The 144,179-nt window shown below is 37.8% G+C and overlaps 1 protein-coding gene and 1 pseudogene across 1 annotated transcript; both read right to left on the reverse strand.

Moving 5' to 3' along the window:
- Positions 1-38,395: 38,395 nt before the first annotated feature.
- Positions 38,396-43,580, reverse strand: LOC143625553 (uncharacterized). The gene is made up of 8 exons (XM_077095858.1): positions 43,154-43,580; positions 41,902-42,795; positions 41,158-41,855; positions 40,933-41,020; positions 40,185-40,444; positions 39,427-40,102; positions 38,629-38,847; positions 38,396-38,583 (listed from the first exon to the last, which is right to left on the reverse strand). Exons 1-8 carry the CDS (start codon positions 43,578-43,580, stop codon positions 38,396-38,398), a joined length of 3,450 nt encoding a protein of 1,149 aa, XP_076951973.1.
- Positions 43,581-55,897: 12,317 nt separating this feature from the next.
- LOC143625554 (cytochrome b561 and DOMON domain-containing protein At5g47530-like) lies at positions 55,898-99,145 on the reverse strand (annotated as a pseudogene).
- Between the last annotated feature and the right edge of the window lie 45,034 nt (positions 99,146-144,179).

Here is a 144,179-nt window from a genome sequence, read left to right on the forward strand (position 1 = left end):
AACCTAGAATAATAAGAATAATGAATGAAAATATAAAGGTCATGAACCTCAATATAATTAAACAGAACATTAGGGTCGGGAATAACATGGTAAATGAATTTGGCATTGAGCCAACATCATATAATGTAAGACCCCGAATCCCGGGAATCCTACAGTTGGTAATCACATCCACAATTTCACAAAAATTTAAAACCAAACGATTCATTTTTATTTAAAACAAGTTCAGAGTAAATGCGGAAAAAGTGTAATTATTTAAAGAAAATCCCAAATACGGGGGTACAAGTGTCCAAAAATCAAATATAAATATAATATCCGTTTTATTGGAAATCCTCGACCAGAAATGCCTTCAACCTTTCGAGTAGTCTCGAGCAGGTCTAAGCGGTAAGCATCCTCCTCTAAACCTGAAACTCACACTAACATACACACAAAGTCAGCTTGAGCTGAGTGAGTTCAACAAAATGGTTTTCTTTTTATAAAAATCATTACCCAGCCAAATTAAACGATTCCAATTGGGTTTGGTTCCTAACTCAAAATGTTAACTTCCAGAAGTGGAACCAACCAATTTAGACTTGTCGAAAAAGGATTATGATGTCGAGAAGACAGACCATAATCCGTCAGCCGGCATCAGCTTTGACACTCGATTTTACAAATTCATAAAAACCATTCAAATCTCGTCCAAAAATTATGTATTATACCTTTCTAGAAACTAGACTCAAAGTAGAACATCATGGAATCAAGAATCGATCAAAAACAACGGATTATCATCGAGTTACAGACCCTACAATAAACATATACGAATCTATCAGCAAACTGTTATCGTCAAAACTCAACCTTAACGACCAATAAGCGCGTTAATATGATCAATTAAGGTGTAAAAGACATGGGGAATCATAAAACCGACCTTGAATTGAAGTTTTTACGGTTGAAACACGGCTGGACGGAAGATTTGTGAGCAAGGGGGGGGGGTCTCGAGTCCGATCGGCTGGAAGAGAGTTTTAGGGTTAGGTTTATTTTGTTTTATGATATAATAAAAATAGTTACATCCAAGTCCCTCCAAATTGAAGTATGTAGCAACTTGGGTGGAAATTTAAGTGAGAACGTTTACGAGGGTTGCAAGGAGCTCCCAGGAGAATGTCGGGTCAAGCCCGAAAGGTGTACATAACACTACAAGATTAAACCTTTTGTCAGAAATTAACGGGCGTTACAAGTCTACCCCCCTAAGAATGGGATTCGTCCCCGAATCCCGCTATACACGAGCGAGCGCAGGTGGAGATGAAACCTAATCATCTAATTACACAAGAGGATGAGAGATGAGCGAGAGAATTTAAGGAACGCGAGGAAATTTAACGCTAAGACACGAGCATCAGCCAAATCCTATCCCTACAAAGACAGAACCCTAACACAGTCAAGCACAAGTAGTACTTAGAACATGGAAAGTAAGGGTAAACTGCTAATAACGTTGATCAAGTGTTATTAATTGTTTACTTTACCCGCCCATCCTAAGCACCCCCTGCCCCTAACCATATTAGCATCCCATCTAACATTCAAGCAAATATGCACATAATAGAACTCTAAAAGTACTTATAAAAACGAATAAACAAATATAAAAATTTACCTCTTGGCGTGCAGCTACTCGCGGTTGGCATTTCTAGTCATTTCTTTTTCAGTTCGAGTCCAAGCATTCGAGAACGCTCGAATCCCTCGAACCATGGCTCTGATACCAACTTGTAAGACCACGAATCCCGGGAATCCTACAGTTGGTAATCACATCCACAATTTCACAAAAATTTAAAACCAAAACGATTTGTTTTTATTTAAAATAAGTTCAGAGTAAATAACAGCGGAAAAAGTGTAATTATTTAAGAAAATCCCAAATACGGGGTACAAGTGTCCAAAAATCAAATATAAATATAATATCCGTTTTATTAGAAATCCTCGACCAGAAATGCCTTCAACCTTTCGAGTAGTCTCGAGCACGTCCAAGCGGTAAGCGTCCTCCTCTAAACCTGAAACTCACACTAACATACACACAAAGTCAACTTGAGCTGCGTGAGTTCAAGTTTTAAATAAATAATATCAGTAATGAAAATTGTGATAGTCATGCTAAAACTTTAAAATAAAAAGAGTACATTCATTAAGTCATCATTACCGAAGACTAAACATTCTCATACATATGCACATATACAAAATATACATATATAAACATCCTTTAAGTACATCCCTATATATATAACAATATATATATAACATCCACGTATAACATTCAGGGTCGAGCACACGTACAACCCAAACACGTAACATCCGATGATGATCATGCCACACGAGCCTCCCCCCTCACGGGCTTTTCAGGTTCCGCCACAGGATTTGAGAACCCGAGTCGTATAGTTTGGCCCGACCAAGATCACCATCCATCCGTAACGCAACACGAGCCTCCTCACCCCGGGTCATCCCCAAGTAATATATTTGACTCGGTCGCGGTTTAACATACCAAACACGTGATACGGGCCTCCTCACTCCTGGTCTTCCCCAAGTAATATATTTGACCCGAACACGGTTTATAGAACGGCGGGCCTCCTCACCCCGGGTCTTCCCCGAGTAATATATTTGACCCAGCCGCGTCATAAACATGCAACACGGGCCTCCTCACCCCGGGTCTTCCCCGAGTAATATATTTGACCCGGTCACAGTTTACCAACACATACACATTCACATACACACATACACATTCATCTAATTCAAATATCCAACCAACATTATCATCACATACAATCCATAATAATGGATAATCTATGCATTCAATACTAGGCCTAATAGTAACCTCGAGCTTAGAGCACAAGTAATATGTATAACCTTAAGGAATATATGACCATAAACGAGTCTAAAATATCCTAAGGCATAGAATATAATCCACTCATAGTTTTATAAATGCACAAATACAAATAAGGCTATGTAATACCATCCAAATAGTTGTAACGAGTAAAATCGTGTAAAATTTTATTACGGTGTGTATGCTAGCCCAAAACGTAAAAAGATTTAAAAAGGGCATCATGAACTCACCTGAAACGAGCCACACAAACACCAAAGAGTTTGAGTACTTCAAAGCCAATCCACAGTTTACAAGCCTATCGGATTGCACATAATGATTACTAACTAAACATACCAACTCGTTTACCCTACGAGACGTTCTAACATGATTTGATTGACCTAAAGGCTTGACATTACCAAATTCAATTACATCAGCTCCTGAGGCCATGTATTTACCAAAACCACCCTTAGTTAATCCCGGGGACAAAGGGTTCCCAATTTACCCCTGAAAGTTGTTGACTTTATCAAATATGCGCGTTAACGGGTTGTTTATGCACTTAGATACCGACTCAGCCCCGTGTGGAACAAATTTATAAAAATCACAGCCAACAAGTCCACACGACGCTACACGAGTTGGATGGGTCGGTAATTCGCAAACACGATGCACAAATTACCAATAAACGCGAATTTGCGCCGTACCGACCCGTTTGAGTAACCGAAAACCAATTTAGCCCTAATAACATAAAAATATAGTTTTTCACAGCCAACAAATCATACCGAGGCTACAACATCTGAATTGGTTGTTAATTCCCTCAAACAACGCGCTAGACGCAACAATTGACAAACTAGGCAACCGAAACCTAGTTTTCACTTCATCAACAGTTGACCAATCTAACGAATGCCAAAACTCATGATACTAAAGTATATTACACTAGACATACCTAAGAATATGACGGAGCACGAACTTCAATTATAACAGCCCCGAAAGATGCGAGAAATGGCAGCCACCGGTTAAGCTTAAAACGAACTTATCGATCAATAATGAATATAACATGCAGATTTTAGCATGCAAAGATGTATTTTATTACATTGGAAAACCATGGAATTAAATTATTATATTTTTACCAAAGTTGCATAAATATCTTAAGTTTATAAAAATATTTTTTATTATATTTTTCTAGGAGACACAAAAATCATAAAAATTCCTCCAATACAGAAAGGTATGTGCAGCTATTTCAGTGCGCAACAAAATGGTTTTATTTTTATAAAATTCATTACCCAGCCAAAGTAAACGATTCCAATTGATTTTGGTTCCTAACTCAAAATATTAACTTCCAGAAGTGGAACCAACCAATTTAGAATTGTCGAAAAAGGGTTATGATGTCGGGAAGACAGACCAGAATCCGTCATCCCGCATCAGCTTTGACACTCGATTTTACAAATTCATAAAAACCATTCAAATCTCGTCCAAAAATTATGTATTATACCTTTCTGGAAACTAGACTCAAAGTAGAACATCATGGATCAAGAATCGATCAAAAAAAATGGATTATCATCGCGTTACAGACCATACAATAAACGTATACGAATCTGTCAGTAAACTGTTATCTTCAAAACTCAACCTTAACGACCAATAAGCGCGTTAATATGATCAATTAAGGTGTAAAAGACATGGGGAATCATAAAACCGACCTTGAATTGAAGTTTTTACGGTTGAAACACAGCTGGATGGAAGATTTTCGAGCAGGGAGGGTCTTGAGTCCGATCGGCTGGAAGAGAGTTTTAGGGTTATGTTTCTTTTGTTTTATGATATAATAAAAATAGTTACATCCAAGTCCCTCCAAATTTAAGTATGTAGAAACTTGGGTGGAAAGTTAAGTGAGAATGTTTACGAGGGTTGCAAGGAGCTCCCGGGAGAATGTCAGGTCAAGCCCGAAAGGTGTACATAACACTACAAGATTAAACCTTTTGTCGGAAATTGACGGGCGTTACATATAAACACATATGTCGATTAAGCATTGGGTTTGGGAATAAGATAAATAAATGAAACTTTAATATCAAATGAATATTTCCAATAAAATATCAATGTGATTAATTGCAACATTGGGATTAAGAATCACAAAATAAATAATTGAAGCTTCGAGATCAAAGTAACACATTGGTCTTAAATTGACAACACATCGAGATCAAGAACAGAATAACAGAAACTTCGAGACCGAAGTAAAACATTGGTCTCAATTGGTAAAACATCGAAATCAAGAACAAAATAAGTAATAGAAACTTTAAGATCAATGTAAGACATTATTCTCAGTTTTATGAAACAAGAATCATAAAGTAATTCGATGAAATATTATGCGAAAGAGAACCAAACAAATAATCAAAGCAATTCGTGTAAAAATACTTATAAACTCAACATGTACATGGCCCCAATTTCCACTATATGATTATGTTTATGGGAAATCAGTTGTAGACCGCAAAGTTGAGATGAAAAAAGTAAAACTGATTCGAAAATGCAACTATGAATGATGTATAAAAACTGCTCACTAATCAACGAATAAAGAAACTCAATATAAACTTGATAAACAACCTTCGAAAGAATTTGATACACAGAATTGTTTCGATTATGTCCAACATAATATATATATATAAACATGAAGAAGAATGAAAGAGAAAAAAAAACAAGAGGGTAGCTTGCGATGCTTGTCTTCTCGAAGATGAGTAGCGGTATGAAAGTTATTATGGGGGCGGTCCCATGATTTCTTAAAAAAAACTCCTTGGTGTTGACAAATTGGAAAAAATAATTTTTGAGACTCGTTTAATTTTGAAAAAATTGATTATAAAACGTGATGTTTTTATAACTCAAGTAAAATTATACTAATAATTTGCATGATAAAAATATTATAATAATAATTAATATGAAAAGTTTTCTGTTAGGAGGCGCCCTTGAAAATAGAGTGTCGCCGAATAAAATGATCCGTTGATAATAAAACTCTTATGGTGATAATATAATAGCTTCACGGGCTTAGGACTTATTTATAGCAAAATATTTTATTTTATTTAAGATTCTATTGAAATAATAATAATAATAATAATAATAATAATAATAATAATAATAATAATAATAGTGGTAGTGGTAGTAGTAGTGGTAGTAGTAATAATGACAATAATCCATTTGGTTAATATGAAATTTCTTTTGGAGAAACTTATCTTGAATATACTTCGTATAACAAAATATTTTATGAATATATGTATATATATATTTATTAATTGACTAAAAATAATTGAGATTTTGAAATTTCAAGTAAAAGATATTTGTAAAAGAAATAAACGTTGAAAAGTATTCATGGAAACTTTGTTTATTTAAAATTTAGGCGTGGTTGATGAGTTTGAAAAGATTGCTTAGGCCACTACAATGGTAGCAGGCTTGAAGCACGAGCATATGGTTAGGCAGAAAATTGGGATGAATGGTTGGGTAACAGATCATGGGAATAAATGTGTGGTATTGAGTATGTATAGTTATGTGGCAAGAGTTGATTAGGTGGCTGAAATTTATCGTAATTTGGAGCATTTCGACATCGTGGTAGCGGAGTGGTGGAATTACACGTGTTACGCAAAGGGTAGGTTCCCGTGTAAGTATTTCTATTGGGTTAGGTTGACTAGCCAAGAGTTGTGTTGGGTTTGGCTTGACTTAGGAATAGCTTTGGGGTTTGAATGTATTGTTGTTATTAGTAATGAATTTTGGGTTTTCATGGTCGGGATCACGACGGTCAATTGCTTGATAATCTGGGTTGTCGTTTTGTGGGTTGAGTTTGTGGGCAACGTCGAGGAAAACAAGAAGACATGCTGCGAAGCATGAAGAATTCGCGTAACATGGGGCACAAAGATGAATTTAGTATAATAATTGAAAGAAAAATTACAAGAAAGATTCCTAAAATTGGAATCTATCTATATAAATCATTAAAGGAATAAAATCGCATGAAACAAAATGTGAAATCGAAATTGAAATGTTCATAAGTCAAGACGAGTTTTCGCATTTCAATAATAATCTCGTAAATCTTTGAATAAACATATGGAAAATTTATCAAATTATGAAATAAAAATATGGATTTAATACAAATTTAATATAAGCAGTGAAATCGAATTGAAAATCGAGTGTTCATGTACCACCATAACTTTTCAAATTTTCAATTGAAACCATAATAATAAATGAATTATATAAAGAAAACAAATTGAAAATCGATTATTCATGTATCAACATGACTTTTCCTATTTTCAATTTAAAACATAAGAAATAATGAATATTTACAAATAAAGAAAATGAACTGAAAATCGACTATTCGTGTATCACCATGACTTTTCGTATTTTTCAATTTAAACCTATACCAATAAATAAATAAATAAAGAAAACTAACAGAATCTAGACTATTCACATATCCCAATGACTTTTCAAAACCACAATATTAACAATTGAATCTGGAAATCTCACGTTAAATGAATCATCGTAACTTGTATGTTCAAATAAAAATCAGAAATGCGTAATTAAATCGAATCGAAAGTTGGGTGTTCATGTATCACCACTACTTGACAGACTTTCAGTTAATACACACAAATCAAAATGCGTAATAAAATCGAACCAAAAGCTGGGTATTCGTGTATAACCACGAATTGTTAGACTTTTAGTTTAAACATATTGTAAAACATTGAGGATCGGAGTCGCACGTCGCATGAAGCACCATGACTTATATGACATCCTTAGAAGTGTAACCATACTCGTTTCACAAATAGAACATGGTTATGTTTGAAAGCTTAAAGTTATGACTCGTATGGCGTTTGGTGTGGCACGTATTGGCCAAATAGGTTTCATGCCCTTTCCGAACTCTCCATGTAAGCAACCGGGTCCTGTGTTTGATTGGGATTTGTACGCATTGCTTATCCTTAGGTTTCAATAACCTTGGTGTCAAGAGTTTGGAAATAAAGCACGTCTCCTTCCAGTTACTACATACCCGACACGTAGAACCATCTTTAAGAAGAAGAAACATCGTAAACCGAAAATCGATTTCCGCAAATGTTTGAAAATCTTCGTTTTAGGCATAAGCCTTAAACTTGTGTTAGTGTGCTTGTCTAAATGAGGTGTAACTGAATCAATAATATTAAAGTAATATAACATCTACATTTGAACAATCACATAGGGCTCACACAATTTCTAATCATGCAACCCTAAACAAATAAACAAATAAGCTTTAACTAACTAGGGCACTATGTCTAATGTCCTATCTTATAGTCACGAATCTGATACCAATCTGTAACACCCCGGCTAACGCGGAAACGCCCGAGTGTGGCATACAGATTGTTCAAAACACATGTGACACTATTAAGCGACAGTATTATCATTAATTCATTCATACATTAATTACACAAGTTTAAACAAAGAATATACATTCAATTAAAGAAAAACATAAGCAACTTGTCCGTTATTTTTGTAACCTAATTCTAGTGTCTTATTTGCACTTCAACCTCTAATGATTGTACCTGTAGCATGTATATAAAATAAAAGGGTCAACTAACAAGTAGTTGGTGAGAATCACATAGTTTGATATAAATACGGAAGAAATCATACAATTATATGAACATGTGTAACAATGCAAGCAAGGACTTTTCAAGTCGTTAACAACCAACATACTCTGATAAACGCACAACGCAAGCAAGGTCTTTTCCAGTTAGGGACAACCAACATACTCAGACAAACGCACAACACAATTAAGGCCCTTTCCAGTTGGTAACAACCAACGTACTCGAATAAACGCACAAGGCAAGTAAGCAAATAAACACACAAGTCCATAATGCGAATTGTAGTTTGAATAAATAATAACTAAGTAAACGTTTATATATTATATATATTTCCTACCCCAAAATGTAAAATCGTTAAAAAGGGGGTGTGAGAAACTCACATCGAAATCGAAGATAAACTTGAAATATAAACTGAAAGCGCGTTAAAGAACTCGAAACGATTGAACATCGTAAACTATAAATAAAACAAAAACAAATCTAACTAACGGGATTTATTAAAGTTAAATACTTTGGTTTTAGTAATATTGCGTTATTTTAATATTATTTTAAGGAATTTAGTATTATAATATTATTTTTAAGCTTTATGAAAATTTAATGATATTTATATTATTTTAATATTATTTAATTATTAGTTTATTATTGATTTGAGAATTATAGAATTTTTGAAACACAGATTTAGCGTTCTAATGTTATTCTGAATGTCATTAGTTTAACGTACATAAAGATATTAACGAAATTGTAATTAAAACATTAACTAGATGAAGTTATAAAATACTATTAACAGGTCTAACGAAAATGAAAGTTAGTTTTTATATGAAACAAATGATAAAATTTAGATTATAATTAATTTTATGATTTTATTTAGTTTATAATTATTTTTACAAATTATTTTGGTTAAAATATAAAACAAATGGTCTTTAAAAAATATACAAAATATAAGGAAAAGACCTGGGTTCAAACTCGGGTCTTTTAGGACACACACACATGAGTTACCAGTTGAACCAGATTGCTAGTTGGTTTAATAATACAAAGAATAATATTTATATTAGAACCTAAGTTCATTTTCCTTAAAAGAGATTTAATCGGCCAGTTTAGTTCCATGTCTGGAGAAATTGGTTTAGGGGTTTTATTGAATAGATGGAAACGATTCAAATGCATACAAAAATTACCTCTAAATGTTATTGCTTGATGGTGAACGAGACTTTGCCGGAAAATAATCTTTGAAGATCAAATGTTAATTACAAAGAGTGTATGAGATCAAAAAAGATGACTGGGACATGCTTAGATAATCATTTGCAGCCTATTTATAAGATTAATTAAAACGTGGGGAGTTCAATTATTGTTAATTGGATTTTAATAGTTTCGGCCGGTTACAAGTTACATTGCATGTCTTGAACGCTAAATAACCGGTTATTGTTATTGATTAAGGATCAGTGTTATGGCCTACGGGTCTTTACGGGGTTTAATTGAATTTATACAAGCATTTTGAGTGATTTATGCCGAAGTTTTATTGCAGTCTCCGGAAAGTTGATTTGGAAAACGAGGTGTAGTGGCGGCTGAGTTATATTTTATTATAATGTTAATATAATTAAATTGAATTTACAAGATCAGCCCCTGATGTTTTATGTTCTTTCTAAAAAAAATTTAAAGTACACTTTACATATTGGACCTTGAACTTTGAAATTATAAAACTTGGAATATATTATATAACTTGAAAAACTTTTCGCATTATACCCGTATAACTTGGAAATTGTTTAAACCAAAAACTTTAAATCCTGGAATTTCGTTATTTGATTGTAAATAACAGAGAATAAACGGATGATTGAACTTAACTCCCCGTGAATATTATATCAATGGACGTTAAACATGAAGATAATGAAAGGACAAAACTGGCCGGTTTAACGAATACAAGTGCAAATCAAATTCAAATAAACGTTAACGAATGCCACATGAAATGAAACTTGAGAATATTAATAACACACACACACACACACACACACATATATATAGGGGTGAGATCTAGTGAAAACACCTCTTAAAGAGAAAACAAAAAAACTATTTTTAACTTTTTTAAAATTTTTTTTTTAAAGTTTCTTTTTTTTCCATTATTCTTATATGTTGTTATTGGTTCCAAAAAAAAAAGCCCCTTGTCGGTAATCTCGTCGGTGTAACATGTGTAATAGTGTACGTTGCATATATGCAAAAGTGTTGTATTGCATAGAATACAACACTATTGCACATATTTGATACACGCTATTGTATATATGCAATATAAGACTAATACGCACATCGAATACACATTAGTACGTATGTGTAATACAACATTAACGCACATATGCGCTACATCAACTTTTATTTTATTATTATTTTTTTCCATATAATACAACACTACTACCATATACAATACACAAAAATTGAATATATGCCATTAATATTAAACTTAAAAATACACAGTAATACACACGTGTAATACAGCGGTATGGCACTGTAATACGTATTTGCATTACAACGGGGTTTTTTTATTTTTTATTTTCGAGCAAATGGTAAGAAATTATAAGAATAATGGCAAAAACAAAATTTTGAAAATAGATAGTTAGATGTGTCTTTCAGTTATATTTACTACAAAGTTGTTTGTCCATATAAAACCTTCAATGGCTTGTTAATTTTCGTAGCTTATTTACTTTGATAATACTAATTGATTCACATTTCAAATATGAATTAAATTGAAGTGATACTAATCCACTCAAAGGATTAAATTAGTTGTTTAATGTTCTATTGATGTGATGTTCATGTTCAATGTTAGAGCTTAGTCAAAATGATCCCAACACATCTTACTTATAACTTGAGGGGTCAACACTAGAGGTTGTTCTAGTGTTCTAACAAGTTTGGTTTACGAAAGCGTGTCTGAGGCGAGATGCGACCTAAGGCGAGGGCCTCTTTGCTCTAGGCTAGTCAAGGAGATAAATGTTTAAAAGGCAAGAATTATGAGAGATTTTTAGGCAAAAAAGTGACCTAAAGTGAAGTTGAGGCACTCGCATTTCGTACGAAAGTAGTTTTTAAGCATCTAAACGTTGTAAAACATGCCTTTTAGGTTGTATGTTTAAGTAGTTTATATATTAAATCATATATAATGCTTAAATATAGCTAAGTTATGGGTCGAGATTCTAAAAACCCTTGATATATACATATATAAAAAATTATATAAATATGTTCGCCTCGCGTACAAAAGATCTTGCTTTTACGCCTGGCGCTTCACGCTTCGGTTTTAAACATCGTTGATTTTCTTTGCCTCTTGCTTTTTTAAAACCAAGCTGACAAGTGAGGAATCATCATTAGTTGATGATTTGAGAGGGGAGAACACTATCTTGGCAGTGTTGTTTTATATTATGTTGGGAACTCTATCATGATATAAAGGTAAATTAGATTTAGGTGAATATTCACTACCTTGATATAGTGAGATTGGAAAAAATTGTACACGTAAGTACATTGTGTCCTTGGTGAAGAAGGTGATCACTTCCTTTGAAGAGTGATACGATTGTATTGGTGACCCCTACCATTTTAGGGAGACGACAAGTGAAGGAAACACTCGATCGGGGATCGGGGAGAGTACGCAGAGTGAATTAGTTTGCATTCACTTGAATCTCTATAAATCCGATTGTGTCATCTCTAACCCTTAACTCTTTATTTATTTGAGTTTATTGTAATAAGTGGTGAAAAGATATTAAAAAAGTCATTAGCTCGTTAATATAGGATTGGAAGTTAAGAAAAACTATTAACCCCCCCCCCCCCCCCCCCCCCGGGTTTTCTGCATTCCCAATGTTCACCCTTTCATGGTAGATACAAGGTTCATAACCTTTCCCCACACCATATCTTATGCCTTCATGGTACGTACAAGGTTCGCGTCATTCCTTTTATCATTGCTTGGCCTTTCATGCTATGAACAATACAAGGTTCGTAGTTATCCCTATACTGACACATCCATATACTTATTAAATAACACCTAAATTTAAATACATTAGCTATATTACCTTAAACTTTACTTAACACATTACCTTCGATAAACATTACTCATTGATAACTTGCGGGCAAAAGCCCAAAACGCTTATCATCTAAGTTGCTTCATGAGTATACTTACTCCCCAAAATGTTAAAGGAAATGGGTCTACAAACTTACCCGAATCGCTTAACTTCAAAAACAAGTTCTTGAACCTAGTCACCTCGAACAACTGTACAAGGACCAAGTATTAGAACTAACGTACATACCTACTTAATTTTTTTTCAATTAGGATCATCACGCAAAACACCCATTACGCAAAAGCATTTGTCTAGCAAAACAATTTTTTCGCAAATGTTATGATCTCGCACAACTAGGTGATTATGCAAAACTTTTCATTTCACAAAACATCAATTCCGTAAAACCTCCATCTTGCGATATCACCACTTTTTCGTGATCATAGATCCAAAACCATATATTGATCAAGTTTCCAACTAAATGTATCTTTTTAAGCACTAGAGAAAAGATTCAAGTGTTTAAGTTTGAGAGAGGATATGTTTATGTTGATGAAATGGTGTTAAGAATTAGGATTTAAGGGTTATTTATACCCTATAAGCCCATGGACCCTTAAGTCCCATTATTAGCCATAAGAATCCTTCTTTTATTTAATTAATTTAATAATTCCTTTGTTAAATGCGAAAGTTAGGATGTTACAATATTCTGTCAAACTTAAGAACTTTTGACTTCAGTTAGCCATTTTGGGATTTCCATTTAACTATAGCCTCCGTGTTTGCACGATCTACTTCAATTCCACTTACTTTGGCAATGCGATCATGAAATTGCACTTCGTGAAGCTTTTGAGAATTTAATGTACAATCTATCATTTCTATAAACACGATTACAAATTATCTAAATAAGGATTGCGTATTTGATTCATTAATCCCATGAACGTGGCTTGAGCATTAGTGAGCGAAAGGCATAATGGTAAACTCATAATTTCCACACGTTTTCCTAAAAGAAAGAAAAAAGTTTAAAAGAAAACAGTACCGACAGTGTAAATAATGTAATATTTTGAAACCTGCAATTTTATATAAACGTGAAGGACTTATGTATAACATTGTCTTTTCTTAGTGGCATTGTTGCACATCTTATTTATCTAATATTATAGGTTTTATATTAAAATATTATAGTGTAATATATTAAAGGGATATCTTCATGATAATATCTTTTGTATTTAATGTATATATATGGCTATTTAAGTAGTCTTAGTTAAAACCACAACATCTATCATTTCTTCATTCTAATATCTAGCACTATCCAACATCAAACTAATGGCTTTCACATCAAAACGTGCTCTTGTGCTAACAGTTTTTATGCTTGCATTCCTCTGCGTAACATTTGTTCCATGTTATGGTAAGAGAATTTTATTTAGTTTCTCAATGATAAAGTGTACTAATCGAATATTTTTGTATGCAGCTCCTTCTCCGGCATGCCTCGGAGATTGTAAGGCACTAAAGGAGGATTGCAAACATCTTTGCCAAAGGCTCTCCTTCTCAACCGGTGGCTGCACTGGAAATCCACCTAGGTGTTGTTGTCATAATTAGTTTTTTAAATTAAATGTTGCTAGTAATTCCTATATCATCAAGTTAAATGTTATCTCGTGTAAACTGTTTTCAAAGGAATTTGATGTTTAATAAAACCGCGAGTCTAAAATAAATCGTATCAACATCGTTATTACTCTTTTTAATTTTTTACCAGATTTACATTACTTCATGTAAATCTATTTTATTCACCTACGATATTTCTTATCAAATACAAAGATGAAGAATTTCTTATCAAATACAAAGAATGCAATATTGTTCTTCAATCGGTGACTTATTACGACTATAGTAAAATATTGTTATTCTTGAAAGAACCAATAAAAAGAGCAATTATATGATAAAAAAATCTCAATTATAAACCTGAAGATTGAAGCACAGATAAACAAATTTTGGCAACTCAAATAACAAAATTTGAATTACAAATTTAAAATATTGCTTTAAAGTATTTGAATCGGCTATTAGAAATCAAATCAAAATAAAATTTTTGTTTTCAAATTGAATACAAATTGTAATTTCGATTTACAAATGAAACTCAACTAATTAGGTTTTGAACGATAGGGTGAAGTTAAAATATATAGGATAACAAAAATGAGAAGTGTGAGAAGGAATCAAATCCATTAATTTTAGATTTGAATGATGGAGATTAATTAAAAAAATTAAATTGATAAGTAGGACATTTGATGAGAAGGGCATAAAGGTAATAACCTATTTTTGTTAACTTTCTCTTTCCATATGCAAGACACATGCCAATTCTCCCATCATTTTAAAACGTAAATAACTTTTTCATGCAACATTATTTTTTTTAAAAAATTTTCACCATAATAACAAGCATTTTTTTATCTTTAATATGAGTTTCATATTGTTATATAATAATAAAAAATAGTGGGTTTTTTTATGTTATGTTATTGGTTGTTTATTATGATTTTTAATTAGACTTTTCTATGCATTGTGTTATAGATTTTGGTTATTGTGTTATCAATTGCTACTCATATTAAAGATAACAATTAAAACAAAGATTACGTCATTGTGTCTTTTTGTTTGTCATTGTGTCTTTGTTCTCATCAATTATCATTCTACTTCTGTCACACCCCGACTAGCACAATGCGGAAGCGTAAAACGTGAATGTAACAGACACCTCAGGTATCAACAACATTGTTTATAAAAATACATTACAAACTAATTTACATTATATTACATTGATTTATCTTTGTTCCCAACTAGGCGTTACAACAAAATAAGTTCGTTACACTATTCTATTCGTACTAATAACCTTGCGTCTATTCACATAGCATCAAGCACGATCCATGACAGGTAGCACATCATCAGATTATTCCAACTTTGGTACCATTCCTGAAAAGCAGTTTAAAACAGGTCAACTACTGGAGTTGGTGAGTTTTCACGAGTTTCAAGAAAACAATTATGAATATTATCAAGTTAACACTTGTAATCGTGATATAAATATGTATGTATGTATGTAAATGATGTAATTATGCTAAGCTACAGTGAAGCCTGGACTGTTTGTGCTGCGTGCATCCATTTCCCACGCCCAATCAACCACTATGGCTCTCCTTTCGCCCACAACATGCCCCGGTAGCTATGTCTAACACTACATAGCCTGTTTATATAAGTATGGTCATGTGCAAACGGCGCTATGTGACACGGCAACCAGGCCGGTTCCGTTTGGGTTTGTCAAACCAATAGTACTATTCACAAGCCACCGGCTCGAAGTTAATCACTGTGATCGTGGGGACTATCGTGTGTTAGCACTTAGAAAATTCACATCATTACAAGTTTCAGATATGTATACGTAATCAAAGATGCTTTTCATCCCAAAAGTTCGTAAAACTGTTTAAAGAGTGGGGTCATGAAACTCACGGTTTATTCAGTATTCAGTAGCACGTCGGTTCGAGGTCTGTTTGACTTGTAATCGCGGTTTCCTATAATTAATATTATAATAATATTAATATTTTAATATTATTATAACCTCAATACTAAACTGGGCTCTATATCTAATCTGGTTATAGCTGGAACGCCCAGAAAGTGGCAATAGGCTTAGATTGTAATGTTGTTCAATGTCTAATATTAAAAATCGAAATTGGCTTAGTTTCCCTGTTTTCCCAGCTGGGTCAAGTTGTTTGTTTATGCGTTCAGGAAACAGTTATGGGGAAGCAAGCTTGGGTAAATGTGTTGGTCGATAAAATGATTAAGTTATAAAGAAAGATCACACATTGGGGTTCTGGATTCGCTACAGGGCTCGTTTCCGTTTATTCAGCTTGATTTGAGGAGAAACGCGCACAATCTATCTAGATTGTCCAGGTTTCTCAACAAAAGGTTCGTTTTTACTTAATTAATCCAAAAATATGATTTTTGATCACTCTTGGTGTTTTGATATTCCCGCAGGTTCGTTAATCACGAACTTGCCGGTTTTTATTAAATTGCATTTGTTTAATCTTCAAATTTGCATAGTTAATTAACCATTAATCATTAAATTATGAAAATTTAGCCACTTATCAAATAAAATATTTAGATTTTTATAAAAATAATTCTGGAATTATTTACTGGTTTATTAATTTATAAAAATTCATTTTATCTGCTATATTTAGCCCGAAAATCATCCGTTTATACCAAACGATCTCTAAAAATTCCACCAAAATTTATGAGTGATCATAATCTATCCCATAACAACCTAGAAAAATCTCAAACTCTAACAATTTACCAAATATCATCTCCGAGCCAAAAACGACAATAAAAATTCAATTAAACGTGAATGCATAAAAGCTAGTTAGGCTTTTCCAAATGCTCCCAAATTTTATGTGTGATCAAAATATTCAGAATCAGAGTTCCCCAAAAATTTTCATAATTTCTCAAGCATTTTAACTATTTTACCCAAATAAACGTCCCAATTCGGTAATAAATTCGCCAAATATTCTCGGATGGTCGAAAAATTATCAAATTTGAACAGGGATACAATGATATGGTCCCTGATGTCCTTTAAAAATTTCATGACCTAAAAATATGCACATCACAATCGAATCCTAAACAGCCCGTAAACAAGTGATTCGGTATTACCTTAGCGGTTTTGGTTCGTTTTCACCTTTCTAATTAAATTTTCAGGATCTTTTGCTTATATGCAAGCTAGATACAGGTCCTATATCACAAATCAAGCAAATTTCATCAACATAACAGCCCCTTAAGTTATGGTTTCGGCTAGGGTGTAAAAACGAACTTTTGAACCGTAAAAATATCGTTTCAACCCTCTAATCCGGGTTTATGGCCAAAAAAACTATCAAACCAGGTTCCTTACCATGTGTATCATCAAAACATTTTTATGGACCATTTTTAGGATTTTTACATGATTAGGAATGATTTTTGATAATTAAATCTTGTTTATATGGTATAAAACCAAATTAAATCATGTAAAAATGGTGAAATTAGGCAAAATACCTAGATTTCTTGAAGAAATATGGTGGAAACTATTTGAAGCTGCTTGGGACTTGTAATATCTTGAAAATGATGTTTAAAGTTATCTTATTCAAGAAGTTATACAACAAATGGGGTGGGTTCCCCTTTTTAACGATCGGAAACATGTTTGGGCCCATTTGGCCCAATATTTTGGATCTACAAGCCCAAAAACGAAAAGCCCAATCCAAATTTAGTTCGGGTTCGGTTTTTGGCACGAAAAACATATCGGGTACGACAAACAGCACGAAAATGAGTGTTTTTTGGCTATTTTCGTCTAAATTTATAAAAACATATAATACGTTTGTAAAAATCGAAAATATTTTCACTGATCACTTAAAACATTTCAAATAAGTGTTTGGTAGGTCTTTTTCAGCTTAACGGATGATACAATGCTTAGTTTGTGACTATCTTTCGCGTTTAAATCTATAACGGGTAGTTAAAGGAGCATGTTTTCGTTTAACTTGTTTGCTATCGAACTAAGGCCATATTACTAATATATTAGCTTATATATTAATCACATATCACTTATAGATGGCCCCCCAGGATATCTGGGTTATAATCAGGCCCGTTCGGTTAATCGTTCGTTCGTTACGTAATATGCGTTTATTTGCTTAATCGGTAATTGCATACTGAGGTGTACCTGGTTTTGGTTCAAATGTCACAACTTATCATTGTGTTTTAGTCATTATGTATTATGTTCATGTAGTTGTGTAATATGTAGTTTCCATTGTGTTTTACGTTTCAGGTCATTGTGTTATATGTATTCACCATTGTGTTTTATGTTTCAGGTCATTGTGTTATATGTATTCATCATTGTATTTTATATATTAGATAATTTGTTGTTATTTTATCATTATATTTATGTATTATTATTACAAAACTATATTATTAGAATTTAAAAAAAACACAATGATGATTTAAAAGACAAAATGACAAATAGCAAAACTTGTGCTGAAAGGGAGTATTTTTGTGATTTTTGTAGGTTTTATCTTTTTGTGTATTTTCATTTGAATATTGTAATTTGATGAATTTGTAATTTCATTTGTAATGCTTTAAAGGAAGAATTCTGATTATGTAATGTAATAACTATTTCTTTTCATATGATTTGTGATTATGTTTTGACAAAGGTGTAACTAAATGCAGGTATGTTTTGGTGCATATGAGCTTGTTCCAATCTAGCGGGAGATTGTTGAGTCGGATATTTGCAAAGGAAGATTGGAATCTTCTCAACCTCCTCAAGAAATGGCTAGGTATGGACTTCGAGCAAGCTGACCTTCGAGCATGAAGATTTCTACCTTGGGCAAGATATCTTACGCTTGTAAGATTATCTTCTACAATTCTTCTAAGTGTTGAAAGCTTCAAGCAAGGTACACTTCGTCGAGCAAGAATGTTCTTCATCAAGCACAGTTTGCTATCAGAGCAAACACTTGATCTATCCAGCTTAATCCAAGTCATTCGAGCAACTTGGTGGGCCAAGCATGGATACAATAAAGGAAGATCTCAATGTGTTCTAAGTTAAAGCTTCGAGCATAGTTCAATCTTGAGAAAGTTCAGTACCCGAGTATGCTACAGTTATTCACAATAAATCCTAAGGAAAGATTGAAGAGATCAAGGAGGACATGTTTGCTCGTAGGACCTATTCGAGCAAATTTGTAATACGTTATGAAGATTGAAGTCTGCTAGAGTAGAATATTTTCTAAGGAAAATATTCTAAGTCTGCTCGAAGACATGTTTCGAGCATACTATGCATTACAAGGTCTGCTCGACAAGGATATATCATACTGGAAGACCTTTTACACTTGTATTTATTTGTCATTCTTATGTAATCATTAGGGTTTCTAGAAGGAATGCCTATGGGCCTATAAATAGAATACTAGGTTAACCTAAGAAAGAAACGGGTGCATAACGATCATTGAGAGAATATTCCTCATTTATGTTACCTAGTACGACAGTCATTCAATACATGAAACCTTAGACATTCCATGTAGAACCTTTAAATGATTCTACTGTTCTTCAACAATAAATAATATATTATATCATTTGAGTTTATTGTTATTGTTCTTGCTTTAACAATCATCTATTTAATCCAACACTCTGTCTATACTGATTCCGTCGGTATATTCAGAAGGTCTTCATTACTTAGATCTTGTGTGCTTTTGTCGACTATTGTTAGTTTTACACGAGATCTGATCCTGACAAGTGGTATCAGAGCTGTGTATGCTCTCTGAAGACCATAGGGAGAAAGGGTGATTGATAAAGGTTGAAGCTTTAAGGTCTATAAAGGTTTCTGCTTTCAGATCTGAGAAGGTTGACACTATGGTTGATCAAGAGGTATCAACCAACAAGATCCCACGACTGCTAGGACAGGAAAACTAGATAAAGTGGAAGGTTTTGTTTGAAGCCGCTGTGAACTACAACGATACGGAGCTTTGGGTTTAGATTAGGGAAGGTCCATGTTCCTACTGACACTTCAAATGCTAATATGGTGCTACAAAGATAGATGAAAAAGAGAGACGATAAAGCTCCGTCTATGCTCAAACTTGGCTTGTCATGGGAGATTTTGACAAGTGTGAACCATCATAATAATGCTAAGGCTATGTATGATGCGGTGATCGAAATGTTTGAAGGAAATGTTGAACTGAGAGACATCAAGAAAGACAGGCTTAAGCAATAACTAGACAGGTTCAAATTCAAAGACGGGGAAAGATTAAAGTCTTTTTTGCAACGATATATGGTGATAGTTAATGAAATCAGGACAACAGATTTACAGATCTTTGATTCCAAACTAAAGAAAAAGTTGGTTTGTTCACTATCAGGAGAGTGGTATACCGCTGTAAGGCCCCGAACCCGGTGACCTTACTTTAGCATCGGATTTACTCATAAACACAGTTCTTCAAATCAGAGTTTATTAAAACTTTTCGCGGAATATAAAACATCAATCATTTGTTACTAAACATTAAATCTTTTCTTTGATACCATAACACAAAACTTTATATTTAAAACATCTTTACTTCTTTCTTCAGATGCCAGCCGTTCAATCCATGCCGTGTGTCATCCTCATGCTAACTCTATAATCAGCTCACCTGCGTGCATACTAAAAGTCAGCTACGCTGAGTGAGTTCTAGTTAATCAGGCAACATACAATTTTATTCTCATATATTTCTTAACGTATCCGAGGACACATATTTCTACCTTAACCTCGTATAAATATCCATAGGAGGATCATCACGTAATTTGAATTTTAAAATAAGAAGATGACTGATCTGGATCAGTATGAAAATGTTGAAAATGAACATCAAAATAGTCATCCAAGTGATCAAAATGAGAATCTGAATGTGTCTAATGAAGCTGAACTCCCACTGGGAACAAATGAGCAAACAGTAGAAACTACTTAGCCAGCTTCAAATGAAGAAAATTTGTTTCAATCAATGTTTGATAATTTGCAGGTTGGAAGTAATGAAGCTTCAACATCAACTCAAGCCAACAATTTTGAACCTATTTAAAATGATGAAAATGACCATGTTGAAGAGCCTGAATTGAATGTTTCAAATTTGGACATAGAAATTGTTGCAGATCAAATTGTTCAAATAATTGCTACTGAAAGAAATCATCCCATAGAGAATATTATTGGTGAGCTGCATGAGAGAGTGACAAGAAGTTCTTCTAAAATGGCAAACATATGTCTTTGTGCCTGCTTTCTATCCCAAATTGATCCAAAGAACATCAATCAAGCTTTAAAAGACAGCAGTTGGGTGGAGGCTATGCAGGAAGAGTTAGCTCAGTTCAGAGACTCACATGTGTGGGACTTAGTGGACAACCCCAAAGGGAAATATGTAATTGGTACCAAGTGGGATTTCAGGAACAAAAAGGATGAGAGAGGCATTGCTGTGAAGAACAAAGCAAGACTGGTAGCTCTAGGATATTTGCAAGAGGAAGGAATAGATTTTGAAGAGGTGTTTGCACAAGTGGCAAGACTAGAGTGCCTTGCTTAACTTATACACTTTGTTGGGATAAGTTGGATCTTCAAATTGGATGTGAAGTCGGCGTTCTTGAATGGCAAGATTGAGGAAGAAGTATATGTTGCTCAACCTCCTAGATTTGAAGATCCAACTTATCCCAACAAAGTGTATAATTTAAGCAAGGCATTGTGTGGATTACATAAAGATCTAAGAGCTTGGTATGATGAGCTTTCAAATCACTTGTAGGATAATGGTTTCTGCAGAGGAGCACTTGACAAAACATTGCTTTATAAGAGACAAAAGAAAGATCTGCTATTGGTTCAAGTATATGTAGATGACATTATTTTTGGATCAACCAATGAGCAGATGTGCAAGGATTTTGAGAATGTAATGAAGTCAAAGTACAGCATGAGCTCCATGGGTGAAATGAACTTCTTTCTTGGATTACAAGTTCAACAGAAAGCTGAAGGAATATTTATTAATCAGTCTAAGTATGTTCAAGATGTTCTCAACAAGTTCAAATGTCATGACCTGAAGACAGTGCCTACTCCAATGGACACTCATGAGAAGATGGTAGCTGATGAAAAGGGCGAGCCAGTGGATCAACATGAATACATAGCTAAGATGGGATCCCTTAAGTACTAGACTACATCAAGGCCGGATATTATGTTTGCAGTATGTGTGTGTGCTAGATTTCAAGCAAATCCAAAGGTTTCCCATATGCTAGCAGTGAAAAGAATATTCAGATATCTCAAGGGAAAGCCTGATCTTGGAATATGGTATCCAAAGGACATATCATTTGATTTGATGGCATTCACAGACAGTGACTATGATAGTTGCAACATGAGCAGGAAGTCAACATCAGGTGGTTGTTAGTTTTTAGGAAACAGACAAGTGTCTTGGCAGTGCAAGAAGCAAACTACATTGTCCATTTCAACGGCTGAAGCTGAATACATTGCTGCATCTGCTTGCTGCATACATGTTCTATGGATTCAAAACCAACTGCTGGATTATGGTCTGAATTTTCCTGACACTCGTATTTTTATTGACAATACTGCTTCTATATTCATTGTTAGGAATCCCGTTCATCATTCCAAAACAAAACATATTGAAATCAGACATCATTTCATTAGAGACTGTAATGAAAAAGGCTTAATAGAAATGACAAGAGTTGAAACAACTGACGATTTGGCTGACTTGTTCACCAAACCAATGGATAAAACCATATTTAACTTTCTATTAAAGGCCCTAAGAATGATAAATGTAGATGAAGTGCAACACCAGTAAGTTTTAGGCAAGAGGATTCATGCCTTGTAAGATTTGTATCTTTAACCGAGACCCAGCCTGTCATCTTAAGGGGCTTCCAGGTCATTTCGAAAGGTGAAAATCAGTTTTTCACAGCCAACAAATCATACCGAGTCTACAACATTCGAGTTGGTTGTTAATTCCCTCAAACCACGCGTTAAACACAACAATTCACAAACTAGTCAACCGAATACTAGTTTTCAAACTATCACTAATTGACCAATCAAACGAAAACCTTAGCTCACTATAAGGTTTTCGTTTGATTTGTCAATTAGTGATAGTTTGAAAACTAGTATTCGGTTGACTAGTTTGTGAATTGTTGTGTTTATCGTGTTGTTTGAGGGAATTAACAACCAATTCGAATGTTGTAGACTGGGTATGATTTGTTGGCTGTGAAAAAATGATTTTTTTAAGTATTAGGGCTGAATTGGTTGTCGGTTACTCAAACGGGTCGGTACAACGCAAATTCGCGTTTATTGGTAGTTTGTGTGTCGTGCTTGCGAATTACCGACCCATCCAACTCGTGTAGCGTCGTGTGGACTTGTTAGCTGTAATTTTATTAAATTTGGTCCACACAGGGCTGAGTTGGTTGCTAAGAGCATAAACAACTCATAAACACGCATATTCGTCTTATCTAGCAACCTCCGGGGGTAGTTTGGTAATTATTTATTCACGGGAATATCTAAGGGTTGTTTTGGTATATAAAAGGTCTCGGGGGTTGTTATAAGGTGAGGTCGAGGCTTTAGGTAACTTGAACCATGTTAGAATGCCTCGTAGGGTAAACGAGTCCATTCGGTATCGTTATTATTGATTGTGTGTATAATTCGACAGGCGTGTGAGTTGTGGGAATACGTAAGGGTTCTCTAGCTCGTGGTTATTTGTGCCTCGTGTCCGGTGAGTTCATGATGCCCTTTTTCAAGCAATCATTCATTCATTTCACATTATCCACATAAGGCATACACTTATCTCTTAGGATAAGTGTATTAACAAATATATTGAGTATGCACACAGCCCCGAAAACGTAACACATAAATGGGGCTAGAAACTCACCTGAACTCTGCTTCTTTTTCTGATAGCTGTAAATTCCTTCTTTAACTGAGCTCGGCTGACTGAACAAGTTACACGTATCAATTAACTATCACCTCTCATAATGTATTTCTATCTTTATATGACCCACAGCTACCATTTATTTGCACCATCAAGCAATCATTCATTCATTTCACATTATCCACATAAGGCATACACTTATCTCTTAGGATAAGTGTATTAACAAACATATTGAGTATGCACACAGCCCCGAAAACGTAACACATAAATGAGGCTAGAAACTCACCTGAACTCTGCTTCTTTTTCTGATAGCTGTAAATTCCTTCTTTAACTGAGCTCGGCTGACTGAACAAGTTACACGTATCAATTAACTATCACCTCTCATAATGTATTTCTATCTTTATATGACCCACAACGAACGGGGGTCCGGGGGCAGCGCCCCTGGCAGCGGGGTCTAGGGGCGGCAGCCCCTAGCAGGGTCCAAGGGGCAGAGCCCCTGGCTGGGGTCGAGCTGCCAGGTCAGCTTGGAAAAATTTTATTTCCATTAACCGTCTTAACACATTTTCCATTAGGTTTTTAATTTATTTTCTAAACGAACTTCACTTTAGGCGAAGTTAAACCTCGGGCGAACTTGGCTTCAGGCAAAGTTAAACCTTAGGCGAACTTGGCTTCAGGCGAAGTTAAACCTTAGGCGAACTTGGCTTCAGGCGAAGTTATCCTTAGGCGAACTTGGCTTCAGGCGAAGTTATCCTTAGGCGAACTTGGCCGTAGGCGAAGTTATCCTTAGGCGAAGTTACGCTTGAAGGCGAAGTTCATCAGGTGAACTTAATCTTGCAGGCGAAGTTATCGCGCTGCAGATCTGTTTGCCCATAAATCCTTCGTTTCTTAGCCAAATAACTCGATTTTGGTACCCACGGAATCGTATGATCGGCGCCTACAAATACCAACCATCAAATCGGCCTAAAATCGACGTTTTAGGGGTCCGATTTGGGCAGTTTGGGTTTCGGGTCCGGTTAACCCATCCAATCCTAACCATTTTCAGTAATATTAGCTTTGTTGGATTTGTTCTTACCTTACCAACTCAGATCTATCAACAAAATCTCGGGTCTCGGCTTCGAATCTTGATCGGTTAGAATGTGTGAAGAAATAGATGTAAATGAAGATATTTTTGGGATTTTGGGGGTATTTATATCCCTGAAATCCCATTCTTATTTAACCCATCTCAATTAATCCAAATCTATAACCAACGTCCATTACCCGACACTAGCCCGACCCATACCAACTCCTACTCTTTTATTTATCTCCTGATAACCCGAGTAAACTTTCCCTCTATTATTAAGTAATATAATTAATATTATCTTGAAATTTCGGGATGTTACAACCGCGATCAAGTTTATCAAAGAGAAAGCAAACTTTTCCAATTTCAAACTGGATGATGTGATTTCTTTTCTACAAGATGTTGAATATGAAATGATTGAGAATCATATGATTAAAGAAGAGAGACCAAGCTTTCTAGTGACAAATGCTTTAGTGGCTCTAATGAGAAATCTCTCTACAAGATCTCAACAATTGCTTCCCTCATTGAAGAAACTTCATATGCAAATTCAGTTGCTTCAGAAACGCCAAGGATGTATGGAACTGGTCAATCAAGATTCAATGTGCAAATGATTGACAATTCATCAAATGTTAATTCAGGCCATGGAACTGACTATCAGGCCTTGTTCTCAATGTTCACTGATTCATACAATGCATTTGTGGCCAAGAACCTTATTCACACAAGTTTTGTTCAGGAAGATTTGGAGCAAATAAATGCAGATGACCTATAAGATATGGATTTGACATGGCAAGCTGCCATGTTGGTTGTTAGAAGCAAGATGCTGTACAACAGGACATGAAGGTCAACTTTTCTGGTCCTAAAGAAAGAATTGGTTTTGACAAGTCTAAAGCCATTTGTAATAACTGTCAGCAACCAGGGCATTTTGCTAGGGAATGAAATCTTCATAGGCAGTTTGGGAATCAAAGGATTCAGGCCCAGTTTTATCAAAATCAGCAGAACTACCAGCAGAGGAATCAACCATTGAATCAAAATCCCTATCCACAAAACAGACAAAAACAGCAGACCCAACAACAACAAAGGAATAATCAGTTGCGGATTCAAACAAATCAGAACAGAGGGAATGCTGGTGTAAACAATTAGAACAGGGATCAAGGGAATGGTGTTGTTACAATGGTTCCTCAGGATGGTGAGTTTGATTGAAGTAACCATGCTGCTGAGATAGGAAAAGCCAATGTTGCTTATATGGCCAAAATCAATGAAGCTGGAGAATCATAAAGTTTTCAGGGACATTCCACTGAAGTTAATGATATGTGGTACATGGACAGTGGATGTTCTAGGAACATGACATGGGATAGGGGATCAGTTGTCAACTATGAACAGAAGTATGAAGAACCAATTGCCTTTAGAATGATGAGAATGGAGGAAAAATTGTAGGATGAGGAACACTTGCCAATGGCAAAGTGTCTTTTGAGAATGTGTTGCATGTGGAGGGGATACAATATACCTTGTTGAGCATATCTCAGGTCTGTTATAAAGGATATAAAGTTGGCTTTGATGATGCACATTGTTTTATCTTGAAACCTGAGTTTGTAATACCTCCGGACATGATACTGATGATGGCACCTAGAAATGATAATTTGTATGAGTTAAGAATGAAGAATGCAGTGTCAAAGGGTGGATCATGTTTTGTGTCTAAAGCCATAGAAAATGAAATAAGAATGTGGCATAGGAAGATGTGTCATGTGAATATGAAGAATATGAACAAATTGGTAAAGGGAGAACATATTATTGGTCTTCCTACTAAAGAGTTCAAGTTGGATGACAAATGTTCCTTATGCATCAAAGGAAAGCAACATAAATCATCTCACAAGACTAAACTGGTTAACACAATTGAAGAAGTGCTGGAATTATTTCACATGGATCTCTTTGGTCTTGTAAGTGTCCCAGCATAGGGAAGAAAAGGTTTTGTCTTGTAATCACTAATGATTATTCAATGTTCACATGAGTATTTTTCTTAGCAACCAAAGATGAGACAGGTAACTGATCAAAGGGTATGTGATCAAAATGAAAAATCAATTGGATAAGAGGGTCAAGGTGATCAGAAGTGATAATGGAACATAGTTCAAGAATGGGGTAATTAATGAGTTTTGCACTTTAAAAGGAATATTTCATAAATTTAGTGCCCCAAGAACACCTAAACAGAATGGTGTGGCTGAGAGAATGAACAGAACACCGATTGAAGCTGCAAGGACAATGATTGCTGATGCCTATCTACCTGTTACCTTTTGGGCAGAAGCAGTCGACATAGCCTGCTATGTTCAGAATAGGGTGTTGCTCAATAAGACTCAAAACAAAACTCCATATGAAATCTTGTTCAAAAGGAAACCATATGTGAAGTTTTTGAAACCATTTGGATGCAGATGTTCACTGTTGAATACCAAGTATTACTTGAACAAATTCCAATCCAAGTCATTGGAATGTTTCTTTGTTGGATATTTTCTCAGTCAAAGGCTTATAGAGTGTATGTGAAGGAACACATGTGTATGATTGAATCCTCTGACATATTGTTCAATGAAAATCACTTTAATCAACAAGATGGTCCAAGTTGGTTATTTGATCTGGAGAAGTTGATTAAGTCCTTCAAGATTTACACTGAAGATATTAATGTAGGGTCTTACAAAACAAGTGTTCCTGAAGCAATAAAGGAGCAGAAGGTTGATTGGGACAAATTATGGTCCAAATTTGTTGGTGATAAAGGAGAATTTGAATTTTAAAATAAGAAGATGACTGATCTGGATCAGTATGAAAATGTTGAAAATGAACATCAAAATAGTCATCCAAGTGATCAAAATGAGAATCTGAATGTGTCTAATGAAGCTGAACTCCCACTGGGAACAAATGAGCAAACAGTAGAAACTACTTAGCCAGCTTCAAATGAAGAAAATTTGTTTCAATCAATGTTTGATAATTTTCAGGTTGGAAGTAATGAAGCTTCAACATCAACTCAAGCCAACAATTTTGAACCTATTTAAAATGATGAAAATGACCATGTTGAAGAGCCTGAATTGAATGTTTCAAATTTGGACATAGAAATTGTTGCAGATCAAATTGTTCAAATAATTGCTACTGAAAGAAATCATCCCATAGAGAATATTATTGGTGAGCTGCATGAGAGAGTGACAAGAAGTTCTTCTAAAATGGCAAACATATGTCTTTGTGCCTGCTTTCTATCCCAAATTGATCCAAAGAACATCAATCAAGCTTTAAAAGACAGCAGTTGGGTGGAGGCTATGCAGGAAGAGTTAGCTCAGTTCAGAGACTCACATGTGTGGGACTTAGTGGACAACCCCAAAGGGAAATATGTAATTGGTACCAAGTGGGATTTCAGGAACAAAAAGGATGAGAGAGGCATTGCTGTGAAGAACAAAGCAAGACTGGTAGCTCTAGGATATTTGCAAGAGGAAGGAATAGATTTTGAAGAGGTGTTTGCACAAGTGGCAAGACTAGAGTGCCTTGCTTAACTTATACACTTTGTTGGGATAAGTTGGATCTTCAAATTGGATGTGAAGTCGGCGTTCTTGAATGGCAAGATTGAGGAAGAAGTATATGTTGCTCAACCTCCTAGATTTGAAGATCCAACTTATCCCAACAAAGTGTATAATTTAAGCAAGGCATTGTGTGGATTACATAAAGATCTAAGAGCTTGGTATGATGAGCTTTCAAATCACTTGTAGGATAATGGTTTCTGCAGAGGAGCACTTGACAAAACATTGCTTTATAAGAGACAAAAGAAAGATCTGCTATTGGTTCAAGTATATGTAGATGACATTATTTTTGGATCAACCAATGAGCAGATGTGCAAGGATTTTGAGAATGTAATGAAGTCAAAGTACAGCATGAGCTCCATGGGTGAAATGAACTTCTTTCTTGGATTACAAGTTCAACAGAAAGCTGAAGGAATATTTATTAATCAGTCTAAGTATGTTCAAGATGTTCTCACCAAGTTCAAATGTCATGACCTGAAGACAGTGCCTACTCCAATGGACACTCATGAGAAGATGGTAGCTGATGAAAAGGGCGAGCCAGTGGATCAACATGAATACATAGCTAAGATGGGATCCCTTAAGTACTAGACTACATCAAGGCCGGATATTATGTTTGCAGTATGTGTGTGTGCTAGATTTCAAGCAAATCCAAAGGTTTCCCATATGCTAGCAGTGAAAAGAATATTCAGATATCTCAAGGGAAAGCCTGATCTTGGAATATGGTATCCAAAGGACATATCATTTGATTTGATGGCATTCACAGACAGTGACTATGATAGTTGCAACATGAGCAGGAAGTCAACATCAGGTGGTTGTTAGTTTTTAGGAAACAGACAAGTGTCTTGGCAGTGCAAGAAGCAAACTACATTGTCCATTTCAACGGCTGAAGCTGAATACATTGCTGCATCTGCTTGCTGCATACATGTTCTATGGATTCAAAACCAACTGCTGGATTATGGTCTGAATTTTCCTGACACTCGTATTTTTATTGACAATACTGCTTCTATATTCATTGTTAGGAATCCCGTTCATCATTCCAAAACAAAACATATTGAAATCAGACATCATTTCATTAGAGACTGTAATGAAAAAGGCTTAATAGAAATGACAAGAGTTGAAACAACTGACGATTTGGCTGACTTGTTCACCAAACCAATGGATAAAACCATATTTAACTTTCTATTAAAGGCCCTAAGAATGATAAATGTAGATGAAGTGCAACACCAGTAAGTTTTAGGCAAGAGGATTCATGCCTTGTAAGATTTGTATCTTTAACCGAGACCCAGCCTGTCATCTTAAGGGGCTTCCAGGTCATTTCGAAAGGTGAAAATCAGTTTTTCACAGCCAACAAATCATACCGAGTCTACAACATTCGAGTTGGTTGTTAATTCCCTCAAACCACGCGTTAAACACAACAATTCACAAACTAGTCAACCGAATACTAGTTTTCAAACTATCACTAATTGACCAATCAAACGAAAACCTTAGCTCACTATAAGGTTTTCGTTTGATTTGTCAATTAGTGATAGTTTGAAAACTAGTATTCGGTTGACTAGTTTGTGAATTGTTGTGTTTATCGCGTTGTTTGAGGGAATTAACAACCAATTCGAATGTTGTAGACTGGGTATGATTTGTTGGCTGTGAAAAACTGATTTTTTTAAGTATTAGGGCTGAATTGGTTGTCGGTTACTCAAACGGGTCGGTACAACGCAAATTCGCGTTTATTGGTAGTTTGTGTGTCGTGCTTGCGAATTACCGACCCATCCAACTCGTGTAGCGTCGTGTGGACTTGTTAGCTGTAATTTTATTAAATTTGGTCCACACAGGGCTGAGTTGGTTGCTAAGAGCATAAACAACTCATAAACACGCATATTCGTCTTATCTAGCAACCTCCGGGGGTAGTTTGGTAATTCTTTATTCACGGGAATATCTAAGGGTTGTTTTGGTATATAAAAGGTCTCGGGGGTTGTTATAAGGTGAGGTCGAGGCTTTAGGTAACTTGAACCATGTTAGAATGCCTCGTAGGGTAAACGAGTCCATTCGGTATCGTTATTATTGATTGTGTGTATAATTCGACAGGCGTGTGAGTTGTGGGAATACGTAAGGGTTCTCTAGCTCGTGGTTATTTGTGCCTCGTGTCCGGTGAGTTCATGATGCCCTTTTTCACCTTATTATGTTTTGGGCTAGCATACACACCTTATTATGATTTTACCTGATTTTATTCGTTTAAACTGTTGGGTTGGTATTGCCTAAACTTGTTTGTGTTTGTACCTTTATGAAAACCTGTGTGAATTATATTATATGCCTCAGGGTGTTTTAGACTTGCTAATAGGCCTAATAGTAACTCCTTGGTTATCTATTATTTACGGAGTATACATAATGAAATTGCTTTGTTGGTTAATTGACTTGGATTTTTGTAAGTGTGTACTTGAATGTGTATGTGTTGGTAAACTGTGACCGGGTCAAATATATTACTTGGGGAAGATCCGGGGTGAGGAGGCCCGTGTTGCATGTTTATGTCCCGGCGGTTCAAATATATTACTTGGGTCCTTGACTTTGGATCTCGGGAGTTGGGGTGAGGAGGCCCGTCATTCTGCTAAACTGTGGTCGGGTCAAATATATTACTTGGGGAAGACCCGGGGTGAGGAGGCCCATATCACGTGTCTAGGTTTGTTAAACTGTGACCGAGTCAAATATATTACTTGGGGATGACCCGGGGTGAGGAGGCTCGCGTTGCGTGATTTTGGTTTTGTTAAACCGCGACCGGGTCAAATATATTACTTGGGAAAGACCCGGGGTGAGGAGGCCCGTGTTGCGTGTTTGATCAAGAAAATTTATTTATTATTGAATTTACTTATGCTTTGACCAAGGAAAGTTATATATCTATTTACTTATGATTTTCTCCTACATTCTATACCTATGGAATTAAATTGCTTAATGAATATTGCTTATTGAAAACATGAACTCACTCAGCTCAAGCTGACTTTGTGTGTATGTTAGATTGACTTTCAGGTTAAGGATTGGAGATTATCGCTTGGACGTGCTAGAGACTACTCAGAGGGTTGAAGACATTTCTAGTCGGGGACTTCCAATAAGATAATTATTTTATTTTACAGTTTTGGAAATTCCAATACTTAATGTTTTCTACCAATTATGGATTGGTACATTTTCCGGTTTGGGAACTGTGGTACTCGTTATTCCGCTGTCTATTTAACTCTAAAACGGTTTTAATAAACTAAACTTGTTTTTGACTCTAATGTTTGTGACTGAATTCGTGACGCTTATGAATTTCAGCTGTTTATTTACTCTAAAATTGTTTTAAATAAAACGAAATGCATTGGTTTTAAATTATTGTGAAATTTTGAATGTGATTACGAACTGTAGGATTCCCGGGTTTTCGGGGTCTTACATGAAGTCTGATTGATGATATGCGTTTAAGTGCTTAAATGAATATTCAAACTGTTGAGTGTTTAATTTGTGCTGAATGTGTGACTCTATTGTGTGCTTGAGTGACAATCTAATAGACTGCTTGTTTACTGAATGTGATTTGATGATATGATTGCTTGTTTGATCATCAAACTGTTTTAGAACTGTTTTAATGCTGCTGATGTCTGTTTTGAGATTAAGTTTGAATCGATTGTTTTGAAAGGAGTATTTTTGAAATTATGTGCTTAGGTGACAATCATTCATTGATAATGAATGAATTTGTGTGCATGTCTCAATGTGACTTAAACGGTTTGTGAGTCAAAATGAATTTCTTTCAAAAGAAATGTTTGTTTAAAAGCTTATAGCAAATGAAATATCAAGAGTTATGTTTTCAAACAAAGTAAAGATTTTTGACAAAGCAAAATATTTTTTGTGATCTCAAATAGAGAGATGATAAGATTATTCAGTTTAAAGCTTTATAGAAGCTTAAAGGTTTTAAATGGAAATAGAATCCACCCTAGTGGGAAATGATAGATAATTGGTTAACTCAATAAGCACATGAATCATAGGCAATCTTTTGAAACCCGGACCGGACTGGCCGGTCCGATCGGGACCCGGAAATGATACCGGTCCGGTTCACCTCAGCCTGTTTTGTAACAGCCGGCCGGGTTTGACGGTCTGCGATCCAACCGGAAACAGTGAACTGCCGGTTGAACCGGTAAAACCTGTTTTTATTTAAATCAAAAATTCACCACCAGCTGGGAGTCGAACCCAGGCACTAACCGAGATGAGTATTCTAGGGGGATTATGATGTGCTAAAAGTAGTTTAATATTTATTAACTAAATTAACTAAAAATAAACACTAAGTGATACTCTAGACTCTCTAAAACTCGACTAAACTACTAACCGGCAAGTGAACCAGTCGACTATAGTAAAGCTAAGTAAGTCCGGATATCGAACCCACGGGACTCTCTAAATTACGTTTATTAGCTAATTAGACTCAACTATAGACACGACTTATTAATTTATATTTATTTGAGAGGGGGGGGGGTGTTATTCAAAATACTAATTTAATACTTTTATTAAAAACTATTTAAGAAAACAAAAGCAAAAGTTTGTTTATTAAATAATATGATATGAGAAAACTACCTAGGCTAGAATCCCCTAAATTTCAGTTATGACTTAACCGGGAAAGTATTTAGTTATTAACTGGGATCGGAAAATAGACACTTAAAAGTAAGCCCGAATAGGACCCCTGACCCTTTTTTCAAGAAGACACCTATGGGTTTCTAATAAATTTTAACACGCACCAGTATTAAAAATCAAGTTCCCTTACGGTCACCTAATTAATTATGATCCACTTCCTATATACGAAATCCTACCTTACAGCGTGGAAATCAAAGACAATTTAATATATTTAATTGATTTAATAGACAATAATAAATAATCAACCCTAGACGGACTCCTTACGAAGAACTAAATCTAGCAAGATTAAATAATAAAGATCTATCAATAACCTAGTACTTTACAGATTTTAGGTTAGCAGCACACTTAGGTTTATTTGACAATATTATTCCTGTGATCTTATCGCGAAATCAAATCATAAAATAATCAAGAACACAAAGTAATTGACCTAATAGCATCTATCATATGACAAACAATAATCAAAGAAACTATGGAATAAAACTCATCAAACAATCCTAAGTATCCATATGCATCAATTTAATATAATTAAAACTTTTACTAAATCATAAAAACCATAACGTAAAATAAATCCCAAGTCAAATCAAAACATCAAAGTAGGTTCATCATTAGCCTAGGTGGTCTAAGGGTTTAGCCAACAATCATATTCAAGAACAAAAGAAAGTAAATAAGTTTAAACAATAAATTCATGACAAAAATAATAGATTCAAACCAAATTATAAGTATGTTTAGATGAGTAGGTATTGAACCCGGATACTATCTGGTTGAACCGATATACCCTTCTCTCCTTGGCTGCCTTCTGTTCCAACCCTTCAATCAATTATCTACTTCCTGCCTTCTTTCCTGAATCCCCCACTTTCGTTCTCTCAATCCAAAGTAAGAAAAATTTACATATATATATATATATATATATATATATATATATATATGTTGCGTGACCTGCTTTCCACCGCCTCAACTAAATTCTTTTTTTTTCTTTTCTTTTTGCTTTCGCCATACTCTAGCCCACGCAATAATACTCGTTTTCAAGACCAAATAATTTCTTAGATCCCTCACATGCAATTTGTAACATTTCGGGTTTTTTCGTAACCACATTCGTTTAAGTTTAACCCGACATGAAATATTTTTAGATATTTAATATTAATCAAAATCCAATATTTTCAAGTAAATAAGTTTCCTAATGTTTACTTTAGGCCCTTGTACTTCAATCAATGTTTAAAACCAAATTATACCAAAACTAGTTCAAGTAATGTTCAATTAACAAAGTATAGGGACTAAACTTTTAAAAAATGAAACTTTTCTTCCTCATCCCCGGAGCGCCACACGGGCAGACCCCTCACCCCCGTCGCGTGCCGCCTTGAACTCCCTGCACAGATCGTTTATGCTCTAGTTCGTTTTCTAGCTCATTTAAGGTATTAAATCGTTTATTTTAGGCATATTAGAGAGAATTAAGGGCCAAGAAACAATCCTATAACTGAAACATAAGTATAATCTCGTTTCTTATCATCCAAGATCAAATCTTTTGATTATATTTAGTAATTTATTTATAAAAGTATGATTCACTTACCTAAACAGGCCAAAAGCCCATAATTAGTTCGTTTTATGTTTTCCTATATAAACAAGACATAACCATCTGCTGTAAACTTTAATCTAACCCTAAAGAACATCCCATAGCCATCACCTACCTCTGTTCATCCTCCAACCCTTCAGTTTTTGCATCTTCGTTAAAGATTCAAGACTTGTTCGTTGACTTTGCTTGCTTTAGGATCTTTGACTTCCGTTTCTCGTCAATCCTTTCACTTTCCAGGTAAGTTGTAAACTGTAGAATCGTTCATACACATTTCCTAGTCAATAGCCTTCAATCAATTTCGGTGATTGAAGGGTGTTGACTGGTCAATTGCTTCAAAACCCGATTAAGGGTAAAACAGTCAACAAGTTTGACTTATCGTTTTCTCATACTTCTGGACGGATTCAACGTTCGGTCCAGAAGACTTTTATTTTCGTAACGTAATTTTAAGGCTACAGCCCAAAACCTGACTTCCGAATCACAGTTTGGATTCTGGTCAGTACCAGCTCGCTTAAACATTAAAATCAACATAACTAGAGTTCTACCCCTCAGTTTGGATTGATTCCAGCGGCATTAAGTTCGTTTTTATTTATAGTTTCATATCCCAAAGTTTCAAATTCTGATCATTAATCTCGTTGGATGCGTATTGGACGACTCGCTTAAATCATTAGTTCGTTTATCAAATTTATTAATCACTTGCCTTCCGTCTAAGGTGAGTTTTACCATTCCCCTATTTTACTCGATTTCATAAAAGTTTTGGGAACATATGCGTATATAATACTACATATACATATCTATATATATACATATCAAAATAGCAAACGTGTAATTGTGTGTGATTAATCAAATCTACTTGTTATGTGCTTATGTGTTATTGTATTGATTCGCTTGACATATCCCCTTGGAGAGGGTTCTTATTCTCATTGACCATCGCCCGATTCGCTTGGCAACGGTCTTATTCTCATTATTTGCTTATAATTGATTTACCGGCACCCGATTCGCTTGGCAATGGTTTAATCGACAACTTACTTGCTTATGGTTTGATTTCATTACCGCACTATTACGTTTTGCTTATTTATCATATTAACATTATTTTGGTATCAAAACTTGGTGGTAAACTCACTCAACATGTTTGTTGACAAAACTCCATTTTCTACTCATATGCATGTTGCTTGTATTGAAGATTGAAGTTGGAAATGTAGACAAGACTTTAGGATATAATCAAGATAATCGTAATATGAACTCATATTTGTGTATTTAAATTGTTTTGTATATTTGGATAATGTGTGTAATATTTGTAAATAATTAATTAGATATTGTCACATTTTATATATGATAGTATCTTCGAGCTATGAGCAATCGGAACACGCCCCGGCATTTCCGCTTTAGGTTGGGGTGTGACACAATTACTACTGTTCTATTTATTTTTGTTTGCCAAGTCTTCCTTTAACTCCATATCAATTTAATAATTAGAAGATCAGAAGAACATGAGTGGAGGAAATTTAGTTATTGTAAACATGGATATTGAATTGATTTAAAGCCCCCATTTAAATATTATGTTTCAACTTATATTGCCAATTATTTCAGAAAACATCACTTATCATAAAATGAATTTTATAGAAATAGCTTTAAAGAAAGTTTTATAACATGTTTTGAGGTTCACTCGTCTGTCTCAATTTAATAAAAAATATTTTATTTGAGCTCGTTATCTTTTCAAATTCTTAAAACCCACACATGAACCAACGAAGAATAATATTCATTAAGAATCTAGCCCAAAAGTATTTAAAAATGTAGGAAATATTTATATAATGATATATATAATTTAGACCACATTAAATATCCCCACACTTAAACCTTTTTCGTCTCTGAAAAAGTCTAACTGCAATGGGATCAGAATCGGAGAAATATGATCTTAAAAACATATAGATTATCTTAAAATTTAGAACAACGCAAAAACTACGATCACCGATATTGTTGTCCACTTAAACCCATGCCTTTGCCTTTATCGGGACATGTAATATCCAACTATTATTACTATTATTATTATTATTATTATTATTATTATTATTATTATGTGTATTTAATCTAGTGGAACCCACAGTCAAGATCCGTTTTATTTTAGATTATACCGGATCTAACCACCCCAACTTGACTTAAACCTTATAAATAGCAGATTAAAAATTTGTTGCACATTTTCTTATTAATAGCTAAGACGATCAAGGATATTGTTTATCCACCTATGTTTAAGCATCAATGTCTACCAAGCAGCCATTAGATACGATTAAGGTTCAATTATTCAACTAACTAGCTAGTGATCCCCACTACATAACATACCTCCGTTATCAAGCAATACCTCGGATCCATTACCACCCGTGATTTTACAAGTTTCCATCTGGCGGCTTACATACGTCGTGTCTCTAGTTGATCCTGTTCTTAATGGTATGGGACGCAAGTAAGAGGACGACGTATGAGTAACAACGGGATGATCATTGGATCATCAAGATTTTACTTCACTGTAATTGATGTAAGTGAGTGTAATGATTGTAGTAAACTGCGGCTTTATGCTTAAAAGCTTTTATTTATTTAAATATCCGAAGATACGTAGATGAACAACCGTAAAACGACCCGTGGTCTTTGAACCCGAGGCATCCCATCAATACAGGATTTAAGGCTATAAAACCATACGCCTATGAAGTGTTAACCACTAAAACTAGAAGTGCAAGTTTTAAGTTTATATCACCGGCTACACGGCATTCTCTAACGTTAAACCTACCAAAGCATCGTATGATAGCGTATTTAGATTTCTTTAAAAATTCATAATTTTATACAATCAAACTAAAAATGAGGCTTAAGTATGGTCCGACCTTTCATCTCGTATTTTATACAGACTTAACATGTTTCCCACTAAAAATCATATTTTATCGTTTAAAACCAACTATCAAACCGCCCTTCATTCTCAAGGCTGAGCCTACCGAGACATCCCAAGTTAAGTGCGTGTTCTTTAATTATATCTTATTATTAGTAGTTTGAAAAACCGATTCCCGATAAGTATCCTCATCTCCCACTTATACGCAAAAAGAAACAAATTCAAAAGACATTTTTCAAAACTTTTTCAATTTAATTTATTTATTTATTTTATTTTTTTTACTTTTTTTAATATAATTAAAAACTTAAACGAAAAAACTAAAATGAAAAAGCATATGTACTCCCATCCCCACACTTAAAATTTGCATTGTCCTCAATGTAGGGACGGAAACACGACTAAAAAATTTAAAACAAAACAAAACCTAAAAAAAAATACAAAAAAAAATAAATACAAAAGAAAGCTAAAAATTAAAAACTAAAAATATAAAAACAAAGTAAAAAAGGAAAAGACTTAGCTGGTAGTATGCGCATGAAATATGACGCTAAAGTCTTCTTCCATAAATGCCCTCCATCTCCGAACGTGCTCAACAACCAGTATCTCCTTTTCTCGTACACGAACGGAAGCGGCAACAATACAAACAATATCTAAACATATATCTTATCAACTTGATAGATTTAATCATTCAAAGTACTAACCAGACCAACAACCCAACCAATATATAAAATGAACAACAACAACAACATATAGATAAATAAAAAGTATACGGCTCCTTCTGCTCCATCTCCACACTTGAATGTTGAATTATGCTTCAAGGGGATCTTTAATCTCATACTCTCTTCCTTCAAGGCTTTCAAAACTTAAAAACAAATAAAAACTACAAAAAAACTACGTTAGTGACTCAAGAAAAAATAAAAATAAAATAGAAATAAAAATAGGAAAGAATGTACAAACTCTACACTTGAGTTTTCACTCAAGATCCACGTGTGATAATTCAGTGCGATGGATCGAGAGGAGTTTCCTCCATCTCGATTGATTCCTCCGATCCTCCAAGATAGTGCTTTAAGCGATGACCGTTCACCTTCCAATATGCTCCATTATCCGGATTCTCCAACTCCACCACTCCACACGGGAAAACTTCTTTCACCAAGTACGGCCCCGTCCACTTTGATCTCAACTTTCCTGCAAACAACTTCAAACGAGAGTTAAATAATAATACCTTATCACCTTTCTTGAACTTCTTGCCGCCTTTCAACCTTCGATCATGTAGGGACTTCGTCTTTTCTTTGATGTTTAACGATCGAGAATACGCCACATCCCGAAGTCCTTCCAACTCATGAATCTGAAAGTAGCTTTTCCTCGCGGCCTCGGTAAGATCGACATTCACCATCTTCAATGCCCAATAAGCACGATGCTCCAACTCAACCGGAAGATGAAAAGACTTACCTTAAACAAGCATAAATGGTGTAGTACCAAACAGAGTCATGTATGCGGTTCGGAATGCCCACAACGCATCATCTAACTTCTCCGACCAATCTTTCCGACTAACCCCAACCGTTTTCTCCAAAATCCTCTTCACCCATTGATTTTCATTCTCGACTTGACCATACATTTGGGGGTGATAGGCAGTAGAGGTACGATGAATAACCCTATAATGAGCTAACGCTTTCTCCGTGACGGTATTACAAAAATGGGCTCCCCGATCACTAATAATAGCTCTCGGAGTACCAAAACGAGTAAACAACTTCTTAAGAAACTTCACAACTACTCGTGCATCATTCGTAGCCAATGCTTGGGCTTCCACCCACTTTGACACATAATCGATAGCTACCAAAATATACTTATTACCGTTCGATGTAGGAAGCGGTCCCATGAAGTCAATGCCCCACACATCAAAGATTTCAAGAATGTGAATGGGGTTTTGAGGCATCTCATTCTTAGAGGAAATATTGCCTATTCTTTGGCATGCATCACAAAGCTTCACAAACTCTTCAGCATCTTTAACAACTGTCGGCCAATAAAAACCACTATCAAACACCTTTTGTGCGGTAGCATGCGCACCATGATGACCTCCAGTCAACCCTTCATGAACTTGCCTGAGAATATCCCAACCTTCCTCCATCACACATCTCCTCAGAATCCGATCACCACCAATTTTAAATAAAAACGGGTCATCCCACACATACCTATGCACATCCCGAAAGAACTTCCTCTTTTGTTTCGTAGTCATACCCTCCAAAACAAAACCATTAGCCAAATAATTAGCAAAATCAGTGAACCATGGCACACCTTGCATCTCAGCCGCAACAAAATTGATTGACTCATGAGGGAATGTGTCTCCAATCTCCTCCTCACACAACTCTTCTCTCTTTGGATCTTCTAGGCGGGACAGATGATCGGCTGCTACATTTTCCGCACCCCTCGTATCTTTAATCTCGATGTCAAACTCGAAAAGTAGAAGAATCCACCGTATAAGACGAGGCTTCGCGTCTTTCTTCTGAAAGAGGAAATGCAAGGCCGCATGATCGGTAAAAACGGTGGTCTTCGAAAGTACGAGATACGAGCGGCACTTATCAAATGCAAACACAACAGCTAAAAGTTCCTTCTCGGTGGTGGTGTAGTTCTCTTGAGCATCGTTCAACGTCTTGCTAGCATAATAGATGGGGTGAAAATGTTTTATCTCTCTTTTGCCCCAAAACCGCTCCAACCGCATAGTCGCTAGCATCACACATGAGCTCAAACGGCAAGCTCCAATCGGGAGAAAAAAGAATGGGAGCACTTACGAGCTTCTCTTTCAAATACATGAATGCCTTCGAACACTCATCATCAAATACAAACGGCACATCTTTCTCGAGGAGTCGGGTCATCGGGTGGGTAATTTTGGAAAAGTCTTTGATAAATTGCTGATAAAATCCTGCATGACCGAAGAAACTCCTAATCGCCTTCACATTCGTTGGTGGAGGAAGTCTACTTATAGTATCAATCTTTGTCCGATCCACCTCAATACCATCTCTCGAGATCTTATGACCCAACACGATCTCCTCTGTCACCATAAAATGGCATTTTTTCAACATCAACTTCGTTTCGATACACCTCTTCAACATCTTCTCAAGATTATCCAAACATTGATCGAAAGAATTACCGTAAACCGAAAAATCGTCCATAAACACCTCCATGGATGTCTCTATCATATCCTGAAAGATGGCCACCATACAACGTTGAAAGGTAGCCGGAGCATTAGATAGTCCAAATGGCATGCGACGGTACGCAAACGTGCCATACGGACATGTAAAAGTCGTCTTCTCTTGGTCTTCCGGTGCAATGGGGATTTGAAATATCCCGAAAAACCGTCAAGAAAACAGTAAAACTGCTGACCTGCCAAACACTCCAACATTTGATCAATAAACGACAATGGGAAGTGGTCCTTCCGGGTGGCATCGTTCAATCGCCGATAATCAATACACACACGCCAACTAGTGACCATACGCGAAGGGATAAGCTCATTCTTCTCGTTCATCACCACAATCATACCTCCCTTATTCGGAACAACTTGGGTCGGGCTCACCCATGGTGAATCGAAGATTGGGTAGATCATCCCGACATCCATCAACTTCAATACCTCCTTTTCACCACCTTCATCATATTCGAATTAAGACGTCTTTGTGGTTGCATCACCGGTTTGTACTCATCCTCCATTAGAATCCGGTGCGTGCAATAAGCGGGGCTAATACCTTGAATATCGGAAAGTCTCCATGCAATCGCCCCCTTATGCAACTTCAACACATCTATCAACTTCGTCTTCTCTTCTTCCGTCAATTTCAAAGACACAATAACGGGCAAGTTCGAGCCCTCAACGAGATACGCATACTCCAAGTGTGACGGGAGTACTTTAAACTCCAAAGGAGCGAGGTTCTCCACGGAACCCGCCTCACTCTCACAGCTAATCTCATTCACTTCTATAATCTCGGGCAAACCCGAAATCTCAACGAACTCATCACAAACCGAATCATTCTCACACGACTCATCCTTATCCAAATCATCACAATCAACCAACCCATTACTTCCCACGATATCCGCACCACAAATATAATCGAAACAACTATCAATACCTGCAATAACCGAGTTAATAAAATAAACCGAGTGCAATGGACAACTGAAATCATCTTGATCACTCCGATGCCTCATCGACCTCGCGACATCATAAGTAACATTCTCATCACCAACCCGAAATGTGATCTTCTCATCATACACATTGATAAGCGCTTTTGCGGTTCGCAAAAACGGATGACCAAGAATAATGGGAACCTTCTTGTCGGCCTCCATATCGAGCACCAAAAAATCAACCTGGAATGCAAACTTATCCACCTTCACAAGAAAATTCTCAATAATACCTCTGAGATACTTAACAGAACGATCGGCCAACGATAAAGACATGCGAGTCGGTGTAAGCTCGCCTAGCTCCAACTTCTCGTATAAAGAATATGGCATCAAAATTTATACTTGCACCCAAATCCGCCAATGCATGGCTCATCGCATCACTACCAAACAAACACGGAATCGTAAACACACCTGGGTCCGACAACTTCTCGGGCACGCGATTCAACACTACCGCCGAACAATCTCCCATGAGGGGAATCGATGATTCCTCCCCCAACCTATCATTCCTCTTCAACAGGTCTTTCAAAAACTTTGCGTATGTCGGCATGTGTTGGAGGGCTTCAATAAATGGGAGATTAATCTTCAACTGTTGGAACATGTCAAGAAAGTGCCCATACTCCCGCGTATAATTCTGATGTTTTAAAAGATCGGGATATGGGACACGAGAGTGATCAATTACAGGTGATGGCCGGATTTCAACCGACTTTTTCTTTACTGGCGGTGCAACCGGTGCGGTGTTCTGCACTTTTCCTAGCACTTCCATCACGATTTCTTCATCCATCACCTCCTCATCTTGGACTTCAACCTCATCCTTTCTGACATCGAGACCCAAAACCTTGCCGTTATGAGTAGTAATCGCCTTTAGTTGAGCAGCCGGATTGTGCTGATTAGAACCTGAAAACTGTCCCGGGGGCCTCTCATCCAATCGTCGAACAATATCGCCAATGGACCTTTGCATGTAAAGTAGAGCCGATTTTTGATTCTTAATAAGCAGGTCATGATCGGCAAGAGTCTTTTGAGTAACTTGATCTCTAGTAACGATTTGATGCATCATCTCGTCCAACTTCTTACTCAGATCTGGCCCATTATTCGAACTTTGACCATTAGAACCTTCATTGTTATACTGTCCCTGATTTCGTTTAAAGGGAGCTTGGAAACCAGGTGGCCCACCGGCCGGACGCCAATTCGAGTTACTTTGCCCTTGATTCTGGTTTGATTCTTGTAGTTGTTCCAGTTCTGATTATTGTTGAAAGCATTAGGGAACCTGTTTTGACCAGCCACAAAATCAACATCTTGATTATTCATCCACGGACACTCCAGCGTACCATGATCACCCCTACACATATCACACTTATCCACCATATCCTACAATTTCTCTATATCTTGGGTAAGATTCTCAATAGCATCAGCCATACCAGTATCCAGATTAACCTGGTGTATACCTCGAGAAGATGAGAAGGTACTGGTGACGGGATTGGAATTCCCGCCTCATGGCTTCTTCACGTACTCAGATTGCGCGAAACTTTCAAACATCTTGTTACACTCGGTCACATTCTTCTTGTCCATCAAATTACCCCCAGTAGCTGTGTCAAACCTCGCTTGAGCTTCATAAGTAAGCCCATTGTAAAACTTCTCAACAAGGGCCCAAGGTGTGAGCCCACGTTGTGAACAACGTGAAAGCAGATTCTGAAAGTGCTCCCAAGCTTGGTAGTATGGCTCATCTGGCCCAATGTGAAAGGAGTGGATCTGATCACGGAGGCGAGAGCCTTAGCAGGGGGAAAGTACTTCTTGATGAAGGCATTGCGAAGCTCCCAAGTAGTGAATGCTCCAGCAGGTTGTGAGTCGAGCCAAGTGGTGGCACGACCTGAAAGTGTAAACGGGAACAAGTGAAGCAAGATCGCATCCTCATTAGCACCTTGCAAATTGAACATTTTGAACACACGAATCAAAAGGTTGATGTGTGCCGGTGCATATTCATCTTCATGGCCATGGAATCGGTGGTGTTGGGTGATGTTTGTCATGACGTAAGATGGAATATTCCATGATTTAGGGTTATCAATCTAGGGAGCGATAATGGGTGAGTGATCTCCATGGAACCCTTCCAAAGCTTGCTGGTACACTGTTCGAATATTTTCGGCCATTGGGATGGGTCTGAGACTTGGTGGTGGTGATTTGCGGGTGATGATTTCGGTGAAGTATCTATGGTGATCGGTTGCTTTTCAGACGATGATGAACTTGCCTCGGACTTCAACGGAGTGGGTCCAAAGCAATCCAACGGAGGTCCTTGCGAACGAAGATTTGGCATGTACCTGAAAAACACGCAAAACAAAATTGGTAGACTCTAATAAAGGACTCAAATATAAGAAAACTAAAAATAGAAAAAATAACTAACACTTAAAATTAGACTCCTACAACTAAAAGCAATAATTAAAGCAAATAGCACGTATATAGCAAGCAAGTCTAATCAAATCTAATAACGCAATCGCCAAGAATCCCCGACAACAGCGCCAAAAACTTGATGTGCTAAAAGTAGTTTAATATTTATTAACTAAATTAACTAAAAATAAACACTAAGTAATACTCTAGACTCTCTAAAACTCGACTAAACTACTAACCGGCAAGTGAACCGGTCGACTATAGTAAAGCTAAGTAAGTCCGGATATCGAACCCATGAGACTCTCTAAATTACGTTTATTAGCTAATTAGATAGATATGACTTATTAATTTATATTTATTTGAGGGGGGGGGTTATTTAAAATACTAATTTAATACTATTATTAAAAACTATTTAAGAAAACAAGTAATTAAAACGAACCAAAAGTTTGTTTGTTAAATAATATGATATTAGAAAACTACCTAGGCTAGCATCCCCTAAATTTCAGTTATGACTTAACCGGGAAAGTATTTAGTTATGAACTGGGATCAGAAAATAGACACTTAAAAGAAAACCCGAACAAGACTCCTGACCCTTTTCAAGAAGACACCTATGGGTTTCTAATAAATTTTAACGGACACCTGTATTAAAAAATAAGTTCCCTTACGGTCACCTAATTAATTATGATCCAGTTCCTTTATACGAAATCCTACCTTACAGCGCGGAAATCAAAGGCAATTTAATATATTTAATTGATTTAATAGACAATAATAAATAATCAACCATAGACGGACTCCTTACGAAGAACTAAATCTAGCAAGATTAAATAATATAGATCTATCAATAACCTAGCACTTTACAAATTTTAGGTTAGCAGCACACTTAGGTTTATTTGACAATATTATTCCTACGATCTTATCGCGAAATCAAATCATAAAATAATCAAGAACACAAAGTAATTGAACTAATAGCAACCTATCATATGACAAACAATAATCCAGGAAACTATGGAATAAAACTCATCAAAAAATCTTAAGTATCCATATGCATCAATTTAATATAATTAAACCTTTTACTAAACTATAAAAACCATAACGTAAAATAAATCCCAAGTCAAATCAAAACATCAAAATAGGTTCATCATAAGCCTAGGCGGTCTAAGGGTTCAGCCAACAACCATATTCAAGAACAAAAGAAAGTAAATAAGTTTAAATAATAAATTCATGACAGAAATAATAGATTCAAACAAAATAATAAGTATGTTTTGATGAGTAGGTATTGAACCCGGATACTATCTAGTTGAACCGATATACCCTTCTCTCCTTGGCTGCCTTCTGTTCCAACCCTTCAATCAATTATCGACTTCCTGCCTTCTTTCCTGAATCCCCCACTTTCGTTCTCTCCACCCAAAGTAAGAAAAATTTATATATATATTGTTGCGTGACCTACTTTCCACCACCTCAACTAAATTTTTTTTTCTTTTCTTTTTTCTTGCGCCATACTCCAGCCCACGAAAGAATATTCGTTTTCAGGCCCAAATAATTTCTTAGATCCCTCACATGCAATTACTATTGTTCTCTTTATTTTTGTTTGCTAAGTCTTCCTAAAAATTGCTACAAGAAGCCGTGGATGCACTTCTTGATAATGGAATCTGCGGACAGCCAATGAGGGATGATCATAATAGAATTTACAAGTCGCTTTCAGATGTAATTGAAGGCAAAGAAGGAAGAGTTCGCGAGACTCTGCTTGGTAAACTGGTCGATTATTCAGGGCGGTCAGTGATTGTCGTAGGCCCTTCACTTTCATTACATCGATGTGGATTACCTCGCGAAATTGCAATAGAACTTTTCCAGGCATTTGTAATTCGTGACCTAATTAGAAAACATCTTGCTTCGAACATAGGAGTTGGTAAGAGTCAAATTCGGAAAAAAAAACTATTGTATGGGAAATACTTCAGGAAATTCTGGATGACCATCCTGTATTACTGAATAGAGCGCCTACTCTGCATAGATTAGGCATACAGGCATTCCTTCCCATTTTAGTGGAAGGGCGTGCTATTTGTTTACATCCATTAGTTTGTAAGGGCTTCAATGCGGACTTTGACGGGGATCAAATGGATAATTGTGTATCTTAATGCATTACAGACTTATCTGTCAACTTTTCCACTATCACCCCAAAAAAACCAAACTCTGCCTTACGTAAAGTTGCCAGAGTACGATTAACCTCTGGATTTGAAATCACTGCTTATATACCCGGTATTGGTCATAATTCACAAGAACATTCTGTAGTCTTAGTAAGAGGGGGGAGGGTTAAGGATTTACCCGGTGTGAGATATCACATTGTTCGAGGAACCCTAGATGCTGTCGGAGTAAAGGATCGTCAACATGGGCGTTCTAGTGCGTTGTAGATTCTTATCCAAGACTTGTATCATTTAATCATGCCATGTGAATCGCTAGAAACATGTTAAGTGTATGGCTAACCCAATAACGAAAGTTTCGTAAGGGGACTGGAGCAGGCTACCATGAGACAAAAGATCTTCTTTCTAAAGAGATTCGATTCGGAACTATTATATGTCTAAGGTTCAATATTGAAAAAATTTCAAAGGTTTTCCCTGACTTTGTCCGTGTCAACAAACAATTCGAAATACCTCGACTTTTTAGAACATGTCCGAGTCAAATAGCAATGATTTGAAGCACTTCTTTTTACACTATTTCGGAAACCCAAGGACTCAATCGTATGGATATGTAAAATACAGGATTTCCAATCCTAGCAGGAAAAGGAGGGAAACGGATACTCAATTTAAAGTGAGTAAACAGAATTCCATACTCTATATCTTAGATACATATAGAATTCTGCGGAAAGCCGTATTCGATGAAAGTCGTATGTACGGCTTGGAGGGAGATCTTTCATATCTTTCGAGATCCACCCTACAATATGGGGTAAAAAAGCCAAAATAAGTGATTTTAGCCCTTATAAAAAGAAAACTGATTCTTGAACCCCTTTCACGCTCATGTCACGTCGAGGTACTGCAGAAGAAAAAACTGCAAAATCCGATCCAATTTATCGTAATCGATTAGTTAACATGTTGGTTAACCGTATTCTGAAACACGGAAAAAAATCGTTGGCTTATCAAATTATCTATCGAGCCAAAACTCCATAATAATTGTGGGCCTAATATTAATTTAATAATTAGAAGATTAGAAGAACATGAGTGGAGGATTCTTAGTTATTGTAAACATGGATATTGAATTAATTTAAAGCCCCCATTTAAATATTATGTTTCAACTTATATTGCCAATTATTTCAGAAAACATCACTTATCATAAAATTAATTTTATAGAAATAGCTTTATAGAAAGTAAATAATAAAAATATATATAACATGTTTTGAGGTTCACTCGTCTGTCTCAATTTAATAAAAAATATTTTATTTGATCTCGTTATCTTTTCAAATTCTTAAAACCCACTCATGAACCAACGAAAAATAATATTCATTAAGAATCTAGCCCAAAAGTATTTAAAAATGTAAGAAATATTTATATAATAATATATAGAATTTAGACCACATCAGATTACCCACAAGCCACCCAACCAGATTCTATTGATGTGTATGTAGATGAGAAACAAATCATTTATATCAAAATTAGCACAATGAATGTGAAATGAATATGAAACAAAAACAGGGGCAGCATATTTGATTTTTTTTTCTCACACTTCTTTCCATCTTCCCAACTTATATTAACCCAAAAAGGTAACTTTAAGATTATTATATATATATATATATATTACTTATGACGTCATCCGGGTCAATATCTAGTCCGACCTTTGACCCGGTAAGATGTCCGGGCCAGGTCTAAAAACATTGATTATAGGCTTAAAAGGCTTTTAGTATAGTCATTGATATTGTATGGTAGCTTTTTCATGATATGTAGATGTCTATGTGATATAAACATATTATTATGCTAAGTCAGATATGTATACATTTGAAGATGCAAGTGTGTCTCAATACACATCTCTCCGATTGATGGGCAGAAACGTAATTATCCAGTAATACACAAGCTTGTTGGTGTTATGGTCAACCCAAAATGAAACATCTTTTATTTGATTTGAACAGTAAAGTGATTAAAAATATTACACATCAACCCAAAAGTTATTCAAAATTGATCCAAAATACGATCATACAAACTTTAAGGGGTTTACCTAGAACTACAAAGGTGGGGCATTCAAATAAGTCCTAAACAACTTGAATGGAAGGCATGTAAGTCCGTATTGCATGGCATGTAAGTACAACGTTCAACCTTAAAGTGTGAATTTACAAAATTATTTATACAAAAGTCTTTTCAAAATATCAAAAGTTTTTGACCATACATCAGGGGGTTAAAGTGGGGTGACTTGGAGAGAACTAAATAAGCCCTGAGAAGAGATATGGTGCAACTTAAGTCCAAAGTGGGGTCCTTTCAAAACTTGTGCTCTAACTGAAACTTAGTAATATCACAGAAAGCAGTGATAATCATGCTAGGTTTAAAATACCTGCTATCAACCTGACTTAAGTCATAATAAGGCTGACCATGAAGTGTTGTGAAGTGATTTGATCAATATGATCCCATGTTGAGATGTTTTCTTAAAGGAAATGTTTTGAAATAAAAAGAACTGAAATTTGATCTCTTTTTCACCTTAAACTTATGCTTGAGTCAGTCCTGAGTTTGAATGGTTCATTATTGATGATTTGATTAGAGGTTCTTTGTATGGATATGCCTAAACTGTGGATATGCCATTCATCCACTCAAGTGTATTCGAGCTTGTTTACTTGTTAGAATAATTTTCTAAGTGTTTCGAGCATGATTTTGTGATTGAAAAGGTGATTTTTCCTCTATGAGCATAAGTGGATGAATGGAAATGATTCTAAGTGTTTTCGAGTATGATTGTGTAATTTGGGTGTGTTCGAGTATGTTGAGTGACTGATAATTTTTCTAAGTATTTCGATGTAACGCCCATAGATTTTCGTTAAAAGGGTTTATGCGTAACAAAGCTTGTATTTTAACCAAGATTCGTTCCGGCATCCTAAAGGACCTCCTGGTCGTTCCTATAAGCCTTGTTGTTCAACTGTTGACACAAGACATCTCAATTTGTAAAGTTCGGGGGCTAGAGTGTAAGATTTATATAATAAAAAAAAATAAAACCTAAAACCCTCCCCCCTTGCCTGCGATCGGTGGTATGAGCAGCCCCAAACATTCTTTTTTTCTCACTTCTCCAATCATCCAACCTTAATTCTTACAATTTGTGGTGTTTTCGATTGATTCTCAGGATTCCTAACGTTAATTGGTAAGTTTTATGTATCAATTTTATGTTTTGATAAGTTCTTGATAAACCCTAAATGTCCAAAATTTTATAATTTTGATGATTATGATGCTAATTGATGATTTAGAACCCTAGAGATGTCATAAACATGTTAGGGTTTGAGTTTTGAGTATAACAGTTTCTGACAGATTCGTACTTGTTTATTGTTAGGTCTGTAACTCGATGAAAATTTATTTTTTTTGATCGATTCTTGTTTCTATGATGTTCTACACTGAGTCTAGTTTCCAGAAAGGTATAATTTGTAATTTTTGGACGAGAATTGAATGGTTTTTATGATTTTATACAAACGGGTGTCAAAGTTGATGTGGTGCAGATTCTGGTCTGTCTTCCCGACATCATAACTCTTTTTTGACAAGTCCAAATTAGTTGATTCCACTTCTGAAAGTTCACATTTTGAGTTAATATTACAATCCAATTGGAATAGCCTAATTTGGTTTGGTAATTATTTTCAAACAAATAAAACACTTTTGCTGCGCGCTGAAATAGCTGCACGTACCTTTCTTTGTTGGAAGAATTTTTATGATTTTTGTGTGCATTGGAAAAAGATAAAAAAAAATATTTTTAAAAGCCTAAGACATTTATTAAATTCTGGTAAATATTTCATAATTTATTTACATGGTTTTCCTATGTAATAAAATGCATCTTTGCGTGCTAAAATCTGTCTGTTATACTCATTATTGATCGATAAGTTCGTTTTAGGCTTAACCGGTGGCTGTCCAATTGTGTTCTTGTTGGGGCTGTTTGAAGTGAGGTTTTGCTCCGTCATCTTCCTAGGTATGTCATATGTGTTATACTTTAGTATCGTGGGCTATGAAGCTCGTTTGATTGATCAATTGTCGATAGATTGAAAAACAAGGTTTCGGTTGTCTATTTTTTTAATTGTTGTGTCTAGCATGTTTTTTGAGAGGATTAACAACCAATTCAATTTGTGTAGCCTTGGTATCTTATACGGGCTGTGGAAAACTAAATTGTTATGTTAATGGGTCTGAATTAGTTGTCGGTCACTCAAACGGGTTGGTACAATGCACTTCGCGTTTATTTGATAGTTGGTGCGTTGTGGTTGCGAGTTACCGACCCAACCAACTCGTGTAGTGTCATGTGGGCTATTAGGCTGTGATTTTATCAAATTTGGTCCACACGGGGCTGAGTTGGATGTTAAGTGCCTAAACAACTCATAAACGCGCATATTCGTCTCACCTAGCACTTCCGGGGGTAATTGGGGGATTCTTTATTTCCGGGATTATCTAAGGGTGGTTTTGGTAAATATAACGCCCCGGGGGCTGTCATAATTGAAATTGGTAAGGATGAGGCTTAGGTAACTCAAACCATATTAGAACGCCTTGTTGGATAAACGAGTCTCTTTGGTATCGTTAGTAACTATTGTATTTAATCCGACAAGCGTGTGAGATGTGGAATTATTTAGGGGCCCTCTAGCTCGTGGTGACTTGGTGCCTCGTGTCAGGTGAGTTCATGATGCCCCTTTTAAATCTTTTTACTTTTTGGGCTAACATACACACCATATTTCAATTTTATCCGACTATACTCGTTTAAACTAATTGGATGGTTTTATATGGCCTTACTTGTGTTTGTGGGTTCATGAACATATGGGTGAATTATATTCTATGCCTTAGAATATTTTATAAGGTTATAGACATTACTTATGGTCTAGACACAAGGATATAGGCTTACTCGTATTGTAGTATGTCATGAGATGAAATTTATGAATGTGTATGCAGGTGTTACTTTATGACCATAGGCTTACTTTCATTATGATATATTTTGGAATGATATATATGTATAAATATATATATATATATATATATGTATATATATATATATATGTATATATGTATATATGCATATACGCATGTTTATACATGCGTTAATTTATGGCCAATAATTGGCAATGTTAATTAGTCGTTATCGACTAAGGATGTTTGCGTATGCCTACTTTGTGTTTGCATATGGATGGATGGTGATCTTGGCCGGGCCAAACTATACTACTTAGGTTCTAAAATCCTGTGGTGGGCCCTGGAAAGCCTGTAAGGGGGAAGGCTCGTGAGGCATGATCACCATCGGATGGAATGTTACGTGTTTGGGTTGTACGTGTGCTCGACCCTGATGTTATTACTTGGATGTTACGTGTTTGGGTTGTACATGTGCTCGACCCTGATGTTATTACTTGGATGTTAAGCATAGGGATATAACTATATAGATATATAAGTATGACTACTTATTGTTTATTTTGGCCTAACTGTCCAGGTCCCGTTTTTTTATATTTAAACTCTTGGAATGATTATTTAAATGTTGATTATTAAAACTTGAACTCACTCAGCTCAAGCTGACTTTGTGTGTATGTTAGTGTGAGTTTCAGGTTTAGAGGAGGATGCTTATCGCTTGGACGTGCTCGAGACTACTTGGACGGTTGAAGACATATCTAGTCGGGGATTTCAATGATGAACACTGTTTCGTTTTTTAACTATTACTAGATATATCTAAAGTTTGTTTTGGGCATCCTTCCCGGCTTTGGAGAACTTGTTTTAGTACTTGTGATTTTTCGCTGATTATATACTCTGAACAGGTATTAAAATAAAATGAATTGCTTTGGGTTTAAAATCACATTTTCCCGGTTTTGGAAATTTTGATATTCCTTATTCCGCTGGTTATTACTCTGAAACGATTTTAATAAGATGAATTTGCTTGGCTTTAAATTTTTGAGAATTTTTTTTGGATATGATGACCAACTGTAGGATTCCCGGGATTCGGGGTCTTACATTCGAGCACATATTAAGTATGCTACAGGAAACGAGCAAAATGATAACATACTCGAGCATTGTGTGGTTTCTAGAAATTGTCTTAAGTGTTTTCGAGAATACATAAGAGACAAGCAGGAAATCACTTTAAGTTGGTTATAACTTGCAGTCTTAGTAAATTCGAGCATAGTGATTATCCTAAATGCATTGTTATATGTTAAGTGTTTAATCATTACACTTTCAAGTATGATTTCATCAACGAGCAAGGGTGAAATTTTGTTTTGTTATTTATTGTGTGGATTTTGGTTAAGGTAAAGTCTCGAGCACGGGTAGAACTCGAGTACAGGTTTGATGCTTAAAAGACTATTAAATTTGCTTAAGTTTTCTTTCGAGTAGACGTAGTTTTAGAGCAATCTCTTTAATGAATAATATCCATACTTAACCAAATTTAATTTAGTTTGATCAGGCATACTTTGAAAATACTTTTCGAGCATATTTGAAGACAACTGTCTTTGGCGGTTTGCTCGAGCAACGTAAATAAATGACACTAATTCAAATTATACCTTGCTTGTACTAAACGACAAACTAGGGTTTTAAATCCCAAGCGTAAGGTATAAAGGGGGACTTAGATATTTTAAAAACACTTTTTCCCTCCTTCATCAATTATTCTCTGCTCGTGCCTCCTAATCGCTATCTACTCGCTTAAAATCTCATTAGATTATAGCCATTATCTTTGATTCCGACTTGGTAAGAAATCGATAACTGATTTCCGATAATTGATCGTTGGAATTAGGGTTTCTATTGTTCATCTTACTAATCGATTGAGTTGTTTGTGTAGGTTCGCAGATTGTCATGGAACAAGTTATTGAAGACGACTTTCTTCCTTAACTACTGTCGACGTTATATTATATCTTCACCTTACTGACTATTGTTTTGATTTTTCAGATATAATGGCGTTAAAATTTGAACCGAAACACAATATGTGTGCCCTCCTTGAAGTGAGTGAAGAAAATCAAGAGTTGGAAGTAATGACTGACTTCCTACAGAACTCTAATCTACGATTTGCTTTGACAGAAAACCCGGTGCTTTTTAGAAATCATTTAAATGACTTCTGGGTTCGGCTGAATATGCTAATGATATCAATGGCAGAAGGATAGAAGACACTGTACTTGGGCAGGAGATTGAAGTAACAGAACAATCCATAAGGGAGGCACTGCAAGTAAATGACAATCATGATGTGCAGCTCTCTTACTCACAGCAGAGGCGGTTAAAGATATTTCAAGAAACCATGGGATATCAAGGAAATATCCATGAAGGGCAGTTTCAGAAGGGAATTTTTCCCGTGCAAATCAAAACAACTTTGATTATCAAAATGTTGAATTTTGTGATTTATTTAATCACAAAACCTTCAAACCACAAAACCAATTTCCAATCAAATTTATTGTCGCGAATCAGATTATCGTAACAAAATTAAACCTTTGTTCTTCACCCGAACAAATCCGCGTCTGCCTTGCTTGAATAGAACCTGCGAATCTTGTTGAAACAACACAAACACGAACAAATTCCTTGTGTTCAATCTACAACCCTCGTCTCGCCGCTCGAACACAACCCGGTTGTTCTTGGTTCGTTCCTCCTGTGATCATGGGTTATTCTCATATTGAATTAAACACCAGAGAATATTTGACACGACTCACCAATTTTATTAATCAAGAAATTAACTCAAAACTTGATCAATTCTCTATTAACCCTTACATGAATTCTTTGAGGTTATATAGAGGCTCGATTACAATTAAATAAAACACAAACTTCTATTTATCTAATAAATAAAATAGATAATATCTCTAATTTTAATAATTAATTAATTAATGATATCAATCCATTAGCTCGAACCGACCCCACCTTACCGACCCATAACTCGGTTTGGGTATTAACACCAACAACATCTGTCATTTATAATGAAAAACGATACTTTTTTCACATCTATATTCTACTGTTTAATATAACTACATTACTTTAAGAACAAGTTTTTTTACCCGCGCTTCGCCGCGGAGGCGTGTATTTGAGAGAGCAACCAATGCTAAAACATCAACTCCACTGCGTTGAAAGGTTAAAGACGACGAAAACTAACTCAAGGATAAAGAAGACGAAAACTAAAAGATTTTTTTTCTTAATGGTTTAATTCATTAAAACACATATCAAACAACTTTTACACCATAATTAATATCTTGTAAAATTAAACTTGTATTTTGCATATGTGCAACATATTTAGCAAACATACACGCAAATTTGAATATTATATTTAACACAATCTCAATGAAACTGTCCAATAAAAACTTAATAAAAAAAAAACTAATTTTGCTGCACTCAACACAGCCACCACGGCTCACCCGCCACCAACGGTTCCAAACTGGAAACCGGAAACGATAGATGATCGTCATCATAGGCTTAGACACATGATCGTCATCATAGGCTCAGGCACATGATCATCATATCCCACTATCAACACAAATCCACCACTAAGGGGTTCTAATCTAAACTCGGCAACGTAGATGATCATCCTCGTTCCGATTATCATCGTCAAATATATGATCGTCATAGCCGTAGACAACCAAAACGACAAAAACACAGAGTAACAAATGGCGGCGTGAACTATAGACTACAATAGGCAGCCACAAACATCCACTGCCACAACAAATCCACCGCTACCAAGGGTTTCGAATCAAAACCCGGCAACGATAGACCACGGATTCCTTACAGGTGGCCTCTCCGTCCACCCGACCACCGCCGCCACTACAACACCACCGCCGCTTAGGGTTTCATAACAGAAACCGGCAATGGTAGACGAAGCACGTACCCCATCCCGGGTAAACGGCCAACAACAAAACCACCATTAAAAGAACAATAAGAGGCCATCAACAACGCTACCTAGGGTTTCAAAACAGAACCCGACAACAGTGTTGGTAAACCACACAATCGCCCACCGGAACCCCACGGTAAGCATTCCACACCAAGGTAGCATAATCAAATGACCACCGTCAACGGAACACCCTCGCTACCATATGCGGCATCGTGCGACCGATGAAAACAGGAATCCGATGACTCGCTACCTAGACGCCGTTGAATTGCCGCCGGTAACGACATCCGTAATGTCTGTCTTTGTAAGTGTGAATAGAATATGTGCATAACAAATATCACCAGAGAAAAATTAACCCAGACAGACTTGGTATGTGTGAATGACCGTATGACAACACGTTTAAGATAACAGGTGAGGTTTAAAATGTCTGCTATTATACACGCGTCGGAATCTTAGGAAATACATTATTTTTTTAGTGGTTGTAAGACAACAATTTCATAAATAGTGAATTGTGAGAGAAGGGCACCTTTTCCCTTTTAATATACATATAATATGTAGCTAAAATATATTTTAGACCAAAATTTTCATTTTTCAAATTTATTGTTTTAGGCCAATATTTTTCACAGACAATTCAAAAGTACATGTAAAAACAAACAAGCCCAGCCAAACTTAGACCATACAAAGGAAAACTGAAAAAAAAAAAAATCTCTAGATCACAATTATGATGCTCGTAATTGAGACTCGCTCTTAATATTTTAAATTTCTTTACACTAATAACAATAATAATAAATACTCATAATAATAATAATAATAATAAAAATAATAATAATAATAACAATTTGATTACACTTTAAAAAATTATTTCACAATTCAAGCTGTTGATAAAAAACATTTCCTACAATTAGGTTTCCAGGTTTAAAAATATTACATAAATCTCAGGAAAGAAAGAATGCACGAATCTTGCCATACAACACCTACCAGTCCCATATCTCTCCATCTACTATGCCATTGCCGACTGACCGTATCCATTTGCTTCATTACTTCCTGCTTGTTGCTCTTCTTTCTTCCTCTTCAAAACAATGAACCATGTTATAGCTTCACATTAAACTGTAATAACCGCCAAAGAACTAATTATGCCAGTGTATGCATTCTTCCATTTCAATTCTCAGGGTCCAAGATTTCGAGTTCCTCATAGACGTTGTAGATGCTCAAGATAATTACGATATATCCAATACCGCGGTAGTAAATGTTCCAGTAGAGTCAGTATTTGTTGTCTGGTTTAGGCCTCAAAAGTAAAACCTACAAATTTTACAACCAAACCGTTAGTTTAAACCAATATTTTACAAATTTAATGGATTTGGATATTCTTGAATAACAAATGGTTTTAAATATTTTGATTTCACTACTAACGCATTTGAGTTTGAATATTGTGTAACTTGTGAAAGATACTATCTAGAGTCATTGTGTTGGTTGTTATAGACGTAGGGTAGTAAAACTACCCGCGAACCAAGGAATACCCTCGCGGGTCTCCTACATAATCCGCGGATTACCATTGAGCATCCATCGAGGAAATCCGCGGATCACATAAGGGACCTCAAACATGCAAAGCCCTCATATGATATGGAAGAGCAATTGTAACAAATACTTCTAGAAAATTATTCCAACATTCCCTGATAGCGACATCAACCAATAAAAGGATAACAGCCGGACAACCTGGTAACCGCCCCAAACGGAGCCAGGCTGTCATGTCCTATAGACGTGCGACACGTGTCCATTCAGGTAGATATGGAATATCTTGATAGTGACAACTCCACCAATCACCATCCGTCTATCCCCGGCTATAATACTCAAATCATCTTCAAGAGGAATTCATTCACTGACACACGATCAAAGAAATTACTTGTATCTCGTACTTTATTATCCACAGTATAGTACTTATTCTCATGCCGGAGGGTAGTTACGGGAATACCCCCCATCGCATCCTTCCCATGACGACACTCACGGTGTTTGTTTTGTAGGGAATTGATCGGAATCTGATCTCATCAGGCAGGTAGTACACCCACACTTGGGGAAATATAGATTCGGACTATCCGGTTCGATCTGTGCTTCTTCATTGGCGCCATCCGTTTTTTAAAGCTAGATTTCACGATTTTTTGGAAAGTTTTTGAAGTTTTTGTGGTTTGTCACGATGAGTCAGAACCAACAGTTTCCTACGATTACTCTGACGAGAGGAAGGCGGACTGAAGGTCCAGGAGGTATGATCTTAGAAAGCGCCAGACAGAGGTACAATCTCGACGAAGTACTCGAACTCCGATTCTGGAAGACAGAGCCGGAGAGTTCCCCAGATTCGAGGGTGATGAAACAAGAGTTTGTCACCAATCCAGAACTGGAAAAGCTGTGTTGACTCCCGAAGAATGTTACCAACAAGAGCAACAAAAGTTGAAGAAGAGTATGATAGAATGGTGAAAAACAATCAGCTACAGGCGAGAACCCTGGTTTATGATTCGCCATCAGCTGATCATACGGTGAAGTCAAGTTACTCCAGAAATGGAAGTTGTCGAACAATCAGCTGATCATCAGCAAGGAGGAAGTCGTGATAGAGGTCGTCCGACCTAGCGGGTCTTATCCCGCAGGGTCGTGTATGATCAGAGTCGTGCTTCCCAAAAGCAAAGAGATTTTACGTATCAAGAAGGGGGATACGCGAGCGACGACAGCCGCACACATGGTAAGGAAGGCACTAGTCAAATGCGAACATTAATAAAGCACAATGAATACTGTAGTGATGATGAAGAAGATTTCTCAAAACCTTAACGGCCGGCTGCGTTTGGTGAGAAGTTAAATTTCATTCCTTGAATCGCTACCGCTCCCTTTAATCCCAAGAAAACTTGGTAAATACAATGGGATGATTGATCCAAGTGATCACCTGTTGAATTTTACGTGGTTGGAGGAATTAGTGGTTGGACATTACCCTATTAATCTCACATGATTGCCTTAACTTTGACTGGAGCTGCGCGTGAGTGGTTCGAGAAGCTCCCAGACGGGAAGATAAAAAGTTGGGATGATCCCTTAGAAATTCTGAATGTTGTACTCCGGGATTACGAGTCCATTGAAAACTTTATCACCCGATTTAACAACGAATGTTTAAACATTGGTGATATTAGTGAGAACATGTTAAGGGACGCATTCAAACAGAACGTGAGAAGCAATGATCTGATTCGCTGCTTAACAGGGAGAGATGGAATGCCCACGACACAGGATGCCATTATGACAGCAACCAAAGTATTCGCAGCTACTGAGAAGCTTTTGGGGAGGGAAGCGCTGAAAAAGCCTGCTAAACCAGAATTTAAAAGCACCCGCTTTCAAAAAGGAAGAAAGCGGTTCGATATGGTCTAGGATTCAACCTCCCAAAGAGCCTTCCAAACAGTTTGACGTCAGATCACTGATTGGGCAGAAACAAAAAAATTGCGAGAAAGGGAAGCAAGACCAGAAATAGACTCCTCTAAAAAAAACTCCATCTGAGATTCTCACAACAGAAAACATTGAGTTCAGAAAGCCACAACCAATGACTCGGCGAGCGCATTTGAATCCAAATAAACATTGTCTATTTCATGAAGATATCTGACATGGCATTAATGATTGTGTAAGTTTAAAGGCTGAGATATAGGCCGCGATCAAGTCAGGAAAACTTGAGCGTTGGTTAAAAAACGTTCATCAAGGCGCACGAAAACAATCTACTCAGGCGGATAAAGGCCCGCCCAAAAAGCAAATCAAGGATCTGAACGTTCACATGATTCGTGCGTCGAAACAAACGAACAGAAATTGAAGAAGATGACTGGAAGACTGAGCCAGTGATCTTTCCAAAGATGAAAGGAGGTCCGTGCATGAAACAACCGCTAATTATAACAGCACTGTTTGGGCATTATAGATCCCACTACGTCTTTTTGATATCGGGAGCATGTCAGACATCATGTATGAACAATGCTTTGAACAAATTGATGAAAAGGATAACGCATGCCTAAAACCAATCCATGCCCCCGCGCCAGGATTCAGATATGAGGTTATGCAACCGCGAGGGGTCATAATGTTTCTAGTCACACTCAGTGATGGAACTCATTTGCGGACGAAAGAAGTAGAGTTCCTGGTCCTACCAGCGAAATCCAAGCACGATATAATCCTGGGACAGGAGGCGATAGGAGACTTTGATGCTAACCCGTCGACTGCGCATGTGTAACATCCGTATTTTGAGAATAATAAATAAAAGAGAATTTATTATTTTGTGTGTGTCGTTAATTTGATTGTGTGTATAGATGTTTGGATAATATTTGGATTTGGATTGTGAGTGGGTTGTGAGGCCCATAACCCCCTATATAAACTAAACCCCTCCACCCATTCACCATTTTCATTCTTTCCACACACACACACACACACCCTAGAACACACACATACACTCTCTCAAGACCCGAATCCAAAACCGGGTTAAAGTAAGGAAGAGTTTAGTGTGTGAGAGTCTTCAAATAGCAAGAACACGTCCATATCTGAACTCAAACCCGCGAGCAAAAGGTGAGTTATGGTTTAAAAGGTTAAGTTTTGTGGTTGAGTTCGACATGCAAACTAATAAAACGATATATCGGGTTGTAAGATGTAAGAAAAACTTAAACTTGGTGAGTTATAACCTCAAGGGTGTGTTATAGAACTAAAAGGTGTTATCCGAACCTTGAAAAAAAAACAGGTATACAAAGTTGGTACAACCCAAAACCTATAAAAAGAGCAGAATCGGGTCCTAAGGAAGAATCTCGGAGGAAAATGGCCTTAAAATTGTAAAAAACGAAGTAAAAAGGGATTTTTCGTATGAAAAAGAGCTTCGCATCGCATGCCATGCGAAATCCAAGAATTTCGCCTCGCACGACATGCGAAGCGAAATAAGCATGCGATGCGAAATGGCCATGCGAAGGGAAACCTTCCCATGCAAAGCGAAACCTTTCCATGCGAAGCGAAACTTCCCATGCGAAGCGAAACCTTACCATGCAAAGTGAAACTTCCCATGCGAAGCGAAATTCCATGCGAAATTCCAAGTGAAATTCAATGCGAAATGGCCATGCGAAATTTCATGAAATCCATTTTCTGTTGCATTTTTGTTAAAGGACTGTTAATGAAAATAAAATTTTTCCGAGCTGACCTGGTCAGCTCAACCCCAGCCAGGGGCTCTGCCCCTTGGACCCTGCTAGGGGCTGTCGCCCCTAGATTCCGCTACCAGGGGCGCTGCCCCCAGACCCCCGTTAGTTGAGGGTTTCATTAATGTGGGTGTATGAAGTAGTAGTGTGATAGATAATTGACACTCGTGATGTGTTACACAGTTAGCCGTGCACAACTCAAGAAGGGGATTACTATTAACGGTGAACGAAACAGGATCCAGGTGAGTTCTAGCCCCTTTATCTGTTATGCTTTCGGGGCTGTGTGCATACTCCTATGTGATAGTTAATACATTTACTTAATTGATAAGTGTATGATACGCGTATGACTATGTATTGAATGCTATTACTGTATGATGATTGTATGAATGAGCATGTATATATATTATATACATAAGACAGGTAAAGTATGCACGTATGATAAATGTATGGATGATTGACGAGATAGGTATGGTTATATGGTTATTCGAGGCAGAAGGGACCAGACCCCTATAATATTTGTGATGTTAGGGACCATACCCTTATAATATCTGTGATGTTTGGGACCAGACCCTTATAATATTTATGATGTTAGGGACAAGACCCTTATAATATCTGTGATGTTAGGGACCAGACCCTTACAATATCTGTGATGTATAATGTAGAATAGCTTACGGTATACCATAGGGTTTTATGAAACAAAGTATGTAGGTACGTATGCATGTATGTTAAGTATGTATAGAGAAAGTAATAGTAAGTAAGATATGAATACGTATCTTCGGATGTGTATGGGTGAGAATATCAATGTAATGTATGTTAATTGATTAACTAGAACTCACTTAGCGTAGCTAACTTTTAGTATGCACGCAGGCAAATAGGTTGAGGTAGCTGGCTTGAGGAGGGACACATGGCATGAACTGAAGAGACTGGTATCCACGATGAAGTTTCATGACTGTTTTAATTAATGTTTATGAAAAGACAATTTGTATGTTAAGACAAAAATGAATGTTTTGTAATGTGATGTTTGAAGTTTTAAATTATTCCGTGAAGTTTTAATTAACTATGATATTTAGAATTGTGTTTATGAGTAAATCCAACACCAAAGTAGGGATTCTGGGAATGGGACCTTACAAGTTGGTATCAGAGCATAAGTTCGAGTGAGTAAGCATCCTTCATGCTTAAACTCGAACAGAGAATGGGACTTAGGGAAGAAATGAAAGAAGATGCCAGTCCAAGAATGCCATGTGTCTCCCAAGAAAGCTTAGAAAGTAATCATCTTATATAGACCACGTGTTACCCAAGGGAGTCGCATGAGTTGCCGTGGTAGACCATGTGTTACCCAAGTACCCCTGAGGAACCAATCCACGAGTCTGAGGAAGAGAAAAGCATGACAGTGCGGGATGAAGGGCAGCAACTCGACCCTGCTATCCAAGCTGCTATTACTCAGGCAGTAGCTGCTACGATGCAGAATCACCAACAAGAAAGGTCAACCGCAAGCCATATAGGAACTGTTGAGAAGACTGGGGAGGGTAGTAAGAAAGATGAAGAGACTTAGAGAGAGGAATCGAGTGAAGATCGGTCCGTGAAGGTCAATGATGGTAAGAGAAGCCGAGGTGGGTGCAGTTACAGGTTGTTTAAGGGTTGTGACCCGCCAAAACTATCTGGTACAGGGGACGCAATCGTCACTCTCCAATGGATAACCGCAATGGACAAGGTTATCCGAATTAGCGAGTGTCGCCCCGGCCAAGCAGTGGGTTTTGCTACCTAGTCATTTGGGGATGAAGCTATGTTTTGGTGGGAGACGGTTGAGCAAAGGAAGACCGCTGTTGAGATCAAGGCCTTGAAGTTGAAGGACCTGAAGGAAATGGTTATGAAGAAATTCTGTGCAGATGCTTAAGTTGAGAGAGCGAATATGAAGTTCCTAAATTTGAGGGCGGGGAAAATGACACACCGCGAGTACACCACTGAATTTAACCATATGTCTAGACTAGTGCCCGAAATGGTGAACACTGAAGCGAAGAGGATCAAGTGCTACTTGAGGGGACTGCCACAAAATATCCACACCTTTGTCCGGGCTAGTAAACCTGCTACTTTTGATTCTGCTGTCGAACTTGCAGAAATGGTTTATGATGACCTGGTTGTGGATGATGTGGTGGTGGAAGAGCAGAAGGAGAAGAAGTGGGTTGCTCCTGCCAAGCAACCTGGTACTCAAATGTGGAATCCCAGGGATAAGAAACAGAAGGTGTGGGAGAAAAAATCATGCAAGACTTGTGGGAAAATGCACGGTGGTGATTGCAAGTGGGGTAAGAGTAGCGATGTGTTCAGCAAGTGTGGGAAGGCCCATGGAGAGGAATGCAGGCAAGGGTCGAATGCCTGTTATAAATGTGGAAAAGTGGGGCATTACGCGAATGAATGTAACGCGAAACCCGCCTGTTACAAATGTGGAAAGACGGGTCAAATGGCAAGGGAGTGCACTGATGGTGAAGTTGGGGGAAGCGGCAAGAAGGATGCCAAGCAGGCTAGGCCATGGACCAGAGCCTACATGTTGACCCAAGAACAAGCCAAACAAATCCCGAGTGTCGTGACAGGTACATTTTTAGTAAACAGTATTTCCGCTTCCGTATTGTTTGACTCAGGTGCGACTAGGAGTTTTGTAGCTACCTCATTTTGTAAGGAAGCGAGGATGAAATGTTATCGTGTGCTTGAAACTTTTATGGTAGAGACCGCTAACGAGGCCTCAGTTAAGATTATGAGAATGGTTAATAGTTGTAAGATAGAGTTGGAAGGACATGAATTCCCTGTTACCCTGTACGTGATGACCTTAGGAGGATTTGATGTAGTCCTGGGGATGGATTGGGTGTCCGAAGTCGAAGCCCAGATAGTATGTAAGAGCAGATTGATAAGACTAAGGTCGTTGGATGGCGATACAGTAACGGTTTATGGTGATAAAGAAAGTTCAGGGCTTAACGTCATTTCGATGATCAAAGCCGAAGGTTTGTTAAGGCGAGGGTGCAGTTCCTACCTGCCGTATGTTGTAAAAGCTACAGCTGAGACGAAAGAAGTGAAAGACGTTCCGAGATGAGAGAATTGATGTCCCAGCTGCAAGAACTCCTCGACAAAGGTTTCATAAGGCCGAGTATTTCCATGTGGTGCGCACCAGTGTTATTTGTTAAGAAGAAAGATGGGAGCATGAAAATGTGTACTGACTACAGAGAGTTGAATAAGCTCATGGTGAAGAATAGATATCCGTTGCCACAGATTGATGATTTGTTTGATCAGCTACAAGGTGCAAGCTAGTTCTCGCGAATAGATCTCAGATCGGGTTATCATCAGCTGAAGGTGAAAGAGGCGGACATCCCTAAGACAACGTTTCGGACAAGGTACGGACACTACGTGTCACACCCGGCCCTGAGCGGCGGAAACAGCCGGGCGCGCGCGCGTGGGGATTGATAATTAAGCACGGGCCATTGCAAACATTCAAAGATTTTCATTGCGCATGAAAAGTTTAATACAAATACATTACATTGTTTAAAAATTACATAAAAACATCCAAGTATAAAAACTGTTGAAGATTTCCACGCCATATCCCCTTGCGCGGCGGAAACAACCACGCGCATCGAAGGGATAGAACTAAGATCTTCCAAAAAGCTAGTTTTAGATGTTCAGCGTGAGGTGCTCTAAGTGTGACTCCATGCGCTACTTAGTTATCTCCTGAAAGACACGTAAAAACATTTGAATCAGTATAAACTGAGTGAGTTCACAAGTTTTAGTAACTTGATAAATCGTATCGCGTCATAAACATAATTCTGATAGCATCATTGAAACACATGCTTAGTAAAACATAGTTCTGAACATAATCTGATAAAAATCGTTCCGCGGTTTACGCGCGAACATTTCTGGGAACTGTGCTCGTCTGTGTAAGTGGTGCTGCCACTACGAGCGAAATAAGTAATACTGTCCCGCGGTTTGGGCGTGGACATATCTGAAAAACCGTGCTCGTCTGTGTAAGTGGCGCTGCCACTATGAGCGAATAATACTGTAATACCGTCCCGCGTGTTACGCGCGGACGTTGTGCCGGAAAACAAGGCGCTCGTCTGCGTAAGAGGAGCGACCTCTACGAGTGGGCTCAAACCCATAGTACTGCCCCATGACCATACTAGGCACTCGTCTGTGTAAGAGGTGCGACCCCTACGAGTGGGCGGATCAAACCAGCAGTCCCTACCCTTAGAGTTCCAATGGTAAAGTGATCACTTACTCGAATCTGGTGCACTAACATCGAAAAATCATAGATAACCGTTTGCATTGCTCATCATGAAACATAACTTAAACACATAATCGCTTGCATAGCTTGTAAGTATACCATGATAAAACATTATTTAAGTACGTGTCCCTCGCCCCGAAAACAGTTTAAAATAGTGAAAACGGTGAAAATAGGGGCTTTGAGACTCACCTGTGGTTCTTGTTAAGGGATTAAATCGAGATTCGGGTTTTCTTGGTGTTGGCCTCGGAATTGAAGGTCTAGAATACGATTAAATAACAAGAAGTATATATATTAAGATCAAGAAATAGGAGAATATAAGGGTTGGAAAGTAGATCTCAAGGTTATATTCTCGGCTTACCTAGTAACAGGATCGGAAATGAAAACAACGGATGCTTGGGAGAGGATTAGTGCAAGTTTGCAGTTCTTTGAAGTGTGTTTTGGGTGATAATTTAGGTTACATATTTATAGGCAAACTCAAGGGAACACAATCCCTTGCTTTAGGGGATTGTAATCTTTTCATATCTAGGGGTAATGATGATAAAGTATGGAAATTATTATTATTTATTTAAGAGTGGAGTAGTGGATAAAAGATTTTGATTTGATTTGGTCAGGACATGCAGGTCTGGGGTTGGTGAGAATAGGGTGGCTGACAGTTGACTTTTCGTGTTACAGTGTGCTTTTTCAGGTACTTTTGTTAGTGTACAGTAAAAAGTGGAAAATCTCTGAAACACGCTACTGTTTCCTTTTGGGCGGGAGTAATCTCCTTACGTCTGGAGAATAGACTAAGTGTTCTGTGCGTATCACTTGGTGCGCATAGCTTTCTGCGTGAAGGACATTTCTTTGCTGCGGGTAGGCACGTAACCTTCACGCAGTTAGGGACATTGAGTTTCATTTGTAGATTCTCCAGGTGGTCTTGGTATTTCAACATAGTGATCAGGTATGTTGAAGTCAATTCCATCTTGGAGCTTCAGACAAACTAGCTCTCAATGTTCCCGCCATGCGGGGAGGTTAGTTCCCTTCCGCACGCGCATAAATGGTTTAGGATGCACCCGCCTTAGCATCATGCGGGATGGTCAACCCATTAGACAACATAACGTTAAGGTGCATGAAAACATAAAGCCAAAACATTCGCGCATGGCGCATATAACATATGCCCACGCTGGTTCTTAACATGGCGCGCTCGCGCAGGGCGCACATAACAAATGCACGCGCTGACTAACATAGCGCGCTCGCGCAGAGCGCACATAACAAATGCACGCGCTGACTAACATGGCGCGCTCGCGCAGGGCGCATATAACATAATTACCTAATATTTAGGTTGATTACTTGGTTTAAGGGATTGGGAATTTACCGGGTGTCACATTCTCCTCCTGTTAAGAGAATTTCGTCCCGAAATTTAGGAGACGTCGCTGGCAGAAGCCATGTTCTGAAAGAGGTGTGGGTATTTCTTGCGCATCTGGTCTTCTCTTTCCCAAGTGAATTCAGGCCCACGCCTCGAGTTCCATTGAACCTTTACTAACTTGATTCTGCTTCTGCGTAACTTTTGTTCCTTCAAATCGGTTACTGCTATAGGTTCTTCTACGAAGTGCAGCTGTTTGTCGATGTGAATCTCTTCCAACGGCAAAATCAACGTTTCGTCAGATAAACACTTTTTGAGGTTGGACACATGAAACGTATCATGAACTCCACTGAGTTCGGCGGGTAAACGGAGTTTATAAGCAACCGGACCGATCCTTTCCAGGATCTCAAATGGTCCAATGTAGCGCGGATTCAACTTTCCTCGCTTGCCGAAACGGGGGACTCCTTTCCATGGAGAGACTTTCAAAAGTACTCTATCCCCTACCTGAAACTCCAATGGTTTCCTTCGCACATCTGCGTAGCTCTTCTGTCTGTCGCGCGCTGTCTTAAGGCGATCCCTTATCTGAAAAATCTTGTCTGTTGTTTCTTGGATCAATTCTGGACCAGTCATTTGCTTGTCGCCCACTTCAGCCCAGCACAGTGGGGATCTACACTTGCGCCCATACAAAGCTTCGAATGGCGCAGCCTTGATGCTTGTGTGATAGCTGTTGTTGTAAGAAAATTCAACCAATGGGAGATGAGTATCCCAGCTACCTCCGAAATCGATTGCACACGCGCGTAGCATATCTTCCAAAGTCTGGATTGTTCGCTCGCTTTGCCCATCCGTTTGGGGATGATATGCCGTACTCATGTCAAGACGAGTACCTAAAGCCCCTTGTAACGATCTCCAAAACCTTGATGTGAACCGACTATCTCTATCAGAAATGATGGACACTGGGACTCCATGTTTTGAAACTACTTCTCGAATATACAATCGGGCTAACTTTTCCATCTTATCGGTTTCCTTGATCGGCAGGAAGTGTGCTGACTTAGTTAGCCGATCCACAATAACCCAGATCGTGTCGTAACCCCCAGGTGTCCTTGGCAGTTTGGTGATGAAGTCCATAGAGATTTGTTCCCACTTCCACATGGGAATTTCTGGCTGTTGAAGCAACCCTGATGGTTTCTGGTATTCAGCCTTTACCTTCGAACACGTCAGGCATTTACTGACATACGTCGCGATGGCGCCTTTAAGATTGGGCCACCAATACAGCGTTTTAACATCTTGGTACATCTTGTCTGTGCCAGGATGTACGGAGTACCTTGTCTTGTGAGCTTCGTTTAATACTTGCTCGCGCAGTCCTCCCTTGAGAGGGACCCATATGCGGTTAGCAAAATATAGATTGCCGTTCTCTTTAAGTTCCAAACTCTTAATCATACCCCCAAGGCATTCGTTTTTGACAAACTCTGGTTTCAAGGCTTCTTGCTGAGCGTCTCGGATGTGGGTAGAGAGATCTGCGTGAATGGTCATCCTTAGAGCCTTGACTCGTAGCGTTTTTATTCGCTCCTTCCTACTTAGCGCGTCTGCTACCACATTCGCCTTTCCAGGGTGGTACTTAATTTCACAATCATAATCATTCAACAACTCCACCCATCTTCGTTGCCTCATGTTTAAATCCTTTTGATCAAATATATGTTGAAGGCTCTTGTGATCCGTAAAGATTATACACTTTGTACCATAGAGGTAATGGCGCCAAATCTTTAGCGCGAAGACAACCGCTCCAAGTTCCAGATCATGCGTTGTGTAGTTCTTTTCATTGGTCTTGAGTTGGCGCGAGGCATATGCTATGACTTTGTCTCGCTGCATAAGGACACATCCAAGTCCCTGATGTGAAGCGTCGCAGTAAACGACGATGTCATCCGTCCCCTCGGGCTAAGACAAAATTGGCGCACTACATAATTTCTGTTTCAACATGTGAAATGCTGTTTCCTGGTTTTCGCCCCAAACAAACTTCTTGTCTTTCTGAGTTAGCGCGGTCAGAGGTAGAGCTATCTTGGAGAAGTTCTCAATGAAGCGTCGATAGTAGCCAGCTAGTCCTAGGAATTGCCTCACCTCAGTTGGGGTTTTTGGCGCTTCCCAGTTTTCGATGGCCTTGACTTTGGAAGGATCAACGTGTATTCCTTTCTCGTTTACAACGTGACCGAGAAAATGAACTTCTCTAAGCCAAAACTCGCACTTGGAAAACTTCGCATACAACTTTTCTTTCCTCAACAATTCCAAAATCAATCTCAGGTGTTGCTCATGCTCGGCCTTGGTCCGAGAGTAAATCAGAATATCATCTATAAACACAATCACAAACTTGTCCAAGTATGGTTTGCACACGCGGTTCATCAGATCCATGAACACAGCCGGCGCATTAGTTAGCCCGAAAGGCATCACTAAGAACTCATAATGGCCGTATCTAGTTCGGAAGGCTGTTTTCGGCACATCTTCCTCATGGACCCTAAGTTGGTGGTATCCTGACCGTAGATCTATCTTCGAATAATAACTGGATCCCTGCAACTGGTCAAATAAGTCGTCAATCCTCGGTAAGGGGTACCGATTTTTGACTGTCAGCTTATTCAGCTCCCTGTAGTCAATACACATTCTGAACGAACCATCCTTCTTCTTAACAAACAGTACTGGAGCTCCCCAAGGTGAAAAGCTTGGGCGTATGAAACCCTTATCCAATAGTTCCTGTAACTGATTGGATAGCTCTTGCATCTCAGATGGAGCTAGTCGATAAGGTTCTCGAGCTACTGGCGCAGCTCCTGGGACCAAATCAATACGAAACTCGACTTGTCGCGGCGGCGGTAATCCGGGCAAATCTTCAGGAAATACTTCTGGAAATTCGCGCACTACTGGTAAGTCTTCAATTCTTCGCTCATCTCCTTTCTTTTCTACGACATGCGCCAGGAAGGCGTAGCATTCTTTCCTTAGGCACTTACGCGCCTTTAGGCACGAAATCAGTTTCGTCGCAACTCCCCTTCTTTCCCCTTGAATTACCAAGGTTTCTCCGTTCAACAGTGGGACCCGAACCTGCTTCTCATGGCAAATAACTTCCGCGCGGTTCTCGACTAACCAATCCATACCTACCACAATGTCAAAACTTCCCAAGTCTATTGGCAACAAATTAATATTGAACCCGTGACCTCCCATGACTATTACACATTGTTCAGTTCTTTCGCTTGCGCATAACTGCCTACCATTGGCTAGTTCTATAGTATAAGGCGTGTCTAGCCTACTAGTTGCTAGGCCTAGGGAGTCTTTAAACTCAGCGGATATAAAACTTAGGTCAGCGCCAGTATCAAATAAGACAGATGCAAAATGTCCGTTAAGCAAAAACGTACCGGTTACCACATTCGGCTCTTCTTTAGCTTCACCCGCGCCGATCACAAAAGCTCTCCCGCGAGCTTGGTTTCCCCTTTGCGGGCAATCCCGACTGAAATGCCCTGGCTTTCCGCATGCGTAGCAGTTGTCATTGGCTCCAGCCTCTTTAGCACGGCAATTCACCGTCTTGTGCCCTGGCCTGTTACATTTGGCGCACGTGACGCTCGCGCATTCACCCTCATGGTGAAACTTGCATTTGTTGCACCATGGGTAAGGGCCACTGTATCCTTTCCTTGATGGCTCCGCGGCTTGAATCGCGTAAGCCCTTACGCTCTCCTGCTTCTTGAACGGTGGCTGCTTGGAGTCGGACCCTCGGTGGTGAGAGTTCCATTTCCTCTTGGAGTCAGAGGTTCGCTGCTCGTTTCCGCGCGTAGTCAACATACCCGCACGGACCGTATCCCTTGTAAGGGTGATGGCCCGCGCTACTGCCTCATCAAAGGTTGGAGGCGCTGCGGCGTTGAGCGGAACCCTAACAACAGGAGGTAACCCAAAGATATACCTCTCGATCTTCTTTTCCTCCGTGTTTGCCATGTCTGGCACCAACTGGCAAAGCTCGTTGAACCGGTTGTTGTAGGCGTCGATATCCGTTCCTACCATTGTGTGGTTCCAGAATTCCTGTTGTAGACTCTGGATTTCTGCGCGAGAGCAGAACTTTCTCATCATCATTTCCTTCAGTTCTTCCCAGGTCTTGTGAAGAGCAACTTCTCGCCCCAATGTTTTCGTTTGAAGCTTCCACCAAGACGAAGCTGCCTCTTGGAACATGCAGGTCGCGTAAAGGACCTTCTGGTTCTCACTACATCCGCTAATGGAGAGAACTGTCTCCATCTTGTCAATCCAGTTGTAGAGCCCAATGGCCCCTTCGGTACCCTTGAATGGCCAAGGCTTACAGGCCATGAATGTCTTGTAGGAGCATCCTTTGTCCAAGGCTCCTGATTCGGGTTCTGGGGTTTCATTCTGACGACCCTGACTTGATTCGGCCTTGCTGGCCTCGTGTGTTGCGATTGCTTGCGCGATTATTTCCGCGAGTTCCTCGGGTGTCATGGTAATTCCTTTGGCTTTAGTTGGAGGCATTCTCGCTTTAAAAGAGTGAAAATATATCAAACTTAGCGCATGTACTCTGAGCACATAATGTTATCATTATTTACTAGACACTGTGTGACCCGTGTTCCTAAGTGTGTGTATAGTTTCTTTTGAAAATATTTTCTTTGAAAAATATTTCATGTGATTCCCCAACGGTTATAGTCTAGGTTAAAACTTCTTTTCCTAGTTCGCTATAACCAGTGCTCTGATACCAATCTGTCACACCCGGCCCTGAGCGGCGGAAACAGCCGGGCGCGCGCGCGTGGGGATTGATAATTAAGCACGGGCCATTGCAAACATTCAAAGATTTTCATTGCGCATGAAAAGTTTAATACAAATACATTACATTGTTTAAAAATTACATAAAAACATCCAAGTATAAAAACTGTTGAAGATTTTCACGCCATATCCCCTTGCGCGGCGGAAACAACCACGCGCATCGAAGGGATAGAACTAAGATCTTCCAAAAAGCTAGTTTTAGATGTTCAGCGTGAGGTGCTCTAAGTGTGACTCCATGCGCTACTTAGTTATCTCCTGAAAGACACGTAAAAACATTTGAATCAGTATAAACTGAGTGAGTTCACAAGTTTTAGCAACTTGATAAATCGTATCGCGTCATAAACATAATTCTGATAGCATCATTGAAACACATGCTTAGTAAAACATAGTTCTGAACATAATCTGATAAAAATCGTTCCGCGGTTTACGCGCGAACATTTCTGGGAACTGTGCTCGTCTGTGTAAGTGGTGCTGCCACTACGAGCGAAATAAGTAATACTGTCCCGCGGTTTGGGCGTGGACATATCTGAAAAACCGTGCTCGTCTGTGTAAGTGGCGCTGCCACTATGAGCGAATAATACTGTAATACCGTCCCGCGTGTTACGCGCGGACGTTGTGCCGGAAAACAAGGCGCTCGTCTGCGTAAGAGGAGCGACCTCTACGAGTGGGCTCAAACCCATAGTACTGCCCCATGACCATACTAGGCACTCGTCTGTGTAAGAGGTGCGACCCCTACGAGTGGGCGGATCAAACCAGCAGTCCCTACCCTTAGAGTTCCAATGGTAAAGTGATCACTTACTCGAATCTGGTGCACTAACATCGAAAAATCATAGATAACCGTTTGCATTGCTCATCATGAAACATAACTTAAACACATAATCGCTTGCATAGCTTGTAAGTATACCATGATAAAACATTATTTAAGTACGTGTCCCTCGCCCCGAAAACAGTTTAAAATAGTGAAAACGGTGAAAATAGGGGCTTTGAGACTCACCTGTGGTTCTTGTTAAGGGATTAAATCGAGATTCGGGTTTTCTTGGTGTTGGCCTCGGAATTGAAGGTCTAGAATACGATTAAATAACAAGAAGTATATATATTAAGATCAAGAAATAGGAGAATATAAGGGTTGGAAAGTAGATCTCAAGGTTATATTCTCGGCTTACCTAGTAACAGGATCGGAAATGAAAACAACGGATGCTTGGGAGAGGATTAGTGCAAGTTTGCAGTTCTTTGAAGTGTGTTTTGGGTGATAATTTAGGTTACATATTTATAGGCAAACTCAAGGGAACACAATCCCTTGCTTTAGGGGATTGTAATCTTTTCATATCTAGGGGTAATGATGATAAAGTATGGAAATTATTATTATTTATTTAAGAGTGGAGTAGTGGATAAAAGATTTTGATTTGATTTGGTCAGGACATGCAGGTCTGGGGTTGGTGAGAATAGGGTGGCTGACAGTTGACTTTTCGTGTTACAGTGTGCTTTTTCAGGTACTTTTGTTAGTGTACAGTAAAAAGTGGAAAATCTCTGAAACACGCTACTGTTTCCTTTTGGGCGGGAGTAATCTCCTTACGTCTGGAGAATAGACTAAGTGTTCTGTGCGTATCACTTGGTGCGCATAGCTTTCTGCGTGAAGGACATTTCTTTGCTGCGGGTAGGCACGTAACCTTCACGCAGTTAGGGACATTGAGTTTCATTTGTAGATTCTCCAGGTGGTCTTGGTATTTCAACATAGTGATCAGGTATGTTGAAGTCAATTCCATCTTGGAGCTTCAGACAAACTAGCTCTCAATGTTCCCGCCATGCGGGGAGGTTAGTTCCCTTCCGCACGCGCATAAATGGTTTAGGATGCACCCGCCTTAGCATCATGCGGGATGGTCAACCCATTAGACAACATAACGTTAAGGTGCATGAAAACATAAAGCCAAAACATTCGCGCATGGCGCATATAACATATGCCCACGCTGGTTCTTAACATGGCGCGCTCGCGCAGGGCGCACATAACAAATGCACGCGCTGACTAACATAGCGCGCTCGCGCAGAGCGCACATAACAAATGCACGCGCTGACTAACATGGCGCGCTCGCGCAGGGCGCATATAACATAATTACCTAATATTTAGGTTGATTACTTGGTTTAAGGGATTGGGAATTTACCGGGTGTCACACTACGAGTTCCTCGTGATGTCGTTTGGTCTAACCAACGCCCCCGCAGCATTTAGGGATATGATGAATAGGGTATGTCGGCCGATGTTAGAAAAGATGGTTATCATTTTCATTGACGATATATTGATTTATTCGAAGAGCGAGTCTGGCCATGCTGAGCATCTGAGGGAAGTATTGGAAGTTTTGAAGAAGGAGAAATTGTACGCTAAATTCTCGAAGTGCGCGTTCTGGTTACGAAAAGTGCAGTTCCTAGGTCACATAATCAATCCCGAGGGGATTACTGTAGACCCAGTCAAGATTGAAGCGATAAAGAATTGGAAGACTCCGCGAAACCCGACCGATATACGCAGTTTCCTAGGGTTAGCTGGCTATTATAGGAGATTCATTCTGGGCTTCTCCAAGATAGCCGCACCATTGACCGGCATGACTCGGAAGACTGTAGTATTCAGTTGGGGTAAGAATCAAGAAGAAGCGTTCGAAGAATTAAAGAGACGACTCACTCAGGCTCCAATCCTTGTTCTGCCTGATGGTGAAGAGGATTTGGTAGTTTGCACTGATGCTTCATATCAGGGGTTAGGTTGCATGTTGATACAACGAGGGAAGGTCATAGCTTATGCGTCTAGGCAATTGAAAGTTCACGAATGTACGTACCCAACGCACGACCTAGAATTAGTAGCTGTGGTGCATGCTCTCAAGATTTGGAGGCACTTCTTGTATGGTACCAAGTGTACTATATATACAGATCACAAGAGCCTGAAGTACTTCTTCGAGCAAAAGAGTTGAATATGAGGCAGAGAAGGAGGTTAGAACTGATAAAGGACTATGACTGTGATATCAAGTATTACCCGGGGAAGGCTAATGTAGTTGCAGACGCCTTCTTCGCGATAGTAAAGGCTTATAAGTTGATAATCAACTCAGATTTCTTTGAAGAGATCAGCAAGGTGTAGTCAGAAGTGTTGGTAGATGAAGGGTTGATGAAGAAATAGAGGATTTTTGGGCAGCAGAACGAGTTGATAGATAATACTAATGGCGTAAAGACCAGGTTTGACAGGATGTGGATTCCACGTCATGGGAATCTTAGACATCGAGTCCTAGACGAAGCCCATAAGTCTCGATACTCGATCCAACCAGGATCTACCAAGACTTGAAGAAAGACTACTGGTGGCCAGGTATGAAGAACGAAGTAGTAGATTATGTCAGTAAGTGCTTGACTTTGTTGCTGGTCAAGGCAAAGCACCAGAAACCGTATGGAAAGATATAGCCTTTGGAGATACCCGAATGGAAATGGGAACACATCACCATGGATTTCATAACTAAGCTACCGCGTACAGCTAAGAACCATGATACCATATGGGTGATTGTGGATCGTTTGACTAAGAGTGCTCACTTTCTACCTATATGAGAGGCTGTCTCGTCAGAAGCGTTAGCAAATATGTTCGTTAAGGAAGTTGTGGCGAAGCATGGAGTGCCGTTGTCGATCGTGTCTGCTTTACTTCAAGATTTTGGAAGAAGTTCCATGAAACCATGGGGACCAGACTGAACATCAGCACGGCATATCATCCTCAAACAGATGGACAGTCCAAGAGGACTATCCAAACCCTTGAGGATAAGCTACGTGCTTGTGTGCTAGACTTTGGAGGAAGCTGGGATGATCATTTGCACTTGGCAGAATTCTATTACAACAACAGTTATCATTCAAGTATTGGCATGCCTCCTTTCGAGATGTTGTATGGTAGACGTTGTAGAACTCCCGTATGTTGGGGAGAAATTGGTCAGAAAGAAATTGGAAGTTTAGAAATGGTGCAAGAAACCTCCTCAAGGTTTGATCAGATAAAGGCCAGGATGAAAGCTGCTCAATATCGTAAGAAGTCATATGCCGATAAGCGGAGATGGCCGATAGAGTTTAATGTTGGAGACCACGTGATGCTTAAGGTCTCGCCTTGGAAGGGAATTATACGTTTTAGAAAGAGGGGAAAGTTGAGTCCAAGGTACATCGGACCGTCCAGAATCTTAGCCCGAGTGGTTGAAGTGGCTTACAAGCTTGATCTACCTGATGAGCTGGAAGGAATTCACTCTACCTTTCATGTTTCTCACTTGAAAAAATGTCTAGCTGATGACACATCCCATGTGCCACTATGTCGAGCAGCCAATTGAGATAGTTGACCGTAAGGAAAAGCAGCTTCGACGCAAATTTATTCCCCAAGTGAAAGTGATATGGAAGCATTGTAAAGGATCATATGCTACTTGGGAAGTTGAAGAAAAGATGCGCAAGTTTTACCCGCAATTGTTTAGTAGTAATAGTTAGGTTTCGGGGACGAAACCTCTTTTAAGGAAGGTAGACTTGTAACATCTGTATTTTGAGAATAATAAATAAAAGAGAATTTATTATTTCGTGTTTGTTGTTAATTTGATCGTGTGTGTAGAAGTTTGGATAATATTTGGATTTGTAATTGTGAGTGGATTGTGGGGCCCATAACCCCTTATATAAACCCAACCCCTCCACCCTTTCACCATTTTCATTCTTTCCACACACACACCCCCTAGAACACACACAAACACTCTCTCAAGACCCGAATCCAAAACCGGGTTAAAGTAAGGAAGAGTTTAGTGTGCAAGAGTCTTCAAATAGCAAGAACACGTCCAGATCTACGTATTGGTCATATCTGAACTTGAACCCGCGAGCAAAAGGTGAGCTATGGTTTAAAAGGTTAAGTTTTGTGGTTGAGTTCGACATGCAAACTGATAAAACGATAGATCGGGTTGTAAGATGTAAGAAAAACTTAAACTTGGTGAAATATAACCTCAAGGGTGTGTTATAGAACAAAAAGGTGTTATCCGGACCTTGAAAAGAAAACGGGTATACAAAGTTGGAACAACCTAAAACCCATAAAAAGAGTAGAATCGGGTCCTAAGGAAGAATCTCCGAGGAAATGGCCTTAAAATGGTAAAAAAAAATAAATGAAGTAAAAAAGGGTTTTTCGCTTAAAAAAGGGCTTCGCATCGTAAGCCATGCGAAATCCAAGAATTTCGCATCGCACGCCATGCGAAGCGAAATAAGCATGCGATGCGAAACGGCCATGCGAAACGAAACTTCCCATGCGAAGCAAAACCTTTCCATGCAAAGCGAAAATTCCCATGTGACGCGAAACTTTCCGTGAGAAGCGAAACCTTCTCATTCGAAGCTAAATTCCAAGTGAAATTCCATGCGAAATGGCCATGCGAAATGACAATGCGAAATTTCATGAAATCCATTTTCTGATGCAATTTTGGTAAAGGACCGTTAATGAAAATAAAATTTTTCCGAACTGACAAGGTCATCTCAACCCTAACCAGGGGCTCTTCCCCTTGGACCCTGCTAGGGGCAGCCGCCCCTAGACCCCGCTACCAGGGGCGCTGCCCCCGGATCCCCGTTAGTTGAGGGTTTCATTAATGTGGGTGTATGATGTAGTAGTAATAGATAATTGACACTCGGGATGTGTTACAAAGTTAGCTGTGCACAACTCAGGAAGGGGATTACTATTAACGGTGAACAAAACAGGATCCAGGTGAGTTCTAGCCCCTTTATCTGTTATGCTTTCGGGGTTGTGTGCATACTCCTATGTGATAGTTAATACATTTACTTAATTGATAAGTGTATGATACGCGTATAACTATTTATTGAATGTTATTGCTATATGATGATTGTATGAATGAGCATGTATATATATATTATATACATAAGATAGGTAAAGTATGCACGTATGATAAATGTATGGATGATTGACGAGACAAGTATGGTTATATAGTTATTCGAGGCAGAAGGGACCAGACCCTTATAATATCTGTGATGTTAGGGACCAGACCCTTATAATATCTATGATGTTATTGACCAGACCCTTATAATATCTATGATGTTGGGGACCAGATCCTTACAATATCTGTGATGTTTAATGTAGAATAGGTTATGGTATACCATAGGGTTTTATGAAAGAAAGTATGTAGGTACGTATGCATGTATGTAAAGTATGTATGGAGAAAGTGATAGTAAGTAAGATATGAATACGTATCTTTGGATATGTATGGGTGAGAATATGAATGTAATGTATGTTAATTGATTAACTAGAACTCACTCAGCGTAGCTGACTTTTAGTATGCACGCAGGCAAATAGGTTGAGGCAGCTGGCTTGAGGAGGGACACATGGCATGAACTGAAGAGACTGGTATCCACGATGAAGTGTCATGACTGTTTTAATTAATGTTTATGAAAAGACAATTTGTATGTTAATACAAAAACGAATGTTTTGTAATCTGATGTTTGAAGTTTTAAATTATTCCGCGAAGTTTTAATTAACTCTGATATTTAGAATTGGGTTTATGAGTAAATCCAACACCAAGTAGGGCTTCCGGGAACGGGACCTTACAGCATGGTGCAGTCGGGGTTCCTATAAGAACAGGTGTTGCAATTATCCGAGTAAACAAGCATTGCTTCGCAACAGATGGATCCAAACCTGCAAAGACCCCAAAAGGGATGGTAAGGACAGAACTGGAAAAATGGGTGATCAACTTGAAATATCTGGAACAGATGGTTACTGTTGGGCCAACTATCTCAGAAACAGTTATTGTGTTTCTAAAACATGTATTGAGCAAGAACACCTACGTTTTCGCATGGAAACCTTCTGACATGACGGGAGTACCGAGGGAGATTTCTAAACATAAATTAAGGGTAAATCAGCGTATACGCCAATTGTTCAGGAGAAAAGGAAAATGGGCCCGGAACAAACAAAAGCTATGAATGAGCAAGTCCAGGACCTATTGCAGGCGAGGATCATCCGCAATATCAAATGGTCCCCAAAATCAATGGGACATGGCGGATGTGCATAGATTTTAAAGATCTAAATAAAGCTTGCCCGAAAGACTGTTACCTGCTCCATGAGATTCACCTGAAAGTGGACGCAGTGGCACCTTACAAGTTTAAATGCTTCCCAGACGCGTACAAAGTCTATCATCAAATTCGGATGGCCGCTTGTGACGAAGATAAAGCAGCCTTTCGACCTGATCAAGGAACGTTTTGTTACAAGATGATGCCTTTTGGTTTGAAAAATGCGGGTGCCACTTATCAACATTTGATGGACAACACCTTCAGAGAACAAATTGGCAAAAATCTGGAAGTCTATATGGATGACTTAGTGATAAAAATCGTGGAAGAGGATCAGATGTCGCGGGATATAGAAGATGTTTTTGCCACGTTAAAGAAAATTAACATGAAATTGAATCCAGCAAAATGTTCCTTTTGCATGGAAGAGGGTAAATTCTTGGGAGTGATCGACACGGAGGAAGGGTTCAATGCAAACCCGGATAAAGTCCAGGCGATCGTGCGGATGCCTTCCCCATCATAACTCAAGGAGATACAGATGTTAATTGGCCAGTTGTTAGCATTAAACAGATTCCTGGCAAATCACGCTTCTAAATCCTCTCCTTTCGTGTCCACATTGCGTAATTGGTTGAAGAAAGCACACTTCAAATGGACACCTGAGGACGAGAAAGCGTTTGTGGAGGTTAAAAGATGTTTAATGGAGCTCCCAACATTAACTACACCGCGTGCAACAGAACCTCTCACGTTATAACTGTCTGCATCAGATATTGCAGTAGGGGCAGTCTTATTAATAGACCAGAAAACCGTCCAGACGCAAGTCTACTATGTGAGTAGAACTTTGGAGGACGCCGAGACCCGCTACTCAATGTTGGAAAAACTGGTGTTGGCTCTGGTATATGCGTCGAGAAGATCGAAAAGATATATCCAAGGGCATCCTTTTAATGTGTTGACGGATTTTAAGCTAAAAAACGTGTTGAGTATCGGGAAAATTGGCCAAGTGGGAATCCAGCTAGCTGAACACTCCATAGAATACAGACCTAGATCTACAATAAAAGGCCAAGTATTGGCTGATTTCGTCACCAAAGTTCCAAATGAAAAAAATACAAGAATGTTAGAAGAACAACAACCTCCAGTCCCGTTAGAAGAAAGTCAAGCATGGTCATTATTCACTGACGGGGCATCCAGTGGAGAGGGTTCAAGAGCATGCCTGAGGTTAGTCAATCTGGATGTACAGGAGTTTACATACGGCATAAAGTTGAACTTTAAAAGTACCAACAACGAGGCTGAATATGAGGTGTTCCTAGCCGAGTTGAGATGTGCCAAGAAATTGGGTGTATGCCATCTTGAAACGCGGGAAGATTCTATGCTTATTGCAGGACAGGTTACGGGAACGTATGAGGCAAAGAACGAAGTAATGGCCTTATACTTGTCCCAAGCCAAGGATCTTATGCAACAGTCCACATCCTGCAAAGTGATCCACATTAAAAGAAATGAGAATTGACTCGCCGATGCATTGAGTAAATTGGCATCAATGAGTTTTGAGCATTTGGGCAGGGATGTGCGCATTGAAGTATTGGACAGTCCATCTGTCCCTCAACATCAAGTCTTAGTTATTCAAACTGGGGCAACCTCATGGATGACACCAATCATGGAATATTATCTTCTGGGAACTTGCCAAAAGACAAAGCCATGGAAAGAAAAGTTCGCCACAAAGCGTTGTATTACCAAATCCAGGATGGACTTTTAAACAGAAAGTCCTTCCTTAGTCCATTGCTCCGATATGTAGATGTAGAGGGTGCCAATTACCTGATAAGAGAAATCCATGAAGGAATCTGCGGATTACATGCGGGACCAAAGATGGTTGTAGCAAAGATTATGAAAGCTGGATACTATTGGCCAGGCATGCTTATGGACGCGGTGAAAGAAATTAGAAAATGTGATTCTTGTCAGAGGCATGCGCCGCACATATTATGTCCTCAAAACGAGCTAATCCCTGTAACTTCTGCTTGGCCATTTTAGAAGTGGGCTGTATACATCATGGGCCCATTCTCGGAAGCACCTGGGCCGGTCAAATTTTTGTTAGTCGTGATAGACTACTTTACTAAGTGGGTGGAAGCCAAACCGTTGGCAACCATTATGGAAAAAAAACATAAAAAAATTCCTTTGGGAATTCATCATATGCTGCTTTTGTCTCCCACATACACTAGTAAGTGATAATGGCACCTAATTCACAAACAAGGGTTTACAAGAATGGCTATCGGAGTTACATATTACACAAGTTGCGCATCCACAAGCCAATAGGCAAGTGGAACGAGTTAACCGAAGCATCAAAGACAGTATCAAGGCCCGGTTAGGGACGAAGAGAATGGGATGGGTGGATGAGTTACCACATATCTTATGGGCTCGTAGGACCCATTAAAAGACGAGCAATTCTGAAACACCGTTCAGCCTGACTTATGGAACAGAGGCAATGATTCCGGCGGAAATTGGTGTCCCGTCCACAAGAACACTCTAGTTCAATGATAATAAAAAGGAGTTAAGGTTGAACCTAGATATCCTGGAAGAGCGAAGGGAATTGATGGCGATAAGAGAAAGCAAATATAAGCGCCAACTCCAAAAGTACTACGATACACGGGTGAAAATCTACAAATTCAACAAAGGAGACTATGTATTCCGAGATAATGAAGCGTCAAACGTTGAATCACCCGGAAAACTGGCTCCTACTTGGGAAGGACCCTACGAAGTTCATATAGTTCTAGGGAAAGGCGTGTACAAACTAAAAAAATAGACGGAACATTAATTCCCAGAACATGGAATGTGGCACAATTAAAAAAATGTTAGTTGTAAAGGCATGCGTGCCATATTTTCAGCCTGCGTGCCATGTTCTCGGCCTGTGTGTCAATTTTCTTTAATTCGTATAACAGATAGTACTAGTTATTTGACAATATGAAACAAAGTTGTGCGCCGAAATTCTCATTGTCATTAGTTATATATTGTTGACCTATGTGTCACTTTTACGATTTTTATTTTCTTATACATGACATATGTAGGCCTACGTGTCGGTAAAGTTACCTGTTAATCATGTATTTTGAATATAGGGCAGATTTAGCATACAAACATTTATATTGTAGAAATCAACAAGACAAAATGTAAAACTCATGTCACATATACACCCAAAAAAGGGATTACAAGTGGGAAAAGAATGGTTACATCTTGAAAAAAAAATCATTCTTCATCTTGAAAATAATCACGAAGCTGTTAGACACCATCATCCTGAAGAGCATATTTGGTATCAGTGTCCACAGCATGTATCGCGAAATCTTCCCAGGGACGTCTTTCCTGCATAGAGGAAACCCCCTCCAGCAAGCCTGCCTTAGGTCCATAATCATAATACGCACGTAGAAGTCGCGCAAGGCATTCTCTCAGGTCCCCTCCCTCATGAATGTGAGCGATGGTCCTTGACAAATAATAAAATGAAGTAAAGTGTGAAAAAGCTCATACCAAATGATAACCATGGCTCATAAGGCCACCATGCTCACCAATAAGATTGTCCGCGGTGAGCTCTTCAATCAGATTATCTTTGGTGGCGGCAGCAGCATGCAAGGAGGCAATGACATTCTTCTTGGCAGTAAGTTTTTCCTCCAAGACAGCTTTAGCGTCCTCCGCCTTGGCTAGATCAACCTCGCGGGCGCGAGTCTGAGCGCACGCGGCTTCAAGAGTAACATTTTGACGCCTGCATGCCTCTTCCCAGTCCTTACCAGCAGTCGCTTGCCAGGCCTTCCCAGACTCCATGGCCTTCTCAGCATCTTTCAGCTTCCGCTTCACAGTGTTAGCCTCTAGACGATATTTCTCTTTCTCAGCTCATAGATCCTTGATAATATATTCCTCAAGGCCCCAATCACGACCCATTGTCATCCAATCGCGATAGATTTCTTGACTTGTTGAGAAAAGATTCGCTGTATGGTAACAGCTGGCATTGGCAAGCGACAGGCGGAAGCGATTACGATAAAAGTCTCGTTTCGCAGGAGGCACACTTTCACTTAGAAACTCCAAACAAGTTTCAGGATCACTGAACTTCGAGTTTCGAGTAAGTCTCCATTGAGGCCGATTGGGAGGTGTGTCCCCCTGCGGATCCTGGGCACTCGCATCTCTCTCTAATGGTATACGGGAAGGATGCTGAGGTGGAGGTCCAGTAGAATGACCCACCGGTTAACCGTCCCCCTGCAAAACAAAGGATGGGACAGGCGGGGAAGAAGTTTTCACATCTTGAACCCGAGAGCCAAGTTGGGAACCCCGCTCAGCATCTTCGTGGGCCGTCCACTTATCAGAGGAAGGAGGTTTGCTAAGAAAATTTTTAGTAGGGGGAGAGTCAAGATGATGAGGGTGGCAGATGGCTGACGCACAGGATCTGATACAATAAAAATGGACAATACATGAATAAACCAAGAAGCGGATGCACAGAATATACCTGGAAGGTCCTGTGAGAGGGTGGTAAACCGGTCATGAAGACGACTCTTCTTTGGCTTCTTTGGCGAAGCCGGGGGAGACGAATTAGAATCCAGGTTCCCAGATGCCGCCACATTAGATGTCCCAGAAGTAATGGCTTCCTTCCTCTTGCGACCAACAGCTGTAAGTCATATAATGTCAGAATCTACTACAGTAACAAACATAAACTACGAGGGCGAAAAGTTGAATGCCTACCATATAAAGAGCCTCAAAGACCATAGGTTCTTAGCGGATAGTTCGCGGAAATAGGAAGCAGTCTTTGGTTTTGTCAAGAATTTTAAGTTGCTTCTTGTCCCGCTAACAATGTTGCATCATCCCCGGTACTGTATCAGCAAGAACCGCTAAAAGGTTCCCTTTAGCTGCACATGAAAACATATAAGGAATGCAAGAAGATAAGCACCAATAATATAAAGGAACACTTACGTCCGTTAGGTTTACGGAAGAAGGGGATGGCATCTGGATATTGCCATAAGCGGCTCATCACGGCCCATACAAAGGCAACTTCAGGGATAGGACGCATAGGCGTAGGGGTGCCAGTCAACAAGTTATACCACACCAACCCCTCAGGACGTTCGATACCAGGAAGCGAGGGTAATGGTCGGTCAGTGGGACGGCCGGACATGGACAGCGGGACCACATCCACCCGCATCCAAAAAAACTTGCTTCGCCAGTTGGGGTCCCTAGAAGACGTCTCAAGACTGGTCGCCTTCTTATCGGTAGGAAGACAATTGTACCATCCTCCACGGCAGTGCATCTTGTAAAAAATAGTAAACTTGTCTACCTTCGGGACGAGGTCGTGCGCCCTGCAACAGAACTCGAAATGGCACATGCGCATCAACCTAGACACATGTAGTTGGGATAAATGAATCACGTTCCCAGTAATCAGAGTTCCTATGAACCTGGTAATCGGAAAATGGAGGTTGCCATATGTGAAGTACTTGGCATAGACGGCCATTTTCCCTGACGGTGGTTTCTCGGCTGTGGATCCCGAAGCAAGAAATTCTGGTTCCCACTCAGGTACGATTCCATAAGCATTAACAACGACTCGAAAATCCTTTTCTTCCCATTCGATTGGAATATGGTCGACAGAAAGAAAGCCAGATCTCATAGACATCATGTAATCAGCCAAGTACTGGTCGACAGAAAGAAAGCCAGAAGTTTGAAGAAATAAATCAAAAATAGGTGTAAAGAAAGTGGACGTTTAATTGGTATTTATGCTGATTGCAATTAATGCGACGAACAGTAAAAGTAAATTAAGAACCAATGGCATGGTGACACATCAGGCGGGAAATTGAAAAGTTTCAAAACATTTCCCAATGGAAGCCGTCAACACTGTCCACCTGTCAAATTCGATCAACGCAGTCACGTCCTATCATCTCTTAAGAACTAGGCGTATTCCTAGTTACAAGTTAACGACGAAATGAATGATCACAACAAACACGCCAATGGTATAGAACAACATGATTACATGCATTAGAGATAGACAGATGGTTAAATAAATGATAAGGAAATAATACAAATGCTCACGGAATGAATAAAGTGGGTAAAGTATTATTCTACAATGATATGCTATCCTAAAGTACAGAACGCAACAAGCAAACAATGTGATATGCAAATAAAGGAAATCTAACTTTATTTCTTTAAAGATCATATTTACGTTGTATGTACAAGGAAAACAAAAATACAAATACAAAATCCTATGGCTAAGCTTCCCCTTCATCTTCTAACTCACCGCGGAGGGCCTTGAGATGTACCCGTAGGTCGGCCACGCAGTATTCATTGCGGCGGTGCGTCTTTATATAGTCCTTAATCGCAGAGGTCAGATTGTCGAATTCATCAAGACTGGCATTATAATTGCTATTGACGTCTTTCCCATGAAGTGCGAATTCCAAGGACAGACGACCTTCACAGGCCATAGATAAGCACTCTTCAAATCCAGCTTTGCGACCACCCCGCAACAATTTGAAGAGTTTAGCCAGGAAATCCCCAAGCTCAGGACCATCCTTGATGTGGTCGATAACCTGTAGCAAACAAAAAAAAGGTTAGCGCATTACAAGACAGGATCACAAAGGAAGCATGAAAGAATAATTAACATTGGGAAGCCATACTTAAGAAGCCAATGCTTCTCAGTAATGATTTTTTCATTCGCCTCTTTCAGTTTCTTATTTTCCTTGGAGAGGCGGGCCGTGTCGGTTTCAAATTTTGAAATCTGCCCATCCCTCTCCGAGAGCTCGGCCTTAAGGCGCCGAACCTCTTCCTCTTGAGTAGAAAGGAGGCCGGTTTGAACAGAGACCTGACCCTCCAATCTGGCATTTATTTCTGTAGATTTCTGGAGGGAAGCATCTTTTTCCCCGACATCCACCCGATCGGCATCTCTTGCCTCTTCCACCTCCTTCAGCTCACGGCAGCCCGGGTCAAGTCCCACTCCCTAGTAATCCAACTCTTAAATATCTCGTGCCCGGTGGACACGATGTTGACTAAATGAAAGTTAAAGCTCTGTGTCAAGTTTTCCCGGGTGCTAGCACGATTGCATTCGCGTTCGGTGGGGGGGAGGCAGTGGTCAAAGAACTCTTGTCATGCGTTAAGATCTGAAAAAAGCGTGTCGGAGCTAAGAGTCCAGGAGGGAAGGAAAGTAGAGGAACCTTCCTGTTGAGGGTTAGAGGTGGACGCTTGTGCAGCCCCCCCCCCCCCCCACTTCCTTCCCCCAACAGGGACGAAGGGATCTTCAAGAATAGGATCTGTATGGGGAGCATCCTCCGTCCCCATTACCAACCCTTCAAGAACCCTCCTTGCATCTTCGGTAACCTGGACCTGCGGTTCCAGCTGAGGTGGAGGAAAAGGAGACGGTGGAGTAAACACTACCTCAGCAGGATCTGTCAAAATAAGGAATTATAAGCTAAAATAAAGGGAGAGAATCAACATACAAGATTCACATACCCGTGGGTTCCTCGGTAGTGTGTTGAACGATGCATTCGCTAAGGCGAACCTTTTTGGACTTCATGGGAGCTTTAGGTTGCTTCTCAGCGACCCCCGACACTTCCCCACCAGCGGGATCCTCGGTGTCAGAGGTCCCACCATGGCCAGACCCGCTAGCACCATCATGCCTCTACTTGCGTTTGCGGGTAAGATCTGAAATAGCACGCAGAACTCCCGCGTAATCAAACGGTGAATAGTCTGTATCTGGGGACGATGATCCTTCGCTAGAAGAAGAATCTTAACTAGAAGAAAGGATAATCATCCCGCCCGGATGCATAACTGTAAGAGGAAGAGGGTTTAAAATATACACACCTTGGGCAAAGATAGCCTCGCTGACCATAGGTTCGAGGCGCCCACGAGTCAGAAAATTAAAGTTTTCCTTGGTCTGCTCAAGGATGGGTGATTGCCCAACGTCAAGCGGACGGTGGAACATATTCCCAGAGATAGTGGGAATGAGGACATCGAAGACAGTGCTATCCGCTGAAATAAAAGCATGTTAAAAAAAGTGATAGAAGGAGAAGAAAAGACAAGTTATTTACTTCCATCATCCCTAGAAAAGTAAGGGACCTCATCCGGGAATGGCTAGAGGCGGCACATCACCACCAGGACGAGCGCGGACTCCGGGATCAAACCCATATGAGTTAGAGTCCACGTCAAGACATCATACCATGGCTGATTATGAGAATCAGCCATGGTACGATCGGTAAACTAATCGGTCAAAGAACGATATACCATGGATTCTAGTATAAGGTCCTTGTTGATCCAGAAGAACTTATTCTTCCATTCATGAGCACTCCGAGGAGGCTCAGTCTCTATAGGCTTCTTCACGACGGAGCAACTGAACTAGCTCACGCGAACTTGGAGCTTGTTGATGTGTGTCTAATAACCCTATAATAATGACCCTCACAACTAAGCTTTAATACTAAAACAAAAATCCTAAAACCACACACAACCGGCAAGTGTACCGATCGCAAGTAGTATAGACCTAGGAAGTCCGAGTATCGAACACGTGGACACGTAAGACGCTAACGATTACTAACCCTAGACAAGACCTACCTTAGAATAATATTTAGTTGATTTTTGATTTTTAATTACTTAACTGAACTAGCCTAACTGACTAACAAAACTTACCAAAGATAGAAAACTTAACGGAAAACTAATTGTGTTAACCTAGGTTGGAGAAAAACGTATACCTAGGTTTGAATCAAATTGTAGGCCTAACAAGCTAATGGATTGAATGACTTCAAGACACCGGTCCCTAAAGATGACACGACTAAGGATCGCTCGGGCTCACTGGATCACCTCTCGGTCTCACTCAACAAGCCTAAACTACTCAAAATCGCCTAAAACGACCAAACCGGGAAACAATTGCTAACGTGTTCTAATGAATGATCACTTCTCGGTCTCACCAACACTCGACCCTAATGGCAATGAATACTACACAACCAAGGATAGAGGAACAACTCAACATAAACTAAAATAGATCAACTAGTCGCTCAAAACACCTAAACCTGACAAGAAACGAACTCGCTCTCGCGCAATCCTTATTCTAGCATGCAAAGGCAATGAGACAACCCTAACTTCCTATCACCTCTCGGTCTCAAAGAAGGTGTTTAACCGCTGTACTTAATCCAAATAATCACGCAACAAAACCCTACGGTGGTACCTACTGCAAACAAACCCTAAACACAAAGTCTAGAATCAAACAATGCACTGATCAGTCAATACAAAACTAATCAACCGACACACGGGGTTTTTGCAATGAATCACCAAAATTTCCAGCCCGTAAACACAACCTATTTCATGTCTAAATCAAACTTTACAATAACAATTAAGGTCTATTAATCAAACAATCCATAAAACCTATCAAACACTAACAATAATCATCATTCCTAGGTAGAACAACCAGGATTAGCCGATCATATTATTTAGACAGCAGCATATACTCATTAAAAACTCCATAAAACTCATACCAATCATCTTAACAATCTTCCAACAATCAATTCTAATCATAAACAATTAAATCTCTCAAGTACTTGCAAAACATTTCAACAATTAGGCAAGAAACTAAAAGTGTATGAACAATAGAAAAGATGTAAGGATATGAGATGTTCCGGGTCTGCTCTCGGCTGTAAAAAACAGTGGCGAATGATCCCGAGGCTTGGTTCTTGTGTCTTCTTCCTTCCCTAGCCGCCACAACCTTCAAACCCTAGCCGAAAAAAGATTTCTTCTTCTCTTCCCCCTGCTGCTGCTGCGATCGGCCTGCTTCTCCCCTTAGGGTTTTTTTTTTATTTTTTATATATTATAATATAATATAAGATTTGGGCCTCCATGATGCATACAGGTCGGGCCTTGAGTTGTTTACTTGAAAACGTATGCGTAAAAGGCTCGTAAACCACTCCAAAAGCTCCGTTTCTTTCTTTCTTTCACCCAAAACCTACAACATGAATAAAATTATGTAAAGGTAGCTAAAACGAGTTAAAACATATAAAATATAATATAATACATAGATAAAACGTGCGGAAAATACGTGTGTTTTACAACACATCAAATATCCCCACACTTAAGACTTTTTCGTCCCTGAAAAAGAGTTATACACAGGATCATATCCGAGTTTTATCCGACAACTCTTGGTTTTATTTATTTACTATTATTATTAATATATTTTTTTTTCTTTTTAAAGTATTAGAACAAATGACCCGTTACCCCTTCCAACTTTCACCTAATAAGCTAGATCAGGTCGATTGCCGGTATTGCTGTCCACTTTAAACCCACGCCCCTAATACTTACCGAGGCAAATAATGTGTGACAATTCTATTAATTTGTATGACTAAGTGGAACCCACACCTAAAAGCCCTGCTGCCACTTCCCCAATTCCATTATGGTTTTACCGGGCCGAGCCACCCCAACTTGACTTAAACCTTTTGCCACATGATTAAACATTTCGACTCATATACAAACTATAAACTCTAGCTTTTTTTCAAGTGCACACAATTACAAATGCATTCTCTTTTATTTTTATTTTTCTTTTTCTGTCTTTTGGCTTTTTGCAATTTTTTTTTATACTCATATTACATGGCTTTGCACGAACAGAAACAAATACAAAAGATAAAACAACTAATATCTACAGACGATCATGTGACTCAAGGCTTGAGTATGACCCGGCTTTTCATTCCAGTCCTGTCACGAGCTTAGTTAAACAAACAAAACCCCTAAGATGTTTCCCACTATAGTCAGGCCATTTAAGAGGTTCAATTAGGTCAACAACCAAACCGCTCTTTCATTCTCAAAGGCTGAGCCTACCGACACACGATTACTGAGTCTAAACCATTCGGTTTCCATACATTACGTGCGGGTCTAATGGGTACTATTCTTATTTATTATATATATATATTTTGAAAACACCAAGAAGTTATAAAATAACCACTACTCGGTAATAATATAATCTCCTGTTTAATGTAGAGAAAACAAATTTTAAGGGACTATTTTTTTCAAAAATTTTCTAATTTTTTACTTTTTTATTTTTATTAATTTATTTAATTTATTATTATTATTATTATTACTATTTTATTTTTATTTTTTTCAAAAATTTTCCTACAACTAAGTAAAATAAACCACATCCCCACACTTAGAACGAAATCGTCCTCGATTGAGTATAAGGAAAAGAAATAAAATAAAACAGAAAAATAAAAATAAAGTATACAAGACTAAAACAAAGAACGGGTTACTCCCCTGGTTTGTGTGTAGAATCTTCAACAACTGAGTAGTGTCCAAACGACCGTATAGCATTTCATTCGCGGCCGCAACCTCGGGAGAACCTTTTCCAAGACGCCACCATAGCTACTATGCGCATGATATAACCTGCAAAACTCAAACTCGCTCGCAAGTAGCGGCGTACAATACGGAAAACAAAAACATAAAGAAATAAACATATTTTTGTGTTTTTGGTTTTGATATAGGATACTCCTTAAATCGACCAACTCGAATGGAGATTGAGTACGAGCGGTTTCATCTTGGAACAACCTGAAATAGAAAAAAAAACAAAGAAAACAGATAGCATCACACAAATAAATACAAACTCCACAACTCGGGCAGTCTCCCGAGTGTGCATCCATCGCGTCTAAGTCTCGGAGAGCGCGTCAAGGTAGAATACCACGACCATCTGGTCAGTCATCGGCTCGCCAATGTAGTGCTTCAGTCTATGACCGTTCACCTTAAACATCCCACCATTATCCTTTATCTCAACAGTGCCGTACGGGAAGAACTCAGAGACTGTGAACGGTCCCGACCATCGGGATCTCAACTTTCCCGGGAATAACCTCAACTGAGAGTTATACAATAAAACCAAATCCCCACACTTGAACTGCTTGTAACCTTTTAACTTCCTATCATGCAGTTCCTTCATCCGCTCCTTATACCTAAATGACTACGCGTAAGCGTGATCTCTCAGCTCTTCTAGCTCGTGCAACTGGTGGAAACGAGTGCTCTCTGCGGCAGACATATCGAAGTTGACCCTCTGTAGGGCCCAAGAAGCACAGTGCTCTAACTCAACAGGCAGGTGGCAGGCCTTCCCATTAATCATCCGAAACGGTGTGGAACCGGTTGGAGTCTTGCAGGCTGTACGGAAGGCCCACAACGCGTCATCCAACTTGTCGGACCAATCCCAACGATTCGAACCAACCGTTTTCTTAAGAATACGTTTGATCCCCCGGTTACTCACTTCTACTTACCCACTAGTCTGTGGGTGGTAGGCGGTTGCAAGCCGATGGGTGACCCCATAACGACGCAACACCTTCTCCATCTGCGCATTGCAGAAGTGAGTTCCTCTATCACTGATCAACGCCTTCGGGACACCAAAATGAGCAAAAAGGCTCTTGAGAAACGGAGTACAACTCAGGCATCATTAGTGGGTAAGGCCTTAGCCTCACTTCGAGACATAATCAACTGCCACGAGTATGTACTTGTTCCCACGCGAAGATGGAAACGGTCCCATGAAATCAATGCCTCACACATCGAAAACCTCACAAACCTGAATAGCATTCTGAGGCATTTCATTTCGCGAAGAAATGTTACCGACCCGTTGGAAACGATCACAACTCCTCACAAACGTGTGCGCATCCTTAAAAATCAAAGGCCAATAAAAACCACAATCAAACACCGTCTTCGCCGTCAAACTCGCACCGTGGTGACCTCCTGTCGGGCCAACAAGGCAATGGCTCAGAATCCGCCATCCCTCCTTAACATCAACACACCTCCTGATCAACTGGTCAGCACCTATACGAAAAAGATACGGGTCGTCCCACAGGTAAAACTTAACATCAGCAAAGAATTTCTTCTTTTGCTGGTAAGACATCTTCGGGTAGTACCCGTCCGCAAGATAGTTCGCGAAGTCAGCGAACCATGGAAAACCCTCATCCTGAGCCGAAACAAACATAAGACTCTCTGTCGGAAAGTGGTCATTAATCATGACCCCCGGCTCTCCTAACTCATCTCCCTCAAGACGCGAAAGATGATCGGCCGCCACATTCTGGGTCCCCTTTTATCACGAATTTCAATATCAAACTCTTGAAGCAACAGGATCCATCGGATAAGGCGTGGTTTAGCATCCTGTTTGCTAAAGAGATAACGAATGGCCGAATGATCCGTGTACACAATCGTCTTGGACAGAACAAGATAGGACCTGAATTTGTTGAATTTAAACACCACAGCTAAAAGCTCTTTCTCAGTGGTGGTGTAACTCTCCTGTGCACCATTTAGGGTCCTGCTAGCATAGTAAATCGGATGGAAGTGTTTATCCTTCCGCTGCCCAAGAACCGCTCCGACTGCGAAGTCGCTCGCACCACACATCAACTCAAAAGGAAGCGACCAGTCGGGAGTAATCATGATCGGGGCGTTAACAAGTTTGTCTTTTAAAAGATCAAACGCCTCAACACACTACTCAGAAAACACAAACGGGGCATCCTTCTCCAAGAGTTTGGTCATGGGTCTCGCAATCTTAGAAAAATCTTTAATGAACCGGCGATAGAACCCAGCATGACCCAGAAAACTCCGGATGGATCTCATGGAAGTGGGCGGGGGAAGATTAGAGATGGTATCGACCTTCACTTGGTCGACCTCTATCCCCGCACTCGAAATCCGATGCCCCAAAACGATGCCCTCGCGTACCATGAAGTGACACTTCTCCCAGTTAAGAACTAGGTTAGTGTCAACGCATCGGGCCAACATCCTCTCAAGGTTAGAGAGACACTGATCGAAAGAGCTCCCAAACACAGAAAAATCATCCATGAACACCTCTATGGAGTCCTCGATCATGTCATGAAATATAGCCACCATGCACCTCTGAAATGTGGCTGGAGCGTTACACAGTCCGAACGTCAAACGTCGATAGGCAAACGTACCGTATGGGCAGGTGAACGTGGTTTTCTCCTGGTCATCGGGAGCAATAGGAATCTGAAAGTACCCGGAGAAACCATCTAAGAAGCAGTAGTACTGCTGACCTGCCAAACGCTCCAACATCTGATCAATGAAAGGTAAAGGAAAGTGGTCTTTCCTTGTGGCATCATTCAGTCTGCGGTAATCGATGCAGACTCTCCAACCGGTCACAGTCCTAGTGGAAATGAGCTCGTTCCTCTCATTGGTGACGATAGTCATGCCACCCTTTTTGGGAACCACTTTTTCTGGACTAACCCACGAACTATCGGAAATGGGGAAAATGATCCCCGCATCAAGGAGTTTGATGATCTCCTTCTTCATGACCTCCTGCATCTTCGGATTAAGCCGCCGCTGCGGCTGAACGACAGTCCTATAATTATCCTCCATGAGGATTTTATGCGTGCAAAACGAAGGGTTAATACCCTTGATGTCGATAATCTTCCATGCAATTGTCTCCTTGTGCTCCCGAAGCACCCTCAACATTCTCTCTCTCTCGACCTCTGTCAAAGCAGATGGGACAATAACTGGCAATTTCCTCTCCTCGTCCAAAAACGCGTACTCCAGATGGGCAGGTAAATCCTTAAACTCTAAGGAAGGAGGGGGGCTCTTGACAGAAGGTCGGTCCATCGGATCGTCACGTACGATCCTAGTAGACACTTCAGACTCAGGGTGATGTGACTCAGCGTCATCTTCCGTTGACTGATCGGTCATGGCAACCATCTCAATCTCCGGAATGTCCATATCGAGAATCTAAGTGTCGGAGACAGATCCTCCACAGATCTCGCTGAAAAACTCCCCGACATGCTCCATGATGGTGTCAATAAAGTACATGGAGTCATCAGCAGATTTGGGGTGTTTCAGTGACTGTCTAACGTCAAAGGTGACGTTCTCATCCCCAACTCTCAAAATCACCTTACCCTCGCAGACGTCGATCAACGCCTGTGCAGTGGCAAGGAATGGTCGGCCTAAAATCAGTGGTACGCTATCATCGTCGTTCATGTCCAGAATGACAAAGTCCACCGGGAAGATGAACTTGTCGACACGAACCAGCATGTTCTCGACCACCCCTCGAGGGTATTTCACATAACGATCAGCAAGCTGGATACTCATCCTGGTAGGCCTCGGTTCGCCTAGACCCAGCTTGCGATACACAGAATACGGCATGAGATTAATGCTGGCACCGAGATCGGCCAGCGCATGAATAACCGTATCATCACTCAAGATGTAGGGAATCTTGAAACTCCCTGGATCGGCCATCTTTTATGGTAATTTCTGTTGTAAGACAGCAGAACAGCTGGCACTCAATGGGATGGAAACAACCTCAGCAAGCTTCTCCTTATTCGAAAGGATATCCTTGAGGAACTTCGCGTGTTTAGGCATCTGATTCAGTGCCTCAAGGAATGGAATGTTAAGGTGAAGCTGCTTCAAAAGATCAAGAAATTTGGAATTCTACTCCTCATCTCTGTCTCTACGGATTCATCAGGGGTATGGTACTCTGGGCTTGTAGACTCTCGGCGGCTCGCTTGGTAGCTGCTGTCTCTCGGCCTGTGCTGAAGTCCCTGGGCTGCTTCTCCAATGCACCTGAGCCGGTGGAGACTCCATCTGAATCTCCTCATCCACCTGCTCCTCTAGAACTACTGCAGGTTCCTCGACAACTCCTCTGTGCTGAATCCCGGGCTCCTCTCGTGCCCCTGCACCGCTCCTCGTTATCACAGCTTTAGCGAATCCCTTTGGGTTCTGCTCGGTGTTATTTGGTAGTGAACCCTGTGGCCTCTCGTTCAACCTACTCGCTATCTCTCCCATCTGTCGCTCGAGACTCTGAATTGACGCTCCCTGATTCCTCATGAACTGCTCGTGCTCGCGAAGCTTCTCCTGCGTCTCCTTGTGTCGGGAATCCTCTCGTGACATAAGCCGTGACAGCATCTGTGTTTGTTGCGCCATCATCTCCTCCAAAGTGGGCTTCTTCTCCCCACTGCTCGCTCCCTCACCGGCATCCTGAAATAAACTCTGGCGTTGCTGAAACCGGACTGGTTGCCGCTCCTCCAGTTGGATTTCAGATTTCCCCTCCATCCCGAATTATACGAATTGAAAGAATTTGGATTTCGGTTTGGATTTCCTACGAAATCTATGGCCTCTTCTTGGGAACTGACTGGGCACTGAACAGTATCATGCCCGCCTCTGCAGATCTCACACAACTTGTTCTTCGTCTGCATGTCCTTTACCATCTTCGCCAACGCCTCGACCTGTGCCGTCAGTGCGGTGGTGGTGTCCACCGAATGCATGCCTCGTGAGATGGAATCGACGGTCTTACCTCCTCTAGCGGGTGGTCTCCGGTACCCACTCATAGCTAACCCATTGAATAAAGCGATACACTCATCGGGGTCCTTTGTTGTCAACAGATTTCCTCCCGCCGCCGTGTCGAGCATACTCTGCGTCACGTACGTCACTCCATTGTAGAACTTTTCGACGACCGCCCAATCTTGCAAGCCATGGTTGGGGCACAACGCTAATAGATTCTTGAACTACTCCTAGGTCTCGTAAAAACTCTCTGTGTCCTCCATCTGGAAAGAATGTATCTGGTTACGCAAACAAGCGGCCTTAGCCGGAGAATCGTATTTTTCAAGAAATTGGGTCTGCATGGCAGCCCAAGTAGCTATAGAGCCCTGTGGGAGGGACTCGAGCCACAGACTCGCTTGATCAGCGAGTGAAAACGGAAAGACGCGGAGCTTAACGGCGTCTTCAGAAACGCCCACAAGATGGAAAGTGTCGCAAATACGCACGATGCGAGTGAGATGAGAGTGCGGGTTCTCATGAAGCAACCCGTGAAACTGAGCAGAATGAGTAATGGTATTCAGAATGTTCGACGGGATCTGCCAGTTCGTCGCAACTCCAATGGCGGGTGATGCGATGCTGGATCTCGCGCCAGCATTGGCCGGTCGGGCCCGGTACGCAACTGTCCTCCTCGGTGGTGGAATGTCTCCCATGATCCTATCCCTATCGTCGGGGTCAACGGATGAAGAAGTGGATGAAGGTGAAACGGGACGACGTCTCTCACGAAACTCTCTCTCTAGCTCGGGAAATGCTTCCGTGTCGGGTGGTCCTAGAGATCGAGTCTGTCGCATAGAACTAAAATTAGGAATAATATTATCTAAACTATTCTAACAAATAAGCAAAATCAAACAAAAATAATTACAAGTAGCACAAAAGGTAAGTCCTAACTCGGATTGCTCTCAAAACGCCTAAAACCGTGTCCCCGGCAACGGCGCCAAAAACTTGATGTGTGTCTAATAACCCTATAATAATGACCCTCACAGCTAAGCTTTAATACTACAACGAAAATCCTAAAACCACACACAACCGGCAAGTGTACCGATCGCAAGTAGTATAGACCTAGGAAGTCCGAGTATCGAACACGTGGACACGTAAGACGCTAACGATTACTAACCCAAGACAAGACCTACCTTAGAATAATATTTAGTTGATTTTTGATTTTTAATTAGTTAACTGAACTAACCTAACTGACTGACAAAACTTACCAAAAATAGAAAACTTAATGGAAAACTAATTGTGTTAACTTAGGTTGGAGAAAAACGTCTACCTAGGTTTGAATCAAATTGTAGGCCTAACAAGCTAATGGATTGAATGACTTCAAGACACCGGTCCCTAAAGATGACACGACTAAGGATCGCTCGGGCTCACTGGATCACCTCTCGGTCTCACTTAACAAGCCTAAACTACTCAAAATCGCCTAAAACGACCAAACCGGGAAACAATTGCTAACGTGTTCTAATGAAGGATCACCTCTCGATCTCACCAACACTCGACCCTAACGGCAATAAATACTACACAACCAAGGATAGAGGAACAATTCAACTTAAACTAAAATAGATCAACTAGTCGCTCAAAACACCAAAACCTGACAAGAATTGAACTCGCTCTCGCGCAATCCTTATTCTAGCATGCAAAGGTAATGAGACAACCCTAACTTCCTATCACCTCTCGGTCTCAAAGAAGGTGTTTAACCGCTGTACTTAATCCAAATAATCATGCAACAAAACCCTACGGTGGTACCTACCGCAAACAAACCCTAAACACAAAGTCTAGAATCAAACAATGCACCGATCAATCAATACAAAACTAATCAACCGACACACAGGGTTTATGCAATGAATCCCCAAAATTTCCAGCCCTTAAACACAACCTATTTCATGTCTAAATCAAACTTTACAATAACAATTAAGGTCTATTAATCAAACAATCCATAAAACCTATCAAACACTAACAATAATCATCATTCCTAGGTAGAACAAGCAGGATTAGCCGATCATATTATTTGGACAGCAGCATATACTCATTAAAAACTCCATAAAACTCATACCAATCATCTTAACAATCGTCCAACAATCAATTCAAATCATAAACAATTCAATCTCTCAAGTACCTGCAAAACAATTCAACAATTAAGCAAGAAACTAAAAGTGTATGAACAATAGAAAAGATGTAAGGATATGAGATGTTCCGGGGCTGCTCTCGGCTGTAAAAAACAGTGGTGAATGATCCCGAGGCTTGGTTCTTGTGTCTTCTTCCTTCACTAGCCACCACAACTTTCAAACCCTAGCCGAAAAAAGATTTCTTCTTCTCTTCCCCCTGCTGCTGCTGCGATCGGCCTGCTTCTCCCCTTAGGTTTTTTTTTTTATTTTTTATATATCATAATATAATATAAGATTTGGGCCTCCATGATGCATACGGGTCGGGCCTTGAGTTGTTTACTTGAAAACATATGCGTAAAAGGCTCGTAAACCACTCCAAAAGCTCGGTTTCTTTCTTTCTTTCACCCAAAACCTACAACATGAATAAAATTATGTAAAAGCTATCTAAAACGAGTTATAAAACATATAAAATATAATATAATACGTAGATAAAACGTGCGAAAAATACGTGTGCTTTACAACACGTCACTTGTAGATTGCGCAAAAACGCTCCATGAAAGGAGCTTCCCTTAAAGCTTGGCAGCAAAATTCGAAGTGACGTAACCACATATGCCCGAAGGGGTGCGTCTGGGAAATATGAATCCCCGTAACCGTGAGAAAACGGCTCACGAACTTCGTAATCGACAAACGGAAGTTGCCGGTAGTAAAAAAAAACTTGCCGTGTGGGGCAATCTTGCCCAGAGAAGGCCTATTGGCAGTGGAACCAGCAACAGGGAGTTCCGGCCCCCACTCTGGCTCTAACTCGTACAAGTTAACGATGTCTTGGAAGTCCTTCTCCTTCCAGTTTATAAGGATGTTTTCAATGGTAAAAGGAAGACCCTCTCGTTTACCACCAGCCATTAAAGCAGCACTATAAGTCTCACAGCGAGCTATGGTGATAAATAGTAAAGAAATTACAAAAAAAGAAGATGAATCGCTGAGAAATTTTGTGCAAATGAAGAGATAAGAGTAACACTAATCCCCTTTATACACCCATCGCAATTAATGTGATGTGTAGGAGAATAGCTCACCATCGGGTCATTGCCAAATCAGGAAATGACACGATAGACGGGAACTTACAAAAAACAAAATGATTTTGAATCAACCGCCTAAATATATGTGCAGACATCTCGAAAGTAGCGCCTCACAAGGCTCATACTGGAACTATCACATCTCAAACTACTGAACAGTAACCCTAGTCCAAGGAAAACTCCACAAATTCACGGTTCAAGATTCACCTCACGCCAAGGAACAGAGCAGTGAGTCCATAACTCGCGACATCAGATCATGGAAGAAACAATGCACTAGGGGGACGTATAGATGTACGTTAGTAAAAGTACCCGCGAACCAATGAATACACCTTGCAGGTCTCCAACTTAATTCGTGGATTACCATTGAGAATCCATGGAGGAAACCCGCGGATCACATACGGGACCTCACACTACAAAGCCCTCACGTGATATGGAAGAGCAGATGTAACAAACTACTTCTAGAAGATTATTCCAACATTCCCTGATAACGACATCAACCAATAAAAGGATAACAGCTGGACAACCTGGTAACTGCCCCAAACGGAGCCAGGCTTTCATGTCCTATAGACATGCGACACGTGTCCATTCAGGTAGATATGGAATATCTTGATAATGACAACTCCACCAATCACCTTCCCTCTATTCCCAACTATATATACTCGAATCCTCTTCATGAGGTATTCGTTCACTGACACACGATCAAAGCAATTACTTGTATCTCGTACTTTATTATCCATAGTACAGTACTTATTCTCACGCCGGAGGGTGGTTACGGGAAGAACCCCCCCCCCCCCCACCATCCTGTTCTTCCCGTGACAAGACTCACGGTGTTTGTGTTTGCAGGGAATTGATCTGATCTCATCAGGCAGTTAGTATACGCACACATGAGGAAATATAGATTCGAACTATCCAGTTCGATTTGTGCTTCTTCAGTTGTTTACCTGAAATGTCCCCAAAGCAAACAGGATGATCCCAATGTTCCTGTGAGTATTATATTTGATTCAACTCACTTCCAAGCTAGAGTCCGATGGCCCATCCGGCTACACCGACAACATAGGCTGATGTTTGGGTAGCAGCATGGATGTAAAACCAAGTTGGGTTAACCACGTTAAACACCTCTACATATCTTACTGAAATTGCTCAAATGGGCATCAATACCAACCAAACGCATTCAATACTCCATGAGTCTGTCAAACGTTTTATCATTATCAGTTAGTATAGAACAAGATATTTTATGTTACTCAAATTGGTTTATTGTTGCAAAACTTCTCAATTATTTAACGTGGGTTTGCGATTTCACTAACTTTCTAGTCGAACCCACAAACACGTTATTTGCGTTCATGTTAAAGAGGCTGGTTTGTGGGTTGAACCGTTTAAACTATTTGTTTTTATTTTATTACTTAAATAATATGTATGTCATAAACTAAATCTATAATAAAAGAGAACTGGCGTAACAGTTTTTATATATTTTTGTAAAATTGTAAATTTAAATTTAAAATACTAAAATGTAAAAAAAATTAAACATAAAAACACAAGTTTAGACATTTCATATTATGTCTCGGTATGTATATAGTTAGACGCGCCAACCCACAAACACTAGCGGTTAAACACCCTTAAATGAAAATAGAACAAAGACGACTTACTTTTTCCTGCCTCTCTCGGGACCCAACAACGTTACAACCATGGGAAACCTTTGCCAAACCGGTGATAAAATCTACTTCGCCAACAGCATTCCGATTATCATGAATCATGAAACGAATCCCCATAACACCATTATTAACAATACCGACATGCCACACACGATTAAACCTCATCCGACCATTAGGCAACACCAAACTCGCATAAATCATCGTTAACCCTCTCCATGGGACGTGTTTAACACATTAAAACTCAACAAACTCTCTTGCAAACCGGTTGCATAACCATTTATTGCTTTGCTGAAGCATAAATTCGAACCACTCCAGTTGAACTCGTAACAGCAACAATAGCCTGAGCCCCAGTCATACCCGACTTGTGAACGTTGACTCGTAGAGAGCCCAAGAAAACCATTGAGATGTGGTTGCTGCAGTTTGGCGGAAAGCCGCATCGACGGTGCCGTTGGCGTGGTAGTTCCAGTGAAGATGAGAATTCAAAACCGGTAAAGAAACACATGTAGCATATATTTGGTTGCTAGAAAACGTGTAATTGTTGCAACTTTGAGCGGAAGACACGGCAAAAGACGATAACAAAACACATAAAAATACATTCAAGATTTTAGCCATGTTCTTGAATGAAAATCGATCAATAAATAAAGAAGTCGAATGAGGCTGTGTGTTGGGGACGATGGATGTGATGAAAGGTTTGTAAAAGAATAATAAACATAAAACCCTTTATATTCTTAAGTGTAGATTATGGTAGTTGGACTACTAAAGGAAACTAACTATATATTAGCCTAATTATGCGATAACGCGATTACTTAATTGATAAGACATATATGGTACATCTTTAAAACTAAGGTTATATATTAATAAAGGGTTTAAACAAATACAAATTAAATTATCGTGTTAATTGTGAGAATTAAATAGTGTAATTATAATTAGATATAATTACATAATTACACTACTTGTAATATAATCACATAACTTAATTCTCATATATATCACATTAATTTAATATATACGCTAACTTTCCCCAATAATGATAAACAATTCAGCTATAAAGCTAGATAATCTTGTTATTACTTTAATAAACAAAAATATAATCAAATTGTTTCAATTGGCATCCATTTAGACAATCATTATGCCACTTGTCATCCTAAATTTACTTTAACTTAAGTTTGACTTTTCATACATATTTAAAATCAATAAGTAAATTTACTTAAATTGATTTTAGTTATTTTTAATTAAACTAATTTCCTAAATTTAAATATTTTTCCCTAATATCTGGAAATTTGTATTCGGTAATTTTATTTGAAAGGTTAGGTTATTCTACAAATGGAGATAAAAAATGAGAATGATGAAAGAATTTGGTAGCAAAAAAAAACCTAATAAATAATAAAAAATTACTTTAAAAAATCATAACTCAAAATTTAAATAAAAAAGGAAAAAAAAAAGTAAAAACACAAATATTTTTCCACCTTATTCCTCATTCCAAAAAAAAGAAGACACAATGTTGAAGATGTGTCTTTTCATTTATCATTGTGTTTTTTGTTTATTTTCGTTATTAATTGTGTTTTTCTATCTTGATATTGTCTTGTTGTAACACCCAACCCAGAATAGGCTGACGTGTCACTAATACAGATATCATAAACCAACACAATCCATTTAGAAAGAATAAAAATATTCCAAGTGCAACCACCGAGGTAAAACCAAACCGAAATAAATTCCTAAGTCCAATTTATTAAATGCGAAGATAAATAAAACTCCTTATTCTTGAGCTTCATTTTGTCATCACCCGAAACGACTTAGTCAAAGTCTTCAGCTGTTTAATTAAGATTTTCGGATGCCGTTTCAGCCAATCACAATCAAATTTACATATAATACATAAGTTGGACTTTATTCAGCCATCAGAGTTTTTACACGTGTCATAATACACGAGTTTATTCAATTACAAGTCCAAACTTTGAAAAGTCAACAATTTCCATTCAAACACACACGTCATCTTTTCCCGCGCCCTCCACGAAGCTTCCGCATTTTCATTTACATGAAAGACACATTTAAAATATTTTGTCAACGCAAGGTTGGTGAGCTCTTAATTTTTAAAACCATATATTTTGAAACAAAGCTTTTCTTTGTTTAATTATTACCATAAATAACACTTCGTCCATACGGCTCGAAGTCAACTTTCATTGGAATAGCGAAAATCGCATTAACGACTTACAGTCGTATCAATATATATAATCCTCTTCGAATGTTTACGAAGATAATTCATAATTCAAACTTTGTCCAACATTTTATTATTATAACAAGTGTATTAGTCATAAGTTTGCAAGAAATATGAAACACATGCAAGGAATTTAAATCTATAACCCGACACATACCAAACTCAAAATATTTGCCCCCAACATTTAACCAGAGCGACTAGTCGGCAGGCAGGGCGTCACCCCGATAGATCTATCAATATTTCTACATCCCAATACAAGGTTAACGGTTATAACGACCGGGTAGTTGTTTCCTTACCTTCACGTTCATACTATATTTAGGCAGTTGTTTCCTTACCTAAGTATTTCACGCCAGTCTGATTTAACCCATTACCTTTAATACAATTGTAAAATAAAATGCTTACGAAATGTGTCTTTCCCCCATAAACATTTATAAAACACTTAATTATTAAAACGAGGGGATTTGTGAGAAACTCACCTTCGGTAAGTACAGCGTCAGATATGTCCAAACACCTCGTGTCCTATTAATATAGTACACGCTTTTAATAACCTATGCATTTTAAGTTGTTCATTCAACTTAAAATATTTCACACAAAAGTTTTATCTTTCCTTAAACGTTTCTTTTTGTCTTTGTATAGTCCAAGTTTGAACGACTCGTTGGCAACTTTTAGTTCGTTTCAAGTCCAATTCATATTTTCACGCAAGCATACAAGTAGTCTAACTTAATTTTTAACCAGCAAATTTTATATGTCTAAACACATGTATCAAGTAATAACATCACAATTATTATTATTATTATTCTAGAAAATAATGTTGTATTATTTAATATTATCTAAATTTATATTCTAGCAATTATTAGTTACACGACTATTTATAAAGTACAAGTTTTATAATATTATATTTCTAAGGTTGTTTTCCCCGGTTCCCTGTTTAACGACGAACCGGTCAACTTTTCGGTTGTATAATCATTGTTTAAAGTTTAGAAAAAGACTTCTTAGATAAAATTATATAAGTTTAATTAGTTATTTTATAAAAACACCTTCTTTCTTATTTTAGTTATAATTCTCACGGAAACGGAAATTTCAACGTTTTCGTATCAGTTTTCGAGGATCAAGTTTTTTTTACCAACTTTTCCGTGTTATATACATTATTTTGAGTAATGTATATTATTTTTAGCTTTTAGGGGCTGTTCAAAAATAGTCTTGAAAACTTTGTCGGTTCATGTTAAAAGGTTGAACTTTTCGACCATTTAAGCAACCGATTAACAAGCTAAGCAAAACAAAGCATGTTGAACCCATTATGCACCAAATATAATCCTTTAACACCAAACTTTTCCAGAATTTGATCACGTGTCATATAATTATATTTTCGATTAGCTAATACGTAAATATGTTCATCATGTTCAAGCTTCATGTAGTAATAACAATTTGACTAATCATTTGGTACTTATTGTGTGATTTTACTAACACTTAAAATCAGATTCTATGGCCATATAACAAGTCTTAAAATCTTAGTTCCTAATCAAGATTGTTAACAAGAAATTTAAGCATCTTTTAACTAAGCATGGAAATAAGTACTTTATGTAATACAAGTTGTACATTTTCTTATGTTCATGTGGGTTTTCCACATAAACATTCATTATTATGTTGTTTTCTTTTCAAGTACTCTAGTTGTTTTTTTTTTCTTTTTTTTATAGCATCCATCAAAGATTTTCAATGACATTATCAAAACAATATTAAGATTAACACATTTGAACGTCTAGATCATAAACCAAGTTTCAATATGTATAAGCATGAAAAACACACCCACCCATACTCACGGCTTCTTTCTCAAAACCCATATTTCTATCAAGAATCATAATAACAATATATCTCAACATCAATAATTATTAAAATGGAAATTAAATGCACATAGTATATAAATATATACATGTATGGGTTACATGCACACATGCATACTACCTTACGCGACACACACACACACAAACATTACCCATGTTCCATTTTCATATTTGATTTGTAAGGCCCCGAACCCCGGGAACCCCACAGTTGGTAATCATCCAAACACTCGTAAAATTTAATAAACTTAAAAACCATTTCTTCCATTAAAACAACATATCAGAGTATAAATTTTGCGGAAAACATGAAAAATGTAATAAGTTCCCGAAACCCGGGAATTTTGCCCAAGAACCAAAATCAGTATAACTTTTATAAGTTTCCTTGAAATAAAATATTCATAAACAATTCTTCCTTTCAGTATGCCCTTCACCATCCAAGTAGCTCCGTGCACGTCCAAGCGATAAGGCATCCTCTTCCAAATCCTGAAACTTACACTAACATGTATACAAAGTCAGCTTGAGCTGAGTGAGTTCAAGTTTTAAGTAAAAGATATCAGTAGTAAAATCATGATAGTCATATCAAAGGTTTTCTGAAAGTAAAAGGGGCACATCCATCTAATCATCATTACCGAACTTAAACATCCTCATACATACATATACAAAATGTATATGTAAACATCCATTCAATAACATCCCTATATACATAACAGTATATATATATATATATATCATCCACGTATAATATCAGGGTCAAGCAAACGTACAACCCAAACACGTAACATCAGTGTATGCAAACAAAAAGTAGGCATACACAACATCAGTAGTCGAAAGGACTACAACATCGCCAAATAAAGGCCAAGAAATAATGTATATACACATATATATATTTAACATCCCAAGGCTTACCATATACTAGCAAGCCTATTTAAAATCTTTTTAAAAACATTTCATCAAGTAAGAAAACATTTAGGTGCGCATGCTAGCCCAAAAGTAAAATGAGTAAAAAGGGCATCATGAACTCACCTGAGATCGATCGAATACTTGCAACGAGCTAGGAAGTTCCTAAGGGCAAAATCACAAGCAAGGGCCTATAAATTATACATAACGCGTTACTAAACTAGACTGTAGGAACACTCTAGCCTAATGGGCCGTACAAGCCCAACACTTTGGCCCAAGGCCCAACACTTGGCCCTAGGCCCAACAACTTGTCCCAAGGCCCAAAAATAGTCAAATCGGGTCGAATGCGCATGAAATAATCCTTAAACCATTTGTTAACCGAATCAGCCCCGAATGGACCAAATTCCATCTTAAACCTTTTCATTCATCATAATTATGTCACCCGAGTTGATAGGGTTGAAGGTTCCGTTTTACAACACTTACTTTAACATTTAAACGAAAATTTGCGCACCGCCGACTCTATTGACGAAGCACTAACCCCGACAGCCCCGAGCACCAAAAAATTTAATTTTTCCACAGCCCTTGGACTCCCCTAGGGCCATGCAAACTGATTCGGTTGGTCATCCAACCGATTAACGCATCAAACTCAACAATTCTAGACAACCGAACATAACAATCAAACTACAACTAGTTGATCAACTTAACGAACACCTAAGAACATGATCTTTGAGTATGATATACGGGACATACCTAGGAAGATTGTGGTGCAAAAAGTCACTTCAAACAGCCCCGACAAGAACACAATTGAAAATCCCCCGGTTAAGCCTAAAACAAACTTATCGATCAATAACGAGTAAAACGTGTAGATTTTAGCATGCGAAGATGCATTTAATTACATAGGATAACCTTTGAAATAAATTATGAAATTTTTACCAGACTTTAATAAATGTCTTAGGTTTATAAAAATATTTTTATTATATTTTTCTATTGGACACAAAAATTATAAATATTCCTCCAACACAGCAAGGTACGTGCAGCTGTTTCAGTGCGCAACAAAATGGTTTTATTTTTATAAAATTCATTACCAAACAAAATTAAACGATTCTAATTGGGTTTGGTTCCTAACTCAAAATACTTACTTACAGAAGTGGAACCAACCAATTTGGACCTGTCGAAAAAAGGTTATGACGTCGGGAAGACAGACCAGAATCCGTCATCCCGCATCAGCTTTGACACTCGATTTTATAAATTCATAAAAACCATTCAAATCTCGTCCAAAAATTACGTATTATACCTTTCTGGAAAGTAGACTCGAAGTAGAACATCTTGGAATCAAGAATCGATCAAAAACAATGGGTTATCATCGCATTACAGACCCTACAATAAACGTATACGAATCTGTCAGCAAACTGTTATCATCAAAACTCAACCTTAACGACCAATAAGCGCGTTAATATGATCAATTAAGGTGTAAAAGACATGGAGAATCATAAAACCGACCTTGAATTGAAGTTTTCATGGCTTAGAATTGGCTGTAAAAAGGAAAATCGGTGGTCTTGGGGCTACTCCTACCTGCCGATCGCAGAAAGAGATGCGGGCTAGGGTTAGGTTGTGTTATAACATAATATTTTACACTCTAGCCCCTCCAGATTGAAGTGTAAGGCAAAATGGAAGGAAAAGTTAGGTTCTTTAACGTACCGGGATGATGTAAAGGCTTTCGAGAAACGTCGGTTAAGTCCCGAGAGTTATACTGTAACATCCTAAAATTTCTATATTGATAAATAAAAGAAAGTTATGTTTAGTAAATTCACGTTTTAGTTATTTAATGTCGAGTAAGGAACGGGTCTTGGGCTTAGTTATTTTATGAACTCGGCCTGTCTCGACCCGTAGGAAGCCAACCCGAGCCTAACCAAACCCGTAGTATATAAACGAAAGTTCTTGACACTTCCACCATTTTTCACCATCTTCCTTCACTTACACCCACCCAAACACTCTCATTTCTAGAGAGAGAAGCTAGAGAGAGAAAGTTCTCAAATCACAAATCCGAGTCCACAATCTTGTTCCTAATCGTTTTTGGTAAGTCCCTCTCGAAAATCATCCGTTTTCATAACCATTTTCGACCTCAAATCGAGCAAAAACTCCCATTTTCGTAACTTGAGTTTTCGGGTCAAAAACCGCCTTGTTTTGGTGTCAAAATGCAAGCTTTTGTGTTTAAAAGTACTAGGAATCGATAGCCCTTTCAATCCCGAGCATTTCCATGTCAAAAACTTCGATTTTGGGTCAAAAATCTGGAAAATCTGGAAAACCCGTGGGTTTCTCCGTCGCCCAGCTTGAAGGAGTCGAATCAGACTCATTCGATCGAACCAGTCGATCGAATCAGTCTATTCGATCGAATGCGTAGATCGAACAAGTCCAGTCGACCGAATAGGGAAGCAATCGAATGGTCTCCAACTCATTCGATCGAATGAGTTTTGTATTCGATCGAATGAGTGTTGAATTCGATCGAACGTGTTCCTATTCGATCGAACGTGTTCCTGTTTGATCGAACGTGTTCCTATTCGATCGAACGTGTTGTATTCGATCGAACGTGTTCCTATTCGATCGAACGTGTTCCTATTCGATCGAATCAAGCCAGAACCAAGCTGTTTCCAAGTTCGCCTAAGGTTTAACTTCGCCTGAAGCGAAGTTCGTCTATAAAATAAATTAAAAACCTAATGGAAAATGTGTTAAGGCAGTTATCGAAAATAAAATTTTTCCAAGCTGACCTGGCAGCTTAACCCCAGCCAGGGGCTCTGCCCCTTGGACCCCGCTAGGGGCTGCCGCCCCTAGAACCCCGCTGCCAGGGGCGCTGCCCCCGGACCCCCGTTCGTTGTGGGTCATATATAGATAGAAATACAAACGAGTAGCATTAGTTAATTGATATGTGTAAATATTATACAGTTAGCCGAGCCCAGTTAAAGAAAGGAATTACGATCAACGGCGAGCGTAACAGGATCCAGGTGAGTTTCTAGCCCCATTCCTTGTTATGTTTTCGGGGCTGTGTGCATACTTGATGTGTTGTTAATACATTTATCCAAAGTGATAAGTGTATGCCATAGGTGATATATGTGATATGTATGAATGATTGCTTGATGGTTCGTGAACGATCTTCGGATATTGCACGTACTGTCAGGTTGTAACGTTATAAATATGGCAAGTATGATATGTATGTTTATGTGTATGAACGTAAGAAAGTTAATAAAAGAAGGAAATGACGGTTGTATGGTTGTATGGTTACGAAAGGGGTACCGAGCCCTAATAATACTCGAGGTATGATGTATGGTTGTATGGTAACGAAGAGGGAATCGAACCCTACTAATATTCGAAAACATGGGACCAGACCCTAATAATATCTGTGATGTTAGGGACCAGACCCTAATAATATCTGTGATGTTAGGGACCAGACCCTAATAATATCTGTGATGTTAGGGACCAGACCCTCATAATATCTGTGATGATAGGGACCAGACCCTTATAATATCTGTGATGTTAGGGACCAGACCCTTATAATATCTGTGAGGTTATAGGGCGAAAGGCTCTTTAAAACGTATGATTATGAATGTAAAGAAAGTATGTAAGTAAGAAAGAAAGTATGTAAGTAAGAAAGAAAGTATGTAAGTAAGAATGAAGGTATGAGTACTTATGTGTGTATGAAAGAAAGTTATGAGGTTAAGTACGTATGTATGTAACAAGGTATTGTATGGTAGTGTATGATTAACTAGAACTCACTCAGCGTAGCTGACTTTTAGTATGCACGCAGGTGAGTAGGATGAGACAGCTGGCTTGAGTGGAGGACACATGGCAGAAGACTAAAGCCTGGCATCTGAAGATCCGATATGTTTTATAAGTTACGTTTTGATTTTGAAAGACAAGAGGAATGTTTAAAGACATGATTATGAATTGATATGTAATGTTTTATGAAAGTTTTATATTCCGCGTAAAGTTTTAATTAACTCTGATATTTAGAACTGTGTTTATGAGTAAATCCAACACGAAAGTAGGGTTACCGGTAACGGGGCCTTACAAGTTGGTATCAGAGCAAAGTTCGAGAGATTTAAGCATCCTACATGCTTAGACTCGAACAGAGAATGGGATTTAAGTAAGAAAGGAAAGAAGATGCCAGTTCAAGCATGCCATGTGTCGCTCAAGCAAGATCAGTAAAGGTAAAGTGCATGATTAAATGATGTATGTTAATAAGAAAGGATATGTGAACGATAGGGATAGGAATAATTGACTGTTTAAATTGACAAACTGCTTAAGTAGAACCAGCACAAATAGACTCATAAAGGGAAGTGTATATGACACGGAAAGTAACGTGATCAGCTAATCACAACTGGCCACTGTTATTACCTGTTAGCCTTACTATCCTTGTACTAGATAGTTCCTTGAGTGATGATGTTTGTGTTTTCTCATATAGGATACTGATGGCTGGAGCTGGAGAATTTGTTGAAGCTGGGGGTCGCACTGGACGTCGTGGCAGGCCTCGTCTTGTCCGGCAACCCTCGGTAGAAGAAGCTTCCCACACCGAAGAAGAAGGAAGCGCAGCTGGAGGAGACCAGAACAACAACGAGGAAGTTCAACTTAGTCCTGCAGTTCAAGCAGCCATTGTTCAGGCTGTAGTTGCTGCTGTGAAGAACCTGAATCCCGAAGGATCTGCTGGAAGCCGTGAACGAACTGCTGAAGGGGCGGGTGGTGATGGTAGAAAGGATGGGGAAGGTGAAAGAGGGGCCTCGAGTGGGGATAAGTCTGTGAAAGTCGATGATAGGAGAGGAGGACAAGGTGGGTGCAGCTATAAGTCCTTCAAAGGTTGTGACCCGCCTAAGCTGACTGGTTTAGGAGACGCAATCGCTACTCTCCAGTGGTTAACCGCTATGGACAAGGTTATCCGCATTAGCGAATGCCGTCCCGACCAAGCTGTGGGCTATGCTACTCAGTCATTCGTAGATGAGGCTATGTATTGGTGGGAGAGTGTGGAGCAGAGGAAGACCCGTGAAGAGATCAAAGGGATGAAGTGGGAAGATTTGAAAGAGTTGGTAATGAAGAAGTTCTGTGCAGATGCCGAGGTTGAAAGAACGGAGATGAAGTTCCAGAATTTAAAAGCCGGTATGATGACGCATCGTGAGTATACCACGGAGTTCAACCGACTATCTAGGTTGGTGCCTGACATGGTTGACACTGAGGTCAAGAGAATCAAGTGTTATGTGAGGGGGTTGCCACAAAAGGTCCGCATGTTAGTCAGGGCGATTCAACCTGCTACTTTTGATTCGGCTGTTGGACTCGCGGAAATGGTCTATGCTGACGTGGCCGCGGATGATAGGGTGGAAAGGGACGAAGAGAAAGAGAAGAAAGGGGTCACTCCTGCTAAACGACCCGGTACTCAGTTATGGAACTCCAGGGATAAGAAACAGAAAGTGTGGGAGAAGAGATCGTGTAAGACCTGCGGAAAGAGGCATGGTGGTGAATGCAAGTGGGGTAAAAGTTCTAATGTTTGTCTCAAATGTGGAAAGGCTCATGGTGGAGAATGCAGAATGGGGTCGAATGCCTGTTATAAGTGCGGGAAGGTAGGGCATTATGCCAATGAGTGCAGTGCGAAGCCAACATGTTACAAATGTGGCAAGACAGGCCATATGTCAAGGGAGTGCACTGAAGGTGTAGCTGGAGGTAGTGGAAAGAAGGATGCCGATCAAGCTAGGCCCAGAACTAGAGCCTACATGCTGACCCAGGAACAAGCCAGGCAGATTCCGGATGTCGTCACAGGTACGTTTCTAGTGAACGATGTTTCCGCTTCTGTATTATTTGATTCTGGTGCGAATAGAAGTTTTGTAGCTACGACGTTTAGTAAACTAGCTAAAATGAAAGGCTGCCGAGTGTCTGAAACTTTTGTAGTAGAAACCGCAAGTGACACTTCGGTGAAAATAACAAAAATGGTGAAGAATTGTAAGATAGAGTTAGAGGGACATGAGTTCCCTGTTACTTTGTATGTTATGGCCTTAGGAGGGTTCGATGTAGTCTTGGGTATGGATTGGTTGTCTGAGTTTGAGGCTCAGATAGTATGTAAAAGTAAGATGATAAGGTTAAAGTCATTGGATGGTAGTGCGGTGACGGTTTATGGTGATAAGGAGAGTTATGGGCTTAAGGTCATTTCGATGATAAAAGCCGAGGGTTTGTTAAGGCGAGGGTGCGGTGCCTACCTGGCGTATGTTGTCAACGCTACGGCCGAGACGAAAGAAATGAAGAATGTTCCTATTGTGCGCGACTACCCAGAAGTATTCCCTGAGGATCTTCCGGGGTTGCCACCTGAGCGAGAGATAGAATTTCAGATAGATCTAGTACCAGGAGCCCAGCCCGTCGCGAAGGCGCCTTACCGTCTAGCACCGTCCGAGATGAAGGAATTAATGTCCCAACTGCAAGAACTCCTCGACAAGGGTTTTATCAGACCGAGTGTTTCTCCATGGGGCGCACCGGTTTTGTTTGTGAAGAAAAAGGATGGAAGTATGAGAATGTGCATAGACTATCGTGAGTTGAATAAGCTTACGGTAAAGAATAGATACCCCTTGCCTAGGATTGACGATCTGTTTGACCAACTGCAAGGTTCGAGTTGGTTCTCACGAATAGATCTCAGATCAGGCTACCATCAGCTGAAGGTGAAAGAGGTAGACATCCCTAAAACAGCGTTCCGAACGCGGTATGGACACTACGAGTTCCTTGTAATGTCATTCGGTCTAACAAATGCTCCTGCAGCATTTATGGACATGATGAATAGGGTGTGTCGACCGATGTTGGATAAGTCGGTTATCGTCTTCATCGATGATATATTGATTTATTCAAAGAGTGAGTCTGACCATGCCGAGCATCTGAGAGAGGTATTGGAAGTTCTGAAGAAAGAAAGGTTGTACGCCAAGTTTTCGAAGTGCGCGTTCTGGTTAAGGGAAGTGCAATTTTTAGGTCATGTGGTTAATCCGGAGGGGATTACCGTGGACCCAGCTAAGATTGAAGCGATAACGAATTGGAAGACTCCGCAGAATCCGACTGATATACGAAGCTTCCTAGGGTTAGCTGGCTACTATAGGAGATTCATCGAAGGTTTCTCCAAGATAGCCGCACCGCTGACCGGTATGACCCGTAAGACGATAGTATTCAATTGGGGAAAGTTTCAGGAGGAAGCCTTTGAAGAATTGAAGAAGAGACTCACGCAAGCTCCAATCCTTACTTTACCCGATGGTGATGAGGATTTTGTTGTTTGTGCTGATGCCTCGCATCAAGGGTTAGGTTGCGTGTTGATGCAACGAGGGAAGGTGATAGCCTACGCGTCTAGACAGTTGAAGGTCCATGAGAGTACTTACCCGACGCATGATTTGGAGTTAGCAGCTGTGGTGCATGCTCTTAAGATATGGAGGCATTATCTGTACGGCACTAAGTGTACTATCCATACAGATCATAAGAGTTTAAAGTACTTCTTCGAGCAGAAAGAACTGAACATGAGGCAGAGAAGATGGTTAGAATTGATAAAGGATTACGACTGTGAGATTAAGTATTACCCCGGTAAAGCTAACGTGGTCGCTGATGCGTTAAGTCGGAAGAATGAGGAAGTCCTTGCAACAGTGAAGTCATACAAGTTGATCATGAACTCAAGTCTTTTTGAAGAAATCATCAAAGTGCAGTCAGAAGTGTTAGTAGACGAAGGGTTAGTAAAGAAAGAAAGGATTTATGGCCAGCAAGATGAGTTGATGGAAAACACTCATGGAGTTAAAACTAGATTTGACCGTATGTGGATTCCACGCCATGGTGATCTTAGAAGTCGAATCTTAGATGAAGCTCATAAGTCAAGGTACTCAATCCATCCTGGAGCTACAAAGATGTACCAAGACTTGAAAAGAGATTACTGGTGGCCAGGAATGAAGAGTGATGTAGTGGATTATGTTAGTAAGTGCTTAACTTGCTTACAAGTCAAGGCCGAGCACCAAAAGCCTTATGGGAAGATGCAACCGCTAGAGATACCTGAGTGGAAATGGGAACACATCACCATGGATTTCATAACTAAGCTACCTCGTACAGCTAAGCATCATGATACCATCTGGGTGATTGTGGACCGTTTGACCAAGAGTGCTCATTTTCTGCCCATACGAGAGGCCATCTCGTCAGAAACGTTAGCAAGCTTGTTCATTAAAGAAATTGTAACCAAGCATGGAGTACCGTTATCGATCGTGTCTGATAGGGATACACGGTTTACTTCGAGGTTCTGGAAGAAATTTCATGAAGCTATGGGGACGAGGTTGAACATCAGTACGGCGTATCATCCTCAAACCGATGGACAGTCTGAAAGGACGATCCAAACCCTTGAGGATATGCTACGTTCTTGCGTGTTAGATTTTGGTGGAAGTTGGGATGATCATCTGCATCTGGCAGAGTTCTCCTATAACAACAGTTACCATTCGAGTATTGGTATGCCACCGTTTGAGATGCTGTACGGTAGACGATGTAGAACCCCGGTGTGTTGGGGTGAGATTGGTCAGAAGGAAATGGGAAGTATAGAAGTGGTTCAAGAAACGTCTTCAAAGTTCGATCAGATCAAAGCAAGAATGAAAGCCGCTCAAGACAGACAAAAGTCTTATGCGGATAAGCGGCGACGACCAATTGAGTTTAACGTTGGCGACTATGTGATGCTTAAGGTCTCGCCTTGGAAGGGGATTATCCGTTTTAGGAAAAGAGGAAAGTTGAGTCCGAGGTACATTGGACCGTTCAAGATTGTAAAACGTGTGGGTGAAGTAGCTTACAAACTGGATTTACCCGATGAGTTAGAAGGAATTCATTCAACCTTCCATGTTTCTCATCTGAGGAAGTGTCTAGCTGATGACACGTCTCACGTGCCATTAATGGACATTGAGGTTGATGAACAATTGAACTACATCGAGCAACCGATAAAGATCGTTGATCGCAAGGAGAAGCAGCTTCGTCACAAGATTATACCCTTGGTCAAAGTGATATGGAAACACCGCAAGGGATCTGATGCTACTTGGGAAGTCGAGGATGAGATGCGCAAGTTTTACCCTAGTTTGTTTATGTAATAGTTAGGTTTCGGGGACGAAACCTCTTTAAGGGAGGAAGACTTGTAACATCCTAAAATTTCTATATTGATAAATAAAAGAAAGTTATGTTTAGTAAATTCACGTTTTAGTTATTTAATGTCGAGTAAGGAACGGGTCTTGGGCTTAGTTATTTTATGAACTCGGCCTGTCTCGACCCGTAGGAAGCCAACCCGAGCCTAACCAAACCCGTAGTATATAAACGAAAGTTCTTGACACTTCCACCATTTTTCACCATCTTCCTTCACTTACACCCACCCAAACACTCTCATTTCTAGAGAGAGAAGCTAGAGAGAGAAAGTTCTCAAATCACAAATCCGAGTCCACAATCTTGTTCCTAATCGTTTTTGGTAAGTCCCTCTCGAAAATCATCCGTTTTCATAACCATTTTCGACCTCAAATCGAGCAAAAACTCCCATTTTCGTAACTTGAGTTTTCGGGTCAAAAACCGCCTTGTTTTGGTGTCAAAATGCAAGCTTTTGTGTTTAAAAGTACTAGGAATCGATAGCCCTTTCAATCCCGAGCATTTCCATGTCAAAAACTTCGATTTTGGGTCAAAAATCTGGAAAATCTGGAAAACCCGTGGGTTTCTCCGTCGCCCAGCTTGAAGGAGTCGAATCAGACTCATTCGATCGAACCAGTCGATCGAATCAGTCTATTCGATCGAATGCGTAGATCGAACAAGTCCAGTCGACCGAATAGGGAAGCAATCGAATGGTCTCCAACTCATTCGATCGAATGAGTTTTGTATTCGATCGAATGAGTGTTGAATTCGATCGAACGTGTTCCTATTCGATCGAACGTGTTCCTGTTTGATCGAACGTGTTCCTATTCGATCGAACGTGTTGTATTCGATCGAACGTGTTCCTATTCGATCGAACGTGTTCCTATTCGATCGAATCAAGCCAGAACCAAGCTGTTTCCAAGTTCGCCTAAGGTTTAACTTCGCCTGAAGCGAAGTTCGTCTATAAAATAAATTAAAAACCTAATGGAAAATGTGTTAAGGCAGTTATCGAAAATAAAATTTTTCCAAGCTGACCTGGCAGCTTAACCCCAGCCAGGGGCTCTGCCCCTTGGACCCCGCTAGGGGCTGCCGCCCCTAGAACCCCGCTGCCAGGGGCGCTGCCCCCGGACCCCCGTTCGTTGTGGGTCATATATAGATAGAAATACAAACGAGTAGCATTAGTTAATTGATATGTGTAAATATTATACAGTTAGCCGAGCCCAGTTAAAGAAAGGAATTACGATCAACGGCGAGCGTAACAGGATCCAGGTGAGTTTCTAGCCCCATTCCTTGTTATGTTTTCGGGGCTGTGTGCATACTTGATGTGTTGTTAATACATTTATCCAAAGTGATAAGTGTATGCCATAGGTGATATATGTGATATGTATGAATGATTGCTTGATGGTTCGTGAACGATCTTCGGATATTGCACGTACTGTCAGGTTGTAACGTTATAAATATGGCAAGTATGATATGTATGTTTATGTGTATGAACGTAAGAAAGTTAATAAAAGAAGGAAATGACGGTTGTATGGTTGTATGGTTACGAAAGGGGTACCGAGCCCTAATAATACTCGAGGTATGATGTATGGTTGTATGGTAACGAAGAGGGAATCGAACCCTACTAATATTCGAAAACATGGGACCAGACCCTAATAATATCTGTGATGTTAGGGACCAGACCCTAATAATATCTGTGATGTTAGGGACCAGACCCTAATAATATCTGTGATGTTAGGGACCAGACCCTCAAAATATCTGTGATGATAGGGACCAGACCCTTATAATATCTGTGATGTTAGGGACCAGACCCTTATAATATCTGTGAGGTTATAGGGCGAAAGGCTCTTTAAAACGTATGATTATGAATGTAAAGAAAGTATGTAAGTAAGAAAGAAAGTATGTAAGTAAGAAAGAAAGTATGTAAGTAAGAATGAAGGTATGAGTACTTATGTGTGTATGAAAGAAAGTTATGAGGTTAAGTACGTATGTATGTAACAAGGTATTGTATGGTAGTGTATGATTAACTAGAACTCACTCAGCGTAGCTGACTTTTAGTATGCACGCAGGTGAGTAGGATGAGACAGCTGGCTTGAGTGGAGGACACATGGCAGAAGACTAAAGCCTGGCATCTGAAGATCCGATATGTTTTATAAGTTACGTTTTGATTTTGAAAGACAAGAGGAATGTTTAAAGACATGATTATGAATTGATATGTAATGTTTTATGAAAGTTTTATATTCCGCGTAAAGTTTTAATTAACTCTGATATTTAGAACTGTGTTTATGAGTAAATCCAACACGAAAGTAGGGTTACCGGTAACGGGGCCTTACATATACATACTCTACAATCCTTAATTATTGAAACCGGAATTAACGGGCGTTACATGATTTGATGTGATTTCTCGTTTGTGTGAAGGATCTAAGTGTGAATGAACAAACTTTTTTTTTATTTACTAATCTTAAAGGATTGAAAATCTAATACAGTGGTTTTTACCTTAAGGTTTTGAAATAGAGATGGTGGTGAGTTTTTGGTGTATTCCTAGCTTTAAAGCTCTTAAAATGCTCCTAAAAAGCTTTCAAAACAGTCCCAACTCTTAGATTCTTAAAGGTTTGTAATTAATCAACAAAGGAGGATGAAAAATGGTGAAAATATATTGGTAGGCTGGAGGTGATGGTGAGAGAGAGAAAGAAAAGAGGTTGGAGTGTTAAATTGGCTTGTTCATAATTATATAATTATATGTGGAAGATGAGTGACAAATGGCAATGGGTGTGGAAGAGTTGGACACTTTTCAAGCATGCCTTATACCATCACCTAGTCATCTCTTTAATAGGGCCCACAAGTTAGATGGTTTTGAAAAACCAAGGGTTTGGGGACGGTTTGGGTGGAGGTGGGGTGGGGTTTATGTTAGTGGGTTTTTAAACAATTATCTTAAGTTTCCGTTTTAACGTCTAACAAACTTTAGCTAATCAAACGAATTCCGACCCTAATAATTTCTATCAGACTTTATCCGATATTGAATTCCTGATAATATGGACTAAAGAAATTAAATTTTGTGGTGGTTGGTTTCGGGTTCATACAGTGTCCGACACTGGCTCTTGAACTGCTAACTTTTTAAAATATTTCTGACCGAACCTTCTTAAAATAAGTTTATGACTCATTACTAATGTTTTTATCATAATGATAATTTTTCGAGTTATTCTAGATACTTTGGACATTTAACTTTTATTTTTAAGTCGTCGCTGATGTTCGTTTCACGTATTGTCCGCTACGCGACAAAATTTAACTTTTCGAACATAAATAAATATATCACACATATTTGGATTTTTTTTGGACTAAAATAATGTCACTTTATTTATTATATTATTTTATTTACATAAGCACGGTTACATTAGTCACAGGATTAGGTTAATTTTTAGTCGGGCGTCACATTCTCCCCTCTTTTAAGAATTTTCGTCCCGAAAATTTAGGAGTTGATACTGGTTTCGGATTATAAAGGGAATGGTGAGGGTATTTCTGCATACTACTAGACCAATCCGATTGGCGATTTCGAAAGGTCCAATATTATGAAGACTCAACTTTCCTCTTTTGTCAAATCTGATTAACTATATTCAAAGTGAGACTTCCTAGAAAATTCTGATCTTTAACTTGGAATTGTGATGATTTTATTAGGTTATCGACATAACTTTTCTATTGAACAACAATTTCTTTCAATCTTTACTTGATTCGGACACCCTTGTCAGTGGTTTGCAGAACAATTTAGATTCTAACAACTACTTTTCTCCAACTTAAGCTCAACAAGGTGGAAATCGGCATTTCTTTCCGTATAAAGTCTTGAAGTAACCGACCTTAATAATGGAGTGATAATCGCTATTGTTTGAAAACTTAGCCACTGGTAGGCGAGTATCCCAAAGATTCGCGAAGATATTTCCAAAACGTTGATTTAGAGAAGTCATATTAAAGTTCAAATGCACCTGTAAATTCACAATTACGTTCTAGAACCGTAATTGTCAATTTACCTTACAAGATTACTCTAACATTCTTTCCATCATGAATTAGTCAATTCCTTCATCTTGTTTTTTTTCCTAAGAGGGGTAGGGAATGAGCGGATCGATCCAAAATTGTCGAGATAGGCGCTTTTGGTAATTTAGTTGTATAGTTTATAGTAATAGGCTCTCATTTCTACTAGAAAATTTCAGGTTGTCACCGAAGTTCAGATGGCTTCTGATGTGCTGCAATAACCTTGGGTCAAGTTAAATACTTGTTGACATAAGTTGCAATACCTCCCTTTATATTGGACTACCAATAAGGGCCTTGGAGAGCTTTATACGTCTTAGTAAAACCTGGATGGATTAAGTATCTAGACTTATGCTTCGTCTAGTGACCAATCTACACAAGTTCCCTAAATTGAGGTACCTAAATTTTGATATACTAAATACAGTGTTATTGGATTTAAGCATCCATTCACATTCTAAACCGCTTAGGTTTTCAGCCTTTAAGTTGTTCTCTTTTCAAAACTCCGCATTATGCATTTTGACTTCGAGTCGTAAGACTCATTTGAATTATTAATTCCAATGCACATGCGCATAACCATTTTTATTTTTCTTTCCTACTCATATATCAGCTACAATATTTACTTTACCTACGTGGTAATAAATATCGTAGTCATAATCATTAAGTAGCTATACTAAACGTGGTTGTCTCTTGTTGAGAATAAGTTGAAGGTTCATATGATCGTGTAGTCTTCACGCTTCATACCATAAAGGTAATATCTTCATATTTTGAGAGTAAACTTATTAGTTCCCGGCTCCAAATCATGAGATGTATAATTTTTCTTGTACACTTTGTGATGCATGGGCTATCACCTTTGTCATTCTGTATGAGCATGAATCCAAGGTTTAAGCGTGAAGCATCACGGTGAACTATAATCCATATGTTCCTTCTTGGAGGAATAAAATATGTGCACCATACAACTTTTGTTAAGTAATTGAGAAGCTTTTTCTTGCTTCTTTGTCTAGTCATATTTCTTATCTTTTCTGAGCTACTGAATTAGGGGTTGAGTTATGGATTTTTTTTAATGAATCATCTATTGTATCCAGTTAATCCCAAAAATTGTCGCACTTTAGTAGGTGACCGTGGTGTCTCCTAGTTATAAATTGCTTCAATTTTTGAGAGCTCAACATGAATGCCCTTTTTCACCAAGGAAAATGGACCTCTCTGATCTAGAATTTATACTTAGATAATTTTGCATACAATTCTCCCTTAACAGCTTCAAGTATCATCTCCAAGTAGTAACTATGTCATCGTAATTACTTAAACAAATCATCAATTCTCGGTAATGGTACCAAATTTTAATGATCAGTTTATTTAGTTCTCAGAATCGATTAGATAGTTTCTATTTTTCCGACGGCGTCACTCTGAATGAAGATTTAGTTCTCGGTGCAACATATTATACAATATTAAGTCTAAACTCTATTGTCTTAGCAGGATTTATCTAGGAAAGTTTTAAGGGAAACTTCCGGATACTCTTGAATTATAGACTATCTTAATAATATTGATCAAGACGCAGGGTATCCCTTACGCAATAGTTTGCGTGTCCTGGCAACGAGCCCTAACTTGGTATTACACCGATCACTATGGACTTCTAGTGTTTCACAATTTGCGAGTGGTAAACGTACTAGATTTTCTGAACCTTCGAATTGAATATGATTTTTGGACAACTAATCTATACCTATGCCAATACCAAGATTGTCCTAATTCGACGGGTACATAGATCACTACAGTAATTGTGGTTTCTAACCGAAAATACCATCATGGGTTACTAGTTTCAGTTAGTTTTCCATTGGCTAATTCGATTGAATTTTTAGTGTCTAATTTACTGGTTTTCAAGCTATGTAAGGGTACAAATTTTTTAGAGATGAAACTTAAATTGATTTGCGTATCAAAAAGAATATGAGCATAATGGTCATTTATCAAGAGCGTACCAGTGACCATCGAGGAATCCTTCCAGGCCTTCCTTGCATTTGTTTCAAAAGCTCTACCTTTTACATGGCGGTTCTTGAATTTTGGACAATTTTTCTTGTAATGCCCTACAACTCCACATTCATAACATCCAGCATTTCAATTATTGACAACCATTGGTGGTGTCTCCATGTAGCAGTCTTGGGTCAAATGCCCATAACGATTGCACTTGGTGCATCTCCTGCAGGTACCAGTATGGCTTTTTCCACAAAACCCACATTTAGGGAGCTGGTTACCCTTTGCAGCAAACATTTGTCCTGAGCCTTGACTAGAGTTTCTATTGGATTGCCCTCCATAATTCTCGACCGCTTTCCTCTTTTGATCTGCAACTTTCGGAGTCACCTCGTTATCCTTCTTCTCAGAGCCGGATTCCATAGTTTTCTTCCCGACCGACTTAAGTATTCCCTTACGAACACAATCATTGGTTAATGACTTAGCTAGTGATCTAGCAGACTTGATCGTGTCTGGTTTAGAGGAGGTGACCATGCCTTGGATTTCTGGTACCAATCCCCAGATGTACCTCTCGATTCTGACATATTCAGGAGTGACCAGTCATGGTACTAGTCTTGCTAATGAGTTGAATCGAGAAGTGTAGACTCCGATGTCAGCACCTTCCATTGACAAATGCCAAAACTCAGACTCAATCTTTTATAGTTCGTTCCTAGGGCAATACTCTTTCAGCAACAAATCTTTCAACTCATCCCAGGAGAGACCGTAAGAAGCATCTTCTCCCATATTTTGAATTAAAGAGTTCCACCATTCTAAGGCTTCGTCTTGAAATGAACAAACTCCATACTTGATTCGTTCTGCCGGGGTGCAGTTACTGATTTTCATGACGGATTCCATTTTCTCTATCCATCTGACTATCTCTAATGGACCTTCAGCTCCAGTAAAAGGTCTAGGATTACATCCTTGAAAAGTTTTATACGTACATCCGAGTACTAAATTCCCTGTTTATATAGTTTTCAAAAATCATTACTGATTACTGAATTAACTAGTCATAGTCTCTTGGAATTTACAAACTATTTTCATCCTTTTTATTTTCTACCTGGAGGGTTAACAGTAGCATTTCCGGTTCCAGTATTGCTACTAGTACCGTTACCAGTGTTGTTACCGGCACCGCGATTAGCATTCTGCTGTTCGAGTGCAGAGTTGACGTGCTGAGCGATCAGCTGAGCTAATTCTTCATGTGTGGTCGGTAGTCCAGATCCTGATTGATGGTATTTCTCTTTGTTTTAGGTGCCATTTTCTAATATTTTCATGTTAGGAATAATATTCATTATTAATTATTAAACGCATGTGAATAAATATGGTAAATAATCACATTTGCACAATAATTAATAAACCATTCAAAATATCTTTATGACATTCTAGATTGGAAAATTTTAATGTTATTGTTTTGGAGTTAATAAAATAACTACCAAAATAGGTGTGAATACGCAACAGCACCAATGACAAGTTTTCAAAATTTTCTTACTAGGGCATCTAAGGAAGAATATTTCCATCGAACGTAACAAGGGAGAGTTATTATCAGTACAAGTATTCCATAAATGATCGTAACAACTGAGCTAAGACAGCAACAACATCCATAGCGGAGTTACGTAATCTCGGGAATCGGAGTAGTAGGGTCGCATCGTCGTCCTCCATTACTTAATGGTAGTAATTTTAAACGGATTTTGCGAAGGAAGATGACATGTGGCCTAAAGATAGTGGATGAGTGAATAGGCTGTGGGAGTTTGTGCATGGTTGTTGGCATAACAGAGGTCGGTGGAGGCAATCCTTCGACTTACTGTCAGTGCCGCGTAACGCGATAGTAGTGTGCGAATTAGGTGTCTGTGGCATGTAACTAACTTATGCTTATTAATTAGAAATAAAGTAACCACATAATAAAGAGTATATATATATATATATATATATATAATTGAATAACAATTTTTTTTTTACTTTTACCTTTTAACTTCATGAGGCTGGGAAATAGGTGTGTTGAATATTCGGTTATAGTCTAGAAACTTTTATTCAAAATTTCTAGTTCACCATAACGATTGACTCTGATACCAACTTCTGTCACACCCCAAAAATGTTAATTAAACAGCTGAAGACTTTGACAAAGACGTTTCGGGTGATGACAGATGTCGTTTCAGCCAATCACAATCAAATTTACATATAATACATAAGTTAGACTTTATTCAACCATCAGAGTTTTTACACCTGTCATAATACACGAGTTTATTGAATTACAAGTCCAAACTTTGAAAAGTCAACAGTTTCCATTCAAACAAACACGTCAACTTTTCCCGCGCCCTCCACGAAACTTCCACGTTTTCATTTACCTGAAAGACACATTTAAAATATTTTGTCAACGCAAGGTTGGTGAGTTCTTAATTTTTAAAACCATATATTTTGAAACAAAGCTTTTCTTTGTTTAATTATTACCATAAATAACACTTCGTCCATACGGCTCGAAGTCAACTTTCGTTGGAATAGCGCAAATCGCATTAACGACTTACAGTCGTATCAATATATATAATCCTCTTCGAATGTTTACGAAGGTAATTCATAATTCAAACTTTGTCCAACATTTTATTATTATAACAAGTGTATTAGTCATAAGTTTGCAAGAAATATGACACATGCAAGGAATTTAAACCTATAACCCGACACATACCAAACTCAAAATATTTGCCCCCAACATTTAACCAGAGTGACTAGTCAGCAGGCAGGGCGTCACCCCGATAGATCTATCAATATTTCTACGTCCTAATACAAGGTTAACGGTTATAACGACCGGGTAGTTGTTTCCTTACCTTCACGTTCATACTATATTTAGGCAGTTGTTTCCTTACCTAAGTATTTCACGCCAGTCTGATTTAACCCATTACATTTAATACAACTGTAAAATAAAATGCTTACGAAATGTGTCTTTCCCCCAAAATCATTTATAAAACACTTAATTATTAAAACGAGGGGATTTATGAGAAACTCACCTTCGGTAGGTACAGCGTCAGATATGTCCAAACACCTCGTGTCCTATTAATATAGTACACGCTTTTAATAATCTATACATTTTAAGTTGTTCATTCAACTTAAAATATTTCACACAAACGTTTTATCTTTCCTTAAACGTTTCTTTTTGTCTTTGTATAGTCCAAGTTCGAACGACTCGTTGGCAACTTTTAGTTCGTTTCAAGTCTAATTCATATTTTCACGCAAGCATACAAGTAGTCTAACTTAATTTTTAACCAGCAAATTTTATATGTCTAAACACATGTATCAAGTAATAACACCACAATTATTATTATTATTATTATTCTAGAAAATAATGTTATATTATTTAATATTATCTAAATTTATATTCTAGCAATTATTAGTTGCACGACTATTTATAAAGTACAAGTTTTATAATATTATATTTATTTATAAAGTACAAGTTTTATAATATTATATTTCTAAGGTTGTTTCCCCGGTTCCGTGTTTAACGACGAACCGGTCAACTTTTCGGTTGTATAATCATTGTTTAAAGTTTAGAAAAAGACTTCTTAGATAAAATTATATAAGTTTAATTAGTTATTTTATAAAAACACCTTCTTTCTTATTTTAGTTATAATTCTCACGGAAACGGAAATTTCAACGTTTTCATGTCGGTTTTCGAGGATCAAGTTTTTTTTACCAACTTCTCCGTGTTATATACATTATTTTGAGTAATGTATATTATTTTTAGCTTTTAGGGGCTGTTCAAAAATAGTCTCGAAAACTTTGTCGCTTCATGTTAAAAGGTCAAACTTTTCGACCGTTTAAGCAACCGACTAACAAGATAAGCAAAACGAAGCATGTTGAACACATTATGCACCAAATATAATCCTTTGAACTTATAAAACACCAAACTTTTCCAGAATTTGATCATGTCATATAATTATATTTTCGATTAGCTAATACGTAAACATGTTCATCATGTTCAAGCTTCATGTAGTAATAACAATTTGACTAATCATTTGGTACTTATTGTGTGATTTTACTAACACTTAAAATCAGATTCTATGGCCATATAACAAGTCTTAAAATCTTAGTTCCTAATCAAGATTGTTAACAAGAAATTTAAGCATCTTTTAACTAAGCATGGAAATAAGTACTTTATGTAATACAAGTTGTACATTTTCTTATGTTCATGTGGGTTTTCCACATAAACATTCATTATTATGCTATTTTCTTTTCAAGTACTCTAGGTTATATATATATATAGCATCCATCAAAGATTTTCAATGACATTATCAAAACAATATTAAGATTAACACATTTGAACGTCTAGATCATAAACCAAGTTTCAATATGTATAAGCATGAAAAACACACCCACCCATACTCACGGCTTCTTTCTCAAAACCCATATTTCTATCAAGAATCATAATAACAATATATCTCAACATCAATAATTATTAAAATGGAAATTAAATGCACATAGTATATAAATATATACATGTATGGGTTACATGCACACATGCATACTACCTTACGCGACACACACACACACACACAAACATTACCCATGTTCCATTTTTATATTTGATTTGATGTGATTTCTCGTTTGTGTGAAGGATCTAAGTGTGAATGAACAAACTTTTTTTTTCTTTACTAATCTTAAAGGATTGAAAATCTAATATAGTGGGTTTTACCTTAAGATATTGAAATAGAGATGGTGATGAGTTTTTGGTGTATTCCTAGCTTTAAAGCTCTTAAAATGCTCCTAAAAGGCTTCCTTAACAATCCCATCTCTTAGATTCTTCAAGGTTTGTAATTAATCAACAATTGAGGATGAAAAATGGTGAAAATATATTGGTAGGGTGGAGGTGACGGTGAGAGAGATGGTGATAAGTTTATGACTCATTACTAATGTTTTTATCATAATAATAATTTTTCGAGTTATTCTAGATACTTTGGACATTTACCTTTTAATTTTAAGTCGTCGCTGTTGTTCGTTTCACGTAGTGTCCGCTACGCGACAAAATTTAACTTTTCGAACATATATAAATATATCACACATATTTGGATTTTTTTTGGACTAAAATAATGTCACTTTATTTATTATATTATTTTATTTACATAAGCACGATTACATTAGTCACAGGATTAGGCTAATTTTTAGTCGGGCGTCACACATTTTACTCTCATCACTGATTTTCCAGATTACCTGTTAACAAATAAGACAAACACAAACAAGAATATACGGATGAATCAAAAATTGCCCAGTAACGGAAAGAACAATAGTACATGCAAAGACGGACCTACGTAAAGCAAAATGCATACAAAACTGAGACTGAAACTAAAACTGTTTCGAATGTAAACTCGGGCTTAAGACGGAACTATAACCATATACACGATCAGAACATAATCAAAGTACACTCAAAACATATCCAAAAGCACATATAAAGCGTGCCGAAAATATAACCAAATATTTATAAATACTGAACTACACGACCGTGATGTAATAATAAATAGGTTGTGTAAATACAGAAGCACCTAGAGCGTAAATAGAGGGGCACACAGCTAGCTAGTCCATGCACAAAGGAGACGGTGTGGGTGGCGTACACACATTGTTCCATCTCAAACAGAAGTCAGGAGTTAGGAGTCAGGAGTCGGAGTATTGGCTCTATTCCGTTTTATATTCGGTGTCCGTCACTTTATAGTGCGGATAATTGTTAGCTTTTAGTTACAGTTTGAGTTCAGTTTATTCAGTATGTTATATTTTATAATAATATTCATAGCATACAATAGAGTATATATTTTGTACTCTTTGTTGCGTGTTCCTGCATATGTTAGTGATATGGTTTTAGTTTCAGCACTCTGTTACTCGAGCATTGTTCTGATTTTTCGTTGGGGCGTCAATGACATGGCACTTATTGTGACAATGCGCAATCAAAGTTCAGGGCGTCTCAAACTATACTTACTTAGTACCTTGGCCACCTAGAATCGTATAGATCGATCTTAGTTCCGACTCCTGACTCCTGACTCCTGACTTCTGTTTGAGATGGAACAATGTGTGTACGCCACCCACACCGCCTCCTTGGTGCATAGACTAGCTAGCTGTGTACCCCTCTGTTTAGGCTCTGGGTGCTTTTGTATTTACGCGACCTATTTATTATTACATCACAGTCGTGTAGTTTAGTATTTATAAATATTTGGTTATATTTTCGTTCAGCTTAATATGTGCTTTTAGATACGTTTTGAGTGTACTTTGATTATGTTCTGATCGTGTATCTGGTTATAGTTCGGTCTTAAGCCCGAGTTTATATTCGCAACAGTTTTTGTTTCAGTTGCAATTCTGTATGCATTTTGCTTTACGTATATCACACCCCAACCTAAGGCGGAAATACGGGGGTGTGATCCAATTGCTCACAGCTCGAAGATACTATCATATATAAAATGTGACAATATCTAATTAATTATTTAATTCAAATAATACACAATACAATTCAAATAAATAAATACAATCAATTGAATTTAAGTTTGTCTTCAATATAACCCTAAGGTCTTTCTAAGTGTCCATTCTTCAACTCAGGCAACCTGCATATGCGTAGAAAATGGATTTTTGGTCAACAACACATGTTGAGTGAGTTTACCACCAGTTTTGTAATAAAATAAGAATAATATAATAAATAAGCAAAACGTAATAAATGCGGTAATGAAATCAAACCAAAAGCATGTAAGTTGTCGATTAAACCATTGCCAAGCGAATCGGGCGCTGGTAAATCAACCATAAGCATATAAGAATAAGACCGTTGCCAAGCGAATCGGGCGGTGGTCAATAGAATGAGAACCCTCTCCAAGGGGATATGTCAAACAAATGAATACAATAACACATAAGCACATAACAGTAGATTTGATTAATCACACACGATTACACATTTGCTATTTTTGATAAGTATGTATATATAGATATGTATGTATAGTATTATATACGCATATCTCCCCAAAACGTTTATAAAAATCGAGTAAAATAGGGGAATGATAAAAATCACCTGATCAAATAAGCCAAACGGGAATATTTATGACAAGAAGGTGGACATCACACTCTTCGAGAATTATCGACAAGAATCCTAATTAAATGATATTACGACTGAATTATAATGATATAACATGTATAACGAATTTAAGATTTCGATGTGATTTGAGTTACAATTATGATTTGGTATGTTACTGATTGAATGATTGATCTCTACGGATTATTGTTATTATTTAATTATAAAAATCATTATTTGTCATAAAAATCGGGTTTACGAATAATTAGTTAAATAAATATGAGTAAGACCTAATATAATAATAAACGTTTTTTAGATATATAATTATTATAAAATTTATATTTTAGAATCCTTAACGAATTTCGATGGTAAAAATATAATTAACACCTTTCATACGTTTTAATATGTTTATTACAAATAATATGTACATATATACATATATATATATATATATAGATATATATTTATATAAACACGAGTGAATTTATAAAGACGATTTTACAACGAGAACATCATATTAGTGTCGTTTTTTAATATAACAAAATAATGATTTATTATTAATAATAAGATACATACATACATACATATATATGTGTGTGTGTGTGTACACGAAAACTAGTAACGATATTATTTGACACGAAAAGTTTAACTTTAGAATGTCGGTTAGATAAAATATTGTTTATTTAGTATTTAATATTAATTATAATATATTATAACTATTTAAAATATATTAAAAATAATGAAAACAAAATATCTAAAAATAATGGGCTAGCCGGACTTGAACCCGTGACCTGTGGCCGGCTCAGGCTTGGAACACACACACACCCAGCCAGTTGAGCTGGTGTGTTACTTGGTTAAAACTTGTAAACACTTTATTATATACAGAAACTAGTTTAACCCATTTGATTGTTAAAATCCTAAATGTTCAATCGATTAATCTGTTCATAATTTATTCAATTAATGTTAGGGTTATTTTTAAGCATTCAAAGAAGAACACTACCATATAATTTATTACCTGAATCATTGATTACAAACGGGTCAAACTGGAGTTAACAGGGCCGGCGACGAACGATGATGAACGGAGTATATACGGCCTTCGATAATCTAATTAACCATAGGGGTTATGTTGGCGCTGATCTTAGAGACGTGCAGACACGATTAATTAAATTATGGTTAAGCCTAGAATATATATTTGATTTTAGGTTATGTCGGTTCACAATTAAGTCAATTACGTGTTTGTTTTGATCTTGTTTCCTAATTGGTTATGACGGTTAGGCCGCAAATGGTAAGGATAATAACCAGCATGATTTAAATTCCAAGATTACGACGAAAATTGTGGTTCAAGCAAGATAAACGAGTCCACGGGTTTGGTTATACGGGTCTTGGATCATGGGTTAACGAAACTGGTTAATGGGTTATAAGGGCTTTATACAGAAATTGCAATATAGTCCTTATAGGTTGGAGATGGGAACAATAAGGGGTTAAAGTTTATGTTTGGGCTAAAAATGGATATCTTTCAAAGTTAAATACATATATTAAATAAATATAATAATCAAATATAAATCCTATCATATTTTCTCGCTAAACGCGACACTTTTTAGTGATAAATTTCCCGAATTTAAAACGGGTCGGGTTAAAAGATATAGATTCGTTCGTTGAAAAACCCGAGTTGTTACAACGTATGTCCGTCTTTGCATGTACTATTGTTATTTCCGTTGCTGGGTAATTTTTGGCTCAGCCGTATTTTCTTGTTTGTGTTTATCTTATTTGTTAACAGGTAATCTGGGAAATGTGTGTACGCCACCCACACCGCCTCCTTGGTGCATAGACTAGCTAGCTGTGTACCCCTCTGTTTAGGCTCTGGGTGCTTTTGTATTTACGCGACCTATTAATTATTACATCACAGTCGTGTAGTTTAGTATTTATAAATATTTGGTTATATTTTTGGTCCGCTTGATATGTGCTTTTGGATACGTTTTTAGTGTACTTTGATTATGTTTTGATCGTGTATCTAGTTATAGTTCGGTCTTAAGCCTGAGTTTATATTCGCAACAGTTTTGTTTCAGTTGCAATTCTGTATGCATTTTGCTTTACGTATGTCCGTCTTTGCAAGTACTATTGTTATTTCCGTTGCTGGGAAATTTTTGGCTCAGCCGTATTTTCTTGTTTGTGTTTATCTTATTTGTTAACAGGTAATCTGGGAAATCAGGGAAATCAGTGATGAGAGTAAAATGAAGCTCAAGAATAAGGAATTTTATTTATCTTCGCATTTAATAAATTAGACTTAGGAATTTCTTTCGATTTGGTTTAACTCGTTGGTTGCACTTGGATTATTTTTATTCCTTTTAAATGGATTATGTTTGGTTTATGATATTTGTATTAGTAGCATGTCAGACTGTTCCGGGTTGGGGTGTTATAGTTATACTACTCATGTCACACCCCAACCTAAGGCGAAAATGTCGAGGCGTGATTCGATTGCTCACAGCTCGAAGATACTATCATAAGTATAAATGACAATATCTAATTAATTATTTTGTTCAAATAATACACAGAATAATCAAATACAACCAAACAATTCAAATAAATAAATACAACAAGTCTAAATCCATGTATGTCTTCATTATAATCCTAAGGTCTTTCTAAGTGTCCATCATTCAACTCAGGCAACCTACATATGTGTAGAAAATGGAGTTTTGTCAACAAACATGTTGAGTGAGTTTATCACCAAGTTTTGACACCAAAAAATATTGTTAATATAATAAATAAGCAAAACGTAATAAATGCGGTAATGAAATCAAACCATAAACAAATAGATTGTCGATTAAACCATTACCAAGCCAATCGGGCGCCGGTAAATCAACTATGAGCAAATAAATAGAATAAGACCGTTGCCAAGAGAATAGGGCGGTGGTCAATAGAATGAGAATCCTCTCCAAGGGGATATGTCAAACGATTGCATACAAAGAAAAATAAGCACATAAGTAAATTTTATTAATCACACACAATTACACGTTTGCTATTTTTGATATCTATGTATATATAGATATGTATGTATAGTATGATATATGCATATGTCCCCAAAAGGTTTGTGAAAATCGGTAAAATAGGGGATTGATAAAACTCACCTGATCGAATAAGCCAAACGAGAATGAACATGACAAGAAACGATAATCACACTCCTCGAGAATTACCGACAATAATCCTAATTAAATAATATAATATTATGAATGAATTATAATGATATAATATGTATAATGAATTTAAGATTTCGATGTGATTCGAGTTATATTTAGGGTTGAATACGTTATGGATTGAACGATTGATCTCTAAGGATTATTATTATTATTTAATTATAAAAATCATTGTTTATCATAAAAATCAGGTTTACGAATAATTAGTTTAAATAAATATGAGTTAAGACCTGCTATAATAAAAAACGTTTAAATATATAATTATCACAAAATTTATATTTTGAAAATCTTAACGAAATTTGAAGGTAAAATATAGTTAACACTTTTAATACGTTTATTCTAATTCTTGTTTAAAACAAATAATACATATATATACATTTATATATATATATATACATATATAATATATATCAAATAATTATGAGCGATTTTACAAATACGTTTTATGACGAGAAACATCAATATTAGTATCGGTTTTTAATAAAATAAGGATGATTTACTATTAATATATATATATATATGAACATATATATATATATACATACATATATACAAGAAAAATCGTAACGAGACTTGGTTGACACGAAACGTTTAGCTTTATGACGTCGGTTTAAATAAATAACGTTTAATTGATATTTAATATTATTTATAATATTTTTTTTTATAAATCACTAAAACAAGTTAAAATAGTCAAAATAAAAAAAACGAAAAATAGGGGCTGCTGGGACTCGAACCTGCGACCTAATGGCCGGTTCCCTGGTTTGAACACATACACACACCAGCCAACTGACCTGGTGTGTCAGTTGGATATGGAATGAGAACAAATAATTATATACATAAACTATCAAAACCCAATTTAATCATAAACCCTAGATACAACAATCTATCAATCCGTTTAAAGTTCGTTGGATTAAAGTTGGGGTTAATGATCATCACATCAAGACGAACTTATTAATATAATTTATTACCTGGATTGTTGATTAAGAACCGGTCAATTACGAGTCAACGGGGCCGGTAAAAGAAGACGACAGACGAGGTAGAAAGAGACGATGAAAATCCAATTAACTATGGGGCTTCAGTAGGCGCCGATCTTAGGGAGATGCAGATGCGATGAATTGGATTAAGGTTAATGTTAGATTATATAATCGATTCTTTGGTTAAGCCGGTTTATTAATTGATTCAATACATATCGTACTTGATCTTGTTTTCCTAATTAATGTTGTTGTTTAGGCCGAACTTAGTAAGAGGAATCAAAAACACAATCCAATTCTCAATTTAGATCGATAATTGTGGTACAAGTTAGCTAAAGGGGTCACAGGTATAGTTAAATGGGTCATGGGTTACGGGTTTGGTTAAATGGTTTATGAAGATAATATGTAACGATTGCAGTTTAGTCCCTGAAGAGTTAGTATGGATACAATCAAGAGTTAAAGTTTAGTTTTGGGTTAAAATTACATATTTTCCAAAGTTAAATAAATATAATAAATAAATATAAATCGTATAATAATTTTTTGATAAACGCGTTTATTTTTCGGTGATAAAATTTCCTGAATATAAAACGGGTCGAGTAACGGGTATGAGTTGTTCGTGGAAAACCCGAGTTGTTACAGTCTCCCCTACTTTAGGAAATTTCGTCCCGAAGTTAAGGAAAACCACAACATCATAGTTTTGAAAACAATTATACTTTTAACGAAAATAATCATAACATAGAACTTATAATAACCGAAGCAACGCTTCAAATGACAATCCGATAAGGGCACTTATATATAGGATGTACCAGCGGCGTATCCACCATGTACTTATCATCTTAACATTTGTACCGTTACCCAAATTACTTCTGGTTCTAAATCATGACACATAATTGTACGTATTATGAATTTCATGCGAGGATTTGAATAATTATGTATGCATCCATAATTACTCTTATCGTCGGATGGTCCGCATAATTCGTTCCATCATGTGGGTTATAAAACGCTTTAAATAAAATTTTTAAGAGGAACAATTGTCTTGATATTTCTAAATAAAATTTCAAATTTTAATTAATAAATGTTCTAGTTAAATTAATAACACCGTAAGATTTCGAAAACATCTTTTGCTTTTAAAAGTAAAATTTTGAAAATTGAATAAAATAGATTTGGTGAAATAAATATTATTGTGATAATCGAGATTAAGAAAATGAGATGGAGATACAAGATCCTAATAGTTTAACTTTGATAAAGGAATTTTATTAAGGGGATGAATTACGCAATGGTTTAATTTATAATAAATAATTAATGGCATGCGGAGTCCTTAAAGATCATATTCTTTAGGAATGAAGTTCTTAAGATCGAAAATTTTGGTGAGTCGAGTTTAATTAATTTAAGTACTTATGAATTTAAACAGAAATTAATATAAGGTCATCGCTTTTCAAGTTGGTGATTTTTGAGATTTAGATTAATTCGATTAAAATATTCTAATATATTATAATAGTTAGTAATTTAAATATTATTGATAATGCGAAAATGTACATCATTGATAGATTAAATTGGAAAATGGACATTCCTAAACCACTGAAATAGTCCTATTCTAATTAAATAGTTAAAATTAGATAAAATATAAAGTAAGTAATTAAATTAGATTAAATTGGGAATTCGAGAATTTTTCCTTTTTCATAAAACCGTTATAAATTTTAGGAAGTAAGTAATTTAAATTATCAATAATGGAAATTTGGGACAATAATAATTTCTAAATTAAGGTGAAGCATATAATAAAATAAGATAAATGCGAGCCTAGAAATGCATGAATCACCATGACTATTCTAACAATTACGAATTTATCATTTAAAACGTTCAAAATTTTCAAAAAAAATCAACGTAGGGAGTTCAAATTTTTATGATGAACGTTCAATCAAAAGGTCAATTTAATAATAATAATAAAGATTTATAAAGTGAAAAATAAGTTGTGAAAACCATCATTATATTGAGGAAAACCAGAGATAATAAAATATTTATAGTTTAAAGTTGAGGATAAGAATTTAAATGTACTTAGAAATTTATAGTTTGATGATATGGATATAAATAAGAAAATATAATTTAAATAGTATTTTAACGGTTATGAGTTAGTATACGTTTTCTTTTTCGGTGTATTTTAGTTCTGTCGAGATTGGCGGTCGTTTGGTTAACGGAATACAACGGCAAACTCTTTGTCGATTCTAGTAGTCGAACAGCGATTACGAGAAGCAGGTGAACGGCGTTAATTACGATGATTTCCTAGGAAAGATATTCTATGAGGACCAATAATGGAAATGTGTAAGATGACAGGTGAATTGTAGGAATGACTTGATATGAAATAATGGGGTTGCGTATGCATATGTATTAGTACTAGTGAAGACTCGTGGACGAGTCAAGAATTAAAATAATATGTATGAGTTTGAAGCATTTAAGTAAATAATGTTTTATAAAATTTTCCAAAAATAAAATAGCCAAGCATATCAAACGAATTGACCTCCTATGAGCTTTCCATAGCAATTTGAATGGCCCAACTAAATAAACAACATAAAGCTTGTGAATTGGCCTCCCATGAGCGTTCCAAGGCATTTTGATGGCCCAATTCAAATAACATGTATTAAACAATTGAGTTGTTCATCCCATGAGCGTGTACATGGCATTTAGCTGACCCAACTAATTAACGAATTATCAAATCAATGGAGTTGTTAGGACCATGAGCGTTACATGGCATTTAACCGACCCAACTAAATATCGAATCAACGAATCAAATATAAGTAGTTGGTGTATCTCGGGAACCATCCCGGACGACACGTTCCAACCAAAAATCAAATCGAAAAATGGTTTAAGAAATGAATAGTTGGAGTGCCGATGGATTTTCATGGATTTTTCACCCAACTAAGAATTTAAAATAATTTTAAAACATAATTTGGAAGTATAACCATTTAGCCGGTTATGTTTACCACGCAACCGTTTAGCCGATTTCGGGTACCACTTAAAGTTATGGTTGTACGACATTTGTCATACTCCCATGCTTCAAGGTGAAGGAATAAAACAAAATACGAGAATTCTTAAGGAATTTCCCACAATAAAAAATAATCTACCAAAAATTAAGAGGATTTAAAAATATTTTAAAAGTGAGGCGTAACCTCGGAATTCGTGTGTGTGTGAAATAAATAAACAAGATAAATCCAATAAAATAATTAATTTAAGCAAGCTGTAAACAATTTACTAAATAGCACATAAGGCAGTCCAGATAAGCACGTATAGGGTTTCTAACATATGTCTAAGACAATTTCTAACGACCTATCATATAACCTTCGGCTCTGATACCAGTCTGTCACACCCCAACTTAAGGCGGAAATGTCGGGGCGTGATCCGATTGCTCACAGCTCTAAGATACTATCATAAGTATAGATGATAATATCTATTTATTTTGTTCAAATAATACACACCATAATCAAATACAAACAAACATTTCAAATAAATAAATACAACAAGTCTAAATCCATGTATGTCTTCATTATAATCCTAAGGTCTTTCTAAGTGTCCATCCTTCAACACAGGCAACCTGCATATGCGTAGAAAATGGAGTTTTGTCAACAAACATATTGAGTGAGTTTATCACCAAGTTTTAACACCAAAAAATATTGTTAATATAATAAATAAGCAAAACGTAATAAATGCGGTAATGAAATCAAACCATAAACAAATAGATTGTCGATTAAACCATTTCCAAGCGAATCGGGCGCCGGTAAATCAACTATGCGCAAATAAATAGAATAAGACCATTGCCAAGCGAATCAGGCGGTGGTTAATAGAATGAGAACCCTCTCCAAGGGGATATGTCAAAAGATTGCATACAAAGACAAATAAACACATAAGTAGATTTGATTAATCACACACAATTACACATTTGCTATTTTTGATATGTATATATATATATAGATATGTATGTATAGTATGATATACGCATATGTCCCCAAATGGTTTGTGAAAATCGAGTAAAATAGGGGAATGATAAAACTCACATGATCGAATAAGCCAAACGAGAATGAACACGACAAGAAACGATAATCACACTCCTCGAGAATTACCGACAAGAATCCTAATTAAATAGTATAATATTATGAATGAATTATAATGATATAATATGTATAACGAATTTAAGATTTCGATGTGATTCGAGTTATATTTAGGGTTGAATACGTTATGGATTGAATGATTGATCTCTAAGGATTATTATTATTATTATTATTATTTAATTATAAAAATCATTGTTTATCATAAAAATCGGGTTTATGAATAATTAGTTTAAATAAATATGAGTTAAGACCTACTATAATAATAAACATTTAAATATATAATTATCACAAAATTTATATTTTGAAAATCTTAACGAAATTTGAAGGTAAAATATAGTTAACACTTTTAATACGTTTATTTTAATTCTTGTTTAAAACAAATAATACATATATATATATACATATATAATATATATCTAATAAATATGAGCGACTTTACAAATACGTTTTACGATGAGAAACATCAACATTAGTGTCGGTTTTTAATAAAATAAGGATGATTTACTATTAATAATATATATATATATATATATATATATATATATAGGGTTAGGTTAAAATAAAACCCATTTGAGTTGTGAAAACTCAAGAAACACATTCTCAATTACATGTTTTTAATTAAATTTTAAATCTTGTGGTTCACAATTAAAGTTAATAAAAAATGTAAACATATATATAATATTTTCTCTCTCCTGAAAACATATATAAAAATTAGTAAAAAAATGTTAAAAAATAGCAAAAAAATGTTTTTTTGATTTTTCGATATTTTGTATTAAATGTAACAACACATATTACGTGTGTAACAAAAAAAAACGATGTTACATAGGGTTTTCACAACTCAAATGGGTTTTCATTTTATACTTCTCCCATATATATATATATATATATATATATACATACATATATATATATACATACTTATATATATATATAACGTGTTTAATTGATATTTAATATTTAATATTAATTATAACATTTTTTATAAATCACTAAAAGAAGTTAAAATAGTCAAAATAAAAAAATACCAAAAATAGGGGCTGCTTGGACTCGAACCTGTGACCTAATGGCCGGTTCCCTGGTTTGAACACACACACCAGCCAACTAAACTGGTGTGTCAGTAGGTTATGGAATGAAAACAAATAATTATATACAGAAACTATCAAAATCTTATGACATATAAAACATATTAGGAGGACAAAATGGTAATTGTCAATTTCCGGCGAGATGCCGCTAAAATTTAATGTGATAAAACATCGGCGACGTTTCTGGCTGCATTTTCAAATTTATGAACTTTGAAAGGCTACTGATCATTATGGATTACTTGGTCAGAGTTGACTTTCACCTTTTCTAGCTCAAATATATTTTCAAACAACTTTGACTTTTTTGGGTCAAGATTTTTCTTTTGGCCAATTTTGACTTTTTAGAGGTCAATGGTTACTAACAGAAACTCGTACCGGTTAAATGCTTTTTATATGGCAGTTGCAGTGGTGGAGACCTAGAGGTTATCAAAGATCATGGTTTTGTTATTTGTGGATGGTGTTGAGAGGGGTAAAATGGTAAATCACTCCTTAAGCCACTTCTAATGGTATATCCACTATTTGCATCCCTTCAAAGTTCTACAATGGCGATCTTCACCCATGCAACAAGCCTGATAACAATCAACATAATGACGATACTAAACGTAGACTTTTAAACGAATTAGGTAAAAAAAATATGCAAAAAGGTGAGCCAGTTATTTGTATAATCATTACGGTTTTTCTACCTTCCAACTTACTAATTTATGTTCTTAACTTTGAATGTGCAGAACTATGAGCCATTTGTATCATATGAAGGACCCAAGCAACTGCATCGCTTTATTTTTGTTATGGCAGTTACACATATAAGTTGTAGATGCTTAACCATGGTTTTAGCAGTAATGAAGGTTTTATTTTTTTTCTATTTATATTCTTCTAATGTAGATAATATTGTTAATTTTATTAACACTGTGGTAATTTAAGCAGATTCACAGTTGGAGGAAATGGGAGGATGATGCTTGAATGGACCGACATGGTGTTCTAAGTGGTAAATAATGGTGGTATTTAGTAAAGTAAATGAACAAAAAGTTTTGTTCATATCTGTTCGTTTATAAAAATAAAAGAACATGAACAAACTTCATACCGAAAGATTTACATAACTCGTGGTTTTTTACAGGCCGTATCACATTAAGTGACAGAAACCAAAGGCAACTAATTTGGAATTCTTACAAAATCCAACCCGTTTGCCTTGTGTTACACAAGAAAAGATACATAACCGAAACGTAACAAAAAAACCGAAAAACTCAAAACCGAACCGGAATAAACTTAAACAGAACTAAAATGAAGCTTAAAATCCAAAAGCAAAATAAAAAAGTGATTAAACAACACATTTTGATTATGGAATGATCACCGTTGTGGAAACAATTTATATCCGTGGTCTCCAGGCAATTGAATTGAAATATAATTAACTTTTTGTTGTACTTAGTGCGAAAGTATAAGGCCAAAATGTTGGTGTCCCGGTTTGTGCAGGAGCTGCAAAATCGACATAAAACAAAAGTAATTTCTATGCATGAAACAAAAGTAACTTTTAAAATCTTTATGTTCAAAGTTTTGTATTTCCAATTAGCTTTATCTGCTAACTTATCAGGAAATCTAAGAAAGTTGAGCTGTGTACATTTGAAAAGCAAACACCAACAAAGAATGCTGACATGATAGATGAGGAGTTAATTGACAACCGGTACTACAAGTACCGGTTGAAAAAGGTGCATTTCTTTTACTTTCCTTTTTTTATTTTAGTTTTAATTAAAATGCCTCGATTCTAGCTTTCACATACAAGAACTATAAGAAAAGTAGAATAAAAATATCTAATAGTTCAAATAATCATCATATTAATACTATGGAATTCTAACAAATTATCTTTACAATAGAATATGATGTATCTCTACATGCCGAATAGGTTTGAACAAATAGTTTTGCTGATAGCTTTTTTAACACTTTTTTATATATAATTATTTGTTTTTACTATTGCTTATGTTAGATTGAAAAAGACAAGTTCTTCAATGGAAATTTTGGCAAGCATTATTTCGGGTCCAAAAAATCACAAGACCCAGCGAGCTTTTACCAACATTATACATGTAATCAGCTTAAAAGACATTGATGTAGTTTTGTGTGATTTAGATTTACAAAAAATGTTAGTATGGTAGTAAGGAGTATGTAATTTCCTACAGTATGGTAGTAAGGAGTATGTAATTTCCTACAAAGTTTATTTGGTATTATTTAAGTCATATTGCATGTCGTAAATGGATTTTCACGTCTGGTGTGGGGATACTTTTGTTGGTGGACTACTAAATAGTTTGGCTTTTAAGGTAAGTTAAAAGACATGGCATCTTTTTGTTTGATGTTTTTTTTTAATTGTAATGAATGGATAAAAAAGTGTTTGCGGGGTGGGTCATCCTTACTTGACCGACCCATTTAACCCCAAGCTTATTTTGACCCAACTTTCACAGTATTTTTTTTTAATTAAAAGAAGCCGAGGGATGCGCTAAAGTTGCAAATGTTTGCGGTGCCATCGAATTCCCGTCACGTCTCTCCATCACAACCAAACTTGTGCCATCGAATTCCCGTCACGTCTGTCCATCACAACCAAACTTGTGCCATAGAATTCCCGTCACGTCTCTCCGCCACAACCAAACTTATAGCGATCGAATCTCATTGTGTCCCCGCCGCAACGCGCGGGCACTCGTACTAGTTAATCATAAACCCTAGATACAACAATCGATCAATCCATTTAAAGTTCGTCGGATTAAAGTTATGGTTAATGATCATCACATCAAGAAGAACTTATTCATATAATTTATTACCTGGATTGTTGATTAAGAACGGGTCAATTACGAGTCACCAGGGCTGGCAAAAGAAGACAACAGACGAGGTAGAAGGAGATGATGAAAATCCAATTAACTATGGTGCTTCAGTAGGCGCTGATCTTAGGGAGATGCAGATGCGATGAATTGGATTAAGGTTAACGTTAGATTATATAACCGATTCTTTGGTTAAGACGGTTTATTAATTAATTCAATACATATCGTACTTGATCTTGTTTTCCTAATTAATGTTGTTGTTTAGGTCGAACTTAGTAAGAGGAATCAAAAACACAATCCAATTCTCAATTTAGATCGATAACTGTGGTACAAGTTAACTAAATGGGTCACAAGTATAGTTAAATGGGTCATGAGTTACGGGTTTGGTTAAATGGTTTATGAAGATAGTATGTAACAATTGCAGTTTAGTCCCTGAAGAGTTAGTGTGGATTCAATCAAGGGCTAAAGTTTAGTTTTGGGTTAAAATTACATATTTTCCAAAGTTAAATACACTTTAAATAAATATAATAAATATATATAAATCGTATAATAATTTTTCGATAAACGCGTTATTTTTCGGTGATAAAATTTCCCGAATATAAAACGGGTCGAGTAACGGGGTATGAGTTGTTCGTGGAAGAGTTGTTACAACTCAATATTGTGTTATAATTTGTTAGGTATTGTGTTATATTTTACAATCTGTAGTGTCTTTTTTTAGTTATCATTGTGTTTTTTGTTTATTTTCGTCATTGTGTTTTTTTTCCCAACATTGTGTTTTTTCTTCTTTTCTTTTGGAACGTGAATGACGGGGGAAATGTTTTAGTTTTTAAATTTGTTTCATTTTTTACTTATATTTTGAGTTATAATTTTTTATTATTTTTTTTGAATTTTTTATTTTTTCTCACAAACCTTTCTCATATTTGTTCTCTTTACATTTTAGATTATTATTTTATACATTGTTGTCCTTGTTATGTATTTTTCTCATTCTTATATACCTTGATGTAACTAGTTTGTATTTACAATGATCTCACCTCTGGTTGGGAGATATATAGATTTCATTTATTCACATGGTATCAGCCAAATCTTTTGTTTGATCTCCCCCTATCTTTTTCTTTTCCTTTCCCTATTCCCTTCCATTGTTATATCTCCTACCCTACCCTCCAATCATTTTTTCTTCTATTATGGTGTTCCAATATCTTTGCTTCATTGCCTCTTCAACAACTGGCCCACTTCCCATAAGAACATTAGCCCATATGCTCTCAATACAACTATCGCTATCTAATTACTTGTACTGGAAAAACCAAATGCTTCCACTCCTCTCCTTTCAAAATCTTCTCCATCATGTTTACGGTTCCCGTTATGACCCTCCTGCAACCATTTTGAGGGAAGATAAACAGGTTGATAACCCTGAATATGTCTCTTGGCTCGCTGCCGATCAACGTACGAGTATCATTCTTAATGCCTCATTTATCGAAGAGGCAGTGCTAGTTACTGTCAGGATGCCTACTACTTGTGACATTTGGGCGGACTTAGAGACGGCTTTTAGTAACTCGTTGGTTAAACGGGTTCAGAACCTTGGAGATCACTTTGTCTAACCCAAAAAGGTGAGTAAGCAGTTTCTGAAATTGGTTGGGCGTTTAAGCTTATTTGTGTCAGTTAACTGATATCGGGCATCCGGTTAATGCAGCTGATCAACTCCACTGGTTTCTATGTGGTTTGGGATCTTCTTTTGAATCATTTTCTACATCCGTTCATAACACATCGCCCATGCTGAGTTTAGCTGATTTGCATACCATGGTTGAGAGCCATGAATTGTTTATTAAGGCCTTATATGGACCTACACCAACTGTTGCATATCCTGCCCAAACTTCCAGATCGGGCTCGGATAACTCAGCCCATCTTGGTAGGCATCATTTCTCTTACCATGGTCATAACACATCAACAAATCGTGGCTCATTTAACCACCCCAACCGTCCCACTGATCATAACAACTACAACAGCTCTGGCTATTATAATAATCGTACCCGTAAGCTAGCACCATGTCAGCTTTGTCAGACCGATGGTCACTATGCCAATAGATGTCCTACTCTTCCTTCGTATGTCGGCTCGGCTACCTCGCCCGATGAACAATTTGCACGTGTGTTCCATGCTCTGTGTCATGTTAACACTTATGGTTCGGATTGGTGTGTTGACTCGGGATCCACGGATCATATGGCGGGCACCACTGTAATACACATGTGTTTTTTGGTGATGGCAAAACTCTCTCGGTGTCACATACGAGTAATATGCATTTTCTTGTTTCTATTAATTTAAAAAATGTTTTGGCGGTTCCCAATCTTACTCGAAATCTTCTATCAGTGGGTAAATTAACTAAAGATAATTGTAACATCTCGATTTTTTCGTATTTGATGTCACACCCCGGCCTAGAGCCTAGGTGTATGACCAATAGTTGGTACCTGTTTTGCAAATATATCAGAGTTAAGTTGTTTTAGCGGAAGTCATAAAATATTATTATAATGAAATCTCGGGAATTTAATACCCGTTTTGATATTTCAAATACCTGCCATTTTAAAATATGATTCTTCATAATATTTTAATTAAAACATATGAGCCATCAGATCACCTCTAATAACTATGTCCCCAATCTTCTAATCTGGCTTGCTTGTCTGTTCTACCTTTACAGTTTCCCTGAAATGTGGGGGGGAAATACGTCAGCTATGTGCGGTGAATAACGCTGACTCAATAAAAGATTTTCATAATTCATCATAATATAATCATATACAAAATCACCTTCGTTATGATATAACACCAATAGTGTTCAACGACTCAATGGGCCTCATCCCATCTCATCGGAACTAAAAATACCAATAGACCACATAATCGGACTTCACTCGCCCTAGAGACAGTCACTTGCCTCATGGTCAGTATGATTGTAGTGGCCTACTACAAATCATATATGAATGGATCCAGATACATGTATTTTAGCCTGAGTGTTTAGTACTACCTCGTATCAAAACGTTTTTAGAGAATTTGAACCAACCCTCATGCAAAATATTTCCATAACTCTTTTACATATGGATAACAGTCCATAGTTTTTAAAGAGTAAATATTTCACATACATAGAGGATTTGTACCAATCCTCATATAAAATCTTTTCTAACTCTTTATCTATAGATAACCCTCCATATTAAATAAATATCTTTAAAACAGTACATAGACGTATTTACGTCATAAAACATTCATAAAAGGTTGGACATATTCACGTCATAACATATTTCACACTATAAAAAGGTTTGGACGTATTCACGTCATAACATATTTCACACTATAAAAAGGTTTGGACGTATTCACCTTATAATCAATGTGTCTCACTGATAATTGCCTGATCTTTATCTCGGACCTATAGTACGAGAATAATATTTCATAAATAACTAGATCTACAAATCTAGCTTTAGACCTTTAGTCTATTTACATAACCTTTACCTTGATGTTCTTTTCTTTTAGAAAACACATATGTATACTACGTTTCTTTATCATGAAGAAACGTATATATATATATATATCTAATTTCTTCTTTCATAAGAAATATATTTCCACAATAATAAAGAATAATATTTTATCCATAATCTTATCTTATGAAAGCTTATTACAATTACTTATCTGATCAAGGTATAGACTATATTCCCGATTAAGGTCTAAGCAATATAAAATAATAATAAAATAATAACTTAAGCAGAACCCCTACCTTATGCGGGTATTTTATTTGCCTAAGCTTTGTGCGGGCAGCACTTCTATTTCCTTATCACATACTGTAGCTTACACCGTCAGAACCTTGTTTCGAACTCGCTTGACACATCTACGGGTCGTTAAAACTTAAGTTCTTGCACGAATTACAAGAAATCGGAACCACGGAACCTCACACGAGTCAGGCACGTCTCCCAAGGTTGTGTGTGTGAAAGTGAGTGTGAAAATGGGATGAGAATGCTTCAAACCCGTAGCCCCATTTTATAGGCAAAGTTTTGATCACCATCACGTAGCGCGATGAGGTTTTCCCCCTGGCCATCGCGTAGCGCGATGCCGCAATCCACCAGAGGTTGCCACGTGTTGACACGTGGTTGATCCGGTTATTTAACAGGGTCATCGCGTAGCGCGATACCCCCTTCCTTCTGGACCATCGCGTAGCGCGACGCCCCTTTTTCTAAACTCATGGGAAACTGCATCGCGTAGCGCGACGGGTCTGGAAATCAGAATTTTTATTTTTAGTCCTTCAACTTTAGTATCATGTCACTTCTTGGTCTATCTTCCACAGTTCAAAAATACTAAAGCGGCCCTTATGCGGCTCGCGGCGATGCGAAGTGCAAAGTGCGCCATCAAAGCGCCACATTGCGCCCATCGCCCTTCACCCGAGCCCGTGCGCATCGGGTGCTTCGCACCCTCTGCTAGGACTAGTGAGAGTGGTTAGCCATATAAGAACATTACAATGGAAAACTCCTTCCTTATACAATGCTTTCATTTCTTTCCTACTTTCCATGTGAGATGGAGTTTCCATACTTTTTCCTTAACATAAACATGCATTCATTTTTTTACTTTATTTTTCCCATTACATATCTTATGAATATTTTTGGTCCTTCACTTTTAAATTTTGCCAAATTTGGACCAAAATTTTGTGGGTGTTACATTTGAATTCGTTTATTTTAAACCACATTGGGAAAAAAATTCCGATCTTACGAATTATTTAAATTTTGCATATATTAGTATTTATCTTGGTTTAACATATTTTATATTCTTATAACTTTCAAACCCGTCAAACAATGCTTATAAACTCTTAAAATCGCTTAAAATGGCTAAAAAATGCTTTTATAAAACTACAAGGACTAAAATTGACATTTGGAAAATCTGGTATAAACCAACCCGTCGCATATCGTGACGGGAGTGTGCCCAATCAGTCGCGTAGCACGACCGACGCTCAGTTCACTTTTGATTTTGTTTATTTATTTTCGTTTAATGCTAAATCCTTCATAATTCACAAAAATTAAGCCCCCAAGTTATGTCATCTAATATTATAACATGTTACAATTCATTTTCTGAACAACTTTATGAACACAAAGAACATTGTTCATGATTAATATTAGATTTTAGCATGGAATCGAAATCTTAAACATGATTTTTAACATATTCAAAAACATTAGGATACTTAACGATTTTAAGCAGTTTTTAAATTGTTCTCTTAATAGAACAAAAAACGTGACATGAAAATTAGGGTTTATCAGGTTTTATTCCATTTCTTTCTATTTAAATTTCAGATTTAGGCAAAACATGAAGAACTGATTAATCAACATCGCTCTGATACCACATGTTAATCAGTTCTTCATGCTAATAATGGAAAAAAATGATAATATAATAAACCTATAATTATATGCGGACTTGTTAAAGCAGGGAGAGTAGTAATTGCATCAAAGTATGACGTAGTCGACATGTTTGTCATCTGGATAGAGTTTCCCTTCAGGATGTATAGTTAATGATGGTGTTAGAGTTCTTCAGAGGATCCCGGTTTAGGAGAGAAGAGGCACATAAATTTCTTATGTGTGTGATTAGGTTATGATATTATTTTATTCTATCTATATATACACCTAAGAGGAAACCTTTTATTAGCAAGTAAGGGTAATACGACCCATCAACAATTAGCAAGCTAATATTTATTAAGGTATATTAATAATTTGAATCTATTATAATATAAATGATTACGATGACCATATTAATAAATGTATAATATGTATTTATTCTTACACTTCTTTGAAAAGCAAAAATCGTGTTCTAATGCAAGCCTACATGAGATGAAAATGTGTTTTGATTAGCAAGTAAGGGTAATACAACCCATCAATTAGCAAGCTAATATTTATTAAGGTTCCGATTAGCCATTAACGTTTCGTCTGGAAAATTCCACCAAATATCGTAATCTTCCTGATCCCGCTAGCCATGCCATCGCACATCCCTTTTTTTGGGACCCAGTTGCTCGAAGTCTCCCAATATATCCTTTATGCTTTTAACCATGAAATTACCTACCGCTTCATTAACGCCCCACCTCAACCTATCGCTTTCCTAGTCAATTTAGATTCCTTTGCATAACTCTCTTAGCTTCATTAACTCCTCAACATCCTCCCCCACCGCCGGTTGCTGAAACCAACTAAGCGCATTTTTGGGATTGAGTTTTAAAACGACTTATTAATTTATTGTCTTTTTTAAAATCATTTAAAAAGCCAAGATTTGTATCTTTGAGAAAACAGTTTTATAAATTTAATAAAATGAAAAATAAAAATGACTTTTGTGATTGCTAAATATTTTTATAACTTATTGTGTTTTTAGAAAAGATAATAAGTTAATAAATAGTTTTCAAACTCAATCCCAAATATACTCTA

Source organism: Bidens hawaiensis, unplaced genomic scaffold (genome assembly GCF_021521415.1).
Source record: "Bidens hawaiensis isolate Kalapana, Puna unplaced genomic scaffold, B.hawaiensis_p1.1 tig00004109_1, whole genome shotgun sequence".
Lineage (NCBI taxonomy): Eukaryota > Viridiplantae > Streptophyta > Magnoliopsida > Asterales > Asteraceae > Bidens > Bidens hawaiensis.

Coding starts and splice junctions, on each gene's coding strand:
- LOC143625553 (XM_077095858.1), bottom strand. CDS start 43,580: ATGACAAACATCACCCAACACCACCGATTCCATGGCCATGAAGATGAA. Junction 41,856..41,901: donor ATTGGCGGATTTGGGTGCAA/GTATAAATTTTG, acceptor AGTTGGAGCTAG/GCGAGCTTACACCGACTCGC. Junction 41,021..41,157: donor AGTTGCATAAGGGGGCGATT/GCATGGAGACTT, acceptor GGTGAAAAGGAG/GTATTGAAGTTGATGGATGT.